At 40.9% G+C, this 144,179-nt stretch overlaps 2 protein-coding genes across 2 annotated transcripts; one reads left to right on the plus strand and one right to left on the minus strand.

Annotated features, from left to right (window-relative positions):
- Window positions 1-781: 781 nt before the first annotated feature.
- On the minus strand, window positions 782-66,777 carry LOC124283283 (suppressor of tumorigenicity 7 protein homolog). The gene is given in 16 exon segments (XM_046719313.1): window positions 782-2,160; window positions 3,390-3,529; window positions 4,143-4,235; window positions 6,312-6,462; window positions 6,974-7,076; window positions 7,324-7,396; window positions 14,509-14,620; window positions 15,180-15,218; window positions 15,221-15,291; window positions 15,858-15,957; window positions 16,469-16,523; window positions 25,467-25,545; window positions 26,733-26,903; window positions 30,163-30,316; window positions 43,137-43,219; window positions 66,627-66,777. Coding segments are annotated over 16 exon segments (1,671 nt in total). The 3' UTR covers window positions 782-2,064.
- A 1,426-nt stretch (window positions 66,778-68,203) lies between these two features.
- Window positions 68,204-102,021, plus strand: LOC124283273 (germinal-center associated nuclear protein-like). The gene is given in 30 exon segments (XM_046719300.1): window positions 68,204-68,336; window positions 72,102-72,351; window positions 72,354-73,783; window positions 74,457-74,543; window positions 75,461-75,628; window positions 76,453-76,673; window positions 78,429-78,600; window positions 79,221-79,360; window positions 79,391-79,442; window positions 79,873-79,962; window positions 80,824-80,966; window positions 81,125-81,193; window positions 82,334-82,483; window positions 86,586-86,857; window positions 88,166-88,385; window positions 89,029-89,229; window positions 90,489-90,591; window positions 91,075-91,256; window positions 92,543-92,700; window positions 93,927-94,091; window positions 94,332-94,891; window positions 95,528-95,685; window positions 95,951-96,385; window positions 96,754-96,931; window positions 97,272-97,303; window positions 97,377-97,503; window positions 98,285-98,483; window positions 99,051-99,225; window positions 100,556-100,658; window positions 100,964-102,021. Coding segments are annotated over 29 exon segments (6,726 nt in total). The 5' UTR covers window positions 68,204-68,336; window positions 72,102-72,133; the 3' UTR covers window positions 101,482-102,021.
- The last annotated feature ends 42,158 nt before the right edge of the window (window positions 102,022-144,179 follow it).

The following is a 144,179-nucleotide window of genomic DNA, read 5'->3' on the forward strand; positions in this document are numbered from 1 at the left end:
ATGGAGCAGTTTACATGAGATAATCAGTTTCTATTTCAAGAGTAGTCAGAGAAAACATACATAAATGTGTCCTGTTGAGAAAATAGATTAAACAATTAATAAACTCAGAATTTTTGAAGATATATACTGAGGGAAACAAATAAGAGAACTCCACTTCATGACAGTGTTCCTTTATATATTCTCAGATTTCTTCCCACACTGCCATTCAAAGCTGGTGATGAAAACTGGAAAATATTAATGGAGCACTTGAATTTTCCTGTGTTCCTTTATTTGTGTCTCTCAGTATATATAGCAAGCAATGTCTAACTTTTTCCCAGTGTATATAGCCTTCCTAATGTAAATTTGAAACTAATATGTTTTAGGGGATAATCAAGACTGGCTGTTTTCATCCAATGACATTTAATATTTCCATCAATATGGGATGCATAATTTGAAAACATTGCTGAAATTTGTAATAAATATAAATAATGGATACTAAGCACTGAGGTTACTTTGTACCGTTGGTAGATAAAAGATGTTTTCAAGAGAACATTCTGTCACTTATTCAATTTCACCTAACAGGTGTGCAGAGTTGGTTACATATATGAAGGACCAAATCTGGGTCTGAGGCCTGACAAGACAACACCTCAACCAATGGGCTACCCTATCACCCCTTAAGTTCACACACGGGCAGTGCTTGTATAGAATTAAAACTCCTAATTGCTTAAGTATTGCACAGTCCTTAAATGCTTGTCTTCTATTGAATGTAATACATCAAATTTCTAATGAACTGACTGTTTTCAGAAAATGGAAAATATAGTTCCAGTGTTACCTCTTTCATTTAAGAAAGAGGTAACATATGAATACTGGAAGCACAGACACCACTGACCAAACTGACCTACATAATTTACTTAACCTGTCATGAAACACACTGTCAGTGCGTCACTGGTTCAAACACACTATGTTCCCCCACTACCTGAGAAAACACACAGACATACATTATTATAGTGATGTATGTCAATTTTTTGTAAGGTTTTGAAATGAGGCTGAGTGTGGGCTGGAGTCAGGTACATAAACTTAGTAGGAACCAATGCCTGATAATGAAGCAATGTTTTGAGTATTTGATCAGAAAACTGTGACACATATAGCATGCTCCCTAAGGAGGTTCCTAGTCAGCATGCTGTACAGATTGTAAGAGGGAACAAAATGGGTCATCAGGTCATTGTACCATTACACCTTGGTTAGTGTTTACACTCTTCATCACTGGATTGTTTGGTTGAGATTTCATTGTTTACAGCCCACTGTCACATACCTCGCTTTCAACAAAACAAAATATTTTGCACAAGACTGACTAGTAGCGGGGGACACCAGAAATGGGCTTCACACACATTGTACCCATGTGGGGAATCAAACCTGGGTCTTCGGTGTGACATGCGAACGCATTAACCACTAGGCTACCCCACCGCCCTTGTTGCACAAGAGATATTACCTGTGTTATGTAAATGTTGACTGGTTCTAATATACTCATTAGTTTCTCTCTTCCTAGAACCAGGCCATTGCTTCATTTGGTAGTAAAAGGTCACAGCCTTGAAATGTGGTCGTATGTATTCACAGGTGATGAAGTAAGGTACTGTGTACAAACAAACGTGTACTGTCACAGAGTTCAAAGCCAGGAAAATATCCCTCTGATATGGACAAACACGCTTCACCTTATTTTTTTAACAAAAAAGTATTCCTTTGAGAAACGTAACAAAATTCATAAAAGTATTAAGAAAAAACACTTTGCTGCAACTATATTTTGACCATTTCAACTTCACATTCATGATACCATTGCCAATACAATCTTGTTCAACCAATCATGTGTATTTATTATCAGTGTCATATTCATCTTAACCATAATCTGATATGATGACAAAGCAATTTTCGGCACCATCCAAACGAAGTACAACACTTTGGTAATACTTCAATATTACTATTTCAAGTCTATAACATTGTTGCGCCAACTCCAGGCTGAGAATTCTCAACAGATATGTCCTGGTGGTTGTCATGGTGATGGCAGTGATGAGTATGATTGACAGGTGTCATCTAGATGCGTGACAGCTGATGGAGAAGGTTGGAGGGGAGGATGGCTTCGAGTTTCTCCAGGACGTAACTCAAGGGCAGGTACATCCAACTCAGCATCTGTAAGAGCATCACATACATCAATACACAACATCTTCAATAACTAACATTACTATCGCATTTAAAAATCAAAATATGTTGTATTATAACCACATAACACAAAGGGACACAACTCTGCTCAGTAAACTGTGGGGCAAAGAAGAACAAGAAAATATTTTTAGTGGTAGATGTTAAAGAAAGACTACCTTTCCCATTCAAAATTGTTTTACTGCACTAGCTTCAACTTCTGAAGTAAAGCTTGTCATATATAAGACATGATAATGACATCAAATCTTGTTAAAGTTGCTTCAGATCTTGTATACAAACGGGGTGGTGGGGTGCCCAGTGGTTAAAGCGTTGGCTCGTCACGCCCAAGACATTGGTTCGATTCCTCACATGGGTGCAATGTGTGAAGCCCATTTCTGGTGTCCCCTGCCGTGATATTGCTGGAATATTGCTAAAAGCGGCGTAAAATTAAACTCAGTCAGTCAGTATACAAAACATTAGGCAGACTAGATATTTGAACAATTAATGGTGGACATATTTTGTGTGACAGACAGAGCTTACTTTGTGAAAAAAGTTGTACATACAAGTGTCAATTTAAGATCAATGTGAGTGAGTGAAATTTGGGATAGTCCATCTACATCATGGCTGCAATAAATAGTAAGGGAAGGAGCACTGGCTATGTGAGTACTAAGACTCCCGTACATAAAGTGAGTGAGTTTAGTTTTATGCCACTTTTAGCAATATTCCAGCAAAATCATGGCGGGGGACACCAGAAATGGGCTTCCCATACATAAAGAAGGCACACTACAATTGTAGCACTAGAACCACTTGTGGAATGAAACCCTTGACTGCCCTCAGGATCTGCCTTGTGATAATAACTTTATTCATTACCAAGGTTATGATATCAACAGTTACAAGTCATAAAATGAGCCTGTCGAACATAAATCCAAGCATGATTCAAATAATATTCTTCAACAATCCTTGAAAAATAGTAATAGTAGTAGATGTATCCCATATTCAAAGAATATATTAACACTGTATTCAAGGCAATAATTTCAAACTTAACCACTTCCTCTGGTTAGGGTTTTGTTAATCAGTGAAATATAAGTCACCTTGACCATCTTACCGCCTTATCTAAGATAAATTGTTAATGAGGAGATTGTTCTTTATACATCTACTGTGACACATCTCTGAATAATGGCCTCTAAGATAAATAAATCGATATAATCGTGTGAACATCTTACCGTTCTGACGACAACGCCCATGGGTTCTGGGTACTGATGTGTTAACAGTGCCAGCAGAGCAGTAAAGGAACACAGACCAGCAGTGAACAAGATAAAGAAAGGCAGCTCTTTCTTGGGGTAAACTGACACCTCGTGAAAAGCTGTGGATAGAGAAATAACATGTAACATCCACTGCTGAATTATATATCACGATGAGTGAGTGAGTTAATACCAATTAAGAAATTGGAATTTCAATGCCAATATTCTAGCTACCTAAACAGCACGTCAGCTAAATGTGTCAGAAAAGACGTAAGTGATGCACTTCTTAGATGTTTACTATTGCGGTGAAACTCAGGTGTATTGGAATAGTGCTGACCAACAGAAGAAACAATATTGGGGCAGACCGGGATACAAAACAACCATTGGTTTCGAAACTGCCAAAGGGATGCAACTCTGCACAGAGCATTTCGGCATCTGTGTTTTCAACAATCAGAACAGTGGAAACGATCTAGTCTATCAGGTATTGGGTCACATGTAGTGTAATGAAAGTCTAACCCATACACATTTATACTCTTGCTTTCCACTTAATACAACAGTAAGGCATGACATGCATGTACCTCACCAATTTTCTGACATTTTTTTCAAAACGAAATTGGTAATATATTTCCCATTAATTATATTTTCAGAATTTGGTTTAAAAACTGTTATGATTCCTCCCCAAACCATGATGGCTTGGATGTCTGTTCCTCCCCCTGCCTCAGTGTGTCTACTCACAAGGCAGCAGTTCTCTGTCAGCACTCTCTGTACATGTGGGGTAGGGGTAAAACAAGTGCCCCTTCTCTAGTGGGTATGGAATCATACGGAATGCTGCAATACACAAAAGAAATAGCTGATGATAATTCCACTATCACAAATACATTACAATACTGGTAACACTGTACAATGTATAATTAGGCTTACTGGAAACTATAAACTATAACCTTTGAAATCTTGTCATGAAACTATCTGTCTTTTATTTCTTATAAGGATGACCTAAGCCTCTTCAAAACATTGGGCTCAGTTTTAGCCATACTTCTTCGTCTACTAGTGCTGGTTATCACTCACAATATTAGTGAACCAGGGATAGAATTATTTTTCGTAAGTGTGCCTTAGGGCACCAGACCATAAGTGGGGATCATTTTGAATTTATTGCTCAGTAATCGTATGGCATCAATACTCCATTGTAATCGTAAACCCAACCACAAACTTCATGTGGAGCAAGAATGGGGCTCAGTAATCGATACAATCATAACATCATGTGCAAACAAAACAGACAGCAATTAATACTATGATCAAAATGAGGAGGATACCTCCTGGTGAGACTCGCAAGTGTGTTATTTACATTGCAGTTTTACCAGGAACCAGGGATAGAATTATTTTTTCGTAAGTGTGCCTTAGGGCACCAGACCATATTATAAGCCGCATCCTTTCAGAAATCAAGTGTGCCCACATGTTTTTTAGAATAAATGACAGTGATGATGATCATTTTGAATTTATTGCTAAAGGAAGAAATGGGTTTAGGAGCATTTAGATATGTATGGCATCATTCAATTTGGAAAAAAAGTATTGTTTGGGGGATTAAATGATTAAAGGTGAATTATGTTCCAAAAACATTAGGCATGCCATAACGGCACCGCACAACATTTCTTAACAGTGCCATTCCAGTATTTACCGTGCCATGGCATGTCAATACATGGAGTATTTCAACCCTGGGATCGATAAGTGGGGCTCAGTAATCGATCAATACTCCATTGTAATCGTAAACCCAACCACAAAATTCATGTGGGCAAGAATTGAATACAATCATAACATTGTGCAAACAAAACAGACAGCAATTAATACTATGATCAAAATGATCGAGGATACCTCCTGGTGAGACTCGCAAAGTGTGTTATTTACATTGCAGTTTTACCAGGAACCAGGGATAGAATTATTTTTTCGTAAGTGTGCCTTAGGGCACCAGACCATATTATAAGCTGCATCTTTCAGAAATCAAGTGTGCCCACATGTTTTTAGAATAAATGACAGTGATGATGATCATTTTGAATTTATTGCTAAAGGAAGAAATGGGTTTAGGAGCATTTAGATATGTATGGCATCATTCAATTTGGAAAAAGTATTGTTTGGGGATTAAATGATTAAAGGTGAATTATGTTCCAAAAACATTAGGCATGCCATAACGGCACCGGACAACATTTCTTAACAGTGCCATTCCAGTATTTACCGTGCCATGGCATGTCAATACATGGAGTATTTCAACCCTGGGATCGATAAGTGGGGCTCAGTAATCGATCAATACTCCATTGTAATCGTAAACCCAACCACAAAATTCATGTGGGCAAGAATTGAATACAATCATAACATTGTGCAAACAAAACAGACAGCGATTAATACTATGATCAAAATGAGGAGGATACCTCCTGGTGAGACTCGCAAGTGTGTTATTTACATTGCAGTTTTACGAGTCAGTTATTTATGTCTTGATTTAATAAACATAATAATAAGAAACATACTTATGGCTTCCACCAGCGAGAATGATCGATTGACAGATTATTTGATCAATCGCTCCAGCACTTTAGTCGACATCTAAATTTGTTACATTTTCAAAGCATGTATGTTCAAGTGAAGTTCCTTTACAACAGTTTAGAAAGTTTCTGAGATCTTAAGTGAATAACTTCTAATACCATTTGAACTGGGTTTCAGTTATATCACAGCAGGACAGTTAGAGGCAGGAACATCTGAAGTGATGGTGGGACGAAAGTGATGCAGATCTCTGACCTAAGAGCAAGGCTCCATGCTGGCAAATAATGAGACATAATCACAGCAAACCTTGGATTTGAAACCCAATCATAACTTTCTGGCACCCACGAGGGATGCTTAACAAGAGCAAACATTTGTACTTACTGCCCTCCCATGTACAGTGGAGAAGATTTAACGCACCCTCTACCCTCTTCCAGTGTTGGAGGTGGAAAAATGCATACGCTAGAGCTTCGCTGTCCCCTCGCTTCAGTATATGTTCAGGTGGAAGCACCAGACTCTTCATTTCTAATAAGTACTGAAACAAACATCAGGCGTCACTTTATCATTTATAACACACTTCCAATGAGAACATCAATGTTATTTTAAGTCATCTATTATTTTGTGTATTATCAACTGGTCTTGTGTACAATGAATGAGTGAGTGAGTGAGTGAGTATGGTTTTACGCTACTTTTAGCAATATTCCAACAATATCACAGCGGGGGACATCAGAAATGGGCTTCACACATTGTACCCATGTGGGGAATTGAATCTGGGTCTTCGGCGTGACTAGCAAACGCTCTTACCACTGGGCTACCCAATCGCACCTTGTTTACAAAATCAAGCATACTGATGAGAGCAGTCATATCAGTGTTCTGTTTAACAAATCAGTTAACAATACAGTTGAAAATATCTACATCATTTTTGGTGGGGACAAAGGGAGGATTGGACAAAGAAGGGACATAACTCCATCAACCTTAATAGACAGTCACTGGCTTGCCGGCCATGTTGTTTTGTCAGGGGACACAACTCTTGTAACGGTTATTACCTTAGGAACATGTGGATTGAACTCCACTGCCCTGTGTATTGCTTCCACTGCTGTCATCTCTGCTGTGCTGAGACCTCGCTTGGATGCTATATCGGGGGAAAATCTGGAACAAAACATCAGAAGTTGTGTTGAGAAGGACTGACACAAGAATTCTATGGACTGATTCTTTCATGTTACCATTGCAATAGTCAATCTGTCAGACTACTATGATGAATTCAGGAATACCTATCAGTTCATATTACAGAAGCTTGCCACATAATATTAAAGCTTTTCCTTCAAATGTTCTTAAAAAACCTATTTGTAGTAAGACCTGTCTAGACAGGGCGTTGTCCTCTCCACGTGCTACTTACTTATCTGCTACTGCTCTTGCTTTAAGTAATGCTGCTGTGTAACATATAGTAGCTGACTTGGGTAGGCTGATATCTGAAACACAAACACAGTGGGTGAGTGAGTGTTTTGCTTTTGAAAATGTATGCACTTGATATTAATGTAATTTTGGAGTAAAATTGATATTTTATACTTATCCTGACTCATGCTCTTTTTTGCTTGTCTTCTTCTTCTTGCAGAACATAGTGGAACACTTGTATCTCCCTAATTGAAGCTCCCTTCAATTTAAAATCACTAATTAGTATTCACCACGAGTTACCTCCCTTTCCACAAGCTGGGGAGGGAGAGGCACCTCTCTACCCATGTGCCTCACTCTCTCCTCATATACTGAGCCCAACATTTGAATTTACAGGAAATCCAAAGTGTTATTTGGGGAGGATGGGAGGGCTGACCTCATGAGTCAGGATAAGTATAAAATATCAATTTTACTCCAAAATTACATATTTTCCTTATCCTGACTCATGCTCTTGCTTGTAGCATCCCTCACGGAACGGAGGTGGGAATATCTAATACTTTGGATTTTTAATAATTAGTGATTTGAACTGTGATGATTGTAATAACCCTATGGGAACTTCATAAAGGCACTGAACTGATGAATTCCTGCTGCTAACTTATCAGCTGCCATATAAAAGGTTATTACCATGTACTTATTATGATAAAGTATATATAACATTAATACAATGCTTAAGACTAATAGACTTAAGCTTGTTAATATGCTAGTATAAACTCCTTAGAGTTTGTTAGCTAAAATACTTTAAAGATATAACATAGTACTAAGCTTAAGATATGATTAAACTTAAGCTAATTATATAATAGCAAACTCTTTAGAGTTTGTTAGTTAATATACTTATATGATATAGATATAATGCTGAGCTTAAGATATGAATAAGCTTTAGCTACATATATAATAGCAAAACTCTGTAGAGTTTGTTAGTTAATATATTTTTATAATATGAGTATAGTACTGTGCTTAAGCTATAATTAACTTAAGCTACATATATAATAGCCAAACTCTGTAGAGTTTGTTAGCTAATATATTTTTATAATATGAGTATAGTACTGTGCTTAAGCTATAATTAACTTAAGCTACATATATAATAGCCAAACTCTGTAGAGTTTGTTAGCTAATATATATTTATAATATTAGTATAGTACTGAGCTTAAGATATAATTAACTTAAGCTACATATATATAGCAAAACTCTGTAGGGTTTTGTTAGCTAATATATTTTACAATATGAGTATAGTAGTGTGCTTAAGATATAATTAGCTTAAGCTACATATATAATAGCAAAACTCCATTAGAGTTTGTTAGCTAATATATTTTACAATATGAGTATAGTAGTGTGCTTAAGATATAATGAACTTAAGCTACATATATAATAGCAAAACTCCGTAGAGTTTGTTAGCTAATATATTTTTACAATATGAGTATAGTATTGTGCTTAAGATATTATTAACTTAAGCTACATATATAATAGCCAAAAAAAACTCTGTAGAGTTTATTAGCTAATATGTTTATAGTGTAACCATAGTACTAAGCTTAAGATAAGATTAGACTTAAGCTAAATGTATATAGCAAAATAAACTCCTAAGAGTTTATTAACTAATATACTTTTATGTTAAAAACATAGTGTACTGAGCTTAAGTTATGATGAAACTTAAGCTATATATATATAATAACAAAACTCTGTCGGGTTTTGTTAGCTAATACCTTTATAATGTAAACATACTGCTTAAGATATGATGAAAACTTAAGCTAATTGTATAATAAGCGAAAACAACCCTTTAGAGTTTGTTAGCTATGATATAAACCTAGTATTGAGCTTATGAAGGGAAAACTTAAGCTACATATATAATAGCAAGAACTCCGTTAGAGTTTGTTAGCTAATACATGTTATAATGTAACCATAAAGCTTAAAATATGATGAAACTTAAGCGAAATATATAATAGCAAAACCCTCTTTTAGAGTTTTGATAGCTAATATACCTATATGATATAAACATAGTACTGCTTAAGATATGAATAAGCTTAAGTTACATATATAATAGCTAAAACTCTGTAGAGTTTGTTAGCTAATACATGTTATAATATAACCATATTGCTTAGAAATATGATGATACTTAAGCCAAATAGCAAAAAAACTCTTTAGAGTTTGTTAGCTAATCTACTTATATGATATAAACATGAGTACTAAGCTTAAGATATGAATAAGCTTAAGCTACCTATATAATAGCAAAACTCCTTAGAGTTTGTTAGCCAATATATTTTAATAATATGAGTATAGTACTATGCTTAAAGGTATAATTAGCTTAAGTTACCTATATAATAGTAAAACTCAGTAGAGTTTGTTAGCTTAAATTAACTTAAGCTATGTATAAAATAGCCAAAACTCTGTAGAGTTTGTTAGCTAATGCATTTATCATGTAACCATAGTATTACTCTTAAGATATGAATAACTTAAGGTAAATATATATAATAACAAACTCTGTAGAGTTGTTAACTTATATATTGTATGATGTAATAATCATAGTACTGTGATGATAAAAGGAACTTAAGTAAATTATATATAGCATGAAGCTATTTAGTATTGTTATAAGATAAGTAAAAATCTGTTAGATTGACTTATCTTCTCCGAGGAACTGTCAGCTGTTGTGCGAGGACCATGGGATCAATTGGTGTATACCTGAGACGTCCTCGGTGGTGATATCTCTCAGATAATGGTTTGCAACCACCATATCGGATTTCCAGAAATAAACCCTCCATTATTTCAATCACATTTGTGTAGAACAATTGTAGAAGTTAGCTTATAATATCATGAGTATTAAGCTCATGGAGGGTCGGAATAGGTCCATCCGCATATGCACGTAGTATGACAGTTCTGATCCAAATGGAGATATAATACATGAGACTTCACTCTGTGAAGTTGATGATAGAGAAAATAATCTGTTGCATTTTTCCTCCTGTTTGGTTTGGTGCAGATAAATTTACAGTGCCTCTTGCTGGCCATCTTGATAGAATCATCGCGTATCATGGGGTCCAAGTATGTCATCCAGGCGTGTTCATAAACCTCACTTGTGAGGTGTTGGAGCACTATATTCATATCCCCAGGTTGGTGAAATTTCCGCTTTATTCTCCAAACAGAAGTTTAGTAGGTTTACTAACCATCTAGTTGTGTTAGTCGCTTGATGAAATTCAGCTGTAGTCTGAAACGCTGTGGATTTAGATCCACTTGTATCTTCTTGCCTAGGTAATTCGGGCCGCTAAGTCCTTTGATGATGTAGGTGCACAACCAGGTGTGTCTGTCCTCGTTGAACTTTATGTAAAATCGCCTGACTGCCGATCCCTCGCCTTAACTTGACAGGGGAGGTCTCTAACTTGAAGAAAGGCAGTCTAATCATGAATGTTCAGGTTAACTGGACTGTAAATGAGGCTTGCTCGCTCACTGATATATAGTTGTCACTTGTGACGTAAGTCTTGAACTGTGAATAGAGATCGAATCCTCTGTGTAGGTCACGTTGTCCCTCAGCGGTCCAATCAGAACAAGGCATTTTGATTCTGTATAATACCCGCTGTGATGTCACCGGTGTAGCGGGAAAAACCCACCTTGAATAAATTCTTGTCGTCGTTGATATTAGCATAAACGCCGGTCTTCACCGTAGCTTCGAAGTTATCCGAGTGACCACGCGTGTTTGAGGGTTAATGGTAACCGCTACGAAACCTCCGCCAAATATCTCGCTCCTGTAATTTTATGCTGGGTAGGTTATTTTCCTGGTTGTCGTGAAAGTAATTTCAGTTTTGAATATAATTCCGACTTCCTTATATATAAGGGTATAAACAACTTGCAAGTTGTGAGCTTGTAGACTGTATACATGAATGTATCGTCATAATTGTAGAATTAACGTTGAACTTGTTGTACATATTTCTTCTCAGAAACTTTGACGATTAAGAGTTATACTCGCTGTAACAAGGCTGCTGTTCAATTTCGATATTGAATTGTCTGCAGATATGCAAATGGTCACGCATGTAGATAATCGTATCGTCGTCCGGGATTGTATATTAGCAATTTATAATGAATAGTTGATTTCTGTGAAGATCTATGAAATGTCGTTGACTAATAATACAGCTGACGCTTCTGTGTTGTAAATAGCCTGAGCAATTATCTTCGCGTAGGCTTATATAGATCGCATCTGGCATACAGTTGATAATCAACTTATGCGACGCCTTGAACGGACTGGACGAAAGTAGCTATATATGACGAAAGTGGCTAGTATATAGAACCTTGGAGGAGACTTCCTCGGTGAACGCCCGGAGACTTCGAGAAGTTCTCGGAAGTATCCCTTCTAGATCTTCTGGGTGAAGTAGACTTGGAGTTACTTAGCCTTCAGCGACCATCGCTAAGGTGTCGAGTCAAAAGCCCGATTAGTATATATATATATATATAAATATATATGAGCTTGCTTCGTGGAACAGCCTCTGTGTTTAACAGGATGTGGGATCGGGAAGCGCTTTGCCTAAAATGAAGGGCCGCATGGATCATCTTATCATATTCAAAGTCGCGGTTACGAAGTCTGGTGATAAGTGTCTAATTGATCGTTCTAGATCTATTTAGGCCAGCTTAACATACCGCCCTCGTCATGGATTCAACAGAACCAATATAATGATTGTAGTTCTTATACTTGATATCGATGATCAACTTGTCTATGGGTTGATCTTCGGAGACTTGTGAGGGGAACGTTGATAGTTTCGCTGGCTCTTGTATAGTCCCTCGATGTCCTTCTAGATGATGAAGATCTGATTCAGGTGTCTCCGGCGCATGCCTTCGCTGAAGCTTCCTCTGCGTCCGGTCCGGGAACGACGATATGACCTTCGCCGAAGGCTTCCGCGGATGTCTGATGGTCCGAGTCCACATCTAGGGATGAAACCGCAAAAGGTGATGATCTATCCTGCCTTCGCGAAGTCCTTCGCGAAGGCTGTACATCTAGGTTCTTTCCGCGAAGGCTGTACATCTAGGTCCTTCAAAAGGTGGTCCGCGACTTCCTTCGCGAAGGTGACATCGTCCTGGCTGCTACGTTGACGGGGTGCCTCTGGGGGTGCTGTTCACGCTTGGAGCCTTCACTGGCTCGGACCCTGCTACCGCAGATATTGGTCCTCCATGATGTTCATAATTTGTCGCATCATGTCTTCTGGGATGGTCTGCGGCGAGGTCGCCGGGTGCTTTATCTGCGGTGTTAATGGAGGGGTCCACGGAAAATCGGTCCGACATCAGTGTAGAGGCATCAGGCTGCATGGTGATCTCTGCTGATGTCGTTGTAGCTGTCACCGGTCGCTTCTTGTGGCGTGCGTCGGGGATGATGATCAGCTGATCATCGTAGAGGTCCAGGTCATCGGCTGGAACAATCTCGGAGAAAGTCCTAGTAGACTTCGCTGATTTTCCCCTCAGAGGTCGACGCTGCCCTGGGTGTCGCGACGTCTGCGTTGAGTGTTGGTAATGATGGGACCCTCAGGACGATCATCGTGATATCTGCGTTGGTACATCAGGCTGCATGCTGATCTGTGCCGACATCGGTCAATCTTGATATGTACATCCGGTATGATGACCGGCTGATCATCATACAGGCCCAAACTTCGATGGGAACGGTCACCGGTTGTTGAGATGTAGTAGAAAAACCCTCTAGTCTTCTGCTGCGGCTGATGGGATGTCTGGGGAAGCAGGATGCTTCTTGGAGATGGCGGACTCACGTCCCCACACCTCTCCACCACTCTAGCGGAACACCACACGGGAGGGGAGTCGGCCAACAGCAGTAGACTGGCGAGGGTTCCGTGTATCAGTCATACTAGACTCTGCATACGCCGACCTATCTGCTGTGCGCCAAACGCAAAGTAAATATTAATAAAAGGTAGAATTGGATAAATTAGTACCGCAACTGCAATGTGAATATAATAAACATGGCTACGCATACATCATATTAAAGCGGATCAGCAGCAGCATAAAAACGTAATCTGCAATAGTACAGAATTTTCATCAACGTAATCCACTGGAAACAAACACGGTGATCCCGTGACTAAACTGTAGAAAAAGCGACTAAATATCAATATATAATCGTTTGAAGGATACTAGCTAAACCTCTATAGATGTCTATACGAGGTAACTAACTAAATATAATTCAAAGGATATAGTGTGTCGGAGACACAGGCGCTCTCACGATCCAGCTCACTGGGCTTAAGAAGGAGAGAGTGAGGCACATGGGTAGAGGTGGCTCCTGCTTCAGCTTGTGGAAAGGAGGTAACTTCGGGTGAATACTAATTAGTGATTTTAAATTGAAGGGCTTCAATTAGGGAGATACAAGTGTTCCACTATGTTCGCAAAGAAGAAGAAGACAAGCAAAAGAGCATGAGTCAGGATAAGGAAAAATATACATTTTTAAAAAATATCTACAGTGTTTTGTCATTACCAGAGTACTTACTACCAGTAAATATGTTTAAAGAGTGAGTGAGTGAGTGAGGAGTGAGTGAGTGAGTGAGTGAGTGAGTGAGTGAGTGAGTGAGTGAGTGAGTGAGTGAGTGAGTGAGTGAGTGAGATTTCTATATCATTCCAGAAAGGGTCTTCACTGAGATGAGCATTTGCTTTAGTTACTACGCTAAGGCCACCATTACAGAAGTGAGTGTTCTACATGCTCAGTCAACATAGTGGTCCACTCACCATCATATCTGGCCAACACTGCCTGAACATCAGCGTAGGCCTGGAGCTCTAACAACAGCTCTATAAGGTTCTCATGGATGTTGTAGCTAACATCATACAGTTACAACTCACCATCATATCGGGCCAACACTGCCTGAACATCAGCGTAGGCCTGGAGCTCTAACAACAGCTCTATAAGGTTCTCATGGATGTTGTAGCTAACATCATACAGTTACAACTCACCATCATATCTGGCCAACACTGCCTGAACATCAAGCGCAGGCCTGGAGCTCTAACAACAGCTCTATAAGGTTCTCATGGATGTTGTAGCTAACATCATACAGTTACAACTCACCATCATATCGGGCCAACACTGCCTGAACATCAGCGTAGGCCTGGAGCTCTAACAACAGCTCTATAAGGTTCTCATGGATGTTGTAGCTAACATCACACAGGTACAACTCACCATCATATCTGGCCAACACTGCCTGAACATCAGCGTAGGCCTGGAGCTCTAACAACAGCTCTATAAGGTTCTCATGGATGTTGAAGTTCATCAAAGGGAACTCCTTCATAAGCTGTAAAGAAAACAAAGAGAGGTTAAATTTGTTAAAAATTATTAGCCTATCACCTCAAATTTATCATTTTGTCCTGAATAACATCATATGTTTTACTTTGGTGATAGCATGATTTGAATATGTCATCTGCTAATTCATCTTATATAGGTAATATCTCTTCTCCTTAAGTGGAGAGTTTGTCTAAGACTACAATTGTTCACATTTTTAAAATGCATAAAAATAGGGAGTGATTAAATTGTACAAATTTCTAATCTTTCCCAAAAACATGTACTGCATTTCTACTAACTGCAATTGAAGCTGAGTGAAAAAAAATGTCCATCCCCATGTTTGCGGCCACATAACACCTCACACAAACACAACCTTTTCAGGGTTAGGATTATCATTAACCCGAATCATTCCACTTCACAAATCTATCATTCTTGCTGAACAAATCACAAGAACTGACAACTGAATTGGTTTATCAATCATTACACAAATTTGAAGTGAGACATGGGACCACATCAAAGACCCCAGATCCTGAATTCACATCTACAAAACAGCTAGTGCAACAACTACTTACATCTCTCATCATTTTGACAGCTTCTCTTGTCCGCCCGAGTTAGCCTCCTTGGTAGCACACATCATGTACTAAACCACACTCTTTATATACACCAATACATTGGTATCTCTCCCTGTAGCAGACAGATGGGTGACAGCCATGTACAAAATAAACCACACTCTTATTATGTGGGGAATATCAGACATATCTTTATATACACCAATACATTGGTATCTCTCCCTGTAGCAGACAGATGGGTGACAGCCATGTACAAAATAAACCACACACTGTGGGGAATATCCAGACATCTGTGATGCCTACACTGTTCTCCTGATCACAGATGGGTGACAGCCATTAAAAATGTTTTAAACTCAATGGGTCCTTGTCATTCAAGTTTAAAAGAAAAATATTTTGGAATTTCTTATATTCAAACACTATACGAATAAACATCAAGGATTCCAGGACCCCCATAAACTGAACATTTTTTACCATTATGGAGGACACAAGCATTGTATTGTTTGACGGAAAATTCCTGGCAGTGTGCGAAATAATCTTCAACAGTACTTCCCTGCCCGGCTAGATATCTGTTTCAGTTGAGTTTAGATTTGAATGGACAGGGATTTGTGTCTCTACCAAATACCAGTGTCTCACAAATAATACCAAACTGCCTGACTCACAAGACAACAATGTCTGACTTACGATGTAAAGCTTCTAGCTGTGAGTTCTGATGCTGGGTCTGCTGGGACTTCCTGTACGATGTTTCCGCTGCCTTGTATGCCTGCTTGAACATCTTCTCACTCTGCAACCAGGGTATGAGGGTTGAGTGATGGGTGAGTGAGTTGTGAGAGGTGGGTTAGTGTTTGGTGGGCGAGGACTTGTGACAGACACACTCACACGGTCACACTCATGAGCAAGAGATATTCTATGCTACAAATAAAGGTTGTGTTGAAATTCCAAATGATGTGGTAGTACAAAGTCATTGGTATATATGATCAAAAGAGATTGGAAACATAATAACACTGGAGAGAATCAAATCTTCAATCGCAAAAACATCCATTCATACAATCAGGAACCTTAGAAAGTACATGCTGTGAAGTTGATCGAGCAGGATTTGGCTGTAATACATGCCTTGGCCTCTTAGAAAAACAGGTGCCCTTTCAGCCATACACAACAGGTTATGAGAATATCAGAGACTGAGAGGAAAGTGATAAACAAAATGACATGTTTTAACTGTGTGCTTTTACTTTAAACTTTTGAAAAAACATTGTTTGAAATTAAACTTGCTTCACTGAGTACATGTGTTTTCTCACCTCTAAAATAGTCTGACATTCTTCTTCTGCTAGAAGCAGCAAAGCAGTAGGACACCTGAAATACAAGTACATCATCATCATCATCATCATCATCATCATCTCTGAAACACTGAAATCTAAGGAACTTTGAAAACCAGTCATTTGACTTTCATAATCAGGCCACTGGGCCATATTACAATGCCAAAAAAAACCAATATAGTTATATAAAACTGTTTTGGATACCAATAACAGTTAGCCCAGAAACTTAATGCTCATCAGGGTCCATAGAGGTTCAGAGATGCCGGCACATCTACATGTATATTTGATTGAACAAGAGCAAATTTCTTTGATATTGTACTGTTTCAAATTATATTGATTTGATTTTACAAAGTTTTATTTACTCTGTTTCAAAGGAATAAGACAAGTCTAACTCACACTGAAGTATTCTTTGACATGAATATGTTAATATCTTCATGACATGGAGGGATATCCGCCATTAAATCACAATGTTAAATGGCATAAAGTATTGTCCACCGATACTGACATCGGAGAAAGGACCATATGAGCCGCCATGGCATCTATGTCCAAATAAACTCAATCAAGATATGTTCACCTTTGAAGGGGGCATGTCATCATGATCTGTACTGACACTGAGGAGAAAGTTATTTTTCATATGGAAATTTGATCTTACGTTGTTGATAACAGAAAAAATCCTTTCATGAAGGGAAATTAACATGTCAGAGGGATCATGATCTTGTAAAACTATAGAATAGTATGGAATGAACCACACACTATTAATGAACAGTTATTTTTCAGATGGAAATTTGAAACATCTTAAACTTCTCGTAGCATAATAACTCTGAAAATACTTCAGAAATTCTTCTTCAAACCTTTGCTGGGAGGAATTTTCCAGCTTTTTGGGACTTCAAAAAACATCAAAGAAACTACCGAGGTAGAAATCGCCGATGTCCGACATGTTTGTTTACAAACAAAAGGGTCAACGAGTTAATTGATTCATACGCAGTGAATCGGTCACTTTAATTAGCAGTCCTTAAACTGCCATTTAAGTACGGTTTTGATGAGCTTTCAGCCAATCAGAATCGAAGTATCACACAATGTCGTGCTAGAATGTCCTGTAGGTAGTCACAACTTGTAGTCATTGTACTTTGTTAACAACTAGTTTTAAATACATGAACTTAACTACCCTGACATAGCCTGTATTTCATTCAGTCCACACAAAAAGAAACACAGTTCACTGACAAGCCATTTTTCATTTATACAGTTGGTTTATGAGACTAGCAGAAAAAAAAGATTGAAATTAGTAAAAAAAATAGACTTTGACATTTTTGTTAGGGTTGACTCCATTTTACAATCTGGTAAAATACAAAAAGAAATATTTTGTCAGATATTGTGAATAAAAGGGATAAAAAATGCTCTTCCAATAGAAGAAGCCAACCAATCTTCTTTGTGTATCTTGTCATTTTAAAGCTTGTTTTTCATTCACTGGCAGCAGTAGAAATGGTATGTTGTTGAAAATTAACCAAAAAAAAAGAAGAAAATTTAACCACCTTCATTGAATTAGTTGCATAACAGTTTTTTTTGCAAACTAGCAAATCAAAAAAAGAGATCTTGTATGATAACTGCATGATCCTCGTTTATGTTAAATTGTCCATTAAAGCAGCGGATAAGTTCACTGAGTCTACAGTCATATCGAACTGATCACGTGTAGTAGTGATTTGATGCACTCTGTTTTAAATACTTTTGAAACGGGACATCAACCAAATCACTTGTGAACATTTTGTGCATGATATCAGAAAGACAGTGACAAAAGATCCTACCCACTTATATATCTATATTAATTTTCATTGATTTTTGTACCACAAAATTATTGAGGATCGGAAAACATTCAAGGCCATAATGGTGAATTGTGACCTGAAGCAGACCTGAGAACAAAAACACTCTGACCTCAGTCACTACATACAAATCTTTCATGTTTGTTCTGTTTTAAACAAACTGGGACCATACAAATTATCCATGCCTTCAAAAACAACATTGTGATTTTGAATAATAATGTTTCTTTTAATCTGGACATATTTCAGTTTTATACTGCATAGCCCAATGACAGGGACGCCATAGTTTAACAAGCATACTGATACTGAGCCGACCAGTCCATATTCTGTTCCATTATGCCCGACAAAGTAACAATAAGAACCTGTTTAAAATTCTTTGGTATGATACAGCCAAAGATCGAACCTCTGAATTTCTGCTTTCAAGCCAGGCACTCTCTCTCTCCTAGACAATGGAGGGGTGACTTGAGCTGAAGGATAGCGCAAGGATACTTGGCCAGTTGATTACAGATATTAAAACAGGCTATAGTCATAATCAATAATCTCTGGTACTCTGGAAGGTCACGCTCAAGATGGCTTCCCTTTAAATCACGACAAAGATCCAGATTTTCAGGTCCAAAGACGTAGTTATTTACGTGAAACGCGGACACGTGACACCCCAGCTGGTGATGCAACTGTAGTATTACTGATGGTGTCTAGGGACATAGTTCAATCAATACGAGACTAAAAATATCCTGTGTACCCACACCGACTCCTGTCTGACGTAGAAGGATGAGGTAGTGATTCGCCATATACGCGCAACCAGTTCTCCTTTAGTCGTGCTACACAATCACACTGCAGGTTATTTTCGGTATATATGGTTATAGAAATAGCAGCTTTTTATCACGTGTAAAAACGATTCAGATTAGAGTCATTTATAAACAAGTGGGCTTTGCTGGGTCAAAAATGTATGTTTGATCTGGTAAGAAATTTGACAGATAGGCATTTGTGTCAGACTATTTGTAAAAAGTTTTGAAAGAGTTTCTAAATTTGGAAGATATCTTGTGTTTGCTTGACAGAACAGTAGAAGGCCATCAGCTTTGTGAGTAGGTGTACCATAGACAAGACATAAGATATCTATATTTTCAACCTACCAATCCTTTTATCAAATACACAATATCAAATAGGATTTGACATTTACACATGCAATTCATCTCTAGTACAATTAAACTTTAATGTCAGTTTTCACTTTGTCTTGATTTCTTTTAACCTTAACAATGGGAGATGAAGACAGGGATTGATGTTGAACATGGTTAAAGGAGCTGGTTTCCTAGTTGCATTTCTCCTAAGACTGAATGAGTGAGCAGAATACAGACTTTTCCATGCAGACATGGAACAGTTCTACTCAAGTCGTGACTGCAGCCTCTAAATTAATGATGCTGGGGTAGAAAATCAAGTTTCAGGTGGGCGGCACGCAATAAAATGAGCCTCTTAGGACAAGCTCGGGCTGCTAGAGACCTACTCTACCCTAGAATCCACACAAGGGAATTGATATGAAGTTTTACTTATTCTGTATTAACATGCAACAGTAAAATCATTAGAATTATGGTCTTTTCACTTTCAATAAAATATTGTACTTGTGTCACCACTGGTAATCAAAGAACATCTATGTACAGTGGCCAAGAATGAGTTCACACACGCATAACGTCACGACAGCTTAGTGAATGTCAAAGCACAAAAAAAGAGTTAATAACTTTCTTAAATTAAAACATATTTACACGAAATTTTCAGTACTTAGTGACGTGACCTCTTACTCTCAAAACCTGTCTGATTCAGGCTGGTATACTGTGACAAAGGCTTCTTACATAGACAAGAGAAAAGTCTCTCCAGATTTCCCCGACGTTGCTAATGAGGTCATCTTTGGTGTTAATATCCTGCACTCCCCTCATTAGATAGTTTAACACTTTCCTGACATTTTCTATAATATATAAGTCTGGACTTTGGCTGGCCATGGAAGTGTTCTGATACCATTGTCTGTTTTCCACTGATTGGCCCTTGCAGACACATGACATGGAGCATTGTCTTCCTGGAATGTCCAGGGTCGGTTTGTAAAGTGTTGGGTGATGACAGGCCAGAGATTTTCATTCAAAACATTTATATATTTGTCGTGTTCATATTTCCATCCCCATATGTCAGTGTTCCCACTCAAATGATACGTGAGGCACCCCAAAAACATTGCCGATATCACCTTTCTGCTGTCATGATCAGTGAGGACCCTAAACATTCGGGCAGTAAAGGTTCATTTTGTTTGTGCCAAATATACACTTTTCTATCACTGCCAATCACTACTTGTGTCTCATCACTACATATGATTTTTCGCCACTCATTTCGGGTCCAATGCAATTTAGTGCGACAAAATCGTAAACGGTGTTCCCTGTTGACCGGTGATATTGTGATTTTCTTCGATACCTGCCGCCGCCTGTAGCCCTCAGTAAACAATCGTCTGCGAACAGTTCTAGTAGACACTATAAGAGTTTACTGTGCATTAAATTTAGTTGTAATGTCATTCAAACTACTCCGCTGATTTTTTTAACGAGACGAAAATTTTTTCTATCACTCCTCGGTGACGATTTCGTTCAATCCAACTTGATTATAACACTTTATACATTTTTGTACGGTTCTTGGATTAATTTCAAGTAAATTTGCGATTTTGTAACTAGATTTACCTTGCTGTGATAACGTAATGATAACATCTTTCTGATCAGTGGTAAGTTGACAGCCGTGAGACGGCAGTTTCAAGCAGACCATGTTCCTAAGGTAAGCAAAGGGAAATAACTGCAAAAATATGCTCGTTATCATTTACACACCATAAAGAAAATACATGCGAAATTTCATAATGCTGTCTGTCGATTTGCCAAAACGCGAAGCCATAATAAATCGTCAAACGTTGTGACCCGACACTGCGCAACTATTTTTGCGAACTCACTTTTGGCCACTGACTGTACAAGACCTAAAGTCTGTCCAAAAACATGGGAGTCTACTACATTTTAAACAGCTTTTGACAAGTGGCTAAGAAATCACATATTGCATAGATAGCTGAAGAAAATGATCCCCCCACCACCCCCTAAAATTATCACAGATCATAATTCAAAGAATAGCCTACTACAGTTAAAGTTTTATATGTTTACATCTTTAGTTTTAAAAAAAATCCCAAATTTCAAGCTGAAACCACATGAATAAGAAACTGCAATAATTTTATCAATTATGAAAATGTCTTCCTATATAATTTTTGCTAAATAATCATAACAAACACATTAAAATTGATACAACCAGTGGTTCAGATAATAGTCTCAGTTACTGATTACTTATATTGGCTATTTCTGTCCTTCTTGGGGTCTTTATATATTTTGATTATTTGGGGGCCAGTTTTGTCATCAAGATAAACAGAATTGCAACTGTTCCTGGACTGCTTGACTTGGACAGAATGCATGATTCGCTGAAATTGGTATAGTCTGTTCATGTGGACACAACGTGAGAGCTAGTGCCACAGACTCATCTTCCTCACAGACTGGCGCTTCAGGAAGACCTTCTCCCCAGACATATCTGTTGATTTTCCTGTCAAATCTTTAATGTATACAGCACCACATCAGTAGATAGCTTTCAGCAGTTTAGTCCCAACTAGACAAATACATCCATCCCGTCTAGCTCATTAATTAAAGAGGCTGTGTGATTATTCCAAAGATGTACAGGATTTTACTTCTTTTGATGAATGTTCCTGTTTGAAGAAGTTTGTGACGTCACTGCATGAGGATTAAGTTTGGGAGGATCTGACGAGAGCTCAAAGTCGAAGACTTCCCAATCAATAGAAGCCTTTTGTCTGTCAATTACATGCAGTTTCAAGCCATTATTGGCACTGTTGGTTGGATAGTGGGCCATCTATTTTCGACAACAAATGAGAAAAAGTGACATCCTTTATACAGGGTAGTAATCGTGATGGTCCTTTGGGCTCAAAATACCACAACGGTTGATGCAATTTGTGAGCAATGTGGTTTGGCAGTTGTTGAGTGAGCACCTCTTCACCTTCAAAGCACTGAGCTACTGATAGTAGGAACTGCTTGTTGTTTAACGCTGCGCAATATTCCAGCTGTATAGCAGCGGTCTGTAAGTATTCGTGTCTTGACCAGACAATCCAGTGATCAACATCATGAGCATCGATCTACATAGTTGGGATATGATGACATGAGTCAACCAAGTCAACGAGCCTGACCACCCAAATCCCTCTTATGACAAGCATGGGTTGCAAGTGAGTGAGTGAGTGAGTGAGTGAGTGAGTGAGTGAGTGAGTGAGTGAGTGAGTGAGTGAGTGAGTGAGTGAGTGAGTGAGTGAGTTTTCACTTGAAGGAGGAATGGAAGGACTTGAAAAAGGATTTATCAATTCATCGCGGGTAAACAGCTCCATCTAAATGTGGTACGATATATTTCTATGTACACATAAGTGTGCATTTAAAAACCCAGAGTAATCAGTAACAAATATATAATATCCATCATCACACAAATTATAAATTCATATACAAGTATGCAGAACCTGAAATTGGCATTGTTTTGAGACAACAGCACAGACAGTCGCTACGCTTGTAAGGAAACAATCCACCTGTTAATACAGTATGCTGTAGCGTCCCTACACTAACACCTGTCAATAACACTAAGTACCTCACAGCCAGATGTCACACGTTTAGTGATAGTTCCATTACATTCCCTTCCAGCTAAACATTAAACTGTGCTGTACAGCATCAAAGCTTCGGAGCATCTGTCCTGCTGATCAGGCTCCAGGTAGTTTTCTATCATTCACATTACTGATAGTTTTCTTTGTAGTCAAGAAAGTGTTAATCCCTGACGTCCAGTGTCAAGGGAAATTTTACACCAAAGAGCTGACTTTTTAAATAATTCGCTCTAATTGCTGCTTCAGGTCAGTCCTAATTTGTATGTGTTCGTGCTTCAGCTCAGGTGTCTGACAAGTTACACAACTCACAAGAGTGCTGTACATGTCTACTTGACAAGAAGCGAGACATGATGGCTGTTTGGGGTATAATTCACAGTGTTCACGTCGGTATGATGCCTGCACTCAACTAGTAATTATAGATCTGTACAAAATACATGTACGCAAGTTGAAATGGATATATTAGGTAAGAACGCAGAGTGTTGTTTAACTGTTATAAATATTTTATTTCCCTTGTCTGAATACAACTTGCCACATTTTGTCGAGACAATCATACACTGTCTGAGAAGTGAGTGAGGGTTGTTTTAAGCTCAAGACTACAATATGATGGTGTATCTGGTAAAATGGGCCTTTAAAAGTGTTGGGAATTGGTAAAATCTCATAATTGATGATTGGTTCATTACAACCGATCAATCATCAAAAATAATTGGTTAGCTGCCATTTATCAAATGTTCCTGTTGTGTTTATTAATGCACAAAAGTTTCAGGTTGTTTTTTTTCAAAATGCACAAAATGCATTTGCAAATTTCACATCTGTAAAGGATTACTAGTACATTAGGAACATAAAATTCCTGGCGTCTTTAAGATAATTCAATCATGACTTGGAACAAGCTTGCAGTGCTTATGAAATGTAAATTTAATGACACAGACAAAACCAACCTTATGATAAAGATTGTTCATGCAAACATGTTCCATAAGTTGTTTGTGTTTTTAACCAGACAACATGAGTAATTGCTTGGTCTGTCAGTCTGTAATCTTCGATTATTCCAGTTTGGACTAGAAAATCCAGTGACTGAGAACTCTGAGGGCCAGACCATCTGATACAGTTACCCGATATGACCTATTGTGGCAACATGTGTTTGTGTTCCTTTTATATCCCCGACGCATCACTGCTTGCATCAACAACGAGGCGCCATTTTGTGAAATCGGTGAGTATGGAAATGTGACCCAAGAGAAAAAGTACCATCGGTAAATAAAACTGAAGTCAACTTTTGTTTCAAAAATATATTATTTAAGTGTCCATATTTCATCTATATATATATGTCAATAAGAAAAAATAGTCCACTAACAATAAACACTGACATTTCTGCAAGAGAGTTCTGAGATTTTCACAAGTCATCGGGCCGTGAAACCCATCAAATTCCGCGTCACTGTCCTCCTCATATACTGTAAGTTCGATCCACATTATTCAAAGAATTCACTGTCATATATATTGTGTCTACTCACAGATCGAAGCGAAGTGTAGTTGACAGAAAATGCATAATATATTTTGCTTCTCTAAATATCATATTTATTGTAGCAACAAACTGGCTTGCTTATTTTACCCCATTCAACAATCACAAACTGATTACCGCCCCATGTCCATGTCACGTGCTTACCACGTTCATGATGGTCCGTATAACCTTAGTGTTGATTATATATTTTTACATAAAACTATTACACAATGCTAGGATATATTTCTTTGGGTTAAATAATAGTATTCAATCAATAGAATTCATCCCGTTATATTATTGTGCATGTTTGAACTTGTTCAAGGGAAGCGCAGCACAGCTGATTGCTATTTCCGGCTTTGTGTAATGACAAACAAATCATACGATAATCTTAATTAATTTATAGAGCAAAACTGTAACTAAAATTACACAATGCTAGGATATATTTCTTTCGTTTAAATAACAGTATTCTGTATTATATTTTACTGATGACTGCGTCAGAATTCGGCCCGCTATATTATTGTGCATGTTTGAACTTGTTAGCGGGGAAGCGTGTGCACAGCTGATTGCTATTTCGGCTTTGTGTGCACGAGACAAATCATACGGTGATCTTAATCCCTGCAAATAAAACAATGCCCAGCAAAAACAACTTATAACTTAAATGGTAATTAATCTTGTCTAGTGATGTTTAATTGCAAATTTGACGTCTCTACTGACAAAGTCGTCTTCTGTTGTTTGTTCACGCGAAGTGATACGATGTTGTTTTCTTACCCCTGGAAAATAGTTTGACGAAAGTGTAACTCATGGATAAGACGACCCCCTTCTACAGACTGCTTTTTTTGGTCCTCAAAATTCGGCTTATAGACGGTCATATACGGTAACCGCCTCTACGGACAAGCATTGGGGTTGCGAATGATTCTGACCCAGATCTTCAAGGAGTCGAAATCCCAAGGGATTCCAGAGATAGAAAACAGTATATATACTCACTCTGAGTTTTTCTCCAGTGATTCATGTGCAGCTTTTATCCTTGACTGTGGGTTCCGCTCCCTCCACGCCATCTGCATAACTAAACATACGACAGAAATATAAATAGGTGGTTGGTCTACACAAGAGTGTGTTCAAATTCAGTGAAGTGGGGTTAAACATCGGATTCATATTTGTTTGTTATTTGTTGCTTAAAGCCGCACTCAGCAATACTCTAGCTATATGATGGCGGTCTGTAAATCAAGTCTGGACCAGACAATCCAGTGATCTACAGCATGAGTATTGATCTATGCAATTGGGATAAGATGACATATGTCAACCAAGTCAGTGAGCCTGATCACATAAGTGGCCTGTTATGCCAAAGATTGGTTACTGAAGGCCAATCCTAACCCGGGTCTTCATGGGTGACATCATGTTCAATATTATTCCACTTATGTTGTGATGTGTTCGGGAATGTGTGAGGGTGTGTGTGGTTTTTGTGTGTTAGGTTTTTGTGTGTGTTGGGGGTGGGGGTCAAGGAGGGGAAAGAAAAAGAGAGAGGAGGAGGAAGAGGAAAAGAATTGGGGGTGGGGGGGAGATGTTTATGCTTGTTTAATAGCAGCATTGTTCCAGCTACATGATGGCACCCTGTGAATAATCAAGACCAGACAATCCAGTGATCAATGTTGTGAGCAAATATCTATCCAGATCAGGTACCATCAACCATGTCCCCATTACCAATTACGTCCCTTCACAAACGTGGGGCCATGGGATACCCTAGTGGTTAAAGGTCCATGCATTATTCTGAATTCTTGGGTTCGATTCCCCACATTGGTCCACGGTGCCCCAACCCCGTGACATTGCTCGAATATTGCTAAAAGCAGCTTAAAAGCCAACTCTTTTAAAACCAGCAATGGTTGCTATGGATTCATTTTGACCCATAGTCCCATGTTGCTATCTTTCATAGGTGTTCCTTTAGTTCTGATGATCAGTATATAAAGGATATACCAAAAGAAGCAAGACAAAAGTCAATGTGAATGATTTTTTATATTTCTATTTCAAGTTTAATGGGTGAGTGAGTGAGTTGGGTTTTACGCTGCTTTTAGCAATATTCCAGCAATATCACGGTGGGGGACACCAGAAATGGGCTCGACACATTGTATCCACGTGGGGAATCTAACCTGGGCCTTCTGCATGACAAGCGAATGCTTTAACCATTAAGCTACCCAACCGCTCCTGAAAGTTTAATGAAAACATTGATCAATGTGATTTTTTTCTTACTCTTCTTACTTTCATATTCCGGTTTTCCTGCATCATATTCGCAGGTAAAAAACGTCTGATGATCTTGTGCAGAGAGATTCATATCATAATACGTCAATGGATCTTTATTTGTTGCCCAAATAAAACGCTGGTACTCCGATCCACGGAAGAGGTTAAGAGGATTCCGCCAAACTTTGCATTCTGGAAATAACACGCAGGGTCAGTGATTGCATGCAGAATATTGATTACGCCATTCTGATGTAAATATTGGCCAATATCCACCTACGTGACCTGGCACTTAACATTGCATACTGAAACATGCTGACGAAAATCTCATAAACATGGCTTGAATGTTGAAAACTACATCTAGCACTGAGCAACAAAAGGTCTGGAAAATCAAAACTTATCGACCCAGAATACAAAAGGCAGAGAATAAATGAAATGATTATTCAACAGTTGATGAAAGCTTCAATTTCATGATGTGCTGTTATCAATAAAACAGATTCATGTACTTCACTTCGGTACATATGTCTTGTAATAATAACAAAGATGTGTAGTAGTTGAGAAGACAAATGTCTATGGTACAGCCACATCATTCTTAGTTACCACCACACTATTATATTTACGAAGAGGAAGATTTAAAAAGATATGTTATTATCAACTTGATACTATAAATTCAAAAATTTAAATATCAAATATTTAATTTAAACATTAAATGTTGCAAACAGAATATTTCCTTACACTTATAATACTTCAGTTATCCAAAGAAATCACAAATAAAAACACTGCAAGATTAGATACTTCTTGAATAATTTATAGCAAAAAGTAAAGGCTGAATAAATGTAATCATACTTTTTTATTCTAGAACAAATTAGAATCAAAATTATAGATGAGAATCACGAATTAAGACGTCACTTTAAACAACATTTCACTTCCAGGTTGAACACAACCTCAGTGTGAGTGATGTGCCTGAATGGCCAATCACCTGATGTGTAAAAACACATGTAACAAAATACATCACCAAATATAGATTTCCTGAAAACTACTCATACTCCATTACCAATTGTCACTAGCTTCCTGACAACTGTATTTTCCCATGACACTCTCAAACACATTTTCTGAGTGGCTTTGACAGTATGACACTCGAAACAACTGAATATAAAAAGTAACAAATCTGATATCAACTGACAAGATAGTCACAGCTCATTTAATGACAGCTGATTTGGGAAATTCGATTATCCCCGACACCATACTTTCCTAATGAAGCCATACCAATACTTTAACCTAAACCTCTGAAACTCCATGACATGAGAATTGATCAGGCATACTCTACACGGGCTGGCTATGGATATATATCATAGAGATCAATAATCGTTAACTATATATTGATTGATTATCGATAAATATTGGGGAAATAACTGAAAAAATGAAAAAAGAAATCTGAAAGAAATGAATATACTTAACATCACTGGTGATAGGTGACATGTTTATACATGGGTTACTAACAGTCAGTGAGTGAGTGAGTGAGTATAGTTTTATGCCGCACTCAGCAATATTCCAGCCATATGGCGACGGTCTGTAAATAATCTAGTCTGGACCACACAATCCAGTGATCAACAGCATGAGCATCGATCTGCGCAATTGGGAACCGATGGTTCATTCAACAGCATCCTGAACATAATTTAGAAGCAGACCATGAATAAAAGCCTTGTGTATTGTATGATTAATTAAAATTTTATTCTATCACAAGAGTCTATGAACGATATTATCAAAGACACTATTTTCATATCAATCATAAATAATTTGTCCTTGCGATGATATTTTCGTTTATCAATCTTTTTAGCCAGCCCTATACAGTACCCAACATTAGCCAAGGGCCACATCTGTGACAAGAGATGACTATTTTGGTCCTTCGCAAATGTTGAGGAATACACATAGCCTCTCTCAAACAATCCCTCTCAAACTGTCAAATATCAATCAATTATGATAAAGTGGCAATCCTTGCTACAAATACGCAATACATGGCCAAACATTCATTGAAAGCATCACATATTTCTATTGAATTACAGTGACATCAGTCAACGACAGCTGACAGTTTGTTGTCCGAACATTAGCATGTCAAGGATCTGGCGATTAAATCAATAATTCAAATGGCAGTCAAATGAACACAAATATACGAGGTTAATGTGTAAGTAAATATTCCGTTTTGCCAGAGAAAGTATCTACATCTCAACAGATGAATAAACCATTACGGCTGGTATCACATTCGTATAATATGAGTTAATCAATATCGTTCCCAGAACCTACAGTGTCTCGGCACCTTCTCCCAAACAGGAAATGGTATTTATATTTTCCACATGTTGTCGTACGTGCATGCAATCTGTGTGAGTTATATGGGTTTAACGACTCTGTGATCAGTATTCCAGGTTCATCATGGTGTCAGTTTAATGTGGGAGTGAAGCAGACCGGTGTCGGACATGTATCACGCTGGCGGAACCCATCAGCATGGATGTAGTGAAGACAAACAACAAAAAATAATCACACAAAAAAAAGAAGTTTATCAGCTCTACCCCGCCTACCTTCCCACTAGGGCTGCGACGGGTCTAAATTTTCTACCCGGGTACCCCACCACGTATTACCCTACCCTAACCGGATAAATGGTATGTTAGTTCCTGACATCAAATTTGTAAAAAAGGACAATATTTCTTCAGCTCGGAGTCTAAAATTTTGAGTTTTTCAATATCTTAATCATGTATTATATTCAAAACAGGTGACTGTAAATAATGTCAAAGACAATACAACCTATAATCATGAAAGAATAACATATTATATTGTTTAATTTATTAGTCACATGATCATAACGGGTCCGGGTATTGAGACGGGTACCCAGGTCCAACATATTACCCACCGTGGTATCCGAGGCGGGCCCTACCCCACCCCATTACATTGGTCCAACATCATCCTGGTACCCAACTCATTACCCGTCCCAGGTATCCGGGTTACCCGTCCCAGCCCTACTTCCCACCCCATTACATTGTTTAATTTATTAGTCACATGATCATAACGGGTCCGGGTATTGAGATGGGTACCCGGGTCCAACTCATTACACACCCGTCCCAGCCCTACTTCCCACCCCTTTACATTGTTTAATTTATTAGTCACATGATCATAACGGGTCCGGGTATTGAGACGGGTACCCGGGTCCAACTCATTACACACCTGTCCCAGCCCTATCCCACCCCTTTACATTGTCCCAGCCCTACTTCCCACCCCATTACATTGTTTAATTTATTAGTCACATGATCATAACGGGTCCGGGTATTGAGACGGGTACCCGGGTCCAACTCATTACCCACCCATCCAAAGGTATCCGGGTTACCCATCCCAGCCCTACTTCCCACCCCATGTAATTTGACTGTATAGAGTGATGTAAAATCAATTTGAAAGGGTATTGTACAACCTGGCAGAGTCTGTTGTTGTGTTGTGGATGTATTGCCGCTGCTAGGGGTCTCAGTCGTCCCCTCCCCACCACCCAGTAGGGGGGATATGTGGTTGAGGGACACTTGCTCTATGAAGGAAGTCCCATATTTCTTGAAGTACCACCACTCAAATATCTGAAAGAAGAGAAAAAATATTTCAACAAACTATATCACTGAAACCGATTATATGCCGAGGTCCGGAAGAAGCTGGGAAATGATCTGAACTGACAATTCCCTAGTTTCAACAACAGAACTGTATGCAGGGGTGGAAATAACTTTAAATTGCTAGTGTACTCGAGGTACAGTGGCACATGTAAAATCACTTGCCCTGATCATTTTTCCACTACACCAGACTTTTTCTTGTTGATTTTTTAAATAAACAACATAATTAACATTGGAAAGTCAACTGGACACCAGTACAGTGTGATATACAAATTTGCTTGCCCGACAGAAAAAAACACTGGACTTGGACGTCGGGCAATGGGTTATTTCCACCCCTGGCATGTTCTTATAGATCACTTCTGCATGCTCCATAACAGAACTGTCCCAATCCCGCTACAGCTTCCAGCTGCCCTAACATGGCCAGAGCGATAGCATAGTGATTTAGTTGGGTTTTACACATATAAGCAGCTTATCTGAAGCTTTGGAAACATTTTTCTTTCAGAAATAGAGTTTTATTTGTTCTTTTTTCATCGTTTCCATCAGCTTTGGAAAGTACCAGTCCCAAGGACTAGCAATAACTAAAATTACCAGGCACTCAAAAGTTTTGTCAGTCAATAGTACATTGCTTCAGGGTCACATTCAGGTTTTTGTGTTGTAGCCATTAAAAATCACTCAACCAAATGTCTCTTATTTCTACGTTCATAACAGTTTCCGACTTTATGGTGCACTTAAAACCCTTGCCACTCATTCTATGAATTTTCTGATTCATCATTTTGGACTTTGGTTTCACTTGAGTTCCTCAAGTTGCATCCGAAAAAAATTTGAAGTTTTTTCTGCTTCACAACCATTGCTAGATGTAAACTGGAAATGTTGTACACTTTGGTTAGAGGCTATGTGGCTAAAAATAGAACATGGAAACCCATTGTTAAACAAAAGGCCAGCAGCAAACATCATTGACAAACTGGATATTTTGTAATCGTTTCGAATGTCAGTTGATGTGTGAAAGATATGTTTCCAGATGGTCTCTGGGATGCACAGTCACACTGATTACTGGTCAATGGTTAATTGTACCGGTACAAGTGAACACTGCTTTTATAAAATGGAAGTAATACAAGGTTCTAGATGGAGCTCTAGATATCCTATGATGCAAACTAGGGCTGTAACAATGCATCGAACTATCGATGGATCGCAATTGTTGAGTCTCCGATAGCAATCAATGGATGGTAGAAACAAAAAACTATCGATGCATCGATAGTATGCGTGACTATCGACAGTTTAGTAATTGACTTCCGTTGATACATGTACCAGCAGGAAGTGGAAGTACCAGATTCGTTCACTTTGATTTAGAGTTCTCCAACCCTGTTACCTCTTAAATAAACTTGATCTGGGTTTCAAGTTTTTTTGTCAGTTATTATGAGAGACTGAAACTACTTCAGCTGTATTTTATTTCATATAAACTATACATTTATTTGGGAACTGACCTAAAAAGAGACAATTCACAGAGAAAAAACCCTATTGCAATAGTTGGCCGCAATAGGCTATCGCTGTCGCAATAGTTGTTTCCCCCTCAATAGTCAGCCCTAATGCAAACACTTCCCCAAGTTGACCATTGTGATGTTTTCATGTCCACTGATGTATAATCTGTTTAGTGTCATATCTTGACACACATTGAAGATTTCGTCTACTGTATAAAATGAAAGACTGACTGACTGAGTTTAGTTTTACGCCACTTTTAGCAATATTCCAGCAATATCACGGCGGGGAACTCCAGAAATGGGCTTCACACATTGTGCCCATGTGGGGAATCGAACCAGGGTCTTCGGCGTGACGTGTCAACGCTTTAACCACTAGGCTACCCCACCACCCCATAAAATGAAAGAGCATTACACCATATATACTACTTAAGAGAGTTAACCAACACCCGATTCTTTCATAGTTAAGCTGCCACATGTGTTCCTCAATTTCTTTTGAGTAGCATACATCAAGCATTCAATACCAGAACAGATCTTAACTCATTGCATGTCTGAGGAACATGAGTAGGTGATTCTGTTGGGTTTCTTGCACGCTTATACCACATGTATTCACAACGGAGATGATTCATAATTCATAAAAGATATACCTCCTTTCTCGAATATACCTTTTTTCACATAATACAATCACAAAGTCCTGACATTTCATCACGGATGGCGTCAGAGACAACTTCACGTACAGCACTGACATCAGAGACTGGCGCAATACAACAACTGATCCATAATCGAATAAAGAACCAATGAAAATTCAATGATGATCCCTGTTTACCACAGCCTCGCTAATGGTTGGAATGTGAAAATCACTTCCACATATCGTGAAACATCAGCTCTCCACTACATGGGTCTTGTCAGTCATATCAAACTGCTTCTACAGTAACAGTGGGTATTGGTGGAAGTTGCATAATCTTTGAAGATTAAGCATATGAAAATTCTCAGAACATTCATCTTAATGATGGACTGAATTGTTACCCTTTAACCCTTTCATCAATATAACCCCCCAAAAAGATGCAGATCCTGATAAACAAAGGGAGATAACTACTGTCATCATTATGACATGCAGAGTGAGTCCAGGAGACCATTAAACATACATCAAATCATAAGTGCTACAACACTTGTTGAGCGTTACTATTCCAGCATAGAGCTGATACAGACAATACTTCACGAGTGATGAGGAAAGACAGATTATCTGTCCTTCCTAGCCACAAGCAGTTTATGTTTTTATTACCAATCATGAAATTTAAACAGAAGAAGCTTGAAGGATTCTTAGATTCAGCCTTTATGTGAGAGGCAAAGACACAATTTGTCATTTCTTTATGTGTGTGAAATGACACCTAATTTCACTGAAGCACTGTCCAACTATATGATGAATCTATGATAGTCGTGTAGTTCAATTGAAACGCATCTATTTCTCAGAATATGAAACAAAATATTCCAACATTAAGGATTAAGAATCACTTCAGTTTCATTTATTATCAACATTCAGTATTTCAAAATAATACAGATTACAGAGTGGAAATGGTGAAAATCTAGCAATTTCAACAATGCCAACTCCAAGTAATGGTATAAAATGATTCTACAACAAATGAAGGTTTATTCAAGGAGCAATTTTATGTAACCTTTTTTTAAGAAATCTTATGAATTTATGTTTAGTGTGCATCAAAAGTGTTAATAACAAGTGCAAAAGAACATTTGTAATATGAAATAAATAAAAATGTATTCAGTATAATGTTTGACGTACATGTGAAGCCTTGTCTGTGTGTAGTTTGATTGTGGGAAATAAATGAATGAACCTTGTGAATGAAGGAGTTACAGAAAGCTGAATAGCCAATTCTGGTTTTCTTTGCACAATTCTGATTCAATATAGAACAAACTTTATGGATAACAACTTGTGCTTGACAACGGTACAAGAATCTGTATCGAAACGTCACACTCACGAATAAAAACAAGTTGTTATCCATAAAGTTTGTTCTATATTGTACTTCCAAACTTCTAAAATGCCACTCAAAGAAGTTAATTCTGATTCACTTTAACACCAACATGAAACAAGCGCTACATGATCACGGGTTAATTAAATATACATAGACATTTAGCACATGATGATTCTATACAATTTCCATATTTTATGATATAGAATACTTACAGACATTCAAGAAGTATTATTACAGTTTAGACTCCATCTACTGAATAAATTAATAAATATATATGATAAATGACATAAATTGAATAAAATGATCAAATAATTACACAAAAACGTCTGTTCAAAAGGCATCCCCGTTAATTGTCCTATTACTTAAACCTGATGTATCTTCTAAATATAAATAACAAGACCAAACACAACCCTCCACCAATCACCGTCCTTTTTCCCGATCCTAAAACCCTCAATGGCTTAATCATGGCTAATTGTCCCTTTTTACAATCAGTATAAATTCTTAATGACGTCCCCACTATTAGGTGCTGTCACAAAACGAGCTTTTAGAAATCTCGGCTGTTTGGTGAACTCTGAGGCCAAGTTATACACAGACGGCCATTCTGGTTCATGTGCCATCACTCTCCCTGCACTGCTCGTTCATACATCCGTCTGGCGTCGGGGCCGAAAAATCAATACACGATTTGAAGAGGCAACAGTACAGGCCAGAAATAGCCTGGCACTGTGTTTGGTATTTAGCCAACAATTCAGTATTCCATACATGCTTCCTTGTAATGAGGGAATGCTTCATGGTGATATCTGCCATTATTAAAACTGACCCCGTGATATCATGGAGGCATTATGCGATGACACCGGGCCATCCTTGGCTTGTCTAGGAGATCCGCGTCTTTTATTGCTACCTTGGTGGAGCAATGGATGCAATAGGCTTTTGCTTTGTACACAGATAATAATCTTGAACTATGCAGGTCATGTTTGGGGATTTGCTGCTTCAGATTCAGAAGCTGTTATTGAACATGATGCCATTTACGAGAATGTTTGAAACTGAACAATTAAAGACATATACAGCACACAAAAAGGATCTGTCCATGAATAAACCACCTAAACAGTTACTTTGGTGTCTGTAAATGCTAATGTCATATATATGTGCAGCAGTGGTAGAAATACAAGACATTAGGAAAAATGTCACTTGCGACATAATAAATGATTGATGTTCAAAATCTTTACTTTCCACATTTTGGTAATAACATGGAACCTTTGACCCTTGACCTCATAACGTGGTTTGGTTATAAAAGGAAATAAAAACACATCAAAGACAACATAATAGGCCGAGCAAGCTAAGAACAGAATCTCCGAGAAAGTTAAAAAATGGCAAAGTGATGCAGGTAATGGAGTATTTGACAATGATTCCTTGTTACAGCCCAATCAAGTTCTTGGTGACATGACAAAATTCTGCAATAATACATTTTTTATTAAATTTTTGTCTAAGTGTTCCTAACAGCTTTTATGCTTTTTGGGTTCATAAGGACAGCTGTTAACTTTATTGTGTTTTTTTTTTTTTGTGGGTGTTTTTCTTAGCATTTTGCAGCATAAATATAATCTCAGGAGCAGGTGGCTGTGAGGTCGGGAATATGAACCTTTTCTTTGATTAACTTGATCAAATAGTTTTGATGTGGTACTGCAATTTCATTGAAACAAATGCAAGTGATACATGAGGTTGAATGTCACTGAGTAATAGGAGTGACATAGAAGGGAAAACAATCATAATAACCACCGGTGCTGCTATATTGAGCTAGGTGATTCAATGGACTTTGTATTGGGTGGGATGGTGCAAATAGATGTGCCACAATTTAATGTGAATATCCAAGTCACACACAGTAACAGACTGCAAACCGAACACTGTCCTTGTGTTATCCCTCTCATACTGAGTGCCAGCCAGGAATACAAGAAGTACAATCCTTTGCTTTGGTATGAGTGAGTGAGTGAGTTGGGTTTTACGCTGCTTTTAGCAATATTACAGCAACATAACGTTGGGGAACACCAGAAATGGGCTTGACACATTGTACCAATGTGGTGAATCGTGACAGGCAAAATGCTTTGCCCACAATGCTACCTCACCGCCCCTTATTTGACGTGACGATCAAACGCTTACAATGCGATCAACGCTTTGCCCACAATGCTATCTCACTGCCCCCTCTTTGACGTGATGAGCAAAAGCTTTGCCCACAATGCTACCTCACCGCCCTTCTTTGACGTGACGAGCAAACGCTTTGCCCACAATGCTACCTTACCGCCCTTCTTTGACGTGACGAGCAAACGCTTTGCCCACAATGATATCTCACCGCCCCTTCTTTGACGTGACGAGCAAACGCTTTGCCCACAATGCTATCTCACGGCCCCTTCTTTGACGTGACGAGCAAACGCTTTGCCCACAATGCTACCTCACCGCCCTTCTTTGGTGTGACAAGCAAACGCTTTGCCCACAATGCTACCTCACCACCCTTTTTTGGCGTGATGGACAAACACTTTACCCACAATGCTACCTAACCGCCCTTTTTGGAAAGATGTAGCCAAGGGACTGAATCACGGAGATTTCACTCCCCGGGCAAACATTCTGTTCACTAGGCCATCGAGGTGATATCACATGACAAAAACAAAGTGTGACTTTATTGACCTACAGCTCGTTAAATCAACATTGATTCCATAATTCAACATTGATTCCTTCTTTACACAATCACTGGAGCCGAAGTATTCACTATGTTCTCATCGATGTGACATGTGCCCCAGTTGAAGCATCCCATGAGTACTGGTCATTTAGACGAGGAGTGACGTTGCTGTTCCATTGATGGAGGTTTTTTTTCTTTTTGTTAACCATTGATGGAGTTTGTAATTTATTTTGCTAAATGCTATACTCAGTAATATTTTAAATCACCCGTTAGATACGTTTGATGTTCTTAAGTACCCATGCTCGTCCCAAAAGCTACTAACAGGATTGACTGGTTAGCCTCACTGAATGCATTGTATGTCAAGTGTGTAGATATATGCTCATACCTTAATCTGCAAAGCAGGGAGTAGGGAGGGACAAAAAATACAACCCCCCCAACACACCCCTCCCCACCCTCATTACTTATCCCAAGGGTCCTTACAGGAAATATGAGGGTCTAGCAAAGTGAGGTGAGGTGAGGTGAAATTGGGTTTTACGTCGTGCTCGAGAATATTTCGCTCATATGACGATGTGCATGCGTGTGTATGTGTATGGACGGCTGCTTGTACTAGCCCAGACTTAAGCTGGTTTTATAGTGCTAGCCCACTGAGATACCATGCCTCTAGCAAAGTAATCAAAATGGTGTAGAATAGTATACTTTAACATTTAATTATCACTTTAATTATGGACCTTTATATTTCTTGATGAGAATTTGGAAGAGTGAATATTATGGTGTATCCTGGAGACTCAACACATGTTTTCGTCTGCGTCCATTCTATACATCTGCACGGACTGGACTCACATCACTGTGTCGCATAAAACCCTGTGTATGCAATTTTCTCTGGTACAATTTCAAGGCTGAGCCACTTCAGTGGGTTAAAAACGACTCTAGAATAATGATGCATTGAACGAAAGACAAAAACCGCACACCATCATGTACTATGCCTAATGGAAACAAGCTGCTTAGGGGCGGATATTTGACCAAGCAAATATCATCAAATGTCAGTATAATTCCCAAACTGGATATAAAATTTCCCCAATTCATTTCCATGATTTATTACCATCAATACTAATATCAATGGCTCTAAAGAGATGACTTTTATTTCACTGATTACCAGACCAATAACAAGGAAGAGCTTAGTTTTACATGACTGTATCAAATTTTGAAAAAATATAATCTAAAAAATATATATGCAATTTTGAATAAATTCATGACTTTGTTTCCCATTTCTCTGCCTGGCACTCAGATAGAAGAAGAAGATAGAGATAAATTCCTGATATCTATGACTATGACATTTTCGCTTGTGATATCACTATAAGATATCAACTGTCAGGGGAAAACGATGTTTTGGTTTATATATATTCTTACTACTGTATCAGCTGATCACCTGTAGAAGGAATAAGAATATACTCTGAAGTATCATGTTTCTCATACTTTAGGAGTTGACATCCACAAAACTCCTCTTTAACTATCAGATTTGTTCCATGTTACATTCACATATATTTGACACAGTTTCCCCTAAAAGTTGTCCAATATTGAAAAACACTGAAATGCCAAAGTAACTGCAGGGGTTGAAATAACCCATTGCCCGACGTCCCAGTCCAGTGTTTTTCCTGTCGGGCAAGCAAATTTGTATATCACACTGTACCAGTGTCCAGTTGACTTTCCAATGTTAATTATGTTGTTTATTTAAAAAATCAACAAGAAAACGGCCGGTATAGTGGAAAACTTATCGGGGCAAGTGATTTTACATGTGCCACTGTACCGGAGTACACTAGCAATTTTAAAGTTATTTCCACCCCTGAACTGTTTAATCATTTGTTTTGTATCACACACTACTCAGCAATATTCTAAAATATATGACAGCAGTTTATGAATAATCAAGTCTGGACCACGCTATCTAGTGACTGACATCATGAGGACAGATCCGGGTTAGAATTGGTCTTCAGTGATACAAGCTTGTCGTAAGAAGCAACTAAAGGGACCAGGTGGTCTCGCTGACTTCGTTGACACATGTCATTGTTTCCCAATTGATTGATGCTCGTACTGTTAATCAGGTAACATAACAAAACCTGTTCTGTGATACCTTACAACAAAAATGTTACAGCTATCCGTGTCATTATGAAATAAAACAAAGTTTAACTGAAGTATTTTGAAACCACAATTTCCGATTGTATCAACCAGATCACTAACAATCTTTCCAAATGACAGCTGTGACCATCCAATGACGGTAATCATGTTGTGGGTCTACAATTTTCTAATTCTTTCTATCTCAACAACCCCTGATCAGAGGGGGTGTGCAGGGGTCGCTGTCCAGTTTATTAAATGACCATTGAAACTGGGTGAAAATGGTCTACCCTCCTTTTCTCAATAGTGTGCACCCCCCTTTCTCAAAAAGCTGTATCTGCCCCTGCCCTCCAACAAATGGTGTTTTCTATACCAGCTTCTTATCGATTTAGAATTGATCTTTAGTAGCCCATGCTTGTGGTAAAAGGCGACTAACAGGATTGGGTGGTCAGGCTCACTGACTTTGTTGACACATGTCATCGTATCTCAGTTGCGTAGATCGATGCTCATGCTGTTGATCACTGGATTGTCTGGTCCAGACTCGATTATTTACAGACCGCTGTCGTATAGCTGGAATATGGCTGAGTGCTGCGTTAAACATCGAACCAACCAACCAACCAATCTTATCAGTTAAACCTTATGGAACACACAGAAGCATTGTGATCACTGCAAGCTGCAGAGTTGTCCCTTGTTACATAAGGATCCGCTTGTCAAGAATTTGAAGCCCAGATTTGCCTTGACTATGATGCTCATCAGCTCATAGCCATGCAACCTTGTTCTCAACATGACAAAGAAGTAAACATCAACGGCAGGCATCACATCAGGATTCCTTGACATCAACTTGATGATTTTGTAGAAAATAATGCTTAAAACGGCGCCAAACCATTCCACAACAGCTCTACATATTCTCCCAGAAAGGTCCATTGACGTCAACCAAATGACTCAACAATGATGTCAATCTGCTCCCAGTTCCTGCATCTACAGAACAAAACACTTGCAAGTAAAGTCATCACGATCTTAAATTGGCCAAATTAAGCCTGCATGGACTGAGCCTGGTAGATTTAAATGTTTGTACCGATTGACAGGTTATTGATCCAGGCCATGCCACCACTGCAACGTGCGCGATACACTTTAAAGTTCACATCTTGGCGTCTCCCTGTGGCCACAGCGAAGGATTCAGACATCCAATCAATAGTCTTAACTCATTCAGGGCCGATAATTAGCATGGACAGTCCGCGACGTGTATATATGGATGAGAGTTGTGTCAGGAACAACACAACCAGCTTTCAGCTTTAGCAGAATAACTGTTCAAAATGTGCCCTCTTTGTTTCTAACTGTTTGATCTTTAGTATTTTTTAGTTGATTTAACAAATTTGGACCTTAAATTCTCTCAATAGCACTGACACTGATCATGGTTTTACCATGGCATGATACTGAAAGATAAACTGAAACACACTTCTCACATACAGCTGTGATAAATATGTTGTTTTTTATTTCATTTAATTGTAAAACAGTCCGACATCAAGTGTTTTTTCACATGCCATTTCGATTCTTAACAATGTTTGTGAGTCAGTGTTGTAAACAAGTTGAAAACAAATATATGGCCTTGATAACCTACTGTCAGTACTAGTGGTCAACTGGGTTACATTAATGGTCTCTTTGTTCTAATGTCTATATGGTTTACACAAGGGCTGGACAGGCCTAGATGGACTATGCGAAAAACGTAAGGGATAGTGGAAATCATTAAGACATATCCTATCCATATAGTTTTGATAAATGGAATTGATATGATCATATCTGCTGAGGAATCATCGATCAGATCTAATGGGTTCTAATGGTTGGACTGATAAGATGGTGGCGCACCTCGTTAAAGAGGTTGGGGTCAAATTTGAAATTTGCATTCTGAAGCTATCATCATTAACATTGGGCAAAACATCCCTGATGGCTAGACATGAACATATTCCTTGAGGCCTGCTTCAGTCGAGTCGACCGGGGTCATCTTGACTCAAGTTGTTCCACATCAGTGAGAGTAGCACCCTGTTCTTCAAGATCGTGACGTTGACATGCACGTCTGCCAGTGATGGCCCACATGTGTTCTGTGGGCAAATGTTCAGGACTGTGTGCTGGCCATAGCAACATTGGTGTTTTACTGTTGCAGGAATTGGGTAAAAAAGTCTGGCACAATGAGCACATGCATATATTCTTGACATGTTGTGCAAATGGCACCAGGATTAGTGCAATGATGTAGTCCCTGTAGTTGGTGGCATGGACAATATGGACTGCAGTTGGACCAGTCATTGTGATACAACCCGTTACCACTATGGACCAACACCAAAAAAAATCACACCAAGGTTAATATTCATAAAATGCTCTGTAAAACATCTCCAAACGTCTTCCTTTGGCTATGAAACAGTGAGTGAACCTTCATTCACAGAAAACATCTCACTCACTTAACGTTGTCCAGTGCTGACCTTCCCTTCATCACAGATGCCTCTGATTCAAATGATGATCATTAAGTTGTGCTATAACACACGGATATCATGCTATAATGCACGGATATCATGCTATAACACACGGATATCATGCTATAACACAGATATCATGCTATAACACACGGATATCATGCTATAACACATGGATATCATGCTATAACACATGGATATCATGCTATAACACACGGATATCATGCTATAACACAGATATCATGCTATAACACACAGATATCATGCTATAACACAGGGATATCATGAACACAAGTGCAATCTGTGTACATCCACGATATGGGCAGCCCCCAGTTGCCTGTTCCAGCCAGTCTCTCATCTGAGTGGCAGTTTGCAACTCATTGCCTAAAGTCACTGTTCTGACTAATCTGTTGTTGCCCTTGTGTGTCCAGACCAGCATCGAACACTGACGTTTGTTTGTTGGTATCGGGGCCCACAATCCGAGACAACAGACTGGGAAGCATGCAAAGTTTGGGCAACAATATTCATACATGTGCCCACCTGCAACACACCCACTGCTTGTACATGTTCAGCATGTTGCAAACATCACATGATCAATATTTTACTTCGGTAATGGTTAAATGTTTTTAATGAAATGTCTTTGAACATCTTGTTTCATGAAAACAAGGACCGCAGTAAATCAGCAACATCATCCCTAGGTAGTCCCGTCCCTTATGACTAACACAGTGATGACAGGAAGTTGATTTCTTCGGGAATGTTCTTGCCACATAAACCACTTACTTTCACTGCCAGACATTAGTGTTATGTTCTGGTAGTCTTACCATAAAACCAAATATCATCTAATTGTTTGCACAGTGAGTATATGAAAAACAGCAAATATCACATATGCCTTAAGAACTCAAACCTCAATCTCAAACTCAAGCAGACTGAAAACAAACACACAGGTCAGACAAATCTTTGGTAGACAGATTGTCAAGGTCAAGGGTTTAAGTGAGTGAGGTGAGTGAGTGAGTGAATAAGTGAGTATGCGAGAGAGTGAATGAATAAGTGAGTGAGTGAGTGAATAAGTGAGTATGCGAGTGAGTGAGTGAGTGAGTGAATAAGTGAGTATGCGAGTGACTGAATGAGTATGAGAGAGATCAGTTTTATGCCGCTTTAGCAATATTCCAGCAATATCATGGCAGGGGTACCAGAAATGGGCTTCACACATTGTACCCATGTGGGGAATAGACCCAGGGTGTTTGGAGTGACGAGCGAACACATTAACCACTAGGCTACCCCACCGTCCCTTCATTCAATGAAGATGGCCTGCCCTCGTGCAAAGAGAGTATTTCATTTTCCTTAAGGTCTTAGACTCTTTGAGGACATATTTGTTCTTGCAAACAGTCTTTACGCATTCAATGCATTTTACTCTCTTGGGTCCAGTCCACATACATCTCAAAATTTGTTATTTAGATATAGTTTGCAGTTTGTATGCAAATACACAGCGATTCTAGAGCTCTGGTCTTCGGGTTTGACTCAAAGACGACGTAAAGAATTGTGCCCAGGGTGACTCTAGTTCAGAATGGCTTCAGCTAGACATTCATGGACCTTCCAAACACTTTCAATAATGTGGACCTAAATAGAAACGTATTTCCTCTCTGCCCAGACAACTTAGGAAATGATTTTTTCCCTCATTTCATTTGTCTGAAAATTCTTTCCAGAATCACATGAAATTGGTAATCTTTTTCTTCTGACTATGTATGGATGGGAAGTATAAAGTCCATAAACCTTGTGTAAATGAAAAGAGAGTATGTTCAGTGTAGGAAAGATGTAGAAAATCTAGCCTGTCCACAGGACTGGCAGGTCAAATTTTTTACCAGTCCTGCCAAAATCTAGCCTGTCCTCCAAATATAAATAAAACACCTTCAGCAGTAAATATTCAAAAAGGTTATAATCATTATATATATGTCATATATTGTCATTTGCTAAAATTGACCCGACATGAGGACGGACTAGATATTTTTTTAACCCGTCCTCCACAAAATTCACCCGTCTCGGACGTTGGGACGGGCTATCTTTCCTACACTGGTATGTTGATGCAAATCTTTCTGTTCTATAGCTTACCAATATCAGCCCAGATATGAGAGATGACGTCCCTGTTAGTGCTACGTAGAACTTTGGGGTCAGAGTGTTGAGGAACATGGTAGCTGAAACAGAAGACAAACATTACACATCTATGTACAGCTAGCATGACGATGTAAGACAAGCACATCACTGCATCATACTGGACTGACTGACTGACTGAGTTTAGCTTTACGTCGCTTTTAGCAATATTCCAGCAATATAACGGCGGGGGACACCAGAAATGGGCTTCACACATTGTGCCCATGTGGGGATTCGAACCCGGGTCTTTGGCATGACGAACCAACGCTTTAACCATTAGGCTACCCCACGGCCCCGCATCATACTGGAAGAGAAGTCACATTACATAGACAGTGTACAGCTAGCATAACGGTGTAAGACAAGCACATCACTGCATCATACTGGAAGAGAAGTCACATTACATAGACAGTGTACAGCTAGCGTGACGATGTATGATTAGCACATCACTGCATCATACTGGAAGAAGCGTCCACACTCTAAGTAATAGAAGTTGTTATCCATAAAGTTATTCTGACTGACTGACTGAGTTTAGCTTTACGTCGCTTTTAGCAATATTCCAGCAATATAACGGCGGGGGACACCAGAAATGGGCTTCACACATTGTGCCCATGTGGGGATTCGAACCCGGGTCTTTGGCATGACGAACCAACGCTTTAACCATTAGGCTACCCCACCGCCCCGCATCATACTGGAAGAGAAGTCACATTACATAGACAGTGTACAGCTAGCATAACGGTGTAAGACAAGCACATCACTGCATCATACTGGAAGAGAAGTCACATTACATAGACAGTGTACAGCTAGCGTGACGATGTATGATTAGCACATCACTGCATCATACTGGAAGAAACGTCACACTCTCGTAATAGAGAAGTTGTTATCCATAAAGTTTGTCAATTAAGCACATCACTGCAACATACTGGAAGAGAAGACACATTACACATCCACTGTACAAGTAGTTTGACAATGTAAGACAAGCACATCACTCCATCATACAGGAAAAATGAAACATATTCAGAGTTTTCCCAGATGCAGAATACTGCATCCTGCCAAATGTTTCTTTCCACTGATAAATTTGAGGAATGGATGTACATGTAATCTGCTTCCTTCCACTGGATGCTAAACAGTACAGATGTTGAAATGATAGAAACGGAGTAAGATCTGATGCCGCTATTCTTACAAGAAATCTAATCAATGTTCAGGCAGTGTCACGCTGTCTTCATTCAAGTTTCATTGAACAAGGAAGTCCACATTTAAGTAACAAGGACGGAATATCAAATATTGTTCACACCTTATTCATTATATATTTATTATTAATGATGCAGACAGAAATATTCTAACTATTAGATGGTGGTCTGGAAAGTGAATTGATCTGGGCCAGACTGACTGACTGACTGAGTTTGGTTTTACGCCGCTTTTAGCAATATTCCAGCATATCATGGCAGGGGGACACCAGAAATGGGCTTCACACATTGTGCCCATGTGGGGATTCGAACCCGGGTCTTCGGCGTGACGAGCCAACGCTTTAACCATTAGGCTACCCCACCGCCCCGATCTGGGCCAGACAATCCAGTGATTGAGCATCAATATTCACTACAGGAGACATTCACCAACCCAACCTAACCACTCAATCCTACAGTTGCCCATTGGGAGGCAAGGGCAGCTGGGGACATATATTCTTGTCTGTATCCCTGGGTACATTTTACGATGTTTACTCATCATAATTGAAAGAAAACATTCAAATGTGTGTTGGACAAAAGGCAAATCCTGCATATATTTGGCTGTTTTTTTCTCATACAGACTATCAACATAATGTATAATTGAGTTTGGTTTTACAATGATCAGGAATGGCTATCAATATAGATCAAAGTGATCAATAATCCTTAACTACTTAAACTAGATCTCAATTGATTATGGAAAAATATCACAGAAGTAACTTTGAGACTATTTTTTAAGAAAAGTCTGAAAGAAAGTGATGAGTGAGTGAGTGAATTTGGTTTTATGCAGTTTTTTGCAATGTTCCAGCAATATCACACATTTAAACCCATGTGGGGAATCGAACCCAGGTCTTTGGTGTGACGAGCGACGTTTTACCCACAAGGCTACCCCACCGCCCTGATGAGTAAATGGAGACACACATACGCATGGATTACTAACGAACACTGTATTCTAAATACAGATAGAACTTTGCATCTTTAATAACTGAGGAAGAGTTAAATAAGAGATCTAGTAAGGTTTTACAAACTGGACAAAGACTGTATTTAATCATATCAGTGTATCTAAGATATTATCATGACACAATTGTCGTATTGATAATCATTAATAATTCTTCCCATCAATTTTTTCCCTGTTTATTGATCTCTCCAGCCAGTATTATCTTACAGTGTCAGCTAAATGTGGGGGAAGGAGGACAAAACGTGATGCAGCTCAAGGACATCTACATCTGTAAAAAACTCTTCAAGTGCTGACACACAAAGCTTCACAATCAGAACAAATATGGGCATCAAACCCAGTGGATCCTTGCATGACTAAGGTACATAACTCTGCTCAAACCATTTAGCTTTTAATACCTTAGATGATCAATCTTTTAATCTTGTATGAATGACACATAAATGATTTTTGTGTTCCCTATTTGATTGAAATTGGACAAAACGAAAATATAATAAGTAATTAGAAAGACTATGGGTGAACAAGATTATGAGTGTCATATATTACATGAGACACCGACAAGGCAGCTATTTGACACTGCTCATTACTGGTTCACACTGCCAGATGGAGAGCATCAGTGAAGGAATCAATACCATAGAAGTTTTTCAACCCAGTCACAACAGTCAGCAACTCAAGGCAGCCAACCAAACCAGTGCTTGAAAGCATGGGCACTAACCCATGCCATCATCAGTACATGATGACACTCAAATTACAGGGACATGGAATTGGATGATCCAGTCATCGGTAGACTGAGAAACAAGTGTCAGGGGAACAGTATCATCCCAGAGACCCCAGGGGGCGATCATGGTTCAACAAAAAGAAAGTTCAATCTTGATAGAGAACAAGTATCGATATCATTGTTTGAAAGAAGTACCTGATTAGTCAGCCAGTGGATTTCATGTCAAGCTGGCTGTTTTAAATTTGTATGGGGCATTATGCCTGCAGTAATTGAGCTTCTTGATTTAATTGTCACAATAAAGCAACATCTAGTATTTCCTATATCAGTGTGAGTGAGTTTAGCTTTATGCCGCACTCAGCAATATTCCAGCTATATGGATGCGGTCTGTAAAAAATCGAGTATGGACCACACAATCCAGTGATCAACAGCATGAGCATTGATCTACGCATTTGGGATACGATGACATGTGTCAACGAAATCAGCAAGCCTGACCACCCGATCCTGTTAGTCGCCTCTTATGACAAGCATGGGTTACTGAGGATCAATTCACAGGCATTGATCTTCACAGGCATAGGAAAAGTATTGTTCATAAAATACAAACAAAACAACACATCGTCACAAAATACAAGTCTGTCATCACAGATGCATAAGAATTATTCATGGAAGGCCTAACCGGAGTAATTAGACAAAAATCCAATCACTTGAAATTTTATTGAGTGAGATTGTCAATTATAAAAAATTGCCAGGATAAATGTAACTACAAACTTTCATTGTTTGTTTACCAGATTGTAACGACCGAACATTGCGATCATACAAACGCAAGCAATGATTTGATCGACTTTACATAAGCTACAAATGGGATTGTGCCAACATCAGGACTCCTACTTCCAACAACAAACCATGCCAGTGTGAATTTACAACATGGTTACATATATACGCTATATTGTGAGTTGATTAACAATTCATTCAATATCTGGGCTTTGGTTTCATTTATATGTGTACGGTTACAAGGGTACACAGTGACACAAACCGAAAAAAATCACAGACTTTTGGGAGAAAATCCTGTTGTACATACGGAACGAAATGAATATTTAGCCATATTTACCATATGTTACATTAATATTTACAAAGTAATGCATTTAGAGAGCTGCTTAACAATCATAATCATGGAGTCTCCATGTCAAATTGTTAAAGTTATGCAACACTTGAGGGAAGTTGAAAAATCACAATAATCTGGCAAGGTGATGATTCTGATCGTGAGTTTACCAGTAGAGACTCAAATTGGTTGGTTGGTTGTTTAACGCCGCACTCAGCAATATTTCAGCTATATGGCGGCGGTCTGTAAATAATCGAGTCTGGACCAGACAATCCAGTGATCAACATCATGAGCATCAATCTACGCAATGGGATACGATGACGTGTGTTAACCAAGTCAGCGAGCCTGACCACCTGTTAGGGGTTGCTGAAGACCAATTATAACCCGGATCTTCACGGTCGATGCATGTTAAGGCTTCTGGGTGAATGTACATCACACACTTCATGCATGCTGTGAAGGTCCACTGTGATCAGATTCAGCTTTCAGATGCAATACCACTGTTTTGTAAACACACTTCACTGATAGTTTATTGTTAAGAATGCATTACACTGGACACCTTCCGCCATATTCTATTATTTGCAGCTACCTCCAATATGGTCGGCAGATGTCTGGTGTAATGCATGTGTACCTACGTTTTCATCATTTGTTTGCTTATGTTTATGGTAGTATATGATATCATTATGTATTCCATGTTAAAATATGCAAAACTACAATACTGGAATACAATGATCAAGCAGTGGACAATAATCCCATTATAATTTAATCTGATATTTGATGTATTCCAATAGTGTGTGTATGTGTGTGTGTGTGTGTGTGTGTGTGTGTGAGTGAGTGAGTGTGTGTGTGTGTGTGTGTGTGTGTGTGTGTGTGTGTGAGTGTGTGTGAGTGAGTGAGTGAGTGAGTGAGTGAGTGAGTGAGTGAGTGAGTGAGTGAGTGAATTCCTCACATGGGTACAATATGTGAAGCCCATTTCTTGAGTCCCTCGCCATGATGTTGCTGCAGTATTGTTAAATGCGGCATAAAACCAACTCACTTACTTTGACAGACCACTCATCAAATTGTTACATTTTTATGTAACTTTCATTATTTATTCTGCTCAAATTAACACAACATACTTTGTGACATGAGGATCAGTGTTACAGAAAACAGTTTCTGCATGAGTGTGGACTAGCATTAGCATGATAGTCGAGAGTGTTACCTTGTCTGAGACTAGTATTTTACATTGACTTACAATGTATAGGCTTGTATAGGAATATTGAAGGTTATAAACAGCAGTGGGGGTATAAGATTTCATAATTATTGTATTCATAAGATCTTATTTCTTGTAAAGAATAGTGCAATGAACATTACTGTGCATCTCATGTATGTGTCTACATTCTATACATCTGTGGTTACTGGAGACGTTTCTGTCATTCTGTAAAACCCACTGTGACACTCAGGTCCAATTGTTGAGGGAGATATGCCTGGTGTTAGATTAGAGAATCATTGCCTGTAACATCATAACAGTTGCAAATTTACCTGTTATAAGTAAATGGACACATTATTTTTAGAAAATGCTTAGAGATTACTATTTTCTTTTGCACTTCTATTACCGGTACTGTTTTATTTGTGCTTAGTTAGACTTTTATTAAACATATATTTCCAGGGTTTTATTTAGTTTTAATCATCTTCGAAAAGAAATTTCATATTTACTTACATTTACACAAGATAGAACTGCAGGCATTCTGAAAAAATCCTACCATCTTTAGAATCCAGTAAGTTTAATGTCATAGTTCCTTCATATGAAGCATCATTGACTATTTGATAGAAAAGTTTCGTTTCTTCTGCTTGGTACAAATATCTGCCCTGACCTTTCTAGTCATCAGTAAAATGCCAGCAACCAACTGGCATGAAATGTTCAACTGGGACTGTTATGACAATCAAGTGATGTCTTCATCATAACAAGGGGGTTATTACAAGCCTAATTAAGAACCGGTGATGCAGTTCTACATGCATCATCGCGGTAATATGACCATTTGCTTACAACATGGAAAACAACAACATTCATAGCATCGATCATGCTCCGTGTATATCAGTCTACATCTCTCACATAGTCGCCAAACTCGCAAGATGATATTTAGATGAGATAACAAGCAAATATTTATCAATGGTAACATGTGTCGCTAGAAGATGTATTTTGCCCTGAACAGCTGGTTTCAACACAGTATTTGATGTCAGTTTAAGCTATGTATGAAAGGACATCAAATGAATAACACTGAACTTCCTTTCATAGATGTTGTTCATAATATGAGATAAATCAATGATATACACATTATTCATTGTAATCTTGACGAGAACAGCGATTAAACAAACACAGGCAAATGTCCACTTTCGTTCCAGTTGCCATGGATGTTATCTTGTCACATGGAAATTAATTAACACGTTCAAGTGCTACGGCGATGGAGATGGTTGAGCTACGACAAATTTTTATCAATATCGGCTCACACAGTAACAAAGACAAGATTATTTGTGATATTGACGAGGTCTGTTAGATGCAGACGGGCAAGGCAGAACACAGATGCCGGATAGCATACCATACTCACAATCTAGCATGTTGTGACGTCTGCTCGTACAGAAAACGACTGACAGTATCCCACACTAGCAGTAGAGTGAATGACAACCCACGTCACACAGCTAGGAGGCCCTCGTGGACTGTGTCTTTTCAAGATGGGAGAAAGCTACAGCCACAGACGTCTGCTGCAGACGACTTCCGTAATGATATTGATGCGTTGGTATCCTTCTGTCTGTCACATCACAAAATTCTTAATTACATGGTCAGTTTCACGAGTCGAGACAAGCCTCCATTAACACACAGCATCACAGAGATATCCACATGCGTCAGCCCACGGCCATGCAAACGGCATTGCCTGGGAAATCAACTGTCAACTGGAGGCAATGTCAAGAAATTGCAGGATGGATGCTTTGGAGATGGGTGACACAAATCCTGCAGAACAGATGTCCGTGGTGGGTCAGTTCGCTGTGCTTACAGTGGGCTTGCCAGGCAACTTTGGTGTGAGCAATTTTGGCTGCAATCGGCTATAGTGAAACATAGTCAGCATTCATCACTGGGAGAAAAATCAATGTAAATCCAATTGGGAGAACTCCACTGATGGAGATATAGTACCAGCTTGGAAGTGATGAACTCGGCCATTGGATCTGCCTGTTCGACTCGCCAGGGAAATAGGACCATAGTCATTTTACTCATAACACCAAGAGGGCTGTACAGGGTCATGGCATATCATATAATATATATCAATTATACAGACTGAATATTTTATATGCTCAAATAGTTTCTTAAATTAAATTCCAAATAAGTAAAATATATATTGGACGATCTTCTTTAATAAGTCATTGTTTTTCACATCTATGTGTGTGTGTGTGTGTGTGTGTGTGTGTGTGTGTGTGTCTCTCTCTCTCTGTGTGTGTCTGTGTGTGTGTGTGTGTGTGTCTGTGTGTGTGTGTGTCTGTGTTGTGTTGTGTTGTGTTGTGTTGTGTTGTGTTGTGTTGTGTTGTGTTGTGTTGTGTTGTGTTGTATTCTACAAACTGATGAAATCAATAAAAACATTTTATCTACATGAGCACTTCAACTGATTCCTGTGATAGCACATTGATCATGTTACTGTAACTATGACAACTTCATAACCGTGTGATTTTGTTCAACAGAATACCATCATCTGATATGACACAAAATGGTGTGTTTGCTTCACATGAAAATGACACGATCCAGACAGAGATAATCTCTCTGATGCCATCATTAAAACTACCGACTGTCCTGTACAAAGTCCACAAATAACATCCAGTCTGTCAGGTTTAGTGTCAATCTTCATAATTCCTGTCACCTTCCTATTACCAATCTGTGGGTGATTTTTCCACAATCATAAAAATTGTGAACACAAGCAAATTTCTTGTTTCTCAAGACATATATATGTAATATGCCAATAATTGTTTGAAATGGTCACACTACACTTAAACAGTTGTATAAATTTGATTGAGATCACTCTGTGTACCTACAGGTCCCTTGTCCAAGAGAAAGGAGGTACTTTTTGGAACACTCGAGTATCTGGACAAGCCAAACAAATCTTTAATTTATCATTATTATTATTATTATTATATTACACATTATTATTATGTTAGTTTTACAAATGTACATACATATATGAGCATTGTACTGTACAACATTGTATCCGACTATTGGCAAGGTCATGTATTTCAAAAGTACAAACACATGGCCGAGCATGCCTTATGATTAATGGATAAACTCAAGTGTCAAATGATACAATCAATTCAATACTGGCATATCGGGCTGTGTCACTGTCACTATTTCAGACCTATGTCAAGGATGCCTCACAAAAACAATAACATTGTAAGGCATCCTTGACATAGATCTGAAATTGTGACAGTGACACAGCCTGATATGGCAGTATTGATTTGATTGTATCATTAATTAACAGGTATTAGGATTTAGGGGATATCAACATGAATATTATCAGTGTCCCAGCTAAGCAATGGCAGCACACTTTTGTTTCTAATACTCTACCCTGTGGGGAATCATTGGTAAAATGTATCTTTAGCAGTATATATGCTAGTTGCGAGAGACAACTAAATGAATCGCATGTTACTGTACTCCAACATGTGTCAGTGCTCATAACATCAACCATCGGTTTGTTTGGTCCAGATTAGATTATCTATAGTCCTCTGTCAAATGGCTAGAATATTGCTATGTGTGAGTTAAACAATGTCACATCTGAGTGTAAACCAACACTTTTGTACTGGACAGACATTGTGGCAAGTCAATCAACATCTGTGAGTGTAAAACAACAAACACAAATAAAGAATGGTCTTTCACTTCTCAGTGTGTAATATATTTGTGAGTGAGTGAGTGAGTGAGTGAGTGAGTGAGTGAGTGAGTGAGTGAGTGAGTTTAGTTTTACGCTTTTAACATTGTACCCATGTGGGGGGGATCGAACCGGTTTCAGCGGGGACGAACCCGGTCTTCAGCTGGACAAGCGAACACTTTAACCACTAGGCTACCCCACCGCCCCATAATATATTTGTGAGTAAACGCATCTTTAAAATCTGAGGATATGTAAAGGGCTCTAACTATTCATGTTCATAAACTTGTGAACACTGGTTATACACAGACTGAGTTTGTGCCAATTATTACAGTCCCGACACCGTCGATCATGCTACCACCAGGACCACGTACTAATTATGTTTTTATGGCAGGTGTGACAGCTGGCCCCAAACTGCAACAATACACATCATTTTGATGCAATTCATTTTGTTTTGTTTATTTGTTGTTTAGTGTCAAACGTACTAGCCAACATTCCAACCATATGTTGCAGCCTACAAATTAGTGAATCTGGATCCAGTAATTTCAGTGATCAATATTGTGATCTATATAATGAATATAAAAGGACACAAACCTAGCTTCACCATCTACAGAACATTATTAAAAGATATCTAGGAGATAGAGAAATTTATCGAGAAGAAAAACGATGTTTGAAACATTTTTACAGAAAATGGAATGTCCTAGATGCAGTCCTGTAATTTATTTTTTAGTCTTTTAATTCTCTGTAATATTAGCTAGCATCTCAATGGTAATCTATAATCCCAGTACCACATGTTATACACTGTCTGCTTTTTATTATGCAACCTGTACCATTCTACTCTACCCAAATATCTTGTTCAAATGTAACCAAGTAAAGTGAATAAAAAAAATAAAAATAAAAAAATAAAAAAATTGTGATCTATCTTGGGGTTTGATGTCCAAAAAGCCTGGCCATCTCATATGTTTGATTGCCTCTTACACACGTATCTGCAGAGTAGGGGTACTGTGGTGTGAAAGCTCTGGTAAATAAAAAATAATAATATAGCATCCACAAAGTTATGTTTGTACCTTTTCAAACGGCCCTGTTGTATTGTTTCTACTGTTCTGAGGCTTCAGTTTCATATTGACAGCTTTGCATGCGTTGCCATTGTTTCCAGGGATGATAATAAAGTTCAAAACAATGTGACCACTTCACTCATGCGAGCTAGGGTCACCTGCTGTTCTTGCATTAATTTCAATATTTAGAGGATATTAGTTTTTATTTCAGGAAAAGATAAGCGCAAAAATTGTCAGTTTTTCAAGTAGTTTTAGTTAGCATCGTTCGTTGTTATTTCTTGTCACTCAGATGCAGCAGCCTGCGACGTAAATTGCTAGTCCGCAGCCTAAGTCTAGTAAAATTCTCTTTGGACCATAAAGCTAAGCTATCAATAGTCAATATGTTAATCATATGCTGAATATGATGCTTAGAGACATGTTTGAGCCAGTACACACACACACCTTTTTTTGACTCGTACAGATATATTCAGACCGTACATTTGTTTCCATGTCTGTGACCAATTAGAAGAAGCCATTAATTACTTTTCCCTATGGTAAAGGGCTATCAAGTATGAGGCATTTTTTTTTTAGGGTCGACATCAATTTGAAAGTTTAGCAAAAATATATCAACTCAAAATTATCTCAATTATCCATTAACAAAAATTGTTATTCTAAAATAAAACCCACTTTACCGCAGTACTGAATATGAACTAAGCCAATCTTGTTACTGTACGACTACACAAAGGTAATATCAATGAACGTAATGATTGCTGTGGCAGTGAAATATTATTTGGGATTGATATTCACGATTTTAACTGAAGCAGTTTGGTCATAAATAATATATTGATGATCAATATTGCAAAATTAGTCCACAGGAACTGTCAGCATCAAAGCTTTTGACCAAAGAACCCTTTTGTTTATTGAAATAACCTGGAGTGAGTTGAGTTTTACGCCTCTTTTAGCAATATTCCAGTAATATAAGATATTGTCCTCTGTTATTTTTATAATTTATGGTTCAACACTTTTTACTTTTCCATTCAGAATGGTACTGAGCTTTTTCTGTTAAAAAAACAATCAAGGATGTTTAAGTAGCTGGTAAGATAGCTTTTGTCCCATTTCGCAGTTTATTTGATACTAAAAATGTTTTTTATAATTTTGAAATGTTTTTGACGACACTGACATTTTTTTAACGCAGGGTTTAAATGCCTGTCTTTTGGTCGGCCATATTTATCCCCATGTTTTTTAACATATACAGCCCTTAGATCTTTCACCACATCAAGTATCAGCCTCTCTGACGGCTAATGTGAGTACCGTTTCAGTACATATGTCATGTCATTTCATGTACGCAATCTGTTGGTACTTTCATATGTACAAAACATTCTTATGCAGGTAATAGAATACTGGCATTGTCACAGTCATGCATGAATAAATAATCAAATTCAGTTTGGAGAAGCACTTATATGAGCCAGTACTGGCCTATCTGGTATCGCTAAAAAAGCAACAAGATATGTTTAACCATTATTCCAGTAGCGCTAAACGTCGGCGTAAAAGACTACAGAATATGTGTGATACAGAAGTGTTATACATCTCGGAACATGTTTGCAGGCCTGTACATCCATTTCCTGATGGTATGCAGATACAGGGCACCAGCTGTATCGGTAAACAATGAATATGAATGAATAACATCACATTCTACACATCATCAAATAGGCTCTGATCACATCACAAACAACAGTCGTGATAAGATCAGCAAGGTTTTTTAAAATTACACTTGGCAGTAGGATTGTTTGAAAGATTTTAATAAATATCAGAATATATTCCGACTGCACGATAACTGTGTTATGTCAAGCTGAGCTTTAGAAGCAGCTACCATGCATCCAGTAAATTAAACATTCCTATTAATATTAATACTGCAGCTGTGGCACTTAACGTATGAGCTAAAATGAGAACAACTTAAAACAAGAAACAAACCAAACTAATTCCAGTGTTAGATATTACTGATGTATCTCAAAATTATGTGAATATATCCTAACTCTACGAAAAATATGTAAGTAAGCTCCTTAAGTCAAGAAACATTTGTAATCATAGCTTACACATGAGAAGGTTGAACATGTTGAGGTCAGGGGTCAAAGGTGAAGGCTGCACTGCTGGTATCCAAGACTGCCACCATACACACTCCTGTTACATGCAGGGCTTGCTTCTAGAGGTCTTCTTCAGTACTTGCTTAAAACAGTAGGTAGTGTTCAGACAATCTAACCAGCTGTAGGGTAGTGTTCAGACAATCTAACCAGCTGTAGGGTAGTGTTCAATCACAACCAATATACAGCCTTGAGTGGTTCAGACAATGTAACCAGCTGTAGGGTAGTGTTCAATCACAACCAATGTCCAGTGTTGACTGGTTCAGACAATGTAACCAGCTGTAGGGTAGTGTTCAATCACAACCAATATACAGCCTTGAGTGGTTCAGACAATGTAACCAGCTGTAGGGTAGTGTTCAATCACAACCAATGTCCAGTGTTGACTGGTTCAGACAATGTAACCAGCTGTAGGGTAGTGTTCAATCACAACCAATATACAGCCTTGAGTGGTTCAGACAATGTAACCAGCTGTAGGGTAGTGTTCAATCACAACCAATGTCCAGTGTTGACTGGTTCAGACAATGTAACCAGCTGTAGGTAAGTGTTCAATCACAACCAATATACAGCCTTGAGTGGTTCAGACAATGTCACCAGCTGTAGGGTAGTGTTCAATCACAACCAATATACAGCCTTGAGTGGTTCAGACAATGTAACCAGCTGTAGGGTAGTGTTCAATCACAACCAATGTCCAGTGTTGACTGGTTCAGACAATGTCACCAGCTGTAGGGTAGTGTTCAATCACAACCAATATACAGCCTTGACTGGTTCAGACAATGTAACCAGCTGTAGGGTAGTGTTCAATCACAACCAATGTCCAGTGTTGACTGGTTCAGACAATGTAACCATTTGTAGTGTCGAGTTCAATCACAACCAAATATCCAAGTGTGTTGGTTCATACAATATAATGCAGCTGTAGATAGTGTTTAGGAAAACATAACATACAGCTACAGCTAGTCTTCAGGACGACATCATGAGCATTCCAATATCCACTGTTGGGCTGTTCAGGACAATATCATGAACAACAGTACATAGTGTTTCGGATCGCACACTTCCAATACCCAGGTGTGACGATGTTATAGGCAATATGACCTTTCCTCTCCACATAGGCTAGTGACTTTCTCTCCACATGGAAGCAGACTACCAACAGAAGCCAAACTGAAGTCCCTTCCTAGAGTCCAGTCATACATAATTTACAGAGATGCAAACTACAGTCAGGCAGCTTGCATGATTTGCTACCTGGCTGGAACAAGCTGTTAGTGTTAGTTCACACCAACCAAACATGTGGCCACTGATTGGCAGGTCAGGGACATTGATTGTTGGGATGGCTACCTTTTGTTGCCGTGGCGGACAGTGGGAGGTCAGCAATTAGCAGCTGGACAGCATCAGGAAGGGTGATTAGTGTACTGCAGACACGGTCAGACACCACACTGGACAGAGCTTGCTTCCATTGTTACTTGGATGATAGGAGCGTACTATCCCAAACAATGACTATCACGGCAGTCTTTGTTCATTAAAATCAATAGTGGAGTATCAGGTTGGGCTATTGTTTAGCAGTATTTCTGCATGGGATTTAATTATCCCTCACGGAGATGTGACGGAGGCTTGTTACCTTCATCATTATCACCTGTTTGTGATGTTTTGTAACACTAGAACTGGAATAACAGCAGTGTGAATGTAATGTGATCATTCATTCCTTTGTGTTGTTCAGATTAGCAGTGATAGAAATCCACCTTCAAAGTTAACTAACTCAACTATAATTATGACTACATGATCTTATGATAAATGGACACGTTCTAAAATTACCTGTAATATGTTTAATAATGGCAATAGAGTTCATTTATGCTGGAAGGTGCTTGTCATCTTATGCCCAGATTTTCGTATTTCACAAATTCAGCTTCAGGCAATCTTTACCACCAGAATTGAGTTGAGGTTTGGAGTCAAAATTTTCAGCTTGAGACTAATGATTTACTCAGACCAATCTTCAGCACCACAGTCTATTAGAAAGCTTGTAATATAATAACAAGATAACAATTAGGAGGATGCCATACATAAAAATTACCTGGAGTCTATTTGAGCCCTGGCATTCAAACAAAATCAAGTGTCTAATGTCAAGGCCAGGCATTTATTTGAAATGTAGTGTCTAATAGAAGACATACATAATACATTCATATATGAGTGAGTGAGTGAGTGTTTCATGACGTGTCAGCAATCTTTAAATTATTTACGGCAATGCTATGAGAATTGTTTTAAAACACATTGGTACAAAAATGTTAACGATAGCTTAGATTACACACCTTAAATTTTATGTATTTCAATTTCTAAGCTCCAGTGAGTAACAGTATTTCAGAACAGCACGGCAATACTCTGCTCCAGACAAACTAGGGGTTGATATCATGAGCAACACATCCCATATCTTCGGTGTATGATGACAAAAATTACACCGAGTGAACGAGTCTGAGGAAATAGCTAGTTTCCTGTCACAGTCAGCAGTAGAGAGCTGGAAACCTATGCTAACACATTCCCCAACAAAGAGGAAACATAGGACTAAGATTCTTGGTTCCAGGAAGGCTCTGTAGATACCCAGCGGCACCAGCACTGCTTGACAAAACTTGTCTTCATACAATGCAGCCCGAGTAGCCAACCACAGGCCTTTCAATAATTGGGCATACACACTGTCCATTACAGGGGCGGAAATAACCCATTGCCCGACGTCCGAGTCCAGTGTTTTTTCTGTCGGGCAAGCAAATTTGTATATCACACTGTACCGGTGTCCAGTTGACTTTCCAATGTTAATTATGTTGTTTATTTTAAAAAATCAACAAGAAAACCGGCCGTATAGTGGAAAAATTATCAGGGCAAGAGATTTTACATGTGCCACTGTTCCGGAGTACACTAGCAATTTTAAAGTTACTTCCACCCCTGCATTAGACATGAAGGTGGATGTTCCAGTTAACGTGCATTTTGTTAACAGTATTCCACTCAGTTGTTGAAAGTGTTGAAAGATTTCAAGTTGTATGGAGAAATGTTAATGTCAATCTTGTGAATGATTGAATGATGTAGTAAATATTGTTCTAGCTACCTATACCATGGTGCTTGTAGTCACCAAGCCTCAACACCTTATTCAATTTGTTCACGTCCTTACACAACCCAACGATGGACAAAGAACGTACTGATCTCACTAGAGTGATTAAGCTGATGTTTAACCTTGGCAGCAGATATTTGGAACCAGTGAGTATTTTTTTCTTTCATGTATTTACACCGGGTATGAACAGTTGGGTATTCAAACATGTTTTTACTCCATGTTCAGTGTTTAGGGTATTCTTACACCTATGATTAGACTTTTTGCCTAAAACATTCTGCTAAAAATGCTATTTCAGGTGACCTGTAATTTCCTTGTCTTTAGCATGTTTCATTAACTCACAACATCCATGATACAAGTCCAGTTAGAACTAAGTGAGATGTAGAACTTGATTAATGCATTATTCATTACAGTAGAGTTGTCTGCATTTCATCAGTAAAAGTTAAAACAACAAATCTGTACACATTCATGCATTTTTTAAGCAGGATACTTAAAAATATTGGCAATGGTAGGTCTCGGTTTTAACAAAACCAGTTGAACAACCAGCTGGTACAAGGAGTGAGTGAGTAAGCATCGTTTCACACCGCTTTTAGCAATATCACAGCGGGGAACAACGGAAAGGGCTTTTACACATTGTACCCATGTGGGGAATCGAACCTGGGCCTTTGGCGTGACGAGTGAACGCTTCAACCACTAGGCTACCTCATCGCCCCCATCATGTACAAAGAAAACAGACCACAGTGACCATCGTGTACAGTTTGTTTTGCTGAAGCCAATGATGACTATCATGCAACAATGTTGACTGACCAAGAATTCACAATAATCATATCCAGATCGGGAAATCAGATCAATGACCAACCACAGACCAACTCCGCAAGTCAAGAAGATGCCAACAATTTGTCCAACCACTGAGCCTACTTCAAATCTCGGACTGGTAAACAAGTTTCATACACTGAACATGAAAAAACAACAGAAGAGATGATTCTGTAAGATCATCAATGAGTTGCCAGTTCTGTCTCTGTTTAAATGTCAATCTAAATGCCACTTCAATTAAACTAATTATAATCATGATAATGCTTCTTCTTGTATTGAGCAGTAGCTTGAGTAAGGTAGTAAAATATTAAAAAGGGAGACAACTCCCAAACAATCCACTTATTGGGCCCTTGCAGAAAGGTTACAAATGGATCTCTCCTAGTTCGACAACAAACAATTACTACAAAGCTGCCAAATGTGAACACTGTAATGATAACACTGTCAACAAGACCCAATGTTTTTGTGACAGCTTGTTTTACAATTCATGCTAACTTGTGAACATAAATATAATACATTAATGAAACCAAATTCTTCTGACATTACCCTGTACATAACTCATCCTTCAGATGCCATATATCTGTCTCCGTTGATGCCTTCACAACACATCCAATACAGCTGCTTGTTATTGCAAACAGATCAATTCCATATAATGCATCATTATCAAGTGTGCTATGAATCGAGAATACAGCCAAGAGGGTTGCTTTGAAATAAACCATGTTTATATTACCTTTAGATACCAATAGTCAGCTATTGTAGATACATGTAACATGTCTCATTATGTCCCTGTAATTAAATCTGTTGCCTCTATCAGAATGATCATGGTAGTTAGCTCTTGGTCAGATCCATAAGGAGAAAAGAAAATTTCATCACTTTAATCACCCTCCTTGTCCTATATACTTATAAACTGAAAAAATATAATCCCTGCCGAATAAATGTCATGAGATCATTAATACACATGATACAGTAAAGTATGTGGTAGATCTTAGTTGAAATGCCTTTTAGTATGTTTAATGAACTGCGGTGGTCCCTTTCAGTTCATCATAAGCATGATAAGCACAGTTTACCGTATTTGAGTTACCAGCTGTCTTGCACCATGTACACTACTATGAAGGCAGGGATTTACCTTGAGTCCTGTACTTGAGGGTCCCTGGGACTCATACTCTTAATTTCAGGGGTCCTGGACTACAAAATGGGGGTCCCAGACACTTAAATATTATTATTAACACTATGATGTAATATTGTTGTGATTCACTTACTGTTATTGTATTGTGTATCATGATCATCACACTGTTACAGTAATTAAATTGCAAATGATACCATAACCCAGTTAATAGCAAACTCAGTGATAACTTATTTTTACAAACATTTTACGAAAGCATTTGAACTTTTTCTGCATCCACAGGGACGCGCTAATCAATTTCTTTACGTCCACTGTAAATTTTTATGCGTATAGGACGCATGAATTCGCGTCCTGTAAGGTATCTGGTACCTGGTACGAAAGCATTCATCACATATTACTCTCTGACATGTAACAGTACGATCAGAGGAAACCTCCATGGAAGCTCATGTCAAACAACCCTGATCTTTGATCTCCCAGCCCATTTGAACGTGTTGAAAGAAACATTGATTCTTGAGCTTCGAGTTTCCAAAATGGTTTGGATTAATAATTTTACCACTTCAATTAGAAAATTTTGTATTGTACAAAATGGAAACCAACACAGATGACAAGTATTCCTTTGAAGCTACTCGCTTCTGGCTGGAGATGGCATGGCACTTGTAAAACACTGGCTCCATCTTATATTTCTTTATTTGGAACTTGACGTTTTAGTTCATTATTGAGATACAGAAACCACAGATGTTGGTTTCAGTGTTCATTGACTCATATGCAGAACTTACAATCCTTGATGCTGTTTGGCTGATTGGAAATTTCACCTCACAAGACATTCTGTGGAGGTTTCATCTATGGAGTGACTGACTGACTGACTGACTGAGTTTGGTTTTACGCCGCTTTTAGCAATATTCCAGCAACATCACGGCAGGGGGACACCAGAAATGGGCTTCACACATTGTGCCCATGTGGGGATTCGAACCCGGGTCTTCTGCGTGATGAGCCAACCCTTTAACCATTAGGCTACCCCACAGCCCCCATCTATGGAGTGAGTGAGTCAGTAAGCAAATGAGTTTGTCTAAAAGCACTTTCAGTAAATTAAACTTTAAAATCGCTCAAGCATTTTTTCAACCAGACAGCATTTATACTTCTTGGGACAGTATTCCAGTAATATCAGTTGTGTCAGCTTGATGTGGAAGGACAGCCTGAAGTTGTGTCAGCTTGATGTGGAAGGACAGCCTGAAGTTGTGTCAGCTTCATGTGGAAGGACAGCCTGAAGTTGTGTCAGCTTCATGTGGAAGGACAGCCTGAAGTGATCTAGTTCTCAGACGTTTACTACTTTGGTAGTGAGGGAATGGGTCTAGTACAAACAGATACAAAATCATAATTGGGGTGAACAGGTTCACAGGTGCAAACTACTTTCAGTAATATGTGGTGCCTCAGACCACCGGCCCACCTGTGTCAACTGGGACTTCAGCTCTTCACTGAGAGAGGTATCATATTGGTGAATGAGATTGTTTCATAATATCCATATGTATTTAAATTAACTGAAAATATTTCTGCTGGTCATATTCTTACTTGTAGTAAACTCAAGAGTTTTGAAACAGTCAGTTGGGATTAATGCTCCTTTGAACACTTTCATTTGTAATAAGGCATGTTAGCTACATACCTGAGCAAGTGAGCGAGTTCAGTTTTACGCCACTTTTTAGCAATATTCCAGCAATATCACGGCGGGAGACACCAGAAATGGGCTTCACACATTGTGCCCATGTGGGGAATAGAACCCGGGTCTTCGGCATGATCAGCAAGGGCTTTAACCACAAGGCTACCCCACCGCCCCGCTACATACCTGACTTGACGAAAGCCTGATGTAATGCATGTTTTAATGTTTATCACTTTAAGACACAGGATTAAAACCAGCGGTTGCCAAAGAACCACAACTCTACAAACAAATCGCAGTGGCGCAAGTGGAAGAGCGAAGAAGTAGTTTTTACACAACGACAATATTCCAGCAATATCACGGTGGAACACCTCAAATGCCACTGGAAGAGCGAGTTCAGATGACCATAAGTGAGTTTTTCACACAACGTTTAGCAATAATTCCAGCAAGTAAAACAGATGTTTTTCATAATCTTGGTTAGGACACCTCAAATGGAATGAGTTAGTACAATTGTACCCATCATGTGGTAAATTGTCCAAGACAACAAGTGTCTTCATAATCATGATAATAATGGTAAATTAGAACCCACCCTGCAACAAAATTTTAGACCACTTGATCATATTAGCCAGTGAGTGAGTTTAGTTTTATCTGCCGCTTTAGCAATATTCCAGCAACAACACGTGGGCTTCACACATTGTATGTGGGGAATTGTACCCGGTTTCAATGCCTAATACCCCACCTTCCTCTTGATCGTAAAATCATACAGGACAGCCATCTCTCACACAGAGGAGCTATATGGCCTTTGTTCCAATCAAGTACAATATAAGATTATTTTGAGTGGCATTTTATTGGGTCCTGTGAATATATGGATATACAACCCCTTCTTCATACAGATTCTTGTATTTAAGCTAAATGAACAACTGAATGTCACAACAAAAGAAAACATAATTAACATAATGTTGTTACTTTGTTACATTCACCAACGTTAATGTGAAATAAGTTGTTATCCATAAAGTTTGTTCTATATTATAAGATTAACATCTTGGGTAAAAATCAACCACTGAGACTGAGAAACAAAATCTCATTCATTGCCTCTATGTTATTTAGTTTGACTGGAGTATATCTATACAAAGAATTCAAAATTCAGAAACGTGTGACCTATAGTGGTGGTCCGATTAATTGAAATAATTGAAGATTGGTCACAGTGACTAAACGACCAAGCAATCGAACATGTTTTCTCGTGATCGAACCCGACCAATCTTGGAACACTTGTTTGCATTAACAATATTTTTCACAAGGCTGGTTTTGTCTGTGTCATTAAATTTACATTTCATAAGCACTACAAGCTCGTTCCAAGTCATGATTAAATTTATCTTAAAGAATCCAGGAAATATGTGTTCCTAACATACTAATCATCATTTAAATATGCAAAATTTGCAAATGGACTTTATGCAATTTGCAAAAAAACCAAATTACTACATGTTTTTGCTTTATTATTTTGTGTCCATTAACAAAAATAACAGGAATATTTGATAAATGATGCTAACCAATTATTTTCGATGATTGATCAGTTGTAATAGACCAATCATCAATTATTAGATTTTAACCGATTCCCAACACTAGTGACCTACAAGGGCTGGTTTGAAAAAGTGGATTAACCGAATGCCCCCACATAGTCATCACAAGATTAACAAATGTAACCATATTAAGATAGACCTACCAATATTCTGACTCCAGCAAACTGTTGCACATTTCAGTGTCATTCATTGATTTTTTGCATGTCATTGTCAACATAGCCACTGTATCCAGTCAAAGGGAGACAACTGGGACAGATGTCAAAAACAATTGCTGTCAGATGGACTGAGACAAAGAAATTGATGAATCTTACAAAACTAGCACAATGCACACATATAATGTGATAAATAGAACAATATTTTGCCACAAAAGATTATCCCATAGCTGTGTTTAATGTAAAGGTAAGAAATATGTTGTCATCAGTAAATTTGTTTGCTGCAAATTAACATCTAAAATGTCAATCAAAGAATCTTTACAAAGTCTGCTCATGAAGAGTATGAGAGCTCGCAGGAACCAGAAATTGTTACATGGATTTATGTGGAATTTCAAACTAAGTGCACCGTCAGAAACACTGTGGAGAAAAATAATTTCAGAGGCATTTTATTCTTGGTTTGGTTGTAAATGGAATACAAGCTAATTCTATGAAGGCTTAACATTAGTAAAGAAAATATTAAAATGAACAGGATAAATTAGGGATTATTTGATTTGGAGATTTGCAAACATTTGGCTGAATAGCTACCTCTGAGCTGATCAAGATAAATTCTTGTGTTAGAATTCACATGTGCAGATTCTGCAATATGTGGACATGACAAGGATATTGTCCTTCACATGTCACGGTGACCTCGTCTTTATGCAGCTTTTTGACGGGTCAAGATCCTTAACTGTCGTGGAAATCAGTTGGAGCATTTCATATGTGTTTTGAGACATTTTATGCCTTTTTATATCAGTAATATATAAACTCACCCAAAGAATATATTTAAAACATACTCATGATAACCGATAACTGTATTTATTTCACTTTTAAAGAAAAATAGCTCAAATCTCCATAAGAAAAAGTGTTTTAGGAATCTCACCATTACATGAACATGATGAAGTAAATTAGTTTCACTGATCAAGTCTAGAGCTCATAGGTTAAATTATGTTACAAAATCTCATCAGAATTTCAAATGCCTCAGGAATACATAACGCTGGCACAACATCAAAACTTGACAACTTTTATTAGACTATTTTTATGGTGTAAAAGTTCATATAATGGCGCAAATATGTTCAAACAATACACACCGTAACTTCAGTATACTATACTGTGTCAGTCTAAGATTGATATAAATGAATTAGTAACCATGGTTACCTCCCAGAAGGACTTCTTACAAGTAGGAATCAGGTGCTGATTGAAATAGTATGAAGAAGAAACATTCATCTTGTTCCTTTCGGCAAAGATAAGTCCTGGACAGGTAATGAGATGTTCGATGAACATGAACACAAAGCATTGATGAATAATGAACCTGTAATCGACAGGAATTCCATGTCTTCAAGGGTGAGTGAGTGTGGTTTGATGCCACTTTTCGGAATATTCCAGCAATATTGCAGTTGGGGAAACCAGAAATTGGCTTCACACATTTTACATATGTGGAGAACCTGACCTGTGCCAGTGGAGTGATTAGCAACCACTTTACCCTCTCAGCTACCTACCACTCACTTCAAGGAGGAGAATGGTAAGGCAGCGATGTCTCAACCAGTGAATTCTCTGGACCACACAGCCCAGAGGTTGATATTATGAGCAACATTAAAAAAAATTAAAATCTGAGTCCACCAAGTAACCTTGCTTCTAATGACCAGCATTGGGGACCGCTGGATGTATCTAACCCCATGATGTTTATGTACATTATTTTCACAAATGTTTTCAAACTGACAATAAAACAAATGTACAAAATCACCTGTTCTGCTTTAAATAATTTTCACAGTTTCAGCATATTGTGAAAGCCTGAGTGATACAGGTCAGTAATGTTTACCACCTTGGTGAAACCCATAAGTGCTGTTTGGTGTTAACTGCCTTAGAAACACAACTGAGCCAGGCTGGGATCGGAAACCATGGTCACCAGCAGAGGACGTAACGTGGACATGTACCCTGACATGCCTCAGATGACCAGGTCATCAGGACCACACATTCCCCTTGTGTCAAAGAGATCTATTGGGCATACACAACACCAAGATAACTCTCATTGACAAACTGTAAAGAAGAAATTCAGAATCTGAGATTGAGTAAAAGGGACGCAACACCAGGCTTTTGATAATCACTGAACAAAGTGATTTTTCTCTGATTCTTTGTAAGGATGACAGTAGTTCAGTTAGATTCAGCTTAAATGACTTATCAAGCTTACTGTGGCTTGTAAAACCATGGAGAGTCACCAAACATTAAGTAATTAAAACCTGTTGATTATGACTAAATAAGTAAATTTTATCCAAAGGTGTTATCAAACAAGTAAGCTACAAATTAGAAAAGGCAGATATGTGAAATCTGTGAACACATCCCACCATACTTCTACAGAAAACTTTAGAGACTGATTCCAAAGTAGACAGAAAAAATACTACCAATCCAAAAACTTGATGGTCATAGCATGTATTGTGTAAATAAAGCAAAATATGTAACATGTTAAGTTGAGGAAATATTTGTTGAAGTCATTATACAGTTTGAAATCCATAGCCTTTACAGACCTTGGCAGCCATGTAATAATATTGTCATACAACACATATTACATAAATAATTTGAATCTTGTAGTCTGTTAGCCCTTACAACTGTAAGCATTGTTAGGAATTTGAGGACTATTTTGTACAATACTGACCATGCCCGAAGTCAATGCCACCACAAGGTCAGTACTGACACTCAGCATACGTTATATGCATATATTCGTGAAAGCATGGCTTGAAACATTTGTGGTTCTCCAACAATTGTTAAACATATTTCAGTTATTTGAAGTAAATAAACAGTGAGTAAAGATCACATTTACACAACATATTGAACGGGGAAAGGGACAATACTGATCTTTGTAAAGTGATCACTGACAAAAAAGTATCGGTTTGTATTTAGCTAGAGAGAAAGTAATAGTCACTTCATCTCAACAAAGTTTTCATTGCAGAGTTCAACAGTTGCGTTCGCACGAGGAAATAATTTTAAAGTAATTAAATAACTTACCATATGACAAATTCTCGTTTAGTTTGAGAGGTCCACGCAATATATAGATGACAAACACAACAAGAACGAACCACACTGCCCACAAATAGGTCCAGGACCACGCAATCCAAGACTTAAACTTGTCAAAGAATCTTGACAGGAAGCCCGCCATGTTTCGTATGACCGGATCGGAGCAAATGATATGTGTAGCAATTAAAGTACATTTTAAAAATCGAAATGAATTCATGGATAATGGATTTTAGAAACAAAATGTCTAGTGTACTATATCGATTTTATTTACATTATATATATGATATGGCGGTCCATCTTTTGAATCAACTCGCCCTGAAGTAAACTCTCATAAGTACATTAACTATAAATATTTTAATTAGACTCATTGCTGCAGTTGTGATTGAAATGGTTTTCTTTCTCACCAACAGCGGAGTTGTTTACAAACACATCAGTAAGCTAATTGTCAGTAGGAGATTTCTCTTTGCAAAGTTCTAACTAAAACGGATCTCATCAAAAAGACACAAGGTAATTTCAGCAAAACGGCTCAAGCTGTAGTAGTGTCCTATAGATGTATTGTTTGCTGTGAAGTGACAATATATGCCATAACATGTGGTGTATGCGGAATGCAGGGCTGAAATATGGGGACATTATGCACTCAGTACGCGACAATGATATGAGCGATATATGTGTATAATATATGGTAACAAAAATGGTAACCAATGAAGAGTATACCGACAGCTACATAGATTCCCCTGTTAATTCTTTATCCTACGTTACGTTTGCTGGAAGAAAGATGGAGCAGAAAGAAAGATGCTTCCGATATCAAGCTGTAATATTTTCGTTATTTTATTTTTCGGTGGTTGTAGATCGCCGCACCTTGTCCAGCTAATGAGTCTGGACCAGAAACCCAGTGGGTGACACCATGAGCATCAACGTTAAGTCTGACCAGGGAGACTATATAAATGTTGTAGATTATCCCTGGTCTGACGTGTATATTTGTACTGGCCTTTTCAAATACCGCAATATTGGCGACTGCTAAATCCATAGTTTTATGATCTCGGGTAGTGACGACGTAGTATAAACGTTATGGTGATATCTTCGGACTGAATATTGTATCTGTTTCTTAATTCGCCAGTACTTAGTGTTGGAACTCTCTCTGGAAAAAGATAAGATGAATCTTTCAGTGTTGAAGTATTAATCATTTTGTAGAACAGCGGCAATGCCTTATTTGTGTTAGTGTCATGAAGTCTTAATGTCCCTTTATACCAATACGTGACATCAGGCGGCCAAACATATACTCCTTGAGGTTTCTGAAAGTAAATTGAAATGAACTTTATCTTAACAATTACGTCTGTGTTACGTTGCAGTTTTGGCAAAGTTCCGATTTGATTCCTGAAATATGCTAGACTGGTTCAGTTTTAATTGTATAATTTTGCAACGAAATATCTTGGATCATGCAAAAATCGCCTGCCCTGTTGTTTCCATATTTTCTGATAAATTGCGGGTGCAAATCTTTATGCGGGTGTTAACTCTGGTCAAGTTGAGTCGAAGTGTCAGTCGTTTGTGCGAGCCTATTATCATTGACCGGAAGTTTTCAGCCGTAAAGTCTATATTTAAAATCCTACCGGGAAAAGTCACTCAACTGACAACATGCGCATGGTTAGGACATCAAGAGGGGATGAGCAGAGTAGCTGTGATTCGCTCTAATCCTTCTCAATGGTTAGTCACTTTTGTAAACGTTTCCATGATTTACGCACAAACGGGAACATCAACTTGCTCTGATTCTGATCAACACGTCGGATAAGGTTCGACAGCACGACGATTTCTTTATCTGGCATCTTTAATGAAACTTTGTGCGAATAAAATACTGCTTGATATCTGAACCACAGAACAACATATGAAATGGATTTGTATGCTTATGTATAACTTTCTACGTTCAATATGAAAAATGGCTTGACTAAAGTTGATTTTCCTCTGACGCCAAGCAACGACAGAGAGGACACACACATATATATATATACCGCTGATCCAATCTTTTTCAATACAAAAATCCACATTGTAACCGGATAATGCTTTGTTATTATCACAAATTATAAAGAATTAGGAAATCGCGACACTCCAGAAAGGAGGTAATAGCTAAATGGATGGTCCTATCTACCTAGAAATTAGTTGTTAGATTCCCAAACTCTTTTGATTATGTAGATGTATTTTGACTAACGTTGCATCCTTATTAACAGAGATCGAGCCTCAAATATAATGAAATTTCTGAAAATACGACACCACATTAGTTGCATGTTGTAAATATTTGGCAATGCCGGAGAAAGATGACATCTGTATGTTGTTTAGTATATATCTGACCTAATTTCCATTCAAGGTATAAAATCTCGGTTTATCATAGTATCAAATGTTTTTTAGCTTCCATTAGATGTTATATTCGTAATCTGATGGAGAAGAAGTGAATGAGTATTGTTTTTACACTACTATTAGCAATATTCCAGCAATATCACGCATGGGGACACCAGAAATGGTTTCCCACATTGTGGCAGAATAAGTTGGACATGTGCACTGAAGTAGGTATCAATAAATTACATTCAATAAAACTAACTATCGGTTGATCGAGGTTATTATGCTAAGATGTCAGATAATACACAAGATATACGCATTAATAGTTACTAATAGGTGAGGATCCTCAGCTTAGTGTCCCAATGGATGAAAGAATCGCGAGCCAAACATGACCTGCTTGACTGTTTATTTTTCTATCACAAAGGATAAATATTTCAGTGCCAAACGGTTAAAGATCTCTTTAATAATGTTAACTGTCATTTCTTTATTGATGTTATAAAAGAAATTGACCTGATCGATAAAATTTGATTGATCTATTTTGTAGATACGCATTTTTTATATAGTCTACGCCTCGTCCGGTCCGTCCGAAATCATTTTGTTTCCGAGCAAACTCAAAAATGTTCAATATTTGTCAACCCAAATTGGTAGGTATATTAAACAGAACCTAAAGTGGTGCCTTTTGATACTTACAATTTTTTGTCATTTTATTTTTCGCGGTTTCCATGGACACGATTCAAACTTTGTCTCAAAAGGAGGGTGTGCTTCGCTTCCGAACACAACTCGAAAACCGCTCAATATCTTTCAACAGAACTTATTAGATATATGAGACATACCCGAAAAGTGGTTCCTTTTTCTATTTGGCGGATTTTGGACATTCATATTTTTCCCATTTCCATGTAAACGATTCTGACTTAGTCTAAAAGAAAATCAAGTTGGACTTTAAGTAGCTGTCAAATGATCTTCTTCTTGTTGAAAAATATTGAACGGTTTTTTAATTAAGACTCTGGAAACAAAATTACATGCCTCGGGTTGGGTTGGAGGGAGTGATAAATGAATTGTTATAGTCACGATATATCTAAAATATTGCCGGTGTGACTATAATCTTTACCACTCACTCACCATTTGAATAATTTCCTTGATAGATAAAATCGATTGGATAGTTTACCATGTATCTTATTGCATACAACGCCACAGACTTGTTTTGTTTTGCTTTCGCTAATATCAAAGAAAATATTTCAAAATATAATATTTATGTTCCAATATTATGACCGGGTCAGGTCTCGGATTGTTCATTATCATGTGGCTACTCTCTTCATTATCATGTGGCTACTCTCTTCATTATCATGTGGCTACTCTCTTCATTATCATGTGACTACTCTCTTCATTATCATGTGGCTACTCTCTTCATATTTATACGAAGAAAGGTGAACTCATAAATACCCCTTTGGTACGGAACTATCAGAGGGGTGCTTGCGATTGGGCAAAAGGAGGACATGTAATGTTTTTTTAATTTTTTTGGTACAGTTCTTGCAGAAATAAAGTGAACAGTTTAATATCATGTCATGGGATTATTGGCACTATTTAGTGATTACACCGTGTATATTATAAAAACAAAACGAGTATATCGTTCAACGCTTGTGACAAGCACCTAGTGAATCATTCAACAACACCATTGTCAATAAAAAGATATAATACAAATTTCATAACCATGATAATTCCTTATAGATATGTGTGTATATACATTTAAACATATATTAATAACTTTCCTAAAGTAAAAGATCTTGTTGTACTAATATATCCTTTAAAGTATTTTTCTTTGAGAACATACAGATCTTATCAAATCTATAAAACAATATATGGAAAGAATCTGTACCATTTGATAGCATATTGGAAGAACCATTCGATCCATGTAACCTCAGAACTTTATACATGGAGGGAAAAGCATGCAGATAATCTATGCTGTTGTGTAATGGATATTGCCTTGAAGGGGGAAAAAATAGTCAATAACAATGGCAAACTGATATTTATACAGAAATATCGGAAATATAATTGATGGAAAACTATTTATCAATAAGAACAACTTAATAAGACAAAGTTCAGATAATTAATTCCAACACTATATTATTCATAGAATGCTGACAACAGATAAAAAACATCGCTCAAATATAAAATTGTAGCATATTCTCTATATTCTTTGTGCAGTGCTGAAACTGAAAATATCATTCGCTTGTTATTTTAATGTACACAGGTAAAACTATTGAGCAATAACCTTATAAAATAGACAGAAAATAACCGGTACTAAACTAAAAGTAGAATAGAATCACATCATTTTTTGGCTGTGTGAATTTATTATACCTTGCAACAAAAAATTATCTCCATAATACTACCGAACTAAAAACATACCTCCTGAAATCTACATCATTTAGAAAAATATATCTCATACACAGTCTGTGAATAATGGCAAATTTGTGACCTCGACGTCGTCTTTTTAAAAAATCTCAAGCTTTGTAAATGCAAATACAAACACTTTTGTTTCGGCAATAGCTAACCAGAATAAACTTACACAAGGAATTGGTACACTGTTTAGACCCATTTCCTACCAAACACCAAGACTGTTAGGGACAACTTCGAATATATTGGATAAAATCTTAACACTTGTCAGTTTTGAAGCTTAGAGGTGTGTACGTGCGTGGTATTCACTTGGTAGGCAATCACTAAATGAAGTCTGAAAAAATGAGCTTGGTGAAATTATTATGCATTACTCCCAAATGTTGTTCCCTCGGTTTTCATCAGATTACAGACAGGATAAGCCAGTCGACAACAAAATATTTAGATGATTTAAGACAGGTTCAAAGACCAGTTGTCCAGTATTGTTTGGATGGTATTACATACTATTTATTTAGTCTGGATGATATTTCTGTGTATTAGCATTGATTGTATATTGCGATATATTGTTATATGTATATATATGTTTATATTGGAGGTAAAGTATTTGACACTGTAGCATTGGATCCCAATTTCATATTGCTGTGAACAGGTTTCCTTGTGGTACCTTGCAGTCATACATGGTGATAGATAATGCAGCATTGATTGTTGATGTGAATGTTAGTATTTACAACAGTTTCATGTTTGTATTTGCAGAGGAAGTGCTTTTGAGTTGAGACCATTTCAAGATGAGTGGATTTAGTCAGTCAGGTTCTGGCTTTGGCCAGACAAATCCTTTTGGACAGATGAAGCAGACAGGCTTTGGTCAAACACAGTCCCCCATCTTTGGAAATAATCAAGCATCCAGTTCAACGCAATCGTCCGTGTTCGGACAGAGCTCAACATCAAAACAAACATCTGTATTTGGACAGGGCTTATCAAGCGGTTTCGCCAAAATCCAGCACAGACACAAGCATCTGTATTTGGACAAAGTGGATCAGGTTTTGGTCAGAATCAGGGTCAAACACAGACATCATCGATTTTTGGACAGCCACCAGCTTCTGTTTTTGGTCAGAGCCAATCAAGTGGTTTTAGCCAAACTCAATCAAATGCATTTGGACAAAGCCAGTCAACTAGTTTTGGGTCGACTTCATCCGGCACCACAGCTCAGTCAAATGTATTTGGGCAAAGTCAGTCATCTGGTTTTGGGCCAACTTCATCCAACACCACAGCTCAATCAAATGTATTTGGGCAAAGCCAGTCAACTGGTTTTGGGTCGACTTCATCCAGCACCACAGCTCAATCAAATGTATTTGGGCAAAGTCAGTCAACTGGTTTTGGGTCGGCTTCATCCAGCACCACAGCTCAATCAAATGTTTTCATGGCCACTTCAGGAGCAGCATCTGCCATGTCACAAACCAATCCGTTTGCAACATCATCAGTCTTTGGACAAAGCGGAAATCAGGGGGCATCTCAAAACACATCAGGTGGATTTTCTTCCACTCAAGGGGCAATGTCTGGGTCAGGATTTGGGAGCACAGGTGGAATATTTGGTGCCAAGGATTCGAAGATGACAACATCATCAACATTCCAGACTTCAGCATTTGGAACGTCTACAACCCCAACATCATCTGCCTTTGGTGGAAAGAGTTCTGTATTTGGTGGAAGTTCGTCCAAATCAGTATTTGGTGCAACCACTGGTGCATCTGATGGATCTGGTTTTGGTGTTGCCATGACAACTTGTAAATCTTCACCTGTGTTTGGAGGACCACCCGCTACTACTTCCATCTTCTCATCGGCCCAGTCTTCTGTCTTTGGTGCCAAGAAAGAATCACCTGCAGTCTTTGGCGGGACGTCTGATTCTGGTAGTGTATTTGGAGGTGCCAAGAAAGATTCTTCAACAGTATTCAGAGGTTCAACCTCCACCAGTGGATCCTCAACATTTGGTAGTGTCAGGAAAGGGAGTGGTAGTTTATTTGGAGCCAAAACAAGCTCTAAACCAGCTTCTGAGAATCTGTTCAAATCTGTGAGTGCAAGCACTGGTGGTGGACTGTTCGGGAAGAAATCAGACCTTCCTTCCACAGACATTGTGACGGAGCAAAGTCCAATGTCGCAGACCTCAAGTACAGGTCAAGGTACTCAGAGCAAGTCAATCTCGAGCGTGTTCGGCAGCAGTAAGGTCTTCAGGGAGCAGGCAGGAAGTACAGGGGAGTCTCCGTTCATGGGGGGAAAGTCAGGGGCACAGACAGGTCCAGATGACGAGACTGGGGAATCAAAGCCTGGAGTGAAGACGTTGTTTGGGAAGACAACGTTCAAGTCCACAGCATCAGGGTTCCGTGAATCAGATAAAGCGAGATCAGAAGGAGGACTGTTTGGAGCTCCAGTCAAGAAGGAACCAGGTAGGGCTGACGCTGATTAGAAATTGAATTATGTATCACAAAAATATCCAAGTTTATATGTGACTACTAGCTTTCCTTCATCTGATCAGTTGAATTGTTACATGCACTTGACACAATGTTGTGTTATCCTCATGTGAGGTTAATTTTTAAGTTATTTTTCTCTTCTCTCTCTCTCATGCACTACCCGTGAAGATCTGGGTTGGAATTGATCTTCATTAACCCATGCTTGTAAGAGGCGATTAACGGGTTCGGGTGGTCAGATTCGCTGACTTGGAATGTATATCATTGTATTCCAATTGCGTAGATCGATGCTTATGCTTTTGATCACTGGATTGTCTGGTCCAGACTCGATTATTTACAGACTGCTGCCATATTGCTGGAATGTTGCTGAGTGCAGCGTTAAACAACAAACAAACAACCATCTCTTCATGCGCCTGATTTGACATGTTTAGGATTGTTTTCTTGTGCTGCTATTGAGCTAATGAACTTGGCTGTCACCATACAGTGTTACAATGATCTGACAGACAGTTTCTCTTTCTGAGCATGCAGTGACCATAGTCAGTCTGTGGATTCAGCTACTAGTCTGAAGACTTGAGTCTAAGAAGATGTATTTGGGTCTGGGCCTGTTTGTTCATATACTATTACTGAGATCTGGTTTTTGGGGTTTTTTCAGGCAGAAGTCTGTTTGGAGGGGAAGAACAAGAAGCTGCCAAAGAGGAAGATCGAAGCAGGAAGAGAAGCATCCGAAGAGATGATGAGAGTAAGTAGATGATCACATCAGATCCATGGAACGACCATCACAGTATATGTGAATATTTGGCATTTGCTTTGAGAAGGTCAAGGTCATGAGAAAGATACAACACAACAAAATGTTTCCCCAGACATTTAGAATACAATGAAGTAATTGGACTGAAAGCTTAGTTTGATTTTTTTTAATTTGTTGATTTAATCATGTGTCAATCATTGTTATTATGTTTGATGTGTCCAAGAATAGTAACATGGTTCAAGGCAGTCAACTCAAACCTCCTGGTTTAAGCTTATAACAATGTTCTAAAAGTACATTTTGCCAAAGGAAATCTTGGCTGTGTTCAAAGTTACATGGCTGGAGAAAAAGTTGGTAGACAAACCACCATATTCCTTCAGTTGCACTCTGGGGCGGTGGGGTAGCCTAGTGGTTAAAGCGTTGGCTCGTCACGCAGAAGACCCGGGTACAATGTGTGAAGCCCATTTCTGGTGTCCCCCGCCGTGGTATTGCTGGAATATTGCTAAAAGCGGCGTACAACCAAAACTCAGTCAGTCAGTCAGTTGCACTCTGACTGAGCTTGTGTCTATACTTTGAAGCTTATGAAGGCTTAAATCTTAACTATGTTGTATTGACCGGTCGATGTCAGACAACTAAGGCTGACCAGTACTCATCTATAATGTTGCACCTTAAGTTCAAGGGGACTGACCTCAACGAAATGGGCATGGCTCCTCATGTAACTGTTTAGGTGGCCAAAGTCAGGAGCCAACTCAATTTTAAATGGAGTAAGCAATATCAAAATGAAATAGTCAGTTTAAATAGCAATAATAATGCTTTTAGAAAGTATCCCCAAAACCAGTGACTTGGTTGACACTGTGTACTTAAACTGTGATGGATAGTTGCCCACATTGTTGATCACTGGATTGTTTGGTCAGGTACCTCTAAGAGAGGCCGCAGCCTGTTTTCCAGTGCCATGGCTGGGGCTGTTGCTGGGAGTGGCATGAGGAGTGACAGGACAGGACCCCGCCCCTCTGTGACTGACAGGACAGAGCCCCGCCCCTCCACATCCAGATCAGGGGACCCTGATGTAGAGCCAGGACAAGGTATGTGACTCATCTATGTACCGAGGTGGACTTTTCAAGGTGTATTGGCCAGTACATTCTGTTTCAGCATGGCACCCAGGACCAAAGCTGTTGGTTCATACACCATGGATTAATGAAAGTTTTCTTACTAATTAACTCATTCACAACTTTAAATGTGTGAAGATTTTATTTACGTTTTTCTTTTGAGATCTCACCTCTTGAAGTTTTCAGTAAATGCTTCCAAACTTTAAATTTGTCCCCAGCAGCCTATGCTGGTTGCAAAAGGTGACTAAATCGGAGGTGACTTGGTGGATGGTTTGTCACCATACCCTGATGATGAGAGTTGCTGCTCACAATATCGACCACTGGGTTGTCGGGTCAACAATTATTTACACACCGCCTTCTTACAGCTGGACTAATGCTGAGTGTCGCATTAAACAACAAACACTCAGCTCCTTCATATCATTATTATTACAATTATCACTGTTGTCAACCCGTGTGGTGGGGTAGCCTAGTGGTTCAAAGTGTCTTCTCGTCATGCTGAAGACCATGGCTCGAAGCCCATTTCTGGTGTCCTGCCATAATATTGCTGGAATATTGCTTAGACTCTTAGCACTCTTAGTAAGAGTGGCGTAAAACTCAATCACTCACTCACTATTGTCAAGCAATATTCACTTTCTCAACCCCTATACTACACTAATTATTTTGTGCTATGTTAGATATCTTGGTTCCTGGGACTGACACTGATGCATGCATATTGTAATTCACTCAGTTGCTCAGCCTGGATCACCAGAACATTGCCATGTTCATGTTGTGCCAATATTGACTGGAAGTTCTTGATATAGAAGGAAGCCGTGAGTCAAGATCCACCACAACCATGAGACTGAGAAGACTACCATCAGTAGCAGAGGACGTCACGTCCAAGATTGCCATCATCTGTAAGAACGTCCCAACCAAGTTCAACAAGGGCTCCATCCTGCGTAAACATTTCTCCAAGTATGGTTCTGTGTCCAAGGTGTTTCCCAATGTCAACAAGAAGTCGGCAACCATTCATTTCAATGACCATGTGAGTTGGCAATTTGAAAACTGCTTGTCAGAATGTTTTTGAAGTTCATAGACAGTCCTGTGTTTGAAATTCCTATCAGTTCAGTGTCGATGACGTTAAAACCATCCAGGCCATATAAATCAGGAGACTCAGAACAGAAACAGGTGTTACCAATCTCCATTAAAATGTAATGGCCAAGTCCCTACGGTATGAAAACCACATATTATCAAGCTTGCTTGTAGTGAAAGAGAATCCCTGATTTTAAAGACAGATAAAAAGTAATGTTAGCACACTGAAATTCAAAAGGGCATGTCTAAAATAACTTATGTGGCAAACTTGAAAATTCGTTGTTTCTATTCCTGCTTCCATACAATATTCTGAATATATGTGTTCTTGTGTTTTTTGAGTCTGATAACTCCTTGTATACTGTCTCTGGAAAAATCTAGAATGGTGTTTGGATGTTTCTTGGGACAGTAGTATGGATCCATGTCCATTCTATGACCTCTGATTCACATGGATCAAACCTGATTCTTTGTTTGCTCACTGAATGTGCCAAGAAAACACTCTGTTCTGTTAAAGGGCACTATGTAAAGGGGATGCTTCAAGTTTTTACCTGAATTTGATATTTGTCGCTACACTTTGTGTTTGAAACCAAGATTTGCTGGTGATGAGAGGCATATCATCTACCTCTGGTATTTGTACTTTAAAGCCCTGGGCCCTGTTCCTCAAAGCGATCGTAGCTCTAAGTTGATCGTAACTCCATACTTTAACATAGACTTACGACTATGGTAGCTCTACGATCGCTTTGAGGAATGGGGCCCAGGTAATTATACTTCACAGATTTTTCATCTAGTTCAATGACTTGATGTCGGTCATCATGGAATTGCAAAATGTGTGAGGTCAAGGTCACAGTGAAGTTTACATCTAATGTATGTTTCCCATTTGCACAAGAATGACTTTTTCTTCAGATACAAGCATTATCATTCTTGCTAGTAGTAGTTACCTTTGGTAATAGATATGTATGACAGTGATGACAGGTGACTTGTTGACAGTGACATAATTTCAGTATGTTTTTGTATTTACAGTGAAATCCACCTTCTAAGATTGCCCCTTTGTCTGTTATGTCTTAGCATTGGGAATTAAAGTGGTATGGTTTTGATTGATCATAGAAGGTCAAGGTCACTGGAGGGCGGTGGGGTAGCCTAGTGGTTAAAGCGTTAGCTCGTCACGCCGAAGGCCCGGGTTCGATTCCCCACATGGGCACAATGTGTTAAGCCCATTTCTGGTGTCCCCCGCCGTGATATTGCTGGAATATTGCTAAAAGCGGCGTAAAACTAAACTCAGTCAGTCAGTCAAGGTCACTGGAATTTTCCTTCTTAAAATAGTTTCTGCTTCTTTGTGTTATCAATCCAACCCTTGTGTTTATTCACCACAGTTGTCAGACCTCATACTTTGATTTAAACTGAAGATAATCAAAAACGAGATTGGTTGAAATACAGGGTCAAGGTCATGAATCCCGAAATGTTTGTAACTTTGTACTGAAGCTGGAGGCTAAGGAGTTTGCTACGGTGTATGCGTATTATATCACTGGAAATGTTTGGCCATGTGTAATGATTTCTAGAAATGTGTGGAATGGGACTGCTTTTGCTTTTGCACATTCTTGCAAACACTGTTCTAGTTGTATTTAGGAGTGTTCAGAAGGGTTGGACTCTTGCCAGAATACAGCTAGAAGTGATGTAACACCCTTCCCAATCACTTTGAAATGTTCATTTTCAGAAATCTGCTGCTGAGGCTAAGGCTCGAGGAAGAGTTCTGGCAAAGGGCATCCCACCATTGCAGATCTTCTGGAGTACTCACTCTCCTGGGATAACCAGGTCAATGTCGGTCACGTCAGCAGCTTCACCAGAGGGGTTGGAGACATCACCTACTGTGAACAGCGACAACACCAGTAAGGGTTTCAGTGTTGTCTGTTATTCTGTGGCTGTGTGTCATTCTCGGGCTGAATATTTCTGTATTGTATGGACTGCCCCAAGTCAAGTTTGGCAGTGATGTACTAGAATCAATAACGATGATATGATTTATTGTTTGCAAACTGATGTTTTAGAGCAATGAAAATTCTGACTGCTGGATGACTCATCCATCCATCTATCCACCCTTCCATCGTCCATCATTCCATCCATCCACCCTTCAATCATCCATCCACCCATCCATCCACCCTTCCATCCATCTACACACCGTTCCATTCACCCTTCCATCCATCTACACACCGTTCCATCCAACCATCCATCCATCTACACACCGTTCCATCCAACCATCCATCCATCCACCCTTCCATCATCCATCAATACATCCACCCTTCAATCATCCATCCATCCACCCTTCCATCCATCCACCCACCCACCCATCCATTCACCCTTCAATCCATCCATCCATCCATTCATCCATCACCATCCATCATCCATCCATGCAATCATCCACCCTTCCATCCATCCATCCATTCTTTCACACATCCATCCACACATCCACACACCCACCTTCTAATCATGGTGAATCATGCTCTGTCTGCAGGTGAAGGTAAGATTGTAAAGAAGTCCAAGTGGGACGAGGATGATGTTGATGATGAACTGAGCAGTATGTCTGGGACTCAGGACGTAAAGAGCTATCACCAAGAAGGTGACACGACCGCGAGACTCATCACCAGCAAGCTATGAGAGACACAGAGCCTCCTCAAGTCACAGTCCGAGTCGGACTTCCCCAAACCAAGTCCCACCAAGACGACCTCGGACACTGGTCAGTGTAGCTTTAGGAAGTAAAATAATTAAGATATATTTTGATTGGCTGACCGCTTTATCTCTGATGGATTAGAAGAATACTGGGGTACCAGTTATAAATTAGCCAAACTGTGGCTGTTCCTAACAGTGTCAGTGTTGATCACAGGGGGGTGGATTATGCTGTCAAGCACTGGAGGTCAAGGTCACTTACAAGGTCGTTGTAAAAAGTTCTTGTCATTCTGTCATGAGAAAATGGTGCAACGGTGATTGACATTTGAGGAAGTCTTACATTGGACATATTCCATTTTGTCACTCCTTTGTCTGTGAGAAGGTCTGTGGTCAAGTGTGCCAGATAACACCCCACGCCAGAGGAGAGTGCCAACTAAATATGTATTAGATCTGTCTATGAAATGTTTTGTTGACCAAAGCTGACTCCTCTCTCTCCACAGTGTCGCTGAGCAGCCTCCGTACCGCCGTGGCCAAGAATGTCCATGACATGATCAAGATTCTGGACCTTCGGGACAAGTTCATCCGAGAAGGTGGGTCGCCATACTGACTGCTGCAGTGAACCCTTGAACACACACACAAATGATTTCTTTGTAAATAATCGATAACAGACTGTAGCTTGGTTACTTGTCTGAAGGGACGGAAAAGATAGGATGTGAGATGGTAGTGAGGTCAGGCTTTTAGTTTGTGGGGTGAGGTGCTATGTAGTGAGTCGGGGGTGTTTGTTGTGAGGTGAGATGTTTGATAGTGAAGTGGTGAGTTTAGTAGTAAGTCAGGGATGATTGGTAGTGAGTCAAGGTGTTTCGTAGTGAGGTGAGATATTTCGTAGTGAGGTGAGATGTTTGATAGTGAAGTGCTTTGTTTGGTAGTGAGTCGGGGGTGTCAGGTAGAGGTGTTGTGATTTGTGTGTGTGTGTGTGTGTGTGAGTTTCGTTTTACAACGCTTTTAGCAATATTCCAGCAATATCACGGCGGGGAACACCGGAAAAATGGGCTTCACACATTGTACCCATGTGGGGAATCGAACCCGGGTCGTCAGCTTGACGAGCGAACACTTTAACCACTAGGCTACCCCACCGCCCCGTTGTATTTGGTAGTGAGTGGGGGTGTTTGGTAGTTAGTTAGGGGTGTTTGGTAGTGAGAGGGGGTGTTTGGTAGGGAAATGTGGTTTAAGGTACTGGGGTGGTAGGTAGTGATTTGGAAGGGGATGAAATCAGAATGAAAATGTAAAGTTTACTGCCCTACCAGTATTATGCAGGATAAGGGCTCTCCTTAAATAGCCTAAAAGTCTGCTTGATGGGGCGCAAGACCCGCACATGTTACCAGTACTTTGAATGACAGACAAACTGACATGGGCTTCAGTGCTAACAATTTATTGTCTTTACTCACTACTAGGCCGCACCAAGCAGTTCAACTTGGCAACAGCACGGGCGTTTGTCGGGACGTGTATGGACATGTGTCCAGAGAAGGAAAGATACGACAGAGAGGAGAAACGCAGACTCGGCATGTTCGAGTATGTTCCTGGATCAGAAAATATCGTGAGTGGTTTCGTTGAATTTCCAATTCACATTCTTGAAGTTTAATCAAGCTGAGGGCAATTTGTTTTTAAAGCATAATTTTTTGTCAAAAATACTTATGTTGGTCTTAATGTTGAGTAAAAAAGCTGTGTCAGTGTTGTTTTGTTGTTTGATGGCAGCCTGGACAGAACCCTCGTGCAGATCACTCCCGTGTTGTGAAGGAGTACAGCAGATCATCAGCAGATCAGGTAGGGAAGATCAGATCATGTCTACACCTATGTCAAAATCGGCCTTCAGCAGCCAGTGCTTGTAAGAGTTGAGGATTAGGTGGTCATCTCATTTGTCTTCATGGATGCTCATGATGTCAATCACTGGATGAATCTTACTTCCTTACTTTGTGTGTGGGGCGGAGGGGTAGCCTAATGGTTAAAATGTTGGCTCGTCACGCCAAAGACCCGGGTTCGAATCCCCACATGGGTACAATGTGTGAAGCCCATTTCTGGTGTCCCCCGCCGTGATGTTGCTGGAATATTGCTAAAAGCGGCGTAAAACCAAACTCAGTCAGTCAGCCCTTACTTTGTGCTGCTGATTAGTTGCCTCACACGGAGATTGTGGGTTCAAATCCCGGATGTGTCTCAACCAATATACTGGAATCTATACTTTACTGAGAAAGTCTAATGCCCAAGATTTGACCACTAATGGCACTGTGTATTCAGTCCAGTGATTGACAGTATGAACATCAATCAACGCTTGTGTAATCCCAAATAGAATATATGTTACCATCACTGGATTGTCTGCTCCTAAAATAAATATCACATGACAACCATGTGGTCGCTGTGTGTGCATATTCTTTGAATGTTGAATGTACTTTTAGTGACCTTAACCATGGATGAACACAGATTTCTAGGTCAGTGTTACACAGCCTCTGTTCTGTTCTTCAAAGAAATGACAAGTGTCTACCATTGAGTTTCTGATATATTTATGGTTCCAGTTGATTCTATCCATTTTGTTAGACGGTGGGGTAGCCTAGTGGTTAAAGCATTCGCTCATCACGCCAAAGACCCGGGTTCTATTCCCCACATGGGTACAATGTGTGAAGCCCATTTCTGGTGTCCCCTGCTGTGATATTGCTGGAATATTGCTAAAAGTGGCGTAAAACCATACTCACTCACTCACTCTATCCAGTTTTAGCTGAAACAGCTTGATACAGGTAATACAGGTGATTTGGTATTTCACTGACCATTCTGGGCACAATAATTAGTTTTTCCCAAATTGCCAAACAAGGGCACTCTGTTTTAAATCTGGATAAGTCTGTGTGACAGTCTCGCAATATAGCATTACCCAGTGGAAGGAGGATGAGTGTATGTTGACATTGACTGTGTGTCCAGGACGAGCCCCTGCCTCACGAGCTGCGGCCCATCCCAGTGTTGGTGCGCACCATGGACTACCTGCTGACGGAGATCGCGGACAAGGGGACGGATGGACGCTGGATGGACTGGTATGGCTTCCTGTGGGACAGAACACGAGGGATAAGAAAGGTTTGTATCTGATTTACAGTCAACAAAATTCTTAAAATTCAGAGAAATAGATGGGTGATGATTGCTTGCTTATTTGTAGTCATGGTTAATTGATTTGTTGTCATTGACAACATGCACAACTTTAGTGGGTGTTATCTTCAATGTGTTAGTGGATTTCTTCCTTGCTTGTGTTCCTTCCAGTATGTAACTGACACAGTTGTTTTACTTGTCAACATGGTTGTTAATGTACAACTAAAGGCTATGACTGTATACTTCCAGTCTCAAGTTTTCCAACTAAGCTCCCTCCCTTCCCATCTTCTTATCCCTAACTTCCCTTCCTTTCTTATTCTCTACCCTCCCTCCCTTCCCATCTTCTTATCCCTAACTTCCCTTCCTTATTCTCTCTACCCTCCCTCCTTCCCATCTTCTTATCCCTAACTTCCCTTCCTTATTCTCTACCCTCCCTCCCTTCCCATCTTCTTATCCCTAACTTCCCTTCCCTTATTCTCTACCCTCCCTCCCTTCCCATCTTCTTATCCCTAACTTCCCTTCCCTTATTCTCTACCCTCCCTCCCTTCCCATCTTCTTATCCCTAACTTCCCTTCCCTTATTCTCTACCCTCCCTCCTTCCCATCTTCTTATCCCTAACTTCCCTTCCCTTATTCTCTACCTCCCTCCCTTCCCATCTCCTTACCCTAACTTCCCTTCCCATCTTCTTACCCTAGCTTCCCTTCCCTTATTCTCTACCCTCCCACTAACGGGATTGGGTGGTCAGGCTCTCTGGCTTAGTTGACACGTCATTGGTTCCCAATTGCGCAGATCAATGCTCATGCTATTGATCACTGGATTGACTGGTCCAGATTCGATTATTTACAGACCGCCGCCGATTTACGCCGCATATAGCTGGAATATTACTGAGTGTGGCGTAAAACTAAACTCACTCACTCACTCTCTACCCTCCCTCCCACTCCCTTCCCCATCTGCTTTTTCCTTAACTTCCCAGGGCTCCAGATAAGGGCCGTATCGGCGTATGTACAGATAAAAATATGCACGATATAGTAGGAAATAATTCAGAAAACATATCATATACAGACGTATTTATCTGATGAATTATTGTTATATTGTTTATTGACCTGTTTATACAAGAGTAGCAATGTTGTGCATATATGAAATGAAACACAAGATTACTGATACTCCATTAAATTCCATTCAGTGACTCTAAATGTACTCTTAAGTTCTTTTACAGAAGAAGTCCTCCTTGGGGTACATATAAGCATTAAAATGTCCATTTTAAAATACCTACGACAGTTGTAACAATATTTCAATAAAATGTTTTACCAAACAAAAAAGTGAGACCACCCCTACAGGGCCCCTCACAGGGCCCCCTACAGCCAAGAGCAGGTAACTCTGGCTGCTTACCTCGTACCTCACTTTTCATGCTATCATTGTCAAGAACGGTTGTGCATGGTGCAGTAAAAGACACGTCTTCACCTATCTACGAAAGAGAAATGAGTCAGAAAGAGTCGAATTCTGTATGTATGGTTCGTTCTTTTTCGCACGGGCGCTAGCTGGATTCTTCGTATGACTTTTTTCATTCATGATTTGTTGTAACTTTGCCGGCGTGTTCACTGTTTCCAGCCGCTTGGTCCCTTCTTTATCCCTTCTGCTGGCTTGGTAAGCCATTGCAGTCGGGTTGTAAGGTTTTCATATTTCATTATGTAGATTATGCTTGCCTAAATTCCTCTTTTTCAGCGTTTTTGGGGTAAGTTATGGTTGAGTGATTTGTAGCGTGTTCGTTTCGTATCAGCTCACAAATGTTGCTCTTTGTTAGTTATGTGCACAATTAGGCTTGGCTATTGTTGCTTTATGCTAGTATTTTAATAGCTTTGCTGTAGCAGTTAAATATCACCCGCGCGTTGTATTTGTCTGTATTATTATGTGCATATTCCACTATGTTAAACAGTCCTTGCTATTAGTCATAGCATGGTTCTGTTTTTTGCAGTCCAAGGGGTGTGTTACCTGTAGCGCTACATTATCGTCTCAGGATCACCACCTTGTATGTTTGCGTTGCTTGGCGTAGGAAGCCCATGATGACCAGGCATTCTGTGGGCGTTCCTGCCATTATCCCTGATTCCCAAGGTTCTCTTGCAGCTTGCCACCCAACCAACTCGACTGCTTGTGATCCTTGCACCTCTTTGGTCGGCTCAAAGCTGCACCAGTTGCAGACACAATATCTGGCTTCGCGGAGGGATTCTACAAACGTTCAATATGAGGATAGATGGGCCTGTTATACGCACGCTGGTGTGTCGGCAGAGGGATTTCCAATCCCTTTTCTTCAACTGTACTTAAAGTGCTGGAGTTTTTACAGTCTCGGTTAGAAGCCAGCTTATCCGCGTCTACTATCCGGGGCTACTCCACGACAATCTCTGCCTTCCATGTACCTGCCGACGGTGCTCTCTTGGGGCAGCACCCTCTTGTGCAGCTCTTTTTAGCAGGCGTGGACAGAATCCGTCCGACTGTCCGGACTTGTCAATCGTTCTTGATTGGATGTCCGGTCCTCTCTTTTACGATCTGTCGTCTCTTTCACTCCAGCTGTTAAGTTGGAAGGCTGCCTTTCTTGTGGCGGTAACGTTTGGCCGACGAGTGGGTGATATCCACGCGATGTCAGCGGATCCTGCTCTGACTGTCTTTCACGAAGACAGAGTCAGTATTCGGTTGCCAGACTCTTGCCGTCCTAAGATCACAGGCGCCTATTGAACTGCCAGCTTTCATTCAGCCTCCATCGTCCGGTACCTCTCTTCGACGTACTCACGTCTTAGATGTCCGTAAGACTCTCAAGGCTTATATCAAACGAACGGCTGCTATCAGGAAAGATAAGCAGCTGTTCTGTTGTTATGGCGGTGGTAAGGCTGGTCTTCCGGATAACAAGCAGACCATATCTAGGTGGCTTGTCTCTGCCATTTGTATGAGGGTTAACTATTCCTGATGGGTTAAAGGCTCAATCGGTTAGGGCAGTGGCTACATCAAAGGCATATGCTGCGGCATATACTCACGGGAACGTGCTCGGTTTGGCCAGACAGTTCTCACCAGTGGGCAGTGTCGTGACTCTCTAACTGAATGAGTTTTCGAAGTCACAACTGTTTTTACTTCCTGGTGTCGGTTATAAAATTCCACAATTTTTTATCGGTGATGGTATCATATTGGTGGTGATTTTTACCGTTTTTATTGGCTCTAGCGTTGCTTTACGCTATATCCACTGTTTTTCCTCCCTGCACCACGCTTCGCTGGTTTGGGATTATGAGCGGAATATTTAGGACTTGCCCATACATTCCTTTGATGGTTGGGGGGTGGGACTTACGTCCGTCATTGTAATTTCGCCAGGAGCATATAAGCTAGGCTCCTTTTACCCCGCCTTGCCACGCCCCCGCCTGATTGACATCAGCGGTCACATGACTTAGTAAGTGTATTTTTATCTCTCTCGGCTTAGGCTGTGCCTTCGATTGAACTACGGGTATGCTAGCCAGACAGAATACCACTCCCGACTCGCCTTCATTGGGGGTCTGTCTTATGCTTATATGTACCCCAAGGAGAACTTCTTCTGAAAAAGAATTTTACAAACCTGTAGAGATTATGAATTCTTTGAAAAAAGTCCTCCTTGGGATACGGCCTCCCACCTCCCCTCATTCTGTCTGACACGTTCACGATGAAAAGTGAGGTATGAGGTAAGCAGCCAGAGTTACCTGCTCTTGGCTGTAGGGGTGGTCTCACTAACAAAACGAGTTTTTTGTTTGGTAAAATATTTTATTGAAATATTGTTACAACTGTCGTAGGTATTTTTAAATTGACATTTTAATGCTTATATGTACCCAAGGAGGACTTTCTTCAAAGAATTCATAACCTCTACAGGTTTGTAAAAGTTTTCCAGTACTCCTGTATTGAAAATATAAGGAGTACGTACTCCTTATGTTGCAAAATTATCTGGAGCCCTGACTTCCCTTCCCCTTTCTCTCCCCCTTCCCTCCTTCCCCACCCCTCCTCACCTGCTTCTGCTGCTGTCCAGACTGGCCCACTGCTGACGGAGGAGTTTCACACCAAGCACACATATTCCCTGATTCTATTCCAGGACATCACCCAGCAGCAACTCATGAACCGAGAGGCGGTCGAGCTGCTGGAGAAATGTGCCAGGTTCCACATCTTCTGCTCCGAGCGTCTGTGTGAAGAGGACATGCATGTGTTTGATGAGAAGATCAACAACGAGAACCTGACCAAGTGTCTGCAGACACTGAAGGAGATGTACCATGACCTCGATGTCAAGCATCAGGTCTTCTGTCCCAGTGAGGCTGAGTTCCGGGCTTTCATTGTCCTCATGAACCTCAATGAAGGAGACACACTCAGGTAGGACTGTGTTGACACTGTTGTGTTGCAAGGAGTTTAGGAGGAGGTGTGAGGAGGTCATGAACCTCATTTAGGGAGACACACTCCGGTAGGACTCTGCTGACACTGTTGTGGTGCGAGGAGTTCAGGGGCTTTGGGTATAGTCATGGTCATGTGACCAGAACAAAATGGCAGCTGTTGAGGCCTGAATTTAGGCATTGATCTGAATATTTTCACAGATGTAGAGAATCAGAAAGGATGTGATTTTAATGGCCTGTTCATAACCACCTGACACGTCATGATCACTGACACATGTAACAATAAGACTACAGAATGGCTAAAAGGTGCAGAAAACGGCAATAATTTGAGAATTTCCCCAAGAAATAATACAACTGTTGTTCTTTACTTTACTGACGAATGTTGAAATATTCTCACAAGTGAGAACTGCAATACACAATAAGATTTCAACATACTTTTCTTGAACATACAACTGAAATGTTTTGGCAGCCGAAACTTTATTAATCACAACCTGAATGTTGTTGTTGTTTTGGCATGTGGTCATAATCCCTCAAACAGGTCATGCCTGACAAACTTTATTCACTTGGACAAAATATATGATAATATTCCAGTGTTGAGGAGAGATCTTTCAAGATGTTACAGCTGAAAAGCTATTTCACACAGTGACAGTACAATGCTAATATCATGGAGATGTTTTAACAGCACAGATTTTGACAAATGTTAGTCTTACCTCCACATTTGGTTTCTGTGTTGTAAGGAAAGAAAACTTGAAATTCTTTTTCAGAAGAAGTCCTCCTTGGGGTACATATAAGCATTAAAATGTCCATTTTAAATCCTACGACAGTTGTAACTATATTTTTAATAAAATATTTACAAAACAAAAAACTCGTTTTGTCTTGTGAGACCACCCCTACAGGGCCCCACCGACCAACACAGCCAAGAGCAGGTAACTCTCGCCTACCCCGTGACCTCACTTTTCATGCTGTCGCTCTGTTGAATAGACGTGTGGTCATAATCCACAAACAGGTCATGCCTGACAAACTTTATTCACTTGGACAAAATATATGATAATATTGCAGTGTTGAGGAGAGATCTTTCAAGATGTTACAGCTGAAAAGCTATTTCACACAGTGACAGTACTATGCTAATATCATGGAGATGTTTTAACAGCACAGATTTTGACAAATGTTAGTCTTACCTCAACATTTGGTTTCTGTGTTGTAAGGAAAGAAAACTTGAAACTCTTACTCATTTCTACATCCTTCTCACTGTGTATGTTATGTATTCAGGAGGTGTTGGCTTTGTTCACAGAGAGGTTCAGACGCTCAGGTCGGAGGTTCGCACCAGTACAGAGATTAAGTTTGTCATCAAGGTGTACACAGCTCTCAACAGCAATAACTATGTCCGATTCTTCCGTCTGATGAAGGAGTCATCGTTCCTGAATGCTTGCATCATCCATCGGTATTTCACGCAAGTCCGAAGTCGGGCGCTGCAGACAATGATCAAAGCTTTCGGTGGGAAGAAATCCCAGGTTTGTGCAGCAAACCATCAGAAGCATGGTAACGTGTATGGCTCACAGCGAATACTTCAGTCATCCATTGAAGAGAGAGTCCGCTTGGGGAGCAGACAGTCAATTATTAAAGATGTTGAAAGATGGTACTTGCTGTCAGTGTGCGAAATAGCCCGCTAGCCTGTGGCTAGTAAAAATCCAGTCGGGCCAGTAAATCTCCACAGTCATTGGCCCAACTGGCTCGTGAATTTTCATGGCGTGATTTTGTAAATATATCACTCTCTCCGACTTGTTAGTTATAATACACTTTTAAATCATGCAAGATTATGGCCTGAAAAAATGTTCATCATATTAGCAGCTTAATGATGAAACCGGTGTGATGCCGACAATATCTTATTCTCATCTACTTTTGTAATCTTTTGCTTCTGCATTCAAATTTCGGGCAAGTGAATTATTTTGTGGGCTAGTAACTTTCAGGCATAGCTTGTCCGACTGGCTAGCAAAATTTGGAAACTATTTCGCACACTGCTTGTTGCCAGGTGATCAGCATTGGGGAAATAAAGGAAGGAGTCGATTTCCATGGTCAGCTGTGACCAGTGTATATTGTACCAAATAGCTGTGTTTGCCCTATCCGATGTTGTGATATATGTGATTTATTTTGCAGTTTCCACTGACTGAACTTGTAAGGATCCTCTCCTTCGATAACGTCAATGAAGCAGCAGCATTCTGTCAGTTCTATGGCCTGAAAGTTGCCGATGGCGCCGTCGTATTGGACAAAAGTTCTTTAGTGATTCCAGAAAGTGCCTATGCACCTCGTAGAGCTATAACACTAATTGAATCCAAGAGAATGGTTCCTGTCGGAGAGGTAGGTGAACGTCATTGCTCATATTATTAGTCACTAGTTTCAGGTCAGATTCAGTTATTTACAGCTCTCAGTCATCCAGCTCTAACATTTGTGAATGTACCCGTGAAGCTCCAGGTTAGAATGAACCTTCAGTAACTTATGCTTGTCGTAAGAGGCGACTTTCTTACGGGATCGGGTGGTCAGACTCGCTGGCTTGGTTGACACATGTCATCGATTATTTACAGACTGCCGCCATATAGCTGGAATATTGCTGGGTGCGGCGTAAAACTAAACTCACTCACTCACGCATTGTGAGTGTGGCTTCAAACAACAAACTATCATGGCATGCTTTTCAATATCACTCTTGTAATCTTGACAGGGGGCCAGGGTTACTCAGTGGTTAAAGCTTTTGCTGGTCACACAAAAACCTGGTTTCGAATACCCACATGGGTACACAATGAGTGAACTCCATTTCTTGTGTCCCTCGTCATGACATTGCTGGAATATTGCTAAAAGGAGCAATAAAACATACTCCCCTCTCATGATCGCGACGTGTCATACCAAAAGACGTTAAAATATGGTACTTGTTGGTCCCTGCCTGGCGCTCGGCATTAATGGGTACAACAAGGACTGGTCAGCTCGGAGTCAGTATAATGTGTCTGAGTGGGGTATTCATGCTTCACTGTGGTATGGTATCTCAGTGGGCTAGCACTATAAAACCAGCTTCAGTCTGGGCTAGTACAAGCAGCCGCACATACACATACACACGCATGCACGTCGTCATATGAGCGAAATATTCTCAAGCACGACGTTAAACCCAATTTCACCTCACCTCACCTCACCTCACCACCTCACCTCATGATCGCGACACCACAGAAGTACTTGTAAGAATGGCTCATGAATGGCTCATCCCCTTATGAATAAGTCTGTTTGGTTCAACCATCAGAATCTGAGTTGGCCGAAGCAATTTATTACCAGTTATTATCTGGTACTGTAACCTCTCGCCAATCTGTGTGTGAGTATTCATGTTGAACTGGAGCCTCGTGTCTCATACTGTAACAAAAACAACATTAGTCCAGACTAGTACCAGCAACCATATACATGTGCACGCATGTCAGTACAACTAAGACAGTAAGTACAACTGCATGTAGCTTTTCATGTACATGTCTTTTGTCAGTGAGAAATAAATACAGACACCTAGTATAGAAACAAATACTGAATGCTGAAAAACGAATCGTAAAACAATATTCCTAAAGTGCTGTGATTGTTTCGTTGTCAAGGTGATCAGTGGGTCGGCTCTACCCCCTCTCCATCTTCCAGAGCCTCATTGCAGCTTTGATTCCAATGGCAGGTTCAGACTTGGTCCGGAACTCCTCAAGTACGGTAGGTTTCACGAGATGCAGCGTTCTATCACTGTTGACCACTCACATGTGGAAGAGGTCTTCTCAGGAACACTGTCAGGATACGAATGGTATCACACTCATGTTATCAAGATACATATTGTATCACAGCCTTATTCTAGTCAAGTCAAGTCAAGAAGGTTTATTGTACAGAAGGCCTCAGGCCCATATACAAGGGAGTATATATATTCACGTCATACTGTTACACACAGGAAGTAACACGTTCTTTAAACAGTTCATTTCTTTTAACTAGTGCATGTTTAGTATATAGTGAAAGGTTTAATATATGGGAGTCGTTAAAATATATACGAAAGCTTTCAATGGCGGCATCCCTATCACAGCCTTATTCTATCACTACACTTCTAGTCCTTCCCTGTTTTTACTTTTATACCTTCACAAATGCGAAAATATCAATTTTTTAATCAATTCTGATTTATTTAAGTCATTTCTAATACTTGTGTGTCAGAGGGAACCAAGGGGAAGAAACAGGTAGAGAAGTCATCTCCGGAGAAGAAGCCCACACCAGTGTCCACGGTGTTACAGCCTCCAGTCTCACCTTCAACGCCGGTGCAGTCTCCGCTAGCCGTCACCTCCACCCAGGAGGAGAGTGCTGCCGCAACACCGGAGACAACGCAGTTCTCTAATGAGGTAGGCAGTCATATAGTCAATGAATCATGGGGCATGTTGGGCGAGCTGTCTAACTAAGGTGCCGCGCTAGAAAGCGAAAGGTGCCTGGATTGATCCCCACTTGTGACTGGGATAAAAAACCTTTGAGCTAACATTACTTGCATGCTCTTTCAGTGTTGTCACAAACCCTGGTGTGCAGCACAACCCTGTGCACTTAAAACAACCCACTCATCCGATGGTAGGTGACGTGACGGTGGACACATGCACACACCTAGTTGCGGGTATAATAAAGTGCAGTATCATTGGACAAAATACTGTGACTATGTGTCCCAGCTCGCCCAGCTGCAAATGGGGACCTTGTGAAGATGAGAGTACCATGTGCTTGTGATAACCCGCCGCGCCTAACAGGCAGCATGAGTTGAATACTCCCCAGGGAGCTGAGTTACAAGATTGCCAGAAAAAAGACATCCGATAATCAAGGGAACACTCCAGCACCTTGAGCATGTACTAGTTGCGTGGATGTGTGATTGAGTCATCATCTATGAGAATATAGTGACATCCTGTCACACTAGAACATGTCCATGACAAAATCCTGCCATCTGAATGGTACCTTGAGCTTTTATGGGATATTAAACAGGGCATGGATGGCCCTTTTTTAAGAGAGATTGGAATGAGAGTACTTGATGATGATGATGATGATGATGATGATGGGATATTTATATAACGCACATATCTACACAACTAGCACATGCTCAAGGTGCTTAAAAGACTAAAAAAAGGTCACAAACCTTTTACGGAAAATCGCAAGAAAAATTGTCACAATGTCACAACAGAAGGAGTTGCTGTTGATCTTCATAACTGAGTTGTTGGTAGGGTAAATGAGAGCTCGAGACATACCCTTTTACCGAGAATTCAATTTCATGATACAATCATGAGATCAACTTACATTGTCACCCTCTGGTCAAGATATGGCTGAAATATTGCAGATGTCATGATACCTTGTAACTCACTATATTGTCACTCTATTATGAACAAACATGTGATGTTTTTGACATCAAACAGATCACAAAGTTTTGGAAATCTGTTAATCATTCTAAGTTGTAGCATCAGTAGCATCTAGTGTAATTGTACCTGATTTTACAGTAGCATGTCAGTTTAGTTTAGTTAAGTGTTCAGGCTCATGATGATTTGATGATTGCTTAGCTCGCTACAAAGATTACAGAGGTGTGTGTGACAACATGGATGTATCTACAGTGCTGTCTAACAGTAAGTGTGCCTTAGCCTGACCTGTGTGTGTGGTGTTTCAGGCTGTGAAGATGATTGCCCGGGAGCTATTCTGGGAGGTGATAGATGAGTTTGTGAGGGAGATCTCGACAGGGTATGTGCGGGCAGTGCAGCTGTACCTGGACGCCGGGAAGAAGACTGTGGAGGAGATTGTCGTCATCGGGACTGCCACGCTCATCAGGTAAGTCAGCGCTGTGCCGTTCACCATCTTTACCAATGTCCGGTCCGTACACTCCCAGACCTGGACATAACCCTTTCAGTGGGACATTCAGCTATCTCACATAAATTGTCAAAAGTTCCAGTGGATCTGGGACGGTCGGGTAGCCTAGTGGTTAAAGCATTCGCTCGTCACGCTGAAGACCCGGGTTCGATTCCCCACATGGGTACAATGTGTGAAGTCCATTTCTGGTGTCCCCTGCCGTGATATTGCTGGAATATTGCTAAAAGCGGCATAAAACCCCATTGTCAAAGTTTTCTATCCCAATCCCTGTGTTACAGACAGGTGTGTCAGGTATTTGTGATGTTACAGACAGGTGTGTCAGGTATTTGTGATGTTACAGACAGGTGTGTCAGGTATTTGTGATGTTACAGGCAGGTGTGTCAGGTATTTGTGATGTTACAGACAGGTGTATCAGGTGTATGTGATGTTACAAACAGGTGTGTCAGATGTTTGTGATGTTACCAGGGACTGGGAAAGGCAGGGGCTATGGGCCATTTTGCACATTAGAATAAAAAATGGCCCATTTAAATTTTGAAGTTTACTATTGATTCAAGGGCAGTGGCCCATTTTAAATTCAGAAAATAGCTAATAATCCTGAAAATGGCCCATTATGAAAGGTTACTATCCCAATCCCTGGGTTACAGACAGGTGTGTCAGGTATTTGTGATGTTACAGACAGGTGTGTCAGGTATTTGTGATGTTACAGACAGGTGTGTCAGGTATTGGTGTGTCAGGTATTTGTGATGTTACAGACAGGTGTGTCAGGTATTTGTGATGTTACAGACAGGTGTGTCAGGTATTTGTGATGTTACAGACAGGTGTGTCAGGTATTTGTGATGTTACAGACAGGTGTGTCAGGTATTTGTGATGTTACAGACAGGTGTGTCAGGTATTTGTGATGTTACAGACAGGTGTGTCAGGTATTTGTGATGTTACAGACAGGTGTATCAGGTGTATGTGATGTTACAGACAGGTGTATCAGGTATGTGTGATGTTACAGACAGGTGTGTCAGGTATTTGTGATGTAAACGAACAGGTGTGTCAGGTATTTGTGATGTTACAGACAGGTGTGTCAGGTATTTGTGATGTTACAGACAGGTGTGTCAGGTATTTGTGATGTTACAGACAGGTGTGTCAGGTATTTGTGATGTTACAGACAGGTGTGTCAGGTATTTGTGATGTTACAGACAGGTGTGTCAGGAGGTATTCGCAGAGGAGACAGAGCTGCAACAGCAGGTTTTGGCTGCTGAGCTGAAAGATCGTCAGTGTCGTGTGTCGGAGGACCTCTGCCAAGACTTGGTGGAGGATGTCACAAAGCAGGAAGCTCAGAGCCTCGCAGTCGCTCAAGTCAGGTGAGGGGCATTGGAGTATATTTAATATAGTCTTGCTTGTTCCATGATGGAACAGAAAAAGAGACGATATGTTCACAATTACAATTATTGTAGTATTTGTTTCAAGATGGTTTCTGTCATATTGTTTAATTTATTTAATGCCTGTTTAACATTCTTTGATCTAATGTTGCAAATGTACCAGAAAAATCCAGTTGAGGCAAAGTGTCTTGTGTTGGCTTATGTCATTGATGCTGCTTCCAGAGAGGTGCAAGCCCAGCTGAAGCAGGAGCGCGAGGAGAGATGTACAGCTGTGGTGGCGGATGATGTTGTGGAGAACACCCTGGAGAAGCTCATCCATGAGATCAGTGAAGAGGTCCATCGCGTTGATGTTGTCCAAAGACTTGCAAAACTGGAAGCCATTGAGAAGCAAGTGAAAACAATGCGTTCATGTCGCTTCCTCCAGATCTGGAAGAGGGAGCACGCTAAACGGGTGAAGCTGAAGCGTGCGATGTTGGCGTTCCCGTGTGCTCCGAGCACTCAGGATGTTCACTCGCAGCTGCAGACGCTGTTGCCAGATCGTAGCAGTGATAGAGTGGTTAACGGGAGGATGTATGTCAACCAGCAGGCAATGGTTGCCATAGAGACACCAATGGACATTGAGAAGCGAGACAAACTGTTCATTGCTAGACACTCCTTGATCATGCTGACCCATCGCCTGTTGAAGGAGAAGGCGTGGCAGCCGTTTGACATTCCTGCGGTTGCTGGGAAGGAGTTTGAAAAGAGTTTCCTCAAACAAAGGGATCCAGAGACACTTATTGCAGGTTTGTGGGGAGCTTGTATAAAACATTCCTAGGGTATGAACATTGATCTCTTTGCAGGGCATGACAAGGGGATCTCTTCTTACTATGGTATGACAAGGATCTCTACCAAGGGATCTCTTCTCTGGTATGACATTGGGATCTCTTCATAGGGTATGACATTGGGATCTCTTCATAGGGTATGACAAGAGGATCCCTTCACTGGATGGCATACAAGACAACCAGGGGTCTCTTCCCCCGAGTTACTGTGGCATGACAAGGGGATCTCTTCATACTATGGCATGACATTGACCAGGATCTCTGTCATAGGGTATGACAAGAGGATCCCTTCCCTGGGTATGACAAGGGATCTCTTCTTACTATGGCATGACAAGTTGTCCCGAGGTATGACCAGGGATCTTGTCCCAGAGTATGACAAGGGGATCTCTTCTCTGGGTATGACAAGGTGATCTCTTCCCAGGGTATGACTTCAAGGGGATCTCTTCATAGGGTATGACCAGAGGATCTCTACTTTAGTAACACCACAGAAGTGATTGATTCTCATGCTATTATATGGTGAATTGTCACTTAGTGACTTATATATTTTATGTTCCTACTGCATTCCCTCATACACTCACTCACTCATGACTTGATCTGCAGAGACAGCACCAGAGATAACATGGAAGCTGACTGTGTCGCTACCGGATGCAGCAGCAGCAAGTACAGCGGACACGGATGTTGCAGAGCTGGTGAACAAGTGGTTGTGTGCAAAGTTACAGAGAGGAGATGTACCTGACGAACCACATCTCAAGTACAGGGTCAGTACAGATATGCACTGGCATGGACTAGGATGTAAAACACAAAACCTCTCTCGCTGGCCCAGAGATGACTTTATTGCCTTCATTTAGATCTGTCTGACTGTAGAGATAATTCCAGATTCATTTCATGCTTAAAGGAACCTAGTTCATAATTTTGGTTTATAGTGTGTCATTATATCGATAACTTTCTTCATATTGTTGTAATATTGCTTAGTATGGCATTAAAATGTTCTTTTGTCCAGTATCTATATGTTGGTTGTTTTAGGGTGAGGTGTTGAGTTTGTACCATTCCAAGGTAAAGGGTCAAGGGAGACAACCCTTGCAGGTGGGTGTATGTGTGCGGACTGTAGTGGGAACTCTCAACAAGAAGGAGGTACAGAAGATGGAAGAGAAGCGCCTCCTGCTGGGCAGCGCAGGAATCCTCTTCGTCCTTCCTCCAGTGGAGGATAACCAATCCTACTGGAAGCAAGCCACGTCTCGGCTTGCAGGAGTTCTACATGCTAAACCCAAGTCTCCTGCACTACCATTGGTCATTGTTGTTCCTGAATCAGCCAATGGGAGCTTTTCTGTGAGTGAGCTTGTACAAAGACTGGAGATGGACAGTTTCCAGGATGACGGGCTGGTGTCGGAAGTGAACAAACTCTCCCTCCATGCAAGTGTTGCGGAGCTGGAGTCGGACCTCCCTCAAGCTGCTGACAGGGTGAGGACAGGCACCTTGTTCAACATCACATCGATATGTTTGAAATTCACATATATTAAGAAAGGTAAACACCATGGGTACTCCTTATTAGAATTGGTCCCCAGCAGCATGTGCAATTCGTAAGAGGTGACGTAATGGGTCAGGCTGTCAAACTTGGTTGACTGCATGTTAGTGAAACAACGAGGAATGACTGGATGGTCTTGTGTAGGGCTGAATATATGGGCCTCTGCTTACAGAGTTCCTGGATGGGTCCTAAGTTTGGAAAATCTAAATAGTAGGGCAAATGAGTTATAAAACTTTGTTGACATTTCCCCAAAAACTTGTTAGATATCAGCTCATGTGTATTGTGATTTCTGATTGGTTGACAGTTGTCTGAGAGTCTGGTGTGGCTGGTGGATCACATGGCGGAGTTGCCGACGCTGCTGAAGGCACGGGTAGATGACTACGTGGAGGAACTACTACTGCAGGAATACTTCACCCCTGTCCTGCGCAAGAAACCTCCAGGTGAGCCACAACAAGGAGAAACACACTCACTCACTGCACCAGGTGAGGAGGGAGGGCCACACAGTCACTCACTCACTCAATCAATCAATCAATCAATCAATTATTCAATGAATCTTACCAGCTTCCAACACCCTGCTCCATTATGTGCATGAGTGATGATTGACATGATGCAGATGTAGTTTTTAGCAGGGAATAATATTCAACCATTAGTTCAAGTAGTTTAAGGAAACTATTTCACCTTTTTGTAGTCAGCATGGATGTCTTGACTGACAGGGATAAAACAATGTTACCATGAATACATTAGATCATGCTGGAAGTAATTAGAACAGCACCACGATGTCAGTTCATTGTGACACTGCTCAAAAAGTATACTTTACTGCAGGAAGCACAGCCAGCACCCTCTGTGAAAACTGTGTACATCTGTTGGATGGTGTACTCTGCCTTCCATATCAGACTTGTGTCATATGTTACTGACTGTATGTTGCAGGCTCCGAACACCCTGATAACTCTCTACAACTGTGTAGTGGAGCATCTGGCTGAGGTGGCGTCGTCTGCTCATCTTACTGCCATCTCTTGTCCCATCCCTGAGTTTGTTTGGTGCTTCCAGAAAATAGGTAGGATAGTTTTGTTATTGCTCCATATTAGTAAATACAAACTTTTATGTAGTTACATCTGATATTTGGAGTCGGACCTCCCTCAAGCCACTGACAGGGTGAGTACAGGCACCTTGTTTAACATCACGTTGACGTGATAATATACAGTTTACAGAAATGTGACTGAAATAGATCCAAGATTAGATGATATGGATACGATATGAGATGGTAAGGATACGATGTGAGATGGTAAGGATGCGATGTGAGATGGTAAGGATGCGATGTGAGATGGTAAGGATACGATGTGAGATGGTAAGGATACGATGTGAGATGGTAAGGATACGATGTGAGATGGTATGAGATGTGAGATGGTAAGGATACGATGTGAGATGGTAAGGATACGATGTGAGATGGTAAGGATACGATGTGAGATGGTAAGGATGCGATGCGAGATACGATGTGAGATGGTAAGGATGCGATGTGAGATGGTAAGGATAATGTGAGATGTGATGTGAGATGGTAAGGATCTGATGTGAGATGGTAAGGATACGATGTGAGATGGTAAGGATACGATGTGAGATGGTAAGGATACGATGTGAGATGGTAAGGATACGATGTGAGATGGTAAGGATACGATGTGAGATGGTAAGGATACGATGTGAGATGGTAAGGATACTGATGTGAGATGGTAAGGATGATATGAGATGGTAAGGATACGATATGAGATGGTAAGGGTGCAATGTAGGATAATATGGATCCAATATAAGTTGGTCTGGACCGTCAAGTGATGTGTATGTTACAGAGTTGCCAGCCTCCCACTGGAACACCTCTGACCACCTGAGTCACCTGTATGAGGAGATCTCCATGCTTCAACTCCCTCGCTTCCGCTACTACAACTACCACAGCAACTCCTGGGAGCAGGTGTGCTCCGACGTGTGGGCCTTCGTCCAGGACGTGGTCAAGCAGAACAAGGGGAAGAACACTGTCCATCTTGCCACAAGGTAGGGGTCTTCCTGTGCACTTTCTCCACCTTATTCCACCGGGGTGGGGGTTCATGGGGTAGCCTATTGGTTATAGCATCCGCTTGTCATGCTATAGACCCGAGTTTGATGCCCCACATGGGTACAATATGTGAAGTCCATTTCTGGTGTCCCCTGTGGTGATATTGCTGGAATATTGCTAAAAGCGTTGTAAAACCATACTCACTCACTCACTCACTCACTCACTCACTCTCACTCACTCACTCACTCACTCACTCACTCACTCACCCCTCTGGACTATCCATTTTAAGTTGTTCAAAAAATGAATAATTGTAGCAGAAATACTGGTAATGTTAGGATTACTCTGCTACAAGTGACAGTAATGTTTCTTCACCTTCATAATACTGTACTCAACTTTCTAAGAGGATATTAACAGGTTTCTTTCAAAAGGATTGCATATAATACATCTGCAAAGTGAAGAAATATGTTGAAAGCCAAAATAAACTGCTTTTCTCTTTACATCGGTTAAAAAATAATTCAAGTCAACCTTGACCTTGCGAGACTCACCCATGGTGACTTTGTCTTCAGGATCAAGAGTTTACTGCAGAAGGTATGGGAGGAATTTAATGATGTGTGTTACCTGACTGAGGGGGAAGATAGGTGTGAACCCACCTATGTCAACATGCCCTGGACGGACGTCATCGACGCCTGCATCAACTACAGAATTTCCTGTCTCCCCATCATTGACAAACATTCACAGGAGGTGAGTACTTAGCATAAGTTCAAACTCTTGATGTCTGTGTGTCACTTGCTGTAGATTGATGACAAGTTGAAGTTTCAATTAGGGGTGTCGCGATACGCAAATGTATTGATGCATCGATACATTTTTACTGACGATACGATACGTGATACATGCTTGCGTGTATCGATTCCTATTTTAAAACTTTATCGATTCAAATTTTTATGCTATATTCATCTCCTTCAAAGTCTTGATAGTAAAGTTATACGAGACCGCTCTGATAAATAGATGTAGCTAGCTTTACTTAAAAAATAGGTTTGAAACTAACAGCTTTTGTGATTGGCTAGACTATTTTGATGGACCAATCAGCGAGCCGGTAAGGTAATGCTATGAAAAGGCGCGAAAATTATGTATGGCGATATGTATCGTATCGTGACCTTAAAATCGTGATACGTATCGTATCGTGAGATTGGTGTATCGTGACACCCCTAGTTTCAATTCTTCTAACTGAAAGACAAATATTAAAACAACCCGTTGTTCATTACCTTTTTTAGTTTATGTCTTCCTTGGTGACAGATGTGGGAATCAATTGAAACAACATAAAGAAACTGCTGGAAACTTTTTGTGATATTTGATTGGTTAACCAAGCGATGAGTTTTGCTTTTGTTTCGATAAAATAGAAAAAGAGATGGGTCACACCATGTGATGGACAGCTATTTGTTTTTTTATTGATACTAGATAGGTGGAGCTTGTTTTTGATTATTGTACTGAACAGTGTCGCTGATTGTCTACTTTTCTCTGTTAAATAAGTCTGTAAAGTATTGTTGCTGACATATTTCTTTACATACTTTAAAACAACAACAAAGTATGTATCATGGGCCCAAGGGCTCTTTATTGAATAAAATCTGTCTTTCTGTCTATTTCTTTACAACTTTTTGTGTTAATGGAAAAACGTGGAAACCTAAGCAGCCTTACAGTGTCCACAACATTTTTTATGATTATACCTCCATAAATGCAGAATATACAGAGGTCAGTTTTCAAATAATCTTGGCTTCATCACTCATACCTTCCCACAGAATTCTGCTGATCTAGGAGAGGAAGGGAAATGTTGCTTCACATTGCATTCAGTTGATCGAATCCCCCATGTTAAGCACCCTCTCCAACTGTCATGTGTCACATCTTTCACATTCTCCAACTGTTGTATCTCACGTCAGGACTCCATGTCTCAGCACCCTCTCCAACTGTCATGTGTCACATCTTTCACATTCTTCAGCTGCTGTATCTCACGTCCGGACTCCATGTCTCAGCACCCTCTCCAACTGTGATCTCTCACATTATGTCTGCTATGTTTCAGAACCCGCCCCGGGAGCTGGTCGTGTATTACTCAGAGGAAGAGTTTAATGACTTTGCCGTCCCCGAATCCTGGAAGGAAGCCATGTTTGACAGCAATATTGATTGTAAGTGGCAAATGAGTGATGGTTGAACAATGCACAGTCATCTGTTCCTAGTCATGTTAGAGGTTCAAGCATACTAAAGAAAATACGACTCTTTATCTGTTATTTCATGTCTGAAAATGTCCATAATAATATTTCAAAATTTTCCACAATAAATTTGACTTTCAACAAAGGGCTCTTATCATAACTCAGTCTTCGGCTTTTTATATTAAACATGTTCCAATCTTAATATCATTTGGTGACTTTGCTCCTTCAGAGCTGGACAACAACACTGATTTAAGACAATGTGCAATTTCTGTCTTGTGAAGGTCGTACAGTGATGGAGACTGTGGAGAAAGCCGTGGAGAAGAAGCATGAGAAGTGTGCTGCCAAGTCCGAGGAGGAAGAGATACCAGTCCTCATGACCATGACGGAGGGCTACTACGAGTCTGACAGTCTTCGGTCTCTGACGTCAAAGTGTTCCTCTCTCATGACCTCCATAGCAGCAGAGAAGGAAAAGGATCGCAAGTTTGAGAAGTACCTGGAGTCCTTGTTGCTGGATGGAAACATGGAGATGGATGGTGGGATGGATGGGAACTTCCTGCCCGTAGCATCAGGAGGAGCCTGTGACTGGTACCCTGTGTCAGGGGTGAAGACTCATCAGGTTCTGGGCAAGAATGGTGTGAAGGATCCAGAACCAGACCAAGATGTGGAAGCTGAACACTGTGAGGAGGATGCTGACATGACCATCGGTGGGAGAATGAACAGCCTGAAGGACAAGGTGGATGCCTTTAGACAGGAGAGTCAACTGTTTGAAAAGAGGCTGGAATTCTTGTTGAATTCTTGATGGAGGATTGAACCGATCAGCAGCCATGTGATGGTGGATGCAGAAGTTCCTGGCAGGAGAGGTGGTCAGATATCTGTGTCTTGTTCCAAGCTTTGACCGACACATGGATGGCTAATTCTCCGTGGGCATAGCAGAACATTATTCCATGTATGGACAAACTTCTGAATATGTAGTGCTTCTCACAGACACTTAGATCTTTGAAACAAAGTGCTGAATGGTATATTCTGGTACCGGTGCCTGAACATCTGTGGTGCATTTCCAATTTCAAAGATGTTGTTGCTAGAAACCATGTGCTGTTTAACCAATTGTACAGTTATCGAATCATGGCATTGTGAATTCATCGCATTATTTTCCTGATTCATGATCTCCTGAATGAACAAACATCACAATTTCACATAAATCATTGTCATGCTGTAATTTGTGTATATTTAATGAGGATTTAAATTTGCATCTGAAGAAATGTCAAACCGTTTTGTAATCAAGTCGAGGTGTTTGAGCCTTTGCAGAAAATACTTTGAAATTAAATTGTGTTGCATTCCATATTGTGTCTTTGTCTTCTATTTTTACAGTGATATAACTCCAGTGAAATGTAGTTGGAGTTGTATAATGGTTAAACGTTTGATTGCCAGATCAGCAGAATGTATGGAACATGTCTCTGGCCATATTGGACACGTATGTCTTTAAAGAAAAGAATCTGGCTTATGGAGTCTCAGGTTTGGTGTTGAATAGCTTCACCGTTACTGGTGCTTGTTGTAAGATCAGACTAAATGTGTAAAGGTGAAAACCATCCTACATTAGTGAAACGGGTGTTGTGCTGGAACAGTCGTGATGCTCCAGCACACCAGGTACATTCCACATGGGTGTTGTGATGGCACAGTCGTGATGCTCCAGCACCCCAGGTACATTCCACATGGGTGTTGTGATGGAACAGTCGTGATGCTCCAGCACACCAGGTACATTCCACATGGGTGTTGTGATGGAACAGTCGTGATGCTCCAGCACACCAGGTACGTTCCACATGGGTGTTGTGATGGAACAGTCGTGATGCTCCAGCACACCAGGTATTCACACCGGTGTTGTGATGAAACAGTCGTTGATGCCCATGGGTGTTGTGATGGAACAGTCGTGATGCTCCAGCACACCAGGTACGTTCCACACGGGTGTTGTGATGGAACAGTCGTGATGCTCCAGCACACCAGGTACGTTCCACATGGGTGTTGTGATGGAACAGTCGTGATGCTCCAGCACACCAGGCAACGCTCCACATGGTTGTTGTGATTGAACGTTCCAGCACACCAGGTACATTCCACATGGGTGTTGTGATGGAACAGTCGTGATGCTCCAGCACACCAGGTACGTTCCATACGTGTCGTGCTCCAGCACACCAGGTACGTTCCACATGTTGTGATGGAACAGTCGTGATGCTCCAGCACACCAGGTGCGTTCCACATGTTGTGATGAGAAACAGTCGTGATGCTCCAGCACACCAGGTGCGTTCCACACGGGTGTTGTGATGGAACAGTCGTGATGCTCCAGCACACCAGGTACGTTCCACATGGGTGTTGTGATGGAACAGTCGTGATGCTCCAGCACACCAGGTACGTTCCACATGGGTGTTGTGATGGAACAGTCGTGATGCTCCAGCACACCAGGTACGTTCCACATGGTTGTTGTGATTGAACAGTCGTGATGCTCCAGCACACCAGGTACATTCCACATGGGTGTTGTGATGGAACAGTCGCGGATGCTCCAGCACACCAGGTACGTTCCACATGTGTGTTGTGATGGAACAGTCGCGGATGCTCCAGCACACCAGGTAACGCTCCACATGGGTTTTGTGATGGAACAGTCGTGATGCTCCAGCACACCAGGCACGCTTCACATGGGTTTTGTGATGGAACAGTCGTGATGCTGCAGCACACCAGGTAATGTTCCACATGGGTTTGTGATGGAACAGTCGCGGATGCTCCAGCACACCAGGTACGCGTTCCACATGGGTGTTGTGATGGACTAGTCGTGATGCTCCAGCACACCAGGTACGTTCCACATGGGTGTTGTGATGGAACAGTCATGATGCTCCAGCACACCAGGTACATTCCACATGGGTTTTGTGATGGAACAGTCGTGATGCTCCAGCACACCAGGTACGTTCCACATGGGTGTTGTGATGGAACAGTCGTGATGCTCCAGCACACCAGGTACGTTCCACATGGGTGTTGTGATGGAACAGTCGTGATGCTCCAGCACACCAGGTACGTTCCACATGGGTGTTGTGATGGAACAGTCGTGATGCTCCAGCACACCAGGTACATTCCACATGGGTTTTGTGATGGAACAGTCGTGATGCTCCAGCACACCAGGTACTTTCCACATGTGTGTTGTGATGGAACAGTCGTGATGCTCCAGCACACCAGGTTCGTTCCACATGGGTTTTGTGATGGAACAGTCGTGATGCTCCAGCACACCAGTTACGTTCCACATGGGTGTTGTGATGGAACAGTCGTGATGCTCCAGCACACCAGGTACATTCCACATGGACCCTGTGATTCCTCTGTGAACGTGGGTAATATACACTTACAAAAAAGTAGGGGAACTTCATGTTTGATTTACAATAGAAAAAATAGGGGGATATATCGGAGTCAATCAATGTTTATTTGATAATAATGTATGTTTTAAGAGTGCATCACCACAAACACTTCCTTACATGACCATAGTTGTTTGTACAGTAATCGTTCATGAAAGATGATTGGTGTTTGACATGAAACTTGCATATGTACAGTTTTCATTTTCAAACAATGACACCTCATGCACGTGTTTTGGGCTACTGCGTTGTGCACCTGTATCCCATGAGTTGTGTTTTGGAGTGGTGATAAATGAAACGATGGTGCGTTCATAAAATGTCTGTCTTTGAAATGTTTGTTAGCTCTTATACTTCCTATTCAAATTGAAAGTTCAAGTTCCCCTACTTTTCGAGTAAATAATGGGTCGTTCTTGATTATGAGCATCAGCGACAGAACACCATTGGTATTGTTGACGGACGCCTAATGGCTATCAGCATGCCTCTCTTTGAGAAATAGTCAGTATGTTCAATGTCTCTGTCTGCGATTTGCAGACTTTGACACAGGTTTCTGCAGACACAAATCGTTAATGGTGGGTCTGGACAGGGCACCAGAGGTCATTAACAAGACCGCGGATCGATTGATTAGACCTAAACAATTATTGCCCAAACAAATGCCTTTTCACATGAGCGAAGACCAATGGAGTTCAGTCTGCAAACTCCATCACAAGTGTTCAACCCATGTTTACAAAAATTGGGGGAAAACGTATGACCTAGTGGAACTGTCTGGAGGCGTCCCTGGCATGAAGCCGGTATGAAAAATACAGAAGTTGTTGACCACACAAATACTTCTTGTCGACATAGTTACTACTGAAATCAAATCCTTATATATTCCGAAGAGTATAGAATCTAGATATGATAATCCGGATAAATTCATTCCGGTGTTTGTATTTAGGACAGGAGGGAGTATATTCGAAGGAATATCTGTGATGATTTTTGTATTCTGTTAATTTAGTCTTCACACACACAAGTGTTCCACCGAAATGAAAGATCTGGTTATAAGACACGGGTTGTAATGCTGACTAACAATCGGCCTCATATCGTGTTGTTTGCCCGGAAGGTAGAATATCACAAATACAGATGTATAAAGCATAGGCGGATCCGGGGTGTGGGGTGTTTTTTTTATTTATTTTTTGTGCTGAAAGTTTGTTAAATAACCATTGAAACTCTGGTGAAAATGAAGTGTGCACACACACCCACTCCCCTTCTCAAAAAGCTGTATCCGCCCCTGTACAGATGTGTTTTTCTCACACCGACGTTTCCACTACCTTTCTCTCCCACTGAAAAAACTTTAATGGATGTACATTATACAGAATCAGAAATCTTGCCCATTTCGGCTGATATTTTCAACATTTTAAAGGGGCATGAGGTTGCAAATTCATTTCTTACGCTGAGATCTTTGAACCAATTTATTTTTACACAAAATTATCCAGCCACAGACCACTTTTCAGAAAAATGCTCCGGGTACAAGTGATGGTTAGAAAAAAACAAAAAAGATTAAACAACAGTTGTTTCAAGTTTCACTGAGTTGAAATCAAACTGAGCATACTTTTGTTTGCCCCGCAGTTTACACCATTATGCATGTATGCATAAAGATCGAAAATAAAACAATATCAGATAAGAACATACACAATCATAATTACAGGAAACTATACTGAGTCAAAAAAGAAACTTCACATTCTTTCTTCAGGCCACTATAAAGGAACAAGAGATGGTAAGATGGTTAAATTGTTATTATTTCATTGCTGAGATCTGTGTGATGTACTCGATACACTGACAGTGCCATAATCAGTTCCATTAGGCTACACCGCTGTTCCAAAACATGGGTATACAGAATGTCAAGTCACAAGAATAGAAATGCGAAATTTCTCAGTTCAGTATCGTGAATGGCCGCCCCGTGCATTCACCACTGCCAAACACCGTCTCCTCATCGACTGCCTGATGCTTGTGAACACGTGGTTGGGGATTCTGCGCCATTTCTCTTGCAAGGCAGCGCCAAGTTCCTGCAAATTCTGAGGTTGGTTCCTAAGACCACGAAGCCTTCTCCCAAGTGCACCCCAAACGTGCTCTATTGGATTAAGGTCAGGGGACCTCGATGGCAAGTCCATGACGTTGATTCCAGCGTTTTGAAGGAAATTTCGTGTCAACATCGCGTCATGCGGCCGAGCATTATCATGCTGGAACTGTAGACCTGGGCCATGAGCCGCAATGAAAGGAACGAGTTCAGGGGTGAGCACCTGGTCGCGGCAAGCAGCAGCTGTGAGGTTTCCACGGATGACCAGAAGTCGGGAACGGTTGTTCCCACAGAAAGCACCCCACACCATGCAACTTCCGCCCCCGAATCTGTCGACTTCCTGTACACAACATTGGGCATACTGTTCACGACGTCGTCTCCAGACTCCATGCCTGCCGTCCGCGAATCTGAGGGTAAACCTGGATTCATCGCTAAAGACGACTCGATTCCAGTCTCTCTGGGTCCATCGGAGGTGACGTTGGGCCCACAGCAGACGTTGACGTTGATGAAACGGCGTCAGTATTGGCCCACGATATGGACGTCGAGAATGGAGATTGGCAGCCCGCAACCGATTTCGAATGGTCTGTGAGGACAGTCGACCTCTAAACATCTCAGCCCTGGTTCGTGTAGCCGGCAGAAATCTGTCACGTAGGTGACGTAGGACGATTTGACGGTCTTCTGCTCGTGACGTCACACGTGGACGACCCGACCTTGGGCGATCAGAAGTGGTGCCAGTTTGTTGTAGACGACCTCGCAAGTCATACACGGTACGACGGCTGCATCCCATTGCTCTTGCGACGTCAATAACTGATCTTCCCGCTTGCAACATGCCAACGGCACGTTCACGTTGCACATTTGACAATCGTGGCATTTCAAGTACCGTTAGAACTGTGGTTTAAAAGTGTTTTCAAGTCTTGAGGCCAATGCAAACACGTGCATATGTAGAAAACTTCGATGCGAAGATCACGTGATCGACTGCACGTGCAAAACCTGATTTGGCACTAACGTCATTTGCACGACGAATGGATGGGTTTGAGTGGGTTTTGCTAACGTTTTTCTATAGTCGACAGATAGGGATCCCATTTCGGATACATAGATGTATCATCAGAGACAAATTATTCATTATTTTTCAAATTACATTTTGTGAAGTTTCTTTTTGACTCAGTATATATTTAATTTTTGAAGTGATGCACATGATACTTTGAATTTAAGATGTGAGTGAAAAATGAAACTATTACCAACTTGTTATGTCGCGACTGTTTCTGCAAACGCCGTTTTACAATTTATGACGCGATTGTAAAAATAAGAACTTGTCAACAAGACAGTTTGGAAACAAGAATTGGAAGTTATGTTTATCGGACTAACCTTTCCCAATTATCCAGAATCAACATATGTATGTCCCCTGAACATGCCAAGCCAAGCGGTTAAAGCGTTCGCTCGTCACGCCGAAGACCTGGGTTCGATTTCCCACATGGGTACAATTTTGAAGCCGATTTCTGGTGTCCCCCGCCGTGATATTGCTGGGGCGTAAAACTAAACTCACTCACTCTACAGCTGTATAATTTGTTCGTCCTACCATGTCCTGTCTGTCAAATAGAAAATATACAGCTGTAAGAATAACAACCCTTTTTCTGTATTTAGCAACGTGTCCCTGAAGATTCCTCCACTGTCATCAACTCCTGTTACTCGAGCAGGCCAGAAACCAACGATGTCTGTGTAAGGGATAAAGAAATCCAAGCTGACTTTTAACGTAATTGAGCAAAACACTCTGATTATTGCAAACTGTCGTCAACATCCCATCTCTGAGTATACTAATCCGTGTCTCATGTGACTGGTTCAAGTTGTTCGTGTGAGGATACTGTTTCCCCGGTAGCTTCTGTTATTTCCTGTACCGTCGGTAATTTGCAGTGTTGAACGTTGTCTGGTACAGCCTAGGACACAACTGTACATAGGTGTCTTTGGAAGGTATGTGCCGATTTATTGCTTTGGATATTCATGATAGGGATTCAAACACAGCCGCAATGTACAGAGTTGTGTTCCTTAATTGTGACAGGATCCTATGATCGATATCCGCGTTCATGACTTAGCAGGTGGGTGTTGTGCAGAATTGCGTCTCTGATTATGACAGTATCCTATGATCGATATCCGCGTTCATGACAGTTGTGTATTTGTGTTGGTATGAGGGTGTGTGGGGATGGGGACCTGGACGAGGGTGTTGGGTGTCACATACGGTGTCTGGGAGGAGAGGAGGGTAGCCTTGCACCATATGCGTGTAGAGCATCGCTGGGTATGAAGTGTTGGGTGTGTAGAGTGCGATGTCCTGTGGAGTGATGGATGTGAGATGGGGGAAGGCGTGTTTGAAGTAACATTTTGTGGTTTAATAACTTTTGATTCCATCTTCAAGGATGTTGCTGGGGAGACTGCTCTTTATTCCACTGTGTTTGTCCTACCTGGGAGTAGGTCTGGCTGACTTCATCCCGAACACGAAACTTTCACGTAAGTCAGCACAATGTACGGCAAAGTATCACCATGTTTATGTTCACTGTTTAATATTCCTATAGCAAATACGTGTAACGATAGTATGTCTGGACGAGTCTTCAACTGAGTGAGTATATGGAACAAACATATTACCGGGTATGTTTGTATGGACAGGTCACAATATCGCAGACACATATATGTTAACCCACTGACTTAGCAGACAGGTGCCGAGGTATTATCTTGGTTTAACAAGTGGAGTTATGTGTAAATGAAAACATTCGCAAACTATAACAATTCTCGAGGAGAATCACAGCTTTGGGTCAAACATTATCGAACCTTATTAACTATAACCATTAAATCAGATTTTAAGGTGATTTCCTTTTGAACATGACATAACCATGGTGGACTGTTAAACGTATTCTGATTTCTAACATCATCGGATTTGAGTACATATTTCATGATTTACCTGTATTTCCTTCAGCCTGCTACGGTCACACCTGCAAGAATGGCGGCCATATTGACCCCTCCACCTGTCTGTGTCTCTGTCCGGAAGGATTCATGGGGTCAGACTGTGGACAAGGTACATCCTGTATTCGTCTCTCACTTACTTGTAAATTATCGCCAGACTTCTAAAGTATATCAGTTTCTTCTGATATGTGATTTTCTCATTTGTCGACCCGCCTCTCACCTTTATGCCCTCCATCTCAACACTGGCACAAATCCAGTAATGTTTGTTTATTCTTTATTCAATATTCAAGCAATACTGCTCAAAAGCTGCCGGCGAATTTCTGACTGTTTTCATGCTTCTTTTTAAGTAGTATACATTAAACATTTTAAGCAGTATATATTAAACAAAACGTTTGTTTGACAACTATAAAGGGTGGTCAAAAGGGTTATTACTAAACTTTCTTGTTTTCTAGGTTTGATAGTTTCGGGCCATTAAGTGAATTCGTTGAAAAATGAAATGCCAATTTGTCGAACTTGAGGAGGATATAGTGAGAGAGCGAAATGGTTTAACGCCACTTTCTGCAGTTTTCGAGTTATCTCATTGGTCAGTTTAATGTTGGAGGAAAGCCCGAAGTATTGCACTTCTCATTGAGTGAGTGAGTGACTTTCGTTTTACGCCGCTGTTAGCGATATTCCAGCAATATCACGGCTTGGGAGACCAGAAATTCGCTTCACACATTGTACCCTTGTGAGGAATCGAACCCGGGTGTTCGGTGTGACGAGCGAACGCTTTAACCACTACGCTACCCCACCGCCCCTGCACGTCTCTGACATTTACAACTTTGCTGCAACCAATCAGCACACGTCTGATGCTCACAATATATAAACATAATCACGGTTAACCGGTATTTAAACCTGCGATTACATCAACATCGTTAATATCGATTTTCGTAATAAGATTCGATGACATAAGAAGTAATCGAGCTTGACCACTCGATCGTCTGTCGTCTGTTACGAAAAGCATTGCTGAAAACCACTCCTAACCCGGATCTTCACGGGTTGTATAATAGTTAACCTTAAAGATTATGTTTCAGTACTTGTATATTTGGTGCAGTAGCAGTTTCAGATCAGCTCCATTCCACTTCAGAAAGCAAGCTGACGTCCTGGCCCAGAGGAACCTATGGTCTTCTCTCGCCATTCTACGGCTGTCCAGAACCACCTGAGTATGGCTGGCAGCCGGGTTACATCAACCTGACCTACTCACCCACTCAGTGGCATATGGACTACCAAGTGTGGCCAGAACATCTCCACTTGCTTGGACCATACAGCTGGTTTCAGCTGCAGCTCAACTTCTGCATGAGGAAAGACGTCCCAAAGGTCAAGGACGCTGATCCTGGGAACAGCTCAAATGCTGACGCTGCATCTAATCAGACTGACGTTAAGTCTTGGCCTCAAGGCACCTACTGTATATTTCAAGGTCAAGGCGAATGTCCTCAAGGTGATCTGCCTCAAAGGATGTTTGAATTCTTTGTTGAAATTAGCATAAGTGTATTTGCTTTTGAATCAGGCCCGTTTCACAGAGCGATCCTAGTGTTACGATCCGAACTCCCATCCCTTATCATGCATTATTGACATTATTGACATCAAAGCCTTCTTAAACCAGATCACCTTAAATCCTTACCTTTCGGACAAGGTGATTACTTTTTATCAATGAAACATAAACACGGTTACTCATCTGGTTGCATGTCATGTCCAATATCCGGAGTCAAAGTCAAAGTCAAAGTCAAAACCTCAAGCCCATTTACAAGAGAGTGTTTTACATATAAATAGAATCATAACTGTTACACACAGGAAAATATACATTGTTTAAACAGTTAATTTCCTTTAGTTAATGTATATTTAATTTCCGGTGAAAGATTTAATATAGATTATATTAGATTCGTTGTTTGTCGTTTAAATGTATACAAAAGCTTTCATCAGTGGCCTCAGTACTGTTGACCTTTTCCAGGATTCGTCAGATCCGAGGTTACTATCTCGCCATACCGACTGGACGATTCCGAAGGTCATTTACCACATGTGACCATCAGTAACGTGACCTTAGAGGTGAAGGTCGGGACCTGCTGCAGGTCAGATGAGAATATTACAGCAGAGATAGATCTACCGTCTACATTTCCTTTCTATCTCCTCAAGGTGAGTCATGGGATGCTAACATGCTAACTTGTCCAAATGAACAAAACAACACACTAACAGGAAATAGATAAGTCTGAGCTTTCAGAGAATGGAGGTTTGTGCTGCCTTGAATTTATTCCTTTTTTTGAAAGATTAGATTCCCGAATAACAACACGTTTTGACATAAAAAATCAAATTACAAAATATATTCAGTATTATCGGTTGATCAAGCATGCACAACTGTTTGGTTGGTGACGAGGGTCCTTGCTTATGATATGGTTGGAATCGTAGGGTAGACTCTGTTTTTGCACAGATGACCATGGAATTGGTTTTGTCGTTTTATTTGAACCCCGAGTCAAATATAATGGGATTAAGGAAAGACAAGTTGTCCAAGATCACATTGCCGTGGACTTCAGCGTGCCATGCTTATTTGTCGTGGGTTTGAATACTAGATTCGAACTTAGAATGTTTGTCAGCTCAACCTTTTCCGAAAAAAGTGGCGAAACACTAATACCTCTGGTACTTTTGGCTTTCCGACTGTGAAGGTGATATGCCGTGATATAACACACTCACTCACTCACTCACTCACTCACTCACTCAGCTGCCCATATTCCCACCAACCCACAACTTACTCACACACCTATGTTTTAAACAAATTAAACACAGTCAAAGAAAAATAGACGTAGAAACGTTTGACATAAGTTTGTATATGACTGTTTCAGCCCCGCTATGACCAGGACTGCCAGAGAGTCCAGGGGACTGAGATGGGGAAGAGGTACTCACAGCCACGGGGAACAGAACCATGACATGGGTGTTGGACAATGTCCGCCAGTCGCAAGTAGACTCACACACGTTTGCCCTCAACCTCTGCTTCTACAAACCGTACGGTAGGTTGGTGTTTCCTGGAAACGGTAGGATGTCTCGTTTTTCGTCAATTTAACATGAAAAGATGAGTGAGAATGTTCAAAAGACAGATCAAAGCTGGTGAATGCATTGGAGACTTGATTGTTGATTTTCTGAATTCTTCAGACATTACGCTGAATATAACATGCTGCCATCGCCTAGTCCAACTATATGAGTTGACACTGAAATATCAGGCGCTGTAAAACTTTTGGAATAGGTTCTTTATTGTCAATCTTCCATTGTCTCGGTTAGCAAGGTGTGGTCCCTCTGATATGCACTGAAACCATACCACCTGTAAATCGTTGGTTTGTAGGGTGGGATGAGAGCCGTAAGTGGGATGAAGGGCACGGAGATCCTGTTATGGGGTCATATGGAGTTGGGAATGGAGAAAGAAGACCCGGGTTCGATTCCACAACGTGTAAAGCTAATTTCCGGTGTCCACCGTCGTGATATTGCTGGAATTTAGCTAAAGTTGCGTAGAACCATACTCAAACTATCACTTGTACAGTGCGGTTATACTCGCAGCATCAATGATTTGTCCTTCAGACCGACGTGAGTGTGTGTACGCCGAGGATGGAGGAGCATCGTACCGAGGTCGCCGGTCGGAGTGGGCTCCGGGGTCATCGTGCGACATGTGGGACAAGGGCGGATGGCCGTACAATGACCGGAAGTACCTGATCTCGGACCTGGAGGAGAACTACTGCCGGAAGGGCATAGACACGTGGGAGGAACCGACCTGCTCCAGCAACAACCGCCTTCTGTACTGCTTCATTGACAAGTGTGGTCAGTACTCGCCATTATATTTATATGTAAAGGTCGCCATCATGTAGTATTCATATTTACTACGTGGTTCCTTCTTTAAACCATGTACTATTCATATATACTCTGTAGCCTATCACGCCATTTAGGCTGTACTATTAACATATACTCTCCCAAAAAAAAGAAACGCATCATGAAAATAGCAATTTCATGTAGCAATGAATTAAAACGTGATTCATTTTACAAAAGGTTTTGCTCTGTTTATGAGTCCTATGGTGTTTATGTTTTGAAACATCACAACAAAACGCACCATCCGTAAAATACCCGTATTTAACAGCATGATTTTCAATTTCGGCGTGTAGTGTCACAGAATACACAATTCACATGCAATGCACGTGAAAGTTGGGGATCATATAGTCTTAATGATGGGTATAAAAGGTTGATCGCTGTCTGTCAATTATTCACTGTATTTGGAATATTGTTGACGAACGCAAAATGCCACGTCTAAGTGAAGCCAACCGTCATATCGCCATTGGTTTGCTTGAAGCTGGCCAGTCTCAACGTGCAGTTGCCCGACGCATGAATGTTCACCAAAGCACCATTTCACGGCTCTGGGAGAGATATCGCCGGCAGAATGCGGCGCAGGATTGCTACATCCGGGTACATCACCTGCGTCATCGAACAGCTACGGCGACCAGTACCGCTCGACAAATACCCGGATTGAGGAGGCTTTCTGCACAGACCGTCAGGAACAGGTTGAGAGAAGCTGGTTTACGTGCCAGAAGACCTTATTTTGGCCCTGTGCTTCGACAACAACATCGTCGACATCGAGTTCAATGGTGCACCAACGTTCAGGCCTGGAACCTACCGAATTGGCGTAGAATCTGGTTCAGTGATGAATCACGATTTCTATTGGAACGACGCGATGGAAGAATGCAGTGTACAGACGTCGACGTGAACGTTTCGCCGACGCTTGCGTTCCCCAGGTGGACAGATTTGGCCGGGGAAGTGTTCTGATGTGGGGAGAGATCACCTGCCGTAGGAGAAGCGATTTTGTGATGATCCAGGGCAACCTGACAGCTCAACGGTACTGTGACGAAATCCAATCATTGATCGCCAGAGGGAGTTGTTTCAACAGGACAATGACATGCCCCACACAGCACGTCACACTAGAGACTTCCTCCAGAACCACAACATCAATGTGCTCCCCTGGCCCTCAAGATCACCGGACTTAAACCCGATCGAACATCTGTGGGATGCCCTGGACAGACGGGTTCGACGCCGTAACCCTCAGCCCCAGACACTTCAGCAACTCGCACAGGCACTACAGGCAGAGTGGGCTGCGATTTGGCAACACGAGATTCTGAGACTTATTCGTTCGATGCCGAGGCGATGCCGTGCAGTTCTGGATGCCCACGGTGGCCACACGAGGTATTGACTTCAGCGCCACCACACGCCACCATTCCCAGTGTGCAATTTCGCTATATTTCATATAACTCATAACGCCTACAAAATAAACATAAAAATACAGTTGAAATTCCTTTCTGTGTTTCTTTTTTGGGAGAGTATATATATTGCCACCACACACTATTCATAAATACTCTGTGTATGCGATCACTTACTGTCATATCTACTCTACACTTTCAAGACGTACGATCCATTCATATTCTCTGCTCTCCACCACGTACTATCTATATATATCATTTTTCATTTCTCGCATAGGGGGCCGTGGGGTAGCCTAGGCTCGTCACGCCGAAGACCCGGGTTCGATTCCCCACATGGGTACAATGAGTGAAGCCCATTTGTGGTGTCCCCGGTCGTGACATTGCTGGAATATTAATAGTAAAAGCGGCGTAAAACTCGACTCACTCACTCACTTTTTTCGCATTCATGTACCATTCATGTATACTCTTTACTGGCCATCACGAACGTATTATTAGTGAATTATACAAAATTAATGTAATCTATACACCGGCCACTGTTTTGGAGACAATACCCTGCACTCACTACCCTGGTTCTGTATGTCACAAGGTGAGGTGAGGTGAGGTGAGGTGAGGTGAAAATGGGTTTAACGTCGTGCTTGAGAATATTTCGCTCATATGACGACGTGCATGCGTGTGTATGTGTATGTGCGGCTGCTTGTACTAGCCCAGACGTAAGCTGGTTTTATAGTGCTAGCCCACTGAGATACCATGCCGCAGTGAAGCATGAATACCCCACTCAGACACATTATACTGACTCCGAGCCGACCAGTCCTTGTAGTACCCATTAATGCCGAGCGCCAGGCAGGGACCAACAAGTACCATATTTAAACGTCTTTTGGTATGACGCGGTCGGGGATCGAACCCGCGAACTTCCGCTCTCAGGGCGGACGCTCTAACCACTACACCACGGAGGTCCTGTATGTAACAATACACCAGAGATACTATGTAGTAATCGTAATGAACATGTACTGGTGATATATTACTGCTGCATTGACGAAGATGGTAACTGCCCTGTTCTCATTGAATAGACGTGAGCGCTGACCCGCCGGACGTAGCTGCTAACAGACTAGTAAGGGCGGACCGTGACGAGGACCTGTACCCGGCCTGGCAAGCTGTGGACCAGGACCTCGGTACTCAACACAGCGACATACAACAACTCACTATCATTATATTATTTAACACATTTATGGATTTGGATTAAACGTATCAATGTGAAATAGTGAAAAAAAGACTCCGCTGAAAGGCTGAGTCCCCAACAACCGATGCAGGCTGTAAGAAGCAGCTTGATGGATGGGGTGGTCAGGTTTGATGATTGGGTTGATGCCCTGACCTCCACAATATCGACCACTGACTCTGAAAGATTTTATAGAAGCAATAAGAAAATACAAATGTGATACATTTATGATACATTACACATCTTACACAGGAACATTAATTCATAGTAATGTATAGCCATATGTTTGAACAGCTACAAGTTAACCGTCATCTATCCTGAGAAAAAATGACTTCCAATAGAAGTAAATGAATGAAGGAATGAATGAATAATTGTTTTATTCTTTCAGGTACTTTCTACGCCAACCAACAGATCCCAGAGCCATGGTTACAGGTTGACCTTGAGAGGTACTTTGAAGTACATGCTGTGACAATACACAGATTCCACGGTACGACATGACGCAATCCCTGAAATGTGAAACAATGAATTACCCAATCAGTTTGCTGCTGATGAAACGGTCTTGTGATCCTGCATGGTGATCTATTGACACCCGAAGGAAATAATGTACACTTTCTTCTTGTAAAATACTACACAAACGTGATACGTTTAAGACTAACAGATATAGAAAATGGGCTCATAAGTACAAATATAGAATCTGCACATGAAAAAAATAACACTTTGCAGTTAGTGCAACATCCAATCCTTTTTCTGTGAAAAGACGAGTCGCAACTGTTTGGGGAACACAAAGCATTTCCCGTGAACTAAAGACACATTGTTTTGTTCAGTGCTTTCGGAAACAGATTTATAGAAGAAATAACCGCACCGCACCGCACCACGCCACACGCACCGCACCGCACCACGCCAAATGGTCATAGGTTTCTTTAATGAAAGTTGAGCCTCTGTGACAAGAAAGTATATCCTTCAATAAAGACGCTTGTTTCTGTCACTTGTAGACGCGGAGCCCTACCACACCCGGCGCGTGATGGTGACTGTTGGCAGACGACAGTGGGACTTCCTCACGCACGGGGCGAACGTCTGCGAGGGCCCCCTCAACCCTGGTCGTGTACCCGCCTTCCGCTTCCAGTGTGTACGGCCTATAACGGGACAGTACGTGACCATCAAGAACAACATGGGCTCTCACCCAACCACAGTGTACGACCGGAACAAGCTGTTTGAACTGGCGGAAGTGAAAGTCAGAGCTTGGGGTAAATATTTTTCCAGACCGTAACAGACCCCATTAACGCAAACTGCTCACTGGAAGGGATTGTGGGCTGTTACAATCAATGAATATCTGTCATGCTTAGTCTTTGAAATATATCTTTTGATAGAGACGAGCAACATATAAACTGAAAATAAGCCACGATGAAATAAGCTTTACAGAAAATCGACCTCTGGTCCACATGGCCTTGCTTCATGGGACATACCAGTAAGGGCTGGAGACGAAATAGAATAGCCCTGTAACTGGGAGACAGGCAAACGTGTTTGCTGCGTGGTCAGACGTTTATTTTTCAAACAATTCATTTGTCTTGTTCAGTCTTGATTTCTTACTAGCTGCCTTTTGTATGAGTGGCCTTTTTGTCGATTTCACACGAGTTAATACCACCGAGTACTATAATGATATCGGTGCTATATTAACTCTAGGTGTGTAACACAAAGAAACCCTGAAATGTCCCCGTAATTAACCATTAAAGGAAACTTCACCGACAATTTTACACCCACCGCTGTAGAGGTTAATGTAAATATTGTCATTTTTCTTTCGGGGCTTATAATCCTGAAGTAGCTGTTGTTCTTCTATGGGCTAGATACATGTATTTGATACTGATTTTTGGTGTAAATCTTCACTTACTCACTCAGGTGTCACAAGTCACTGACACAATGACCAGTCCCGTTTTAACCCGACAGTGGTGAAGTGCGGTCTTCCTCTAGGGCTGACCTCAGGTCTGATCCGGGACTTCCAGGTGACCTCGTCCTCGGTGTCCGGGAGTGAGGTCTACCCCTACCACGTCAGACTCAACCGCAACCACGGCTGGTGTGCAGACTCTACTGGGGACAAGGACCCGTACATACAGGTATTGAGAGACAAGGACCCGTACATACAGGTAGTGAGAGACAAGGACCCGTACATACAGGTAGTGAGAGACAAGGTCCCGTACATACAGGTAGTGAGAGACAAGGACCCCTACATACAGGTAGTGAGAGACAAGGACCCGTACATACAGGTAGTGAGAGAGAGACAAGGACCCGTACATACAGGTAGTGAGAGACAAGGACCCGTACATACAGGTAGTGAGAGACAAGGACCCGTACATACAGTTAGTGAGAGACAAGGACCCGTACATACAGGTAGTGAGAGACAAGGACCCGTACATACAGGTAGTGAGAGACAAGGACCCGTACATACAGGTAGTGAGAGACAAGGACCCGTACATACAGGTAGTGAGAGACAAGGACCGTACATACAGGTAGTGAGAGACAAGGATCCGTACATACAGGTAGTGAGAGACAAGGACCCGTACATACAGGTAGTGAGAGACAAGGACCGTACATACAGGTAGTGAGAGACAAGGACCCGTACATACAGGTAGTGAGAGACAAGGACCCGTACATACAGGTAGTGAGAGACAAGGACCCGTACATACAGGTAGTGAGAGACAAGGACCCGTACATACAGGTAGTGAGACAAGGACCCGTACATACAGGTAGTGAGAGACAAGGACCCGTACATACAAGGTACAGTAGTGAGAGACAAGGACCCGTACATACAGGTAGTGAGAGACAAGGACCGTACATACAGGTAGTGAGAGACAAGGACCCGTACATACAGGTAGTGAGAGACAAGGACCCGTACATACAGGTAGTGAGAGACAAGGACCCGTACATACAGGTAGTGAGAGACAAGGACCCGTACATACAGGTAGTGAGAGACAAGGACCCGTACATACAGGTAGTGAGAGACAAGGACCCGTACATACAGGTAGTGAGAGACAAGGACCCGTACATACAGGTAGTGAGAGGACAAGGACCCGTACATACAGGTAGTGAGAGACAAGGACCCGTACATACAGGTAGTGAGAGACAAGGACCCGTACATACAGGTAGTGAGAGACAAGGACCCGTACATACAGGTAGTGAGAGACAAGGACCCGTACATACAGGTAGTGAGAGACAAGGACCCATACATACAGGTAGTGAGAGACAAGGACCCGTACATACAGGTAGTGAGAGACAAGGACCCGTACATACAGGTAGTGAGAGACAAGGACCCGTACATACAGGTAGTGAGAGACAAGGACCCGTACATACAGGTAGTGAGAGACAAGGACCCGTACATACAGGTAGTGAGAGACAAGGACCCGTACATACAGGTAGTGAGGGACAAGGACCCGTACATGTTAGGTAGTGAGTGAGACAGAGGAGTTGGTGACAGAATGAGGTTCAAGTGAGACAAGGTCCATTACATACATGACAGTGACCTACTTTTCAGCCGATCCGAATTTTCTCGTGTGAAAGTGGACCGCCTCCGTGGTGTAGTGGTTAGAGTGTCCGCCCGGAGAGCGGAAGGTCGCGTGTTCGATCCCCGACCGCGTCATACCAAAAGACGTTAAAATATGGTACTTGTTGGTCCCTGCCTGGCGCTCGGCATTAATGGGTACATCAAGGACTGGTCGGCTCGGAGTCAGTATAATGTGTCTGAGTGGGGTATTCATGCTTCACTGCGGCATGGTATCTCAGTGAGCTAGCACTATAAAACCCGTTTCAGTCTGGGCTGAGTACAAGCAGCCGCACATACACATACACACGCATGCACGTCGTCATATAGGCGAAATATTCTCAAGACGACGTTAAACCCAATTTCACCTCAAAAGGAAACTAGACATAAAAAACAACTATGGTTACACTGATTTTCAATTCATTGTTTCATAAGAAAATGGTATTTACAAATGAATTTTCATTTTAAACTTTCATAAATTCGTATTTTTATATTTTATGGCGAGGTGTAGGCAGCATGACCTTAACTAAGACGTCAGAGACTGCCCCAGTTTGATGAGGTCGTAAAATGATTCACAATGCATCTGGCTCACTGGTTACACATGTTATGTGTATTTTGCGCTTATTCAGTGTAGTTCTGTAACACACAATGTGATTGATATAATATCAAGTTCGTACCAGACCGCCAAACCTTTCTAGCGGCACAGCCTCGTTTTGAGATTTCCCCGATTTCCAGGTTTCCGTTTGTCAGAACACGCTGTACGACAGAGAACGTTGCACGAATGAGTTTATAAGCAGCGTGGATGAGGGAATTGGTGTTTGGATTGGTGTCTGAGTTAGTGAAAATGGTTGGCGAGTTAGTGAGTGAGTGGATGGCTGAAGGAGGGGATACTTAGGTGATTGGGTTGATGCGTGCATGAATGGGTTGGTTTGAGATGAGTTAATAGTTAGCTGCGTGGGTTGTTTTTAATTGAGTTGGTGAGTGAGTGAACTGGGGTGGTGGTGGCAATTAGTGAACCATGCTGGACAGTGGCTCTTTTCAAGAACCACCAGGAATGAATTTGGCATGCCTTGTCAAATAAACATCAGACTGAAAGACAAGTAGAGTGATAAAGAGGCCACATTTTGCAACACGCAGTCAGTTCTTTGACTTGTACGTTAAGAACCTCATACACAGGTCTGTCGGCGATCACGATGATGGTGTTATTCAGGTTGACCTTCTGACCCCGATGGAGGTCCAAGGGGTGGACGTGCAGGGCTGGATGGATGGCGTCGTGCGTACACTCGCCAGCAGCTTCACCGTCATGTACGGCATGGACATCAACAACCTCAGCCCATACAGAGACGGACTGGGTCAAGTGAAGGTACGTATAAACCTATTCCAAGTACAAGCTCAACTTGTTCTTGAGAAGAATTCAATCGGCGATTTTTGTTTGAGAAAGAATAAAGGGCGAAACGATCATATTTTTCACATATTTCATAGTTTCAACACATCCAGCTTGGCTATGGCATGTTAGTTGCGGTAAAACAAAGTATACTCATGGAAACAAATAAGGGAACACTTGTACTTTCACGTGTTCCCTGATTCATTTCCATGAGCATATTTACCCGGTTTTCCTATACTTTTTTTCGGTTAAAATCCTGGCCCCAGAGAACAGCAGACTGAGAATTTGGTGATCCAGCGAGGCTGTGTGTTGCAGGTGTTTGTGATAGACCGGAAACTGGGCGCGGAGTTTCCCCAGCGCTTCCTGTTTGTACAGTTCATCTTTACGCGATATGTCAGACTGCACCTTCACGGTGTCCCTTGTTTAAAGATGGAGGTCATCGGCTGCCCCAGACACGGTGAGTCACGGACTATCCTCTGGCAGTTTGTCAGTCTATGCTAGTTGAATTCAAGTAGAAAATATGGCTGAGAGTTTTTGATCCTGTGAAATTGTTTCTTTGTACATCTCTAGTGGAGTTATCCCCATGGAGCAGTTTGTACTAGGAAAATATTAACACGTTCCACTAACACTGGCCATTGTTGGTCAGGATGGAACTGACACAGACTGGAATATGTTTATCTGTCAAAGAAAATTAGAGATATGGTTATGAATGTGTCTTGAGATTGGAGTGGGCTTTCCTCGCATTTCAAGCAGATATTGATGGAATACTGTTCAAAACAGGAAAACGAACCAGATATTTGTCTCTATCTATCTGTGGTGACAAACAGGTAGGAGTCTACGAGGCCCTGACCGCCGTCTGCGAGGAGGCTTTGGTTGTGCAGGAAGACCTGGAGACCATGGAGGTTCTCTTCGTGGTCACTGGGAAAAACTTCCAGTCATCAGAGGTCAGGGGTCATTTCCTGTACAACTGAAATACTGTCCTAAAACAGCATTACCCAACGCACGCCCTCACTCACTCGCTCACTCACACATCCACCATCCCTTTCCAGTTATCTTTGACCTGTCGTGCAGCGACGACTCTCCCCGCCTCGGCCTCCAACAGATGCAGAGACACGACCTGTACGCCAACATCGTCGGCGACGAGTTCAAGGTCGAGAACACCAATACGTTGGGGAGATGCGAGGGAGTCTGTCTGTCCCGGGGATCTGGGTGCGCGTCCTTCATGTACCACAACGACTGGCGGAGGTGTGACCTCATCCCAGGTGCCACTCGCTACACCTACAACTACCACAGGTCCTGGAACGTGGTCGACAATACCGACCGTATATACGGACAGCCCATGTGTGTTGACGGTAAGTGCTGAACACGTGGATGACGATCATTGTATAGGGGCCTACTGTGGCATAAGACCTAACGGTGTGTCGTGTGTTTTGTAAAAGTTGCTATGATAATCATTGACTTTAGTGGCCTGTTTTTAAAATATTCGAAACATTAATCTGCATTGGTATGTGGCGATTTGACGCCGTAGTTTGACGCACAGGTCAGACTTAAGGTCAATGATGCCTGACAAGAGAGGGGGACTTGTTTTAAAACTGGCCTTTGTTCACATAGAAGGCTACACGGTAAGAATACAGTTTGTATAAAGTAGATAAACTGAGGGGCCAAAGAAACTATCCCTTTGATTTGTTTGGTTTTCACAGCAATGTTGAGCAACAGCATATTCAACACACAAAACGTTAACGCAACTGCCGCTTATCAGCACTCAAATAATATTTCCACATGGCCATATTTGATGTAAAATTAATAAGACACAACTAAAACACACATACACAACAAGCACACACAACACACGAGCACGCGCACGCACTCACCACTTAGAGAGATTCTCACTGCATTGTCCATTTATCCACCAGAACAGTTGTGACATACATCTTTAGACAACAGTGATGGATGTTCCAGATATTCGTGATATTGATGCCTGTGACATGGACGTGGTTACCCCTGGGGAAGTGTCGTCCCCTCACTTCCCTATGTACTACGGGGAGGGGCTGCACTGTGTGTGGAAGATACGCTTCCCAGAGGGCGCCTTCGTTAGACTGGACTTCCTGGACGTTGCGCTGCCGCAGATGGAGACGGCTCGCATGGTGAGTGTTCTTATTCCAGGAGTATGCAAACGCATTAAAACCAGATCATTAATGTTATATACCACTCGGAATTTTCTAAGGATATTGTTTTCATGAGGTGAAATAACATCCAAGAAATAAACCTTAAAATATCGGAGTATCAGGTTACCCCTACAGTACCCCGAGGTCCATGATGGACGTCATAGGCACAATGTACACGAGGTTCATAGAATCCTTGCACATCAGTATCAGAACAAGATTTGCTACTGAGGATTTCAACCATTCAATGCATTTTTGCTCTCTCAGCGACAAAAACTGCGTTTGTCTACAGGATAATTAGGCACATGCATAAGAATGTATTAAACTGGGTCAACACACCGTGGGATTGAAAACGTCTTTGGTGTCAGCTCAAGTGTGATCAGCTCAGCATAAAAAAACCCCTCACGTTTGGACCAGCAACCAAACGATATGCAGGTGGTCGACAGCGTCCCACTACAATGCGGGAAGACAGGTTTCTGCTGATTCCTCTTGAGGTCGTGACTCTTCGTGACTGTTACGACTGATCTGACCTTCGGCCAGCCCGGTCACCAGACCCCATCGAACACACGTGGAACGACCCACAGATCGCCCTTTGGTAACTCTACGGTAACTCAGCAGTGCACTTACTGAACAGTGGTACAATACACTCAACCATCCAGGCTCTTATTTGGGGCCATAAAACCACACACCGAATTACATGGATCACATACGCGCTACTGAGATTTGGTTTATTTTTCGGACAATGGATTTGTCCTCGTGATTTCTGTACATTTTATGTGTGGTTAGACACTCTTATTTTGACGCGTGATCTGGTCGATTATTGATCATATGTTGTTTGTTGGCATCGTGTGGCATGTACAGAACTTGTTCATTAAACATGTCTTGACGCTGCATATATTTTGCTGTTTCTTCATGCACGACTTTTGACACATTACCCCTTTAAGTCGTGATGCTTAGCAAACTTTGAGCAGTATAAGATAACTGCGTGAAAATCCGACATCATCTCCTTAAGATCATATTGCTTTCATTACATTCTGAGCATCTGCAATTTTCCAAATATACTACTGAAGGAGAGGCGTTGGGGTAGCCTTGTGGTTAAAGCGTTCGCTCGTCACGCCGAAGACCCGGGTTTGATTCCCAACATGGGTACAATGTGTGAAGCCCATTTCTGGTGTCTCCCGCCGTGATTTTAATGGAATGTTGCTAAAGGCGGCGTAACACTAAACTCATTCACTCACTGTACAGAGCGAGAGGGACATTTAGGTCCTGTATGATAATGTCATATAATCTACCTTGGATAAAACAGGAGTTACTGAAGATGAGTGTTTGCCATTAACTGACCTGCATATGAGCATGTTTATGTTGTTTTAAGGATTATGCTGTTATGAAATAAAGTACTATCTGAACGAGTTGCAGTTATATAGACACAAAAGATTCAGGATAAGAGCAACTTCTCATCACCTGTCATAGGTACGATTAATACCGAACCATATGTATGTTTGTTTACTGTGGTTGTTATGTAACCTTCCAATGACATTGCATAACATGGTATAAACAAGTGTATATATGAAATGCCCAATCGTTACAGATCGGCTTCTACAAGGCATTAAGTGCCGACTGCCAGGACAGCATCACCGTCACGGATGTATCGACATCTCCCGAACAACTCGTCATGGTAACAGGGTCCAACTTTAAAGATTACCGTGGGTCAAAGGTTATTGCCCTTGGTAACAAAGTTGACATTGAGCTCAGATCCTGCATGAGGCTGTCCGAGGCACCGTTCCGATCAGGGTTCCTCATCAACGTTTCTCGGACAGGTACATTAGCTCTGGATACCTGGAGCGTAAGCGTGGGTAGCTTGGTGGTCCAATAGTCGTTGAGTTTGAGTGAAATGAAACATTGTCAAAAACAGCGAAAAACAAGGGTGCTCAAACACACCTGCACCATGTTTGATTCAAACACCCAAACACAACAGCCTAGTGCATGTGGAAGACAGACAGCACCCTTGTTTTTCGCTGTTTTTGACAATGTTTCATTTCACTCAAACTCAACGAATACTGAATCAGTTGCTTCACTGCATGTTCCAACATGTCGTTTAAAGTGCCCATTAAGCACACAAAAAGTTGCATTTACCTTAGAGTATAAATGACCTCATCACGTTTAAGTTCATATTTGACCATAACATTTTAGGGTGTTCCATACTCTTTGATTGTAGTATATGATTAACGATAACATGTAAAGTCAGTTTGAACTTTTTGACCATTGTAGATTGTGGCAGTTGCGGTTATGGTGATGATGGCGTCTGCTCAAAGGATGACTCCTGCATCGCCACCTGTGGCTACCTCGGCTCCCCCTTCTTCCCCAACACCTACGGCGTCTACTCCACCTGCCACTGGCGGATCCGAGGAGTCTGGGGCCAATACGTCCGCATCTCCTTCCTCCAACTCGACGTCATCGGCGGCAACGACAACTGTGTCGACGACTACCTGGCTCTCTATGATTACGACTATGAGCTCGTAAAGAATCTGATTGGTCGCTTCTGTAAGACCAATCGACCAATCAGTGACGTCCTTTCAAGCTGGCATATGGTTGATGTGGAATTTTATTCCAACTCTGATAAAAGCGGACACGGCTTTGAACTGAAATATCAGCTCCTGACTGTGGACGTCTCCGTTGGAAACTTCAACGTCACCTACAGTGTTCCGTCGTAAATCTGTCGTCGTCATTGTTTTGCTGCATCGTTTATACATGTGAAGTTTTTCTTAATTTTCCCTTTTTTCTGCTTAATTTATGTTCAACTTGTTACCATAAACCCTTTACCAGGTTACGTGTGGAATATGAAGACGAGATATACAATTAAGAACAAAACCATTCCCTTTACCAATATAATCTCTGAAAATATGTAACAATTGTTTTATTGGTCAGATATTGTCCTTTTCTTTACATGCATTCCTGCAAAAATTATACCACGAAATACGAAATAATCCCTAAACAATAACTGAAAAATGGATCCCAGCCTAGACTGATTTGACAAGTGGCGCCTGAAAATAAGCACTGCTCTTGACTCTTGGCTCTTCCTTTTGCATTTTACTTCTATTTCGTAGAAAGACATATTTAGATACGTTCACTTTTTTCCGGGAATAAATGTTAGTCTCCAGGTATTTCTGATAACATAAATGTTTTCGATAGTCCACAAAACAGAATTTCGTTTTACTGTACCTTCCTGTTCTGAGTATGTGTTGCTTAAGTACGACATGTGAGTCTGCGTGATCTCAAACGTTATTCTTTGTATTGGAAAACCTACATTTATAAGCATGATGACTGAAACATGCCACGTCCAATATCTCGGTTATGTGATACATGAAGCCTGAATAGGGCAATGTAGGGTTTGTTTGTGTGTAAAACAACCTTTGATATCTTGTCTGTTGTAGCTTATACAGGTTGTTGTTGTACAGTTGTGTTTGTTACCATCCACTTGTTGTCCTTGCTGTCACTGTGTCTGTTCTACCGTGCAATGTTGTTATGCCTTGGAAATAAAGAAATTACTGGTGGTCACGTCGTCAGCGTCACCAGTGCAGAATATTCATTAACAGTCAAACAACAGAGGTAGGATATTGTTATACGGCTCTATGCTTTCAATATTAATAATGGTTTAATAGTTGGATTTAATTCTTGACTCCTGTAAGTGACACACTCTTCTCCAATGCTGTTTAAGATCAACTTTCTCAGCACTTGCACAATGGACCTATCTGCTTCAATTCACAAGGGCACAGTAAATATACCCCATGTAAACGACTTCTGAACTGCACATATGTCTTTGCTCTAGCTATAGATATAAGGATAAGAACTAAAAGTCATTGTTTGAACTAAAAATACAGATATATTTTGTGTTTCTGTTTATCCAAGTACAAGACAGTGACAACTGATGAGAATTATAAAGCCATTTTCAGGATTTCTATAACTAAATGTAAAGCTCAGATTTCACATCGGTATATTTCGCTCTTAAAATCTCCGGCTTCAAAGGCCAAATAACACCAGTCTATGAATGTGTGGTATGACAGCTGATAAAAGAAGCACAGTTGTGATGCTGCAACAACATTAGCGTATAGTACGTCAATCTGTAATCCCTGTTTCCATATGTACACGATGGCGCACCTAGGCAACATGAACTTCCTGGAATGTTTTAATAAACTAAAATATCTTTAACGAAATAAGTATATGTTGGTTTGGCTTAACAGTAACATTATTGTAATCAAGTTCTGTTTTTATGCGTCTCATTTGCCTATTTATTTTTCTTCCATATTTACAATGACATCCGTTTTCTTGTTATAATTGGACCCATTACAAACCAAAGACCCTGAGTAGAAGCTTCAGGTATCATGACTTCTCAGATCCCCCTGTGAGTGTTGACGTCGGTTTATCCAGCTTGTATTTATCAAGGCAACTGGCATTAGTTATCATAACAAATATACGTGATTAACACAGTCGTTAAGGTAGTGTTTGACGGTAAATGTGTACTACACAAACACTCCTTCTCTATTGTCACATCAGACAGGTCACTAAGGTTAGACTGTGCTCCCAGCTGCTGCAGCCGACTCCATTCTCTAGCAGCATTTAGCGGATCTTTCAAATCATCATAACATAAGACCCTGCTGGGTATGCTTTAGTAGTGGTCGTAATGTCCTGCTGCATGGCGCTCCGGGTCACCTTGCTTGTCATCATGGCCTTTCCAGCACAGACTGACGATGTTTCAGGTGAGTTGCTGGAATTCTGTTTAATTTGATGACCGTAGTTTCATGTTGTATTTTAATGTGTCATACTTCCTACTCACGCGTGGATTATGTTTAATATTTGTAAATTAGTAGTTTGTTTGTACTCTTTGGAGCACAGGTTGCCCAGTCCATGGTGCTGTGCAGATGTTTGTTCCTAAGGCGTTCCAGAAACCTTTGGTACTGGATTCGAACCCTCTGTTTACTCTGATGATATGTCTTTGGTAACAGTGCAACGGCTTGACCCGCTAAAACCCGCATAACATCACGTTTTCCTCCAAAAAGTTGACACACCGAGATTTAATTGAAATAATGTAACAGTTCAGAGCCACGTCAAACCAAGAATTATACTATATGAAGTAACGTATTCTACTTTAACATGTTTATCTCATCCTATGAATTGCCAGAAATAATATGTTCATGATTGGCTCAGCAACTATTGGAAATGTCATTTTTGCCAGATCACCAGGAAACATTGTACAGTAAACTGCTTACAATAAACACGCTTATAACGAACTGACGGATATAACGAACTATTTATTCCTGCCATTAGATGTGTGTTTTAGTCGAAATGCGTTTTACGAATTACGATTATAAGGAATTGTAACTAGTGGTCCTTTGAGTTCCTTATGTGGTGTGTAACGTTGCGTTCAAAATACGTTCACATGCATGCGCGCATACACGTGTGTGTGCCGTGCCTGTGCTTGTGTTTACTAGCCTGGACTAACGACGGTTCTACAGTAATAGCCAAGAGAAACACGATGCAGCAGTTTTACTAACTCCGACCCAGCTAGCACTCGTACTATCCCAGGGGCGGTGGGGTAGCCTAGTGGTTAAAGCGTTCGCTCGTCACACCGAAGACCTAGGTTCGAATCCCCTCATGGGTACAATGTGTGAAGCCCATTTCTGGTGTGCCCGCCGTGATGTTGCTGGAATGTTGCTAAAAGCGGCGTAAAACCAGTCAGTCAGTCGTACTATCCCATTAATACTGAGTCTAAAACAGTTCATCAATCGCCACCACCCTTTAGCGCCTTTCGTTATCGAACCACCAACTATACGGCTCTACGCACAGACGCTCTATCCACTACACCACGGAGACACTTAATTGACTCACTCTTCTTCTAGAACGAAAAGCATCCTCGTGGCCGAGGGGGAAGTACGGTCTACTGTCTACCGTCTATGGGTGTCCGGAAACATCGGAATACGGATGGCAAACGGGTTACATCAATCTGACCTATACTGGGTCAAGGTCATCCCACCATGATTGGTCGGACAGCCTACATTTACTTGGACCATATCATATCTATACAATCCAGCTGAATTTCTGCATGAGATCAGATGACCTTGACATTGAAACTGACAAAGGTCTAAATGTCACCGAAAACAACACTTCATCAAATATTTGGCCACAAGGTCATTACTGCATCTTTCAAGGTGACGCAGACTGTCCATCAGGTAAGGATGTATAAATGTGTCAATGCTGCATAATCAGTATCGTCTGTTTTGAGTCTTGACATCATGACGTGGTGGCGCGTGGTCCTGTGCTCAAAGCTCAGGTCACAAATCGGTGAAGTTAAGCAGCGTCGAGCTCGGAAAGTCCTTGGATGGGTGACCGTGTTTGGCAGCTTGACTCCTGAGAGTTTCTAGGACTTGAGTCCTGCCCCACAACGAAGCACATGTCACACATGTGGTCTCGCCTTAGGCAAGTGAGTTTATTCAAAATTGTCTGTGTTCACCCAGCAGGAAAATGGGTACCCGGTGGAAAAAAGTCATATGACTATAACCTTCTAGCGCCTAACAGGCAGCTTGGGTTATCGGGGTAATAATGTGCTGTGCCTTGATTGTTAGCGCTATGAGCATACCTAGTGTGGAGTTTGGCGCTATATAAACGGACACATTATTATTATTATTATTATTATTATTATTATTATTATAAGAGATTGATGCTCTTGATGTCAATCATTAGACTGGCTGGCGCAGATTCCATTATTTGCAGACAACCATAGTAAAACTACAGTAATGCCAAGTGTGGCGTTAAACAACAATCTTAAAACTCTATTATTTAAAGTCGTTGTGATAAAGCTGGAATCACTCTGTCTGTATAATACCATGTTTGGTTAAGTTGGAGTCTAATTAAATATACTTTCGCATTTGACATATCACTTCCATATGCTGATTAAATTATTCAATCTATGACAAAATCGGTGTTGTTTTTCAGAATTCAGTACCTCCTACCTGACATTGAGAGATTACGCAATAATCAATGATGACGTAGAAGGTCAACTTCCAAATATGAGTTTCAATGGAAATGAGGTCATGGTGACCTTGTGTTGCCGGTCGGATGAAAAAGCCAATTCAAGTGTATCCCTCCCTATCGGTTTCCCATTTTACCTGGTCAAGGTAAGCAGCTTGTATGAACACTGCAAAAGATGAAACTTCCACATGTGTCAGTTAAAGAGTTTAATGTCGTGCAGCACCAGCTGTGCAGTAGCTCCGACTTTACGGAGGACCAAAGACCTGAGGTTACGCCGCCTTAGTCCGGTTTTACAATTTGGACAGACTGGAGGCAGGCTAGTGAGTCTGGGTTGAATGTGTTGTGATTCGCAAGTTTCACAATTCACGGATTTCATTGTTAGTAGTTCAAAGCGTCCGAATTCGTCTTGGTGGCCATTTTATGCGGCAGGCGAAATTAATTACTGACAGCGCTGAAATATATTTGACCTCATTCTTGGCGTTTAGAAATAGTGTAAGAGGACTTTTCTCCCAAGCTTGAGATTCTTCACCCATAAGGTAATTTTCTTCGCAGACATTTCCTAAAGAATACAACCGTTTGGCCTGATTTGACACTGCTATAGCCGTTAGGTAGTATGTGCACTCTGCCCTACCGCTTCAATATAGAGGGCTCCGTGGCCTAGTGGATAGAGCTTCCGCCGCCGGGAGATCGGGGGTTGGATCCACTTGCTGTGCATGACACTATATATCCGTCAGCATCGTGATCTAACTGCAATGCAGCATGACCCACAGTTGCCGTCAACAAACGAATGCTTATATTTAGGTCGCAAAACACATTTGCTTATCTAGTTTGAAACGAATAGAAATAAACGAAGGCTGACAGACACACACAAACACACACACGTGCACGTATTTGAACTCGACCTTTAATCCAATTTCACCTAGCCTTCTAAAATTTCAGGGGCGGTGGGGTAGCCTAGTGGTTAAAGCGTTCGCCCGTTACGCTGAAGACCCGGGTTCGATTCCCCACATGGGTACAATGTGTGAAGCCCAGTTCTGGTGTCCCCCGCCGTGATATTGCTGGAATATTGCTAAAAGCGGCGTAAAACCAAACTCACTCACTCACTCTAAAATTTCATTTCTACCCAAAATGTAGACATGAAGGATTTAATGCCAGTGCCATGTTACCTTGGTAACCCACCATTCAGATATATCGATGGTTGTGTTCTACTTGTCCCAGCCCCAGTCAGAGACTGCCTGTCAGTCGGTGGAAGGCACGGAGGTCTTGGAGGAAACATTCGTCTTCATCCAGTCTACAGACTCGTCTCGGGATGAACTGGTGCCAAGTGGGAACGACTCACTGACGCTTCACCTCTGCTTCTACAAGCCGTACGGTATGTTAATACATGTATCAAATCCTGATTTGAATGTGTGAACAGTAGCATGAGGCCACTTGTAAATGATGATTAGAATGACACCAATGTATTGGGCCAATAGTATGAGGCAATGCATTGGGCCAATAGTATATGACCAGTAGTAAATGATGATTAGAATGACACCGATGTTTTGGGCCAATAGTATGAGGCCAATTGTAAATCATGATTAGAATGACACCAATGCATTGTGCCGATAGTATGAGGCTAATTGTAAATGATGATTAGAATGACACCAATGTTTTGGGCTAATAATATATGACCAATAGTAAATGATGATTAGAATGACACCAATGCATTAAGCCGATAGTATGTGACCAATAGTAAATGATGATTAGAAAGACACCAATGTATTGGGCCAATAGTATGTGAGCAATTGAAAATGATGATTAGAATGACACCAATGTATTGGGCCAATAATATTTTATCAGTAGTAAATGATGAACAGAATGACACCAATGTATTGGGCCAATAGTATGTGACCAATAGTAAATGATTAATAGAATGACATCAATGTATTGTGCCGATAGTAAGTGACCAGTAGTAAATGATGATTAGAATGACACCAGTGTATTGTGCCGATAGTATGTGACCAATAGTAAATGATGAATAGAATGACACCAGTGTATTGTGCCGATAGTATGTGACCAATAGAAAATGATGAATAGAATGACACCAGTGTATTGTACCGATCAGTGTATTGTGCCGATAGTATGTGACCAATAGTAAATGATGATTAGAATGACACCAGTGTATTGGGCCAATATTATGTGGCCAATAGAATATGATGAATGGAATGACACCAATGTATTGGGCCAATGATATTTGACCAGTAGTAAATGATGAATAGAATGACACCAATGTATTGGGCCAATGATATTTGACCAGTAGTAAATGATGAATAGAATGACACCAGTGTATTGTACCGATCAGTGTATTGTGCCGATAGTATGTGACCAATAGTAAATGATGATTAGAATGACACCAGTGTATTGGGCCAATATTATGTGGCCAATAGAATATGATGAATGGAATGACACCAATGTATTGGGCCAATGATATTTGACCAGTAGTAAATGATGAATAGAATGACACCAATGTATTGGGCCAATGATATTTGACCAGTAGTAAATGATGAATAGAATGACACCAATGTATTGGGCCAATGATATTTGACCAATAGTAAATGATGATTAGAATGACACCAGTGTATTGGGCCAATGATATTTAACCAGTAGTAAATGATGAATAGAATGACACCAATGTATTGGGCCAATGATATTTAACCAGTAGTAAATGATGAATAGAATGACACCAATGTATTGGACCAATAGTATATGACCAATGTGTGAGACATATACATGAGTTCAATACTATGAGAACAAATGTATGGCATAAGTGCATAAGACCAATTTGTGATGAACGCTCGGTGGTATGAGCCTATTCGTTTCACTTCATATTAAACGGGGGCGGTGGGGTAGCCTAGTGGTTAAAGCGTTGGCTCGTCACGCCGAAGACCCGGGTTCGATTCCCCACATGGGCACAATGTGTTAAGCCCATTTCTGGTGTCCCCCGCCGTGATATTGCTGGAATATTGCTAAAAGCGGCGTAAAACTAAACTCAGTCAGTCAGTCATATTAAACGTGTCAGTTCAATACGTATTCCGAATTTCCATCCCATTTGTCTATGCGTATGATAGAACTGAACTGTCCTATCTGAATACATTGCAAGAAATCTTGATACATTTGTCACAATCATAAGTATGTTTTCAGAGCGGAGAGAATGTGCTTTCTTTGAGGACCTAGGGTCGTCATATAGAGGTCGTCACAATGTTCACAACTTGGGGTACGAGTGTGAATACTGGGCCAACAACGGCTGGCCCTCCACCGACACCGACTACATCATGGGGGACTTAGAGGACAACTACTGCCGGAAGGGGGCGTGGAATTGGCGTTATCTCGTCTGTAAACACAAGACAACTATGGCGTTCTGTGTCTCCGTGCCACTCTGTGGTATGTGGCTTGCATCATTCTGTCTCAAGTCTACAGACGCCCCTTTCCGGAGTCCACCGACCTGATATTGATAAAAACGATTAAACAATAGTTCACTGTCTTTGTATAGTCTTTAATGATCTGTGCATAGTGAGGTATTAGAGGTTGTCAAGAGGGGTGTGGGTGTGCAGAGGGAGCGGTTTCTTGTCATTTCTTATATATGACTATTTATTCAACAATGTACTAGGACAAATATTCATTTGGGAGTAGGCGGTATCAAACAGACAATCATTTGCTGAACATGCTTGGGACCGGAAGAAATGTGTTATAGATATTTTAGAACTGTTCTGTCCCTCGTTTCACAGAAAGATATACGTGTTTTTATATTGGTAAAACTTTCCTATCTCTTAGCGAACATTCACGGTGACCCAGAATATTAAATGGTGAGTCACTTGTGTGTACACGTGAAACCCTAAGTTGTCCCAGAGTTGCTTGATTTAGCTATCATTAAAACTACTGTGTAATTTATAAACCAGTTGAATTGCAATAGTAATACAATGACTTGGGTTGGCTTTCTTTCAAATCCTCCAAATTGCAAATGTACCATGAATATAAATCCGCATTACAACCTGGGAAATACATATATATGTTTTCCATTCAGACATCCTTTACAAGATGTACTCAGACTGTCTGATAATCTATGACATTGACCTCATGGTGAGAACGTACTAAATTCTGTTCTGTTCTCATTTGCTGCAGATGTTTCCGGAGATTTACCAAATGTTGCTCTCATGAAATCTGCAAGATCTTCCGAGGCCGTAAAAGGAAATTCCACAGAAAATGCGTTGGATGGCAGAATTAGTACGTTTGGCATTTTGTATTGTATAGGAGATGTATTAATAGATACATTTTTCACGTTTTAAGCGATTTATTTTATTCCAACTTTTTCTCTTTCAGGAATGGACTGTGACTGGTACCTGATATATGTCAACGCTTGTATGGCAGATCCAGAAGGTGAGATGACAGTGTCACAGGTACCTGATGTAATTATGTCAGCGCTTGAATGGCAGATCCAGAAGGTGAGATGACAGTGTCACAGGTACCTGATATATGTCAACGCTTGTATGGCAGACCCAGAAGGTGAGATGACAGTGTCACAGGTACCTGATATATATCAACGCTTGTATGGCAGATCCAGAAGGTGAGATGACAGTGTCACAGGTACCTGATATATGTCAACGCTTGTATGGTAGATCCAGAAGGTGAGATGACAGTGTCACTGGTACCTGATATATGTCAACGCTTGTATGGCAGATCCAGAAGGTGAGATGACAGTGTCACAGGTACCTGATGTAATTATGTCAGTGATTGTTAAGCAGATTCACAAGGCGAGAAGTCATTGTGACTAATCCTGATGACCTAATCCCAGATCCACATGTAGAGTGACAGAGTGACAGGTACTTGGTGTATGTTACTACTAGTCTAACAGACCCACAAGATGAGATGTCAATGTCAGTAGCACCTGACAAATGTCAACACTTGCCGTGATGACACTAGCCGTGATGACACTACGACAGGTTCATCCAATACACTACCACTCGTACATACAGTATATACCGTATACAGTATATCATCCTTGTAGGTCCTGCATCGTTTGCCACTGTGCCAGGTCTGGTGGAGCCCTGGTTGCAAGTGGACCTGCAGAGACACTTCCTGGTGCAGGCAGTCATCATAGTCAGAGCTGAAGGTCGGTGAACCCAGTAATCTGACTGTGACTCCCAACCCTAGTGTAAACAGTGTGTCTGTCCTCGTCTGTTGTGGACGTGAGGGTGTACAGAAAAGGATTCCACCGTGTTGTCTACATGCCACAAATAGCTAGTTTAATAGAAACTGACACAGTAACACGTTTCTTTTCTGTTACTCGAAATCTTTTAGAGGAGGAGGGCATCATTTTCGGGGTGAAAGTTTTCAAAAGATTTGTTATTAAACAACCTATCGTCATCAACTATTTAAGTTCTTCTTATGAAGTGAAGTCTTTCTCTGTAAAGGGGCAGGAGCGTAACCTTGTGGTTGAAATGTTCCCTCATCATGTCAAAAGCCGGGGTTTGATTCCCAACATGGATACAATGTATGGAGCCCATTTGTGGTTTCCCCCGTCGTGGTATTACTGGAAAAGTGCTAAAAGCTGCGTAAAACCATACTCACCCCCCTCCTTAGAAACATTTGATATGTTCGTTATTCTGTTACAGAGGAGAAACCCCACAACGCCCGACACATGATGACCTATATCAGTGTCCGACAGTGGGACTTCCTCACGTCCGGCTCCCCAGTCTGTGAGGGACCAACAAACCTTGGCCGCAACAACGTGTACCGGTTTGAGTGTGTCCGGCCACTGGTCGGTCAGTACGTGACCATACAAAACAACGTAGCTTCACATCCAGGACGTGACCACGAACTAGGGTTCATTTTTGAACTGTCTGAAGTCAAAATAAGAGCTAAAGGTGTGTGTTATTGCTTTAATTTATTCATTTTAATCCGAGTTGCACTCCATTCCTTAAAGATCATGAGCCGAGGCCCCACACATTGCCATGTGTCGCTCTAGCTGTGGTTGATACTCCAATCAAACAATTGATTCGAATCTCGCTGGCGACACATGTTGTCCAAGAAGATTTGGAATTTATTTGAAAAAGGAGATCCATCAATTCCAAGTATAAATTCCTTCAAGATAATGTTTAGTTGACAAACAACTCTTTAATCCTTATAGTAATAGCATATTTAGTATGCTGAGCCAAGAAATGTTTGGACCGAGACATTAAAACTGATCCCCAATGTAAAACTGTACCAATCTAAACCGATAAAATATATAAATTAGATACGTCAGTATATGTGATTGTATATATTTCAGCTTTGACCTGTGGCTTGCCAATGGGGATGCTGTCTGGAGTGATTCTAGATGACCAGATAGTTTCTTCATCAGCCTCGTCTGACTCCCTGCCACCTCGTAATGCTAGACTTAACCTACCGACAGGGTGGTGCGCGTCGGACACTGACCCCGACCCATATATACAGGTAGGTCTAGTGTCTGTACTCCTGTGACAGCAGTAACTCAAGGATTGTATTCCTTTGCGGTTTCTGATGCTACTTCTATCATGTCTCCTCAAAGAATGACATTATGCGATAAATAAACGTATCAGACGTTTCGGTTTCTTTATAGCAAATAGGAATATCAGGAATAAACTATTTTAATCAATAAAATGTCTCACAAAACAGTTGTTCCTTGTCTAGGCTTTATACGAAAACACTGGTAATGTGTTCTATAAGAAAACAAGGAGGGATTTCGGTTAAAACCCACTGTCACAGCTTCAAGACATAAAATAGATTTACTTCTTAAAAGTGATGAATGGACATCTAATGAAACTTTGGGCTTTTTTTTATTAAAATCCTCCTTAACAAAACATTACGTTTACAAAATTCCACAACCGCTCCCCGACCCCCGTTCTATAAAAGGAAGATGCACATTTTAAAGGACCAACAAGAAGGTGGTCCACTGGAATCTAGCAGAGTGAATAAATCTTACAATCATTCTCAGCCCCTCCAGAATCTACATATAGATAATGATCTGTTGGTGACCCTCAGGTGGACCTACTGACTAGCGTAACCGTGCAGGGCGTGGTGGTTCAAGGCTGGACAGTGGGCGGGGGTGACCCCAAGATGGCCGACTCCTTCACGGTGATGTACGGCCAGGCTCCAGACAAGCTGACCCCGTATCTCGACGGCCTAGGGGAGGTCAGGGTAAGCATGTCTGTGGACATTCACGGAGTGGAAACAGGAATATGTGATAGTGTAATACTCTGATCGCAGTGGAATATTTAGTCAGGTAAAAGAGCAAGAATTAGCTATGAAACGTCGTGATAGAAGTTGTTAAAAGAGTCATTTATTCATGTTCTTCGAACTTCTAAAGCCTTTCAATGACTTTATAAAACAATAGTTATTGACGTAGATTTATAGCGTAATTTAACCATGGATTAGCTGCATAAGAGTAGCAGGTCAAATGATCGTTTGAAGACCGGATGTTGCTGACATGATGTGGAAGTTAATTCCATGGTGTCGCAACGGCTCTGCATCAGATCAGGTGTTGAGACATTCAACCACATGAAAGTATGGTTGAGATCCAACGCCGTCGGGTACGTTGACACATTGTCACTGAATTCTCATAACCCAATCCAGTTTTATCCGTGTCAAACGTGCTGGTGATCACTGCAAACCCTGGTCCTTACAGTGAGACCGAATGGTGTGTCCATTGTAAGCAGGTTTTTTCTGTTGGACACTCAAAGATCGCTGCAGTACTCAACTTTGGAAACTATGATCAGTTTTTATTGTTAATCGTATTATTTTCAGTGAGACACTTTGTCGAAATCGCTTCAATAAACTCTAGGCAGAGTTGCCTCCCTTTGGCGTGCCAAAAACTATGATGGAAGAGTTCGACAGACGTTCCACCTGAGCCGATTTTCGGGTTTGTCAGCACCTTAACCTTGAGTGTGTGGATTCCACCCAAGTGGTAAACAGCTGTAACCTGTAGCAGTTCAGGACGTTCATGATAAGTGACACGCTTTCATATAACTCAATAATGTTTAAATCCGGTAACACTGATCTTTCTCACTTTTCAGATTTTCCACCTTGACACATCTTCAGCTCCAGACTTTCCACAGAGTTTCTTGTTTGTCGAGGCTATAGTTACAAGAATTATCAGGATACATCTCCAAGGACATCCGTGTGTCAAGCTGGAGCTTATAGGATGCCCGAAGCAAGGTTCGATCTGCAAAAAACAAAAAACACAAATGAATATATAGAGTCAGCACTGATTTGTGTTCACAGACTTGAAAATTGGTAAATAGTCAGCCTGTCCGTCTAACAATGTTTCAGTTATTATGACATTGTCAACTGAAATGTAGTCTTGCATTTTTAAACAAAGCAACATAAATCTTGATCCCTTGATTTCGGATTAATGTATCCGATTAATGTAAATCTCCAGTAATTCACTATTGTCGTACGAAGCGAGCGACGGATGGATGTGTGACAAGGCTCGGTGACTGGACTGCATATTATCGCATCATGACAGCGTGGGAGGTGCTGGTCAATGGTTTACCTATTCCAGAATCCATTCTTTACAGACTCCCGTCATACAAATATAACAAACAAATAAACACTCATTTTCAATTGCAACAAAGAAATAAACACTCATTTTCAATTACAGCCAACAAATAAACACTCATTTTCAATTGCAACAAACAAATAAACACTCATTTTCAATTGCAACAAACAAATAAACAATCATTTTCAATTACAACAAACACATAAACACTCATTTTCAATTACAACAAACACATAAACACTCATTTTCAATTACAACAAACACGTAAACAATCATTTTCTTTGAAATCCGCTGATTAAACGAACACTGAAGCTTTGTGTTTGTTTTCCAACTGTAACAGATATTCAGTCTGAGGAAGGATGTTACATGGAAGTGAATGAATCAGGGGAGATAACGTCTCCACGCTTCCCCTTCTACTATGGCGAAGGAGTGCACTGTGTGTGGGACGTGGACTTCCCTGACCAGACTCAAGTCAAGCTGGAAATACTGAACCTAACGCTCCCAAGGAAGGAAGGACGATCCATGCAGGTACTTTACAAGACGACTCTCATATTAGTATATTTAAATCCAAAATACCCCGAATCACTGAGCGAAATAGTTTCCAAGATTCTTCCTGTTTATATGTTTTAGTTAGTTTGCACCTTACCCATGTTGGTAAATGCGTACGACGTACATTACTTCGGGGGTTTCTCTCGCGTTATGTAACTGAAATACTGTTCACAGCAGCCTTTTAACAAACACTCAAACCAAAATGTGTGTCTGTCATCCTTGACGAACAGGTAGGAGTCTACGAGGCCCTGAACGCCGACTGCGAGGACGCCCTGGTTGTGCAGGATGACCTGGAGACCAAGGAGGTTCTTTTCGTGGTCACTGGGAAAAACTCTTCCGGGCATCAGAGGTCAGAGGTCATTTCCTTAACCAACAAGGTCAAGGTTACACTTAAGTCGTGTATGAGAATGTCACGTGTGTCTAGTCTTGCTGGATTCAGGATCAGATTGTCTGTCTATGGTAAGAATTACAACATAGTATTTCACAGGTTAACGGTATCATTTTAATATTTGGATGTTGAAAATGTGTAAAATATCACCCATCTATTAACACATTTGTCCCTGAACTCCTTATTCGTCACCACTCGCCCCTTTCCGTAACCTCCAAGAAGTCGCTATTCGGCTTGTCCCGGAATAACACGAATTGGTCACGAATGTGAACTCCTGTAACTCTGATAGTACCTGCATTGCAGAGAATATCAGTTTCGCAACATTATAGACAAACTTATTGATAACAACGTCTGTATTTCGTGAGTGCAACGTTACGATAAAGATTCTTGTTCCGTTGTCAAGCAGGAATTACGTTATCAAGCAGTCATTTTTGCTTGACAACGGTACAAGAACCTGTATCGAAACGTCTCACTCACGAAATACTTAAGTTGTTATCGATAAAGTTTGTTTATATTGTACCTCCCAACTTCTAAAATGCCACTCAAAGAAGTTTCACAGCATGCTTTAAACTGATGTTTTAGAAACGCTGGTGATGAAGTTGAACTGTGTCTTGAAATGCATAGATTTCATTCGTCCCCAGAGTGCAAGCCTGGTTTTCGAGCTTTTAACGGCCATTGCTACCTGTTCAAACAAGAACAAACCGGTTTGACCTGGTCCGAGGCAGAAGATAAATGTGTTGGACATGGGGGCCACCTTGTCAGCATCAACAGCGCTACCGAGATGCAGTACGTCCACGCTGTGATGTTCATGTCACAGACTGTCCGCCAGAAGGAAGCGTATATAGGTAGGTGTCAGTCACAGGTCACGGAATATTTTGTCGGAAGGTGTTGGTCACAATTCGTCAGAAGGAAGCTCACATGAGTAGTGGGAGTCAAGGTCCGTCATAAGGAGCGAGTTGCTCTCAGGAATATTCCAGCAATATCACTGTGGGGGACACCAGAAATGTGGGAAATCGAACCCTGGTCTTTGAGCGAAGGCTTTTACCGCTAGGCTACCCTACCGGCCCCCGTCAGAAGGAGACCTGCATGGGAAGGTGTCAAACACGTCCGTTAAAAGGAGGCTTACATGGGTTGGCATTAGTCATGGTTTGTGAGAATGAAGCTAGATATCAGATTCGTAATCGTGTTTTATCATTCTGATGCACACATTATGTATTGTTTGTTATTTGTGTGACTATTTCTGTTTAAAGTGTGTACATCTTCCATGTTCCGATTGCTCTCTGGTAGGAGTGTTCTCTTGAAGTTCTGAGGGGATCCCCAGCTGTTCATTGTGACCGTAAATTCTTAAATTTATGTTTCTATGGTGTTTGTAAATTTGCAAAGAGACACAGATATAATTGTCCCCAAAGGATACACGTTACAGTGTTTAGGAGATATGCTCATGGAAATAAACATTATATATAACACCAGTATATGTTGTTTTTGTTTCTTCAGAAACTACCCCAGTTATTCCATGAACATGATTCCTTTTAGGTTTGAGGAAGATGAGTGCAAGAGAGTTTGAGTGGACAAGCGGTGAAGCTCTGACATACACCGACTGGTAAGAGTTTAGCAATGAAATAATGAAGTGAGTGGACCTTAACGCACTTTTGCACAATATGTCAGTTATACCACAGCGTGTGAGCGAACTTAGAGTGCCAGAAAAATTCCAAATGATTCCGCTCTCAGACGTTCACCACTTTATCTACGAGTGCTTGTATGGAGCTAACATACCAATGACCATGATCTGAGATTTAGGATGAGATCTAGGATTCTGGAACGTCAAAGAAAAGCAACTGGAGCACAGATTTGCGGCGCCCTTGGTGGCGGCCGCCTGTGCCCCAAAGTCCTCAACCAATCTTTTTCATTTCAACACACATTAGCTTCATTTTGAGTTTCTTAAAGAGATGGTTGAGAAACTGCCCTGTGACACAGGTACCTTGACCCCGAGACCCAGGTGTCCCAGCCCGACGGTGGTGATGGGGAGCTGTGTATGATGTTGAGGATGTCGGACGTCAGGAAGACGGCCATCTGGCACGACGTCGTGTGCGCCTTCGACAGGGTCCAGCAATACGTGTGTGAGATGCCGCAGATCCAGGTGGACCCAGGTACGCGTCATGATGGATCCTAAATAGAAGCGACTAGACCCTTTCCACATTCATAAGAAATCTTTTCCAAAAGCAGAGCCGATTGATTGTACAATTGTGACTATATCATGAGCAGATGTTTATTTCAGCAGCATAACATCTGTATAATGATGTTTGTAAACAAATCGGGTGTGGGCCAGACAACCCAGTGATTGTCACCATGCCTTCATATAACCGTTTACGGCTGGGTAATTTTAAATATTTCATAGCCAAGCCAGCATATTACCAATTAAACTATTGCTTTATTATTTTGGCAGTTCCATTAAGTTTATACAGATATTTAGCTCTCCAGAACCTTTCAATAACTATTGAAACTCCAATTTCGACTTTTTGGGGTTGGGTAATTCCTTACTTCAATGTCTTTCTTGTGATTTGTCAGGATCATTCAGTCAACATTCCAAATGAATTGATACTATGACAACGATTACCTTAATGTTATTCACTCTTCAGTACCGGATGTAGCCGTACGGACGGTGATGTTCAGTGCGACTCCCCAGAGGACGGGTTACTACTTCCGGTGTGACAACACCGAGCACATCTCCCGGACACTGTGGTGTGACGGACGCACGGACTGTACAGATGGCAGCGATGAGCGCAACTGTGGTAAAGCTATATACACCAAATGTCAATCTACAGTACCCAATGCTTGACAGAACAGATACATAATTGGATAAAACGCGGGGTATAGTATCCAAGCTAACCATTTGCGTGTCTGTGAAGTGGGGAGGGAATGTGTGTGACTGGATACCCATGTTAAGCTGCGACATGGCACGAATCCTGAGAAGTACAAGCAGCCACACACAAGCATAGTCATGGACGTGACAGTGTAAGTGAAATTACCTTGAGTGCGCATTAATCTTCTTGTCACTTCACCTCATTTCATCATTATACGTCTGTCCCAGGTCCAGTGTCTCCCAGGTAGATAATGATGCAGACGTAATATCATCAATCCTAAATATTAAACCTCACTTTCAAACACACACGAAACACAGTTATCCAATATAGTCATTTGCCATCGATGACATTGTTCCAACTTCCAACCTCTGATTCCATTTCAGACGTGTCTTGCCCATCGCGTTTTAAGTGTGACAATGGCCATTGCGTGGCCTTGACCTTGCTGTGTGACTACAGGGACGATTGTGGGGACCAATCAGATGAGAGGGAATGTGGTAAATATCATAAAGCTAAATTCAAATTGAAGACAGTAAACAGCTCACTTTCTGTAACTGCAGCTAGTCATGACACGATAGGTTACACATTTTGTAATTTGATCATGTTACTGAAAAAGAAAATTAAGCTTTGGAAATTGTCTATCTAATGCAATAATATCTATAATAATCTAATCTAATAATGTATGGTGTATACCCCTCACTGTTCCAGTGTCCAGAGCCTGTGATGCTGATGAGTGGATGTGCACCAGTGGCCAGTGCGTCCGCCGGTCTGACCGCTGTGACCTCAGCGTCCAATGTCGCGATGGTTCAGACGAGGACAACTGTGGTAACTGTTGTGACAATCCTCTACTCAGTTGCATAAGATTTAAACAAAAGCAGCAAACCATTTCGATAGCTATAACACCTGTCAGACAAAAGCAGTGTGTTCTGTACGATTCCGACTATAACATGAGTATATGGTTATGAATCTCTGGCAAATACCTCTGTCTAAAAGGTGAGCGTGTCCTGCCCAGCCATTCTAGAAGTAGGTGAGTCAAAACTGAGGCATACTTTATGGATGACACCATCTTGATTCTTGCGTTACTGGCTATATTACAGATGTGTGCTCCGCTCCAGCGTTCCAGTGTTACGACGGTCTCTGCATCCACGACGACAGTGTCTGCGACGGCCACATCGACTGTGGTGGGGTGTACAACGAGGACGAGGGGACATCGTGCAGGGTCCGGGCACACCCGTCCTGTGAGGTGTGGTACGCCCTGGGGGCACGGGATAGCGGTGTCTACACCCTCACAGATACTGATGGAGGTGAGTGTAGTCGGAGAAACACGTGATTCTACTGGTATTATTCGGTTCAGAGTAAGGTATACCGGACAATGTGCATGTGTTACCCTTTTTTTGCGGTTGTTGCGCGTAGGGAATGTCGAGAGTTGGACTCTGGTATGTTGCTAAGAAGCATGGTAAATCTAATCATTCCGTTATCACTATACTTAATTGATCAAGTACTAGTATAGTACAATAGTACACTATAAAGTATTGCATTTTCAACAGTGGATGAATTACAGTTTTAAGAACATGTTTTTGGAAAAAGATGTTCATCCGCCATGATAGAAAAACATGAATACCTCTGAAGCTGATACAAACCATCGTATATTTAGGGACTGGTTTACCCCATCACGGGGAACCAAGAGGGTGTCTCGTGGTTAAAATGCTGCCTCGAAATGCTTAAGTCCCTGAAATATGAACCAGCGATATGTCTTTAGTCTATATGTCACTTGTCTCGGTAGGGACATTCCCAGTGGAGTGTATATTCGACCACAGCAGGAACACGGTTGCCACAGTCATCCATCACGACCAGGAGGACATAGTGGTCATGGATACAATATCATCCGCTCAGCATCACATCAACTACAACGTCGGCATGGACAGCATCATGTACGTCCTGCAGGAGTCGCAGTCCTGCAGTCAGCGGGTGGACATAGACTGTCAGTATGTTTACAGAGCAATGTCCAGCCGTATCTCCTGGCTGGACGTCCATGGAGACTGGCATCTGTTCCACAACTCCTCAAGGCCCAACTGTTCCTGTGAACTGGAGCATGCTTGTGATATGGGGCAAGATAGGTGAGTCTTGTCTGTAGGGAGTGCAGGATCGTGGTTTTGTGTGAATGTTGTTTTGTGCCGCATTCATGAATAATTCACCTACTAAACAG

This window comes from Haliotis rubra, unplaced genomic scaffold (genome assembly GCF_003918875.1).
Source record: "Haliotis rubra isolate DU_JTF1 unplaced genomic scaffold, ASM391887v1 Scf312, whole genome shotgun sequence".
Classification (NCBI taxonomy): domain Eukaryota; kingdom Metazoa; phylum Mollusca; class Gastropoda; order Lepetellida; family Haliotidae; genus Haliotis; species Haliotis rubra.